The 137,768-nt window shown below is 55.3% G+C and overlaps 4 protein-coding genes across 6 annotated transcripts in view; 2 read left to right on the forward strand and 2 right to left on the reverse strand.

Annotated features, from left to right (window-relative positions):
- The first annotated feature begins 21,130 nt into the window (after positions 1–21,130).
- On the forward strand, positions 21,131–84,751 carry LLGL1 (LLGL scribble cell polarity complex component 1). The gene is made up of 23 exons (XM_044979243.1): positions 21,131–21,328; positions 36,371–36,468; positions 57,495–57,576; positions 58,074–58,204; positions 62,603–62,761; positions 63,628–63,790; positions 64,340–64,475; positions 65,687–65,741; positions 67,512–67,666; positions 67,767–67,984; positions 68,282–68,349; positions 70,636–70,789; positions 71,371–71,475; positions 72,370–72,662; positions 73,521–73,674; positions 74,272–74,425; positions 75,233–75,516; positions 76,199–76,463; positions 76,797–76,911; positions 77,292–77,386; positions 78,199–78,319; positions 79,501–79,580; positions 81,492–84,751. The coding sequence occupies exons 1-22, from the start codon at positions 21,248–21,250 to the stop codon at positions 79,577–79,579; spliced, it is 3,165 nt and encodes a 1,054-aa protein (XP_044835178.1). The 5' UTR covers positions 21,131–21,247; the 3' UTR covers position 79,580; positions 81,492–84,751.
- Positions 84,752–87,001: 2,250 nt separating this feature from the next.
- FLII (FLII actin remodeling protein) lies at positions 87,002–115,090 on the reverse strand. The gene is made up of 30 exons (XM_044980057.1): positions 114,919–115,090; positions 112,213–112,323; positions 110,480–110,551; positions 108,910–108,990; positions 106,705–106,790; positions 105,821–105,982; positions 104,934–105,037; positions 103,945–104,120; positions 103,292–103,449; positions 102,259–102,343; positions 101,111–101,258; positions 100,676–100,812; positions 99,766–99,978; positions 98,994–99,173; positions 98,680–98,762; positions 98,099–98,173; positions 97,377–97,460; positions 96,689–96,860; positions 96,451–96,555; positions 94,948–95,139; positions 94,511–94,699; positions 93,972–94,111; positions 93,489–93,732; positions 91,632–91,786; positions 91,442–91,502; positions 90,407–90,535; positions 90,044–90,150; positions 89,575–89,680; positions 89,184–89,249; positions 87,002–88,773 (listed from the first exon to the last, which is right to left on the reverse strand). Exons 1-30 carry the CDS (start codon positions 114,979–114,981, stop codon positions 88,639–88,641), a joined length of 3,819 nt encoding a protein of 1,272 aa, XP_044835992.1. The 5' UTR covers positions 114,982–115,090; the 3' UTR covers positions 87,002–88,638.
- A 1,514-nt stretch (positions 115,091–116,604) lies between these two features.
- MIEF2 (mitochondrial elongation factor 2) lies at positions 116,605–127,040 on the forward strand. Of its 2 annotated transcripts, XM_044979279.1 has the most exons (5): positions 116,605–116,814; positions 119,756–119,914; positions 120,582–120,735; positions 122,900–123,080; positions 124,563–127,040. In XM_044979279.1, exons 3-5 carry the CDS (start codon positions 120,589–120,591, stop codon positions 125,630–125,632), a joined length of 1,398 nt encoding a protein of 465 aa, XP_044835214.1. In that variant the 5' UTR covers positions 116,605–116,814; positions 119,756–119,914; positions 120,582–120,588; the 3' UTR covers positions 125,633–127,040. The 2 variants fall into 2 exon arrangements, with proteins under 2 accessions (XP_044835214.1, XP_044835213.1); XM_044979278.1 differs by lacking the exon at positions 119,756–119,914.
- A 1,839-nt stretch (positions 127,041–128,879) lies between these two features.
- The window catches only part of TOP3A (DNA topoisomerase III alpha), a 15,993-nt gene continuing 7,104 nt past the window's right edge, over positions 128,880–137,768 (reverse strand). For both annotated transcript variants that reach the window (XM_044979275.1, XM_044979274.1), the window contains exons 7-19: positions 137,303–137,473; positions 136,904–137,004; positions 136,658–136,732; positions 136,446–136,528; positions 136,092–136,299; positions 135,101–135,286; positions 134,376–134,505; positions 133,740–133,853; positions 133,493–133,658; positions 132,922–133,065; positions 132,447–132,569; positions 131,334–132,058; positions 128,880–129,989 (exon numbers count right to left, since the gene is read on the reverse strand). In XM_044979275.1, coding sequence (XP_044835210.1) covers positions 129,814–129,989; positions 131,334–132,058; positions 132,447–132,569; positions 132,922–133,065; positions 133,493–133,658; positions 133,740–133,853; positions 134,376–134,505; positions 135,101–135,286; positions 136,092–136,299; positions 136,446–136,528; positions 136,658–136,732; positions 136,904–137,004; positions 137,303–137,473 — 2,402 coding nt within the window. In that variant the 3' untranslated portion in view covers positions 128,880–129,813. The remainder of the gene's footprint in view (positions 129,990–131,333; positions 132,059–132,446; positions 132,570–132,921; positions 133,066–133,492; positions 133,659–133,739; positions 133,854–134,375; positions 134,506–135,100; positions 135,287–136,091; positions 136,300–136,445; positions 136,529–136,657; positions 136,733–136,903; positions 137,005–137,302; positions 137,474–137,768) is intronic.

Raw genomic sequence — 137,768 nt, forward strand, 5'->3', positions numbered from 1 at the left:
GTTCACTCTACGCAGGGGGAAGCAGAGCTGCCAGCTCCTTCCTAAGATCCCTACAGATGCGACCCCTAATCCTGGAAACGTGCCTGTTTGGGGACAGGCGGAAGGGCCGGGGGTAAGGAGCGGGGAGCAGTTACTGGGCCGTTCGCTGGGGCAAAACCCCTCTCTCTGCGGGCACTTCCTGGGCAAGTCGTGCCCTGTGCAAATTCCGGCTGTCTGCTTTGGCAGCGCCACCGGCCTGTGTGCTTGGGAGCTTTCAAAACATCCCCGGGCCCCACATGAAAGCATTTCCCCGGGATTAATACAGTCAGTGTCTTCAGCTTTGCTTAACAAACCACACGCACATCTGCTAAGAGCTCATCCTCTCGCACGGGAGGGGAGCTGCTCGAGCCACTCAGGCAACCATATTCAGACACACACACACACACCCCCGCCCGCCACGCAGCGCCCACGCTCTCTGCTGCTTCTCGCCGGAGCTGTAGGATACAGAAACCGAGCGCCCAGCTGGGGGGCTGCGAGAGGAAGGCTAAGGGGGAGGGTGTAAAGCAGAGGGAGGTGACACTAGGAGGAAGGGGCCGTATGCGGGAGTAATGGGGGCTGGATATCCTTGGGGGATCCCGGCTCTATCTACCCCGAGCCTTGCGCCGGGGTGAGGAGCAGAGGAAACTGGCGTGAAAGGCCGGGGCAGCTCCTGGTGGAAACTGGTGTGAGCCCCCCCCACCCCCCCACCTTTTGGTGGCTGCAGCTGGATGTCGTTTGTGAGCGGAGGTGTCGACACTCTGCGGGATGGGGCTGGACAGCATGTGGCTGACGTGGGAGTGGGTGGAAAGAGGGGGGGGGAGGAAGGAAAAATCCACCCAATTAATTTAAAAAAGCTGTGGTGGCCCGGCCCCAGCGCAGCTCGTACCTGGGCTGGGGACGCCCAGCAGGCCTGGGAGAGCAGCTGTATCTGCCGATTGCTGAGCCCAGCCACAGCATGGAGCGGACACCTGCCAAGGCGCGGGGAGCCTGCTTGCTACAGCAAAGCCACCTCACCCCCACAGCTAGAAAGCAGCCGAGCAAAGCGCCTCGTGCCACGGTGTCTCTTTTTAGGGAATACCGCTTAGGTGTGTGAGCGACAGGCCTGTCCATGCGCAGAGGCACTGGGGTATCCCACTGCAGTGTGTTATAGAGACACCAGCATCACGCCTGGGTCACGGTAGTGCCTAAAGGCCCCCGCTGAAACCAGGGCCCCAGTATGTAGGTAAAATGCAGCACTTAACCATTGCCTCCTTAACTAGCCAATCCTGGGAACCCCCGGGGAGGCTGGCCAGGGAGCACCAGCCAAACCATTTTCATGAGGGGGAAACTGAGGCACAGAGCGACAAACGGATTCACTCAAGGCCATCGAGTGAGTCGGAGCTGGGATTAGAACATTTGTTCCCAGTCCCGTGCCCAGATCGCTGCAGCGTTTCAGAGTAAAGGGTTAACCAGGCCTGCGTCAGAGGCGCACCTGCAGTGCTGCTGGCTGAGGGCCACGGGCCATGACTCCTCGGGGGCCAGGGCACGGGCTGGGCTTCGGAGGCAATTTCCCCAGGGACGGGGGTCACACAGCTGGCGCCAGGGCTCCATCTTTCCCAGCTGTTGGGGCCGGCGCTCTGGGCTGGATGCTTTTCTGTGGCGATGGCTATTGTCTGCTCCGACCAATGCGAGCAGCACTGGGAGCTTCCTGCCAGAGTGCCTCTCCTGTGCCCTGGAGCGGCTGCTTTTAGGGCTCAGAAGGGACTTCAGTCTCCTGGGCCATTTATTCCTTGGCCTCTCTCTGAGGCTACTACTGGGGCTGCCAGCCAGGGCCGCCCAGGGGTGGCGGGGAGAAGTGGAGCAATTTGCCCCAGGCCCCCACGAGAATACAGGATTCTATAGTATTGCAACTTTTCTTTTATGGAAGGGGCTCCCGAAATTGCTTTGCCCCGGCCCCCTGAATCCTCTGGGGGGCCTTGCTGCCAGCTCACGCTGTGCTTGGAGGCAGCGGTTGGAATCATGCTGGGAGGAGACCACGTGCCACATGGCAGCAGACTGTGCCCCCGCCTCCAGTGGTGACTTTACCGGACCCCCAGGGGGCAGCTGTCAGATGCTAACGGCTGCTGCTGGGGGCTTCTGTCTCAGTTATTCCAAATCCCCGAACTCAGGCGTTCCCTCACTACCAGAGCTTTCTGACGGCGAGAAAAAACAGGGAAATGTCGGGCTGGAAGGGACCTTGAGTGACATCTAGTCCAGCCTCCCTGCGCTGAGACAGGCCCAAGTAATCCCAGCCCATCCCCCTTAAAAACCTCCAATGCTGGGGATTCCACAACCTCCCTAGCTAACCTGAACCGGATGCTTCACTAGAGCGGGAGAGTTTCCTCCATCTCTAACCTAAATCTCCCTGGCTGCAGATTAAGCCCATTACTTCATGTCCGACCTTCAGCGGACAAGGAGAGCAATTGATCATGGTCCTTTTTATAGCAGCCCTTGAGTGATGTCATCCCAGGAGCATTTTTGTCTCCGTGTGAAGGGCTCAGCAGCCTGGTCATTTATTGCTGCACAGCTAGGTGATTAAAGGCCTTTGATCCTTGGCCTTGTGTCTCACGCCACTCGAAATTGTGCCCCTCGGTCGCTCAGAACCCTGTCACCTCTGCTCTAGCTGTCAGGGGCCTTTCAGCTCCTTTATCGCCATCGAGGTCTCGGTTGCAATGAGCCATTCTAGGGTGGGCCATGGACAGGGAATTTTAGGACCTGAGCTAGTCTTTTAATAACTAGCTCTTGATAATAATGCTTGGCACCAAGAGGGCCGTTTTCACCCAGAGATCGCAAAGCAATGTAGAAAGGGGTGGAATATCATCAGCGGGGGAAACTGAGGCACGAAGGAATGGAGTGACTTGCACAGCATGTTGGGGCACAGCTGGGAAAAGAACCCCAGAGTCCTGTCGCCCAGTCCAATGATAAATGTCTAGACCACATGATGCCTCCTCAAATCCTCGCAGTGTTAACTGGGATGGAACATCACTGGGGGCTGCCAGTTGCCCTGACAAAGGGGCTCTGGGTTTCCTCTCAGCTATTTTCCCCTTCTCTCATCAGATCCCACCCCAGCCACAGCTGTTCTTTCAGCCAGTGACACAGGCTTGCTCCCACGATGTCATTTCTGTCCCTAGCCCTCTCCATCCTCCCCAGGGCTGAGGGGTTCCCAGGGAAATTCCAGCTACAGCTTCTGCTTTGGCCTCCAAGTGAGACTATTCTCAGAAACTCTGAAAACATCCAGAGAGCTGCCTAATGCTGTCTTAACCTGCTCGGCTCTTTCTGCTTTAGCTCGTCTGCGTGTTGACGGGAGTTTGGGGGATGAACTTGGATGGCTCAGGGGTTTAGAGAGAGGCTCCTGTGTCCTGGCCAAACCTGGCCGAGGTGGAGAGGATCTTGGGACCTACCTAACCCCCCTCAATCAGGGATAGTCTCCTCCTTCACTTCCTGCCCTACACCCTGCTGTTGCACCATTAAACAGCAGCAGCCTTTAGGAGCGATTCCTGGCTGTAGCTAGTGACGTGCGGTGCCGGCGGGCAGAGTGCAGGGGGCTGTACGAGGCAGTGCGTGTGCATCCGGCTACAGGGCCTGGGCTGATCTACTGCTGTCGGCACAAGGCCGCAGGGACGGAGCAGCCTGTGAATCAGTTGACCAGGTCGTTCTCTGGCTCAGCTCCCACAGCAATAGCGCGTCTGGCCACTCGCCCGGCCCATAGGAAACTCCCCACAGCATTTCGGCTCTCTAGTCAATAACCCCGAGCTGGCGGGCTAGGGAGAGAACTGTTACCAAAGAACTCCCAGCTGGAAGGAGATGGGAATATCCTTCTCACTGCCAGCCGACAGCCCACATCCTGGATGCAGGGTCAGCTGGGTATCTGGGGAAGAGCCCCCCAGCCACTCGCTGGCGAGGCCTGGCACCACAGCGGTGCTTATCTCCCTGCTCCGGTCCTAGCGGGCTCTCCACACGTCCGCTGATGGCGAGCGGCTGTGATCAGTCCTGCTAAAAATATCCACGAGGGACTGACTGCTTGTAGGCCACCTCCAATCCTTCCCAGGAGGGAGGAAGCGCTTCTGAGGCCAAAGAAATAGGAAACAGCGCTCATGACCGGGTGGAGGCGTCTGAGGCCAGACAAAGTGATCTTGCTGCAGGAGCTAGAATTTGACTGGGCAGCACAGAGATCTCGCATCGACGCATCCCTGCTGGCGCCGTGGCAAAAAATCAACGCCCTCAACACCTTCCTGATCTCCCGCATCGCTTTTGTCCTGAGAGGGTCCACCGTGGCAAAGGTGCCCCTCAACAAAGTGGACAACACCATCCGGCAGCTGGTGAAGAAGTGGCTGTCCCTACCCCAGAGAGCCAGCAACGAGCTCGTCTATGTCGCCCACCGGCACGGGGGCACCAACGTCCCCCGCATGGGAGACCTCTGCGACATCGCGGTCGTCACGCACGCCTTTCGCCTCCTGACGTGCCCGGATGCCACGGTCAAGAACATCGCGACGACCGCCCTGCGCGCCGCCACCGCGAAGCGAATCGGCAGACCCCCCTCCGACCAAGACGTGGCCACCTTCCTGAGCGGCTCCCTGGATGGAGAATTCGGCCGGTTCAGGGGCGACGTCGCCTCGCTGTGGACCCGCGCCCGCAACACCACCCGCCGACTGGGAAAGCGACTGGGCTGCCGCTGGGTATGGAGCGAAGATCGGCGGGAGCTAGGAGTCCTGGTACCGCGGATCGGGATGGAGGACAACACCATCGTCAGCCCTGGAGCCAGAGGCATGCTGGAGAAGTCCCTGAAGGCCGCCGTCCACGCGCTCTACGTGGACATCCTGAGGAAAAAACCTGACCAGGGCAAGGCCTTCGAGGTGACCAGCAAGTGGGACTCCAGCAACCACTTCCTCCCCACAGGCAGCTTCACCCGATTCGCCGACTGGCGGTTCATACACCGCGCCCGGCTGAACAGTGTCCCTCTCAACGGAGCCGTCCGCCACGGGAACCCCGACAAACGCTGCCGGAAGTGTGGATACACCATGGAGACCTTGCCCCATGTCCTATGCAGCTGCAAGCTCCACGCCAGAGCCTGGCAGCTGCGCCACAACGCCGTCCAGGACCGCCTGGTGAAGGCCATCGCCCCGCACCTGGGAAAGATCGCTGTCAATCGCGCCATCCCCGGCACCGACAGCCCGCTGCGCCCGGACATCGTCGTCACGGATGAGGATGGAAAAAGATCATCCTCCTCGACGTGAAAACAGGACCCCGGCCTTTTGCGAGGCCCGAGCCCGCAAGCTTGAAAAATACGCCCCCTTGGCGGACACCCTGTGGTCAAAGGGCTACGAGGTCTGCACCGACGCCCTGATCATGGGGGCCCTGGGTGCCTGGGACCCTTGCAATGAACGCGTGCTTCGGACCTGTGGGGTGGGCTGTCGCTACGCGCAACTCATGAGACGCCTAATGGTCTCAGACACTATTCACTGGTCCAGAGACATTTACACGGAGCACATCACCGGCCACCGCCAATACCAGGAGTGAGCGGGCGTGACTCTGTGCACTCGAAGGGGGGACGAGACCTGTGGACCCCCCCATTGGACTCTATCCCCTAAGCCCTGAACCCACCAAACCATACTCCACCATGTGAGGGTCGTCCTAGCCCCATTATTGAGCCCGCTTATTCATGCCCATGACTATCTGTAACCCGTTTGTATGAGTGATGTACCCTCACTGTTTACTGGCTGTACCTTGAACTCACTCACCGTATACCCCGCATTGGGGACATGACAGACTGTATATGGTATATGCTGCCTAACACCAAAACGTTAACATCCCCCTACAACCTGTATGTTACCCCCAATGACACAATTACTGACGCTTCAAACACTTTGTTTCGTTTATTTTTTAAATATTCTCTATTAAACTAGCCTGTGTATTGGCCAGATCCCTTCCCTGGCATCTGAGGAGCAGGTTCTTGATTTGCCTGGGTGCTCAGCCATTGGCACCGGGAGAAGATTATCTCCAGACTGGACAAGCTCAGCAGCGCAGCCAGCATTTAGCTAACGTGGCTGTCCCTCAGCGCTGCATAATTGCGGTGTCCCCCCCATGTCATGGCTTTATGCTGTGAAGCGGTATTTTCCGTGGGTTGAAATATACATCTGTAGCCAGAGAGACCCCTGCACATCATGTATAACCCCCTCCCTTGGGAATTCTGCACCCAGTCTCAGGCCGCTTGAAATGAACTCTTGCTATGGATCAAAAAAAGAAGGCTGGTCTTGCGGTTAAGGCCCTGGATGCAGAGCGGAGTTCAAATCTCAGCTTTAGAATCTGCGTATTTTTGAGATTCAGCAGTCATATAGTCTGGTTTTGAAAAGACTTTGTGGATGACTGGAGAACGGGTAAGACTGTGACATTGTGCGTTTATTTCGGTTTGAGTCGACATGTGGATGCTCCTATTTTGGAATGAAAGTGATTAAAATTAATGTAACTAAGGCTCCGTCTATGTGTAGTTTTTGCACTGATCTCACCAAAGCGGAATGAAAACAGACCAGTTAAATGAGTGCATTTGCCTGGAGTGGATGCAGTTAGATCAATTTCAAAGTGTTTACATCAGTTTCGTCAATTTCAGCTTTTCTCAGACCAGCTTGCATCATATGGACACAATACTTTGAAACTTGCAACCAATCGCACCACTCAGAAATTGCTATAACTGTGTCCAGGGTAGGGGTTTGCACCAATGTATCTGGTTTTATTCCCATTTACAGGAGTGATGTGACATTGCTGGAGACATTTCACCATGGAGACCAGGCTTTAGGCTGGACACAAACTGACTTGAGCTAAATCAAATTTAACCCTTTTCATTCCAAAACAAAAGTGGTCGCCCACAGACAAGTCCGGAAATAACAAGATTGGGAGCAATTCACACCTGTCTGTTATTTTGGAGCAAATGTGTGTAAAGCAGCCGATCCCCTTGTCAAACCATTCAAAAAATTGAAATGTGGATCACAGCCTGACAGTATCCTCGTCTCACTAGACCTTGTTTCCGTGAATGCAATCGTCCCTGTCAGTGGTACATACACAGCCCCCGTTCCCATGGTATCTGAGCACCTCACAGTCCTTGGTTAATTTCTCCTCACAACCCCCTGTCAGGCGGGGCAGGGCTGTTATCTCCACACTGGAAACTGAGGCCCAGACAGACGTGGCCAAGGTCACGTAAGAAGTCTGTGGCAGAGCAGGGAATTAAACGTGGGTGTCTGGCTAGCACCCTGATCATATCCCAGGCCCATTTCCAATAGCCGGTGTTAACCATCAGGGCATGCACAGGGGCAATCAACACCGGCTCAGGTCAGGTCTACACTACAGGCTGGCAGGTGTTATGAGCTGGGTGACACCTTCTTATTGATGGGTTAAAACCCCAATGAGGATGGTAGGCGCGAACTCAGCCTGCAATTAACATAACTGTAAACCTAACCCCTGTTGAAGACAAAAAGTGTGTGTGAACCTGCCCAGGAGCTTTTGGGCTGCGTGTTGTTTTGGGTGGGAGTGAACAGGCAGCTGATAAGGTCACAGACAAGACCAAAAAGAGAGACAGTCAGAAGAGAGGCAAGAAAGCCAAGTAGGAGCCTGTGTGACCCAGGAAAGAGAGGGGAGAGAGCGCGTGAGCGAGCGCTTTGGGGTCTGGTGTTGGCCAAAGGAGCTCGGGGAGGTGTGTAGAGCTAAGAAACTGATGCTTTTCTTTTTCTACGCAGTCAGTGATGCTGGTCCCAGGATATGAGAGACGGGGGAGGTAATATCTTGTATTGGACAAAACCAACAAGGAGTCCGGTGGCACCTTAAAGACTCACTGATTTATTTGGGCATAAGCTTTCATCAGGGAGGTTTTCTACCCACCAAAGCTTATGCCCAGATAAACCGGCTAGTCTTTAAGGTGCCACCGGACTCCTTGTTGGTTTTGTGGATACAGACTAACACGGCTACTTGACACCATTTATTGGACAAGTGTCTCTCTCCCACCTGCAGAAGTTGGCCCAGTAAAAGGCATTGCCTCACCCACCTTGTTGCGTTGGTTTCTGGTTCCTTCTCTGTTCAGAGACAAAGGACTTTGTAGGTTCCTTGTAAATAAACCAGAGCGCATCAAAGAAATCACCCAGCTCCTGTCAATTTCTGCTCTCAGCTGGACCACCCACAAAGCCCTGAACTTCTGACTAGTTGCTTCGGTTGAAATGGGGCAACGCTGGCATCAGTGCACCAGCCAACCTCCCTAGCGGAGATGCAGCTTATACCAGCAACAGAAGTGTTCTGGCCAGTGCAGCTGATACCAGTTCCCTGAGCAAAATAAGCTATGCCAGCAAAAGGACTTTCATGCTGGTATAATGGCATCTGTGCTAGGGGTTGGGCCAGCATAGAAGTGTCGGGGTGGGGGACTCACACCCCAAACTGGGCAAAATCTCTAGTATAGGCCTGGCCTGAGAGGAACATTTCAATGAATCTGTGGAATCAGATGTGGACATAACTGTTATGCCTTTTCTTTTCTTTGTGTCATGTGTTTAAATCTCAGAGACTCTGCTAGAAGCAGAAACAGGGGGTTATTTCTGGGTCCGGTCAGTGCAGAGAAGAGAGAGGAGAGATGCACACTGTGCTCTCGCCCATGGACACTTGACGTTGGTTCTTTCTTGGTTTGCTGTCAGCCATGATTTGGCGGAGAGGATGTGTTTATTGTTTGTAGACAGAGAAAACAGACCAGGCCCGAAGCTGCACTTAAACACTCCCCAGCCTCAGGAAAAGGCTGTGGAAATCAGTGTCCTGCATCCTGATGGACTGGGACAATAGCTCCAGCAGCAGTGCAAACCTCCCTCATTTCTTTTTAATGGGGTGTTAACTTCAAAGCCCAGGGGTGACTATTTAAATGCTAACGCTGCTGAAGCTTGAGTCATTGCAATGTAATGGTAGGGGCCAGCTGTGTCCTGTCTGACTGTGAGGAGCCCTGTGGGTGACTCCCCCTTCAATCCCAGCCTCATGCACTCACACAGGCAGCTGGCCTGTGAACGTGTCAAGCAAAACAAGGCCTGTCTTCTTGGCTTGGCGGGTTTTTCTAATAGCCGCTGCCAACCTTTTGTGTGGCTTGACAGGTGCGTGACCTCCACTGAGGTGCAGTTACCCGCGAATATCTATTACAACTACAAGAGTGCGTAGCCCTCCCCACCCCCAGAGAGCAGCGGGCTCTGATTGGGAGGCGGGATCCAGACCATCTCTGCCCCTGTTGCTAGGACATCTAGGCAACCTTTGGACAAGTGGCCCCCAAATTAACGCTGGTTGGTTTAAACCGGTAGCTCTCAAGCTTTCCAGACTATTCACCCCTTTCAGGAGTCTGATTTGTCTTGCGTAGCCCCAAGTTTCATCTCACCTAAAACCTACTTGCTTACAAAATCAGGCATCAAAATACAGAAGTGTCACAGCCTGTTAGTACTGAACAGTTGCTGACTTTCTCGTTTTTACCATGTTATAAAATGAAGCAATTGGAATATAAATATTGTTCCTAAAATGTCAGTGTATAGTATGTAGAGCAGTATAAACAAGTCAGTGTCTGAATGAAATTGTAGTTTGTACTGACTTCGTTAGTGCTTTTTGTGTAGCCTCTTGTACAACTAGGCAATTATCTAGGTGAGTTGATTACCCGCAGGAAGAGCTCTGGGTACCCCCAGGGGTACGTGTACCCCTGGCTGAGAACCACTGGTTTAAATGACCCAGTTCGTTAAACTGGGACAACTTAATGTGTGGCCATGCTTCTGTTGGTTTCAAACTGGCTATACTGGTTCATTTCTCAGGCCTTGTCTGTGCTAGAAAGTTGGACCATTGTGAGCGTACTGCCAGAGTTAAAGCAGTATAGTCTTTGCCAGTGCGAATGCAGTGGTATCATATGAAGGTGCTTTATACTGATATAGCTTATTGTGGTACAACAAGGGGACTTTATACTGGTTTAACTGTCTATGCTAAGGTGTGGTATATTATTTACTATAATGGTAAATATCCCCTGCTCGCTGACCCAGCTAGTTATACCAGCACAAAAATGGTGTGTGCAATCTAAACCGCTCTAAAGCAGGATTAAATCCACCGAGCAGTGTATACACACACAGTGGCACCAGTGGCACTAAATCGGTTCTGAATCTCACCTTTAGTCGTCGGGTGTAGCGCAGGCTTTGGAAACCTCAGAACGCGCTTCTGGGCACCAGTGGAAACGTAGTTACTAATCAGGCCTTGCCCTTCTATAACAACCTTCCTTTGGATGAGTCAAAACAGTTTGCAGAGGGACATTAGTATTTTATGGGTGGGGAAACTGAGGCACGTGATGTGAGCTGACTTGATCAAGGCGTTCGTGTCAGAACTGGGACTAGGACTCTGGAGTTCTGTTGCCCCTGCTGCTGCTCAGCAAGTGCATTATTAAATGTGAGGCTCGTCTTCTGTTACAACCTGCTCCCGACAAGCGCCCCCTTGTGCAGAGACCTTCACCCATCAGGCCAGGGCTACTTATTACAGTTTCAGGTTTCTGCCACCACGTTACCCATCCTCTTTTCACCTGCCACTGTTCAATAATACAGAACATGCTAGGTGAGTGCAAACGCTAGGGATGTGCAGCCCATCCCAAAGGGCTGTGACGAATGCATCTGGATCATTCACTTCCACCATCAGAATTGCGCTGTGCAGCGCCACCAGGTACACGGCAGCAGATGCACCTCTACTGCTGCTGCAGTTAGCTGGTACGGCCTCGCCATAGCGGAACGTAAGCACTTCAAATAACTGCCCTGATTCACCACATCACAGAAGCTGCCGTCATGGGTGCCTGCAGCAAAGCAGGTTTACTGTGCGTGGCCATTACACGGATTATTGTCATTAGTTGTGTCCACTAGCCCAGCGCCAGGCGCTTTCTAAATGGAAAACGAGGCCCCGTTCCTGCCCCAGGCAGCACACGACAAACAAATGCACAGCGAGGGGCCGGGGACAACGTGTTAGCTACAGGCTGGAGGTGCTGCCTGACCGCAGCTTGCTGATGTTCCAGTTTGGTGCTGGGCCAGGGCCACTGCCAGCTGGTGATGGTGCCCGTGCAGCCCTGGTGCTGTGATTCTGCACCCCCGCTGCCTTAGCGCCAGGGCTACTGTTTCAGGATCAGTATTAGCCCAAGTGCTGCTTTTATTACTCATCTTCTGGTGGGGTGGAGAGGCCCTGCTCGGGGTGTGGGTGCTGTACATGTATATGATGAAACACCACTCCTGGCCCCATAAGAACTTACCACCGAAGGAAGCAGGAAGAGGTGGTTTTGTGCCACCAGGAAACCAATATTATTATTATTAATTTGTGCAGTGGTAGAGCCGTTGGGTGCCCTCGGCATGGAGCCTGCCCCCAGGGTGCCAGGCGCTGGACAAACCCAGAACAAGTTGAAGTGGGTCTCTGCCCCAATGAGCCCACAATCGAAGTAAAGGCGGCACACTGCCAGCATTTGACTGGCGCCAGGGATCCCTCGGGACACAAATGCTCGCAGACACAGACTACAACCCCCCCCAGAAGGAGTTTTCACCGAAACCTGCCTCCCATGTACTAGGTGTCTGGGCCCAGAGCCTCAAAAGGTATTTAGGCTTTGAAATGGATGTTAGGAGCCTAAATACCTTTGAGGCTCTGGGCCTTGCTCACAGTGACAAGCCTGTGCGAGGGCCACAGAGGGCAGTTTTCCACAGGCACTGGCTTGGCACAGCTCCTGCTGCCCACTCCGGTTTTGGCTCACTTGGCGGCGCGGCTGTCCAGTGGGACCCCAGAACCTCTTCGGGGCACAGAGGGGGTTCAGAGGGGTTGCAGGGATCTCCTGGGTCTGGTATGTACATTTAATTCGCCAGAGAGAGGTCTCTAATAAAAACCAGTGTCGCACTGGCCTTCAATAGAGTCGCAAAACGCAGGCCCGTGGGTGATGTCTGTACACTGAAAATTATATCCTTAGGGCCTGTGTCTAGGGACTGGGCACCAGGTTTTCTGTCCAACAAGAAATGTTTCTCTAGCTGAGTTAAGTATTGTACAGTTCACAGTGCGTCTCCTCTCACCAGTCGGAACTGAATGCTAATGAAGGCTTGTGAAAACTTCCAAAAGAGGAAAGTAACAGGAAAAGCAAGCGGGGGGGGGGGGAGCCTAGCTTGAGGTGCACATCAAAGGTGCGCTCAAGTATATTTGAAGGTCAAAGCAGACATCCTGGCATCCTTCACTGAGGAAGTAAAGGACCAGTGAGTTTGCTTCATGAAAAAGGGTCTCAACCAGGCATGGTTGAAGATGCTGGAGAGAACTCGGGGTGAGCTAAGCGTTAGCCAGAAGGGTAACTTATCAGTGACATTCAGTCTCCAGGAAGCATGTTCTGGTTTCATTTTCTATGTAACCATTGGCTTCCAATAGTCTTGCTCCCTATCGCTTGAATTTTGGTTCTTCGCTAATAAACACTCCTGTGTTCACTATAGCCAGATTTCCATGCTGCGGTGCAAAGCAAACTGATGAGCTGGAGTGGACCCTGACAAGCTGGTGTGTCCCCTTCCTTTGGGACCAGCAGGCCGGGTAACTCTGAATTAGGTCGAGTGGCCAAGGGGCTGGACGCTGCAGGGCACGCTTCGGGGACTCGGCGTGTGCCTGTCGCTCCCTGGACAGAGGGAGCCAGGTCTGTGGAGGCCAGGACAGCAGGACTTGTGCTGCCAGAGGCTGGTGCGGTCAGGGAGCTGCTCTTCAGCAGGCACAGACAAGACACGTCATGCCACTGGCAGCTACCCCATACCCCATGTCCCCTGAGCATCACGCCGGGGGGACTCAGCCGGCTGCAGTAACAAACACGACATGCTAATTGGCTGCCTGCTCCAGTGCGTGGCCACTAGCCGGAGCCAGCAGAAGGCACCATACTCACTGCCCCCTTTCCTGTTAGCACTGATGTTCACCCACCCAGTGAAGGCTAGTCTACAAGGGGCAGGGAGTTTCTCCACATTCACACGGCAAGATCAGGCCGTGGACGGGTGTTTGGCACTGTCTGCCTGCAGATTCGGAGCCAGCCCTGCCGCTGGTCCTGCTGGCTGGCTGGGCTTTGCAGCCAGAACAGCTAGAAGCCTTTTTTTTCACTAATGATGACTTGGTGAATTTCTTGAAGCCCCAGCTCCTGGACTCTGGTGATTATGCTAGAATATCAGCTTGAACTGGGGGGGGGGACCCAAAATTTTCAGCCCTCGGGGGGTGAAGACAGCTTGAGAAGGGGACTCCAAAAGCCTAAGGCACCAGAAGGCGAAGATTATGCCCCCCCCCATTTTATTTTTTTAAATCTCCTTGTTCTGAGGCCAATCTCATTTGGGGGGCGGAGGCTAGCTAGGGATTTGGAATGCCTGGGGCTGGCGATTCTGTCTGCTGGTGGATGCTGCATTGGGCCAATCTGACCCCTCCAGTGGCAGGGCTCTGAAAATGGCTCATTACCGCTGTCGGGTGTGAGTGACTGGGTGGGGCTGGGAAGGGGACGGGATTCATAGCAGGGAAGCTGGACCCAAACTGTGCCTTTGTAACACGCTGAAATTTTCCTTCCTGGGATAGTTGCAAAGACCGGGGCAGGGGAATTTTTTTTTCTCCTTTAAATGGAACATGTTTTTGGTAACCTCCTAGGCCCGAGTTCGCCAGTTACACCCAGGATCCAGCGGGCCCTCGTGAGGAGATGTCAGCGTCTGAGGCAGAGGCACAGACATGTTCAACCAGTCGCCCGGTAAACCTGCCTGGTGAATCATCCACTTCCTGTGTAATCACCACAGCGCTCTCTCTCCTAGCTGATTATTCTCTTTGTTACCAGCCAGCAGCTCCGCCAGCCTGGTACCCTAATTCACCGTACTCCTCGGTGCTGCCGGGTGTGGTCCCAGCTTTGGGAATGCAGGAGGTTTGCCCTTAGCACCCAGGGGTGGAAACGGGCCTGGGCCGTGCTCTATGGTGAGCCCTGCAGCCTGTTAGCAGGTGGTCCATGCAGATCCCAAGTGGAATTCTGTCTAGTCCTCCTTGGGGGTGGGGGTAGCCAGGACTCTGATAAGCTGGGTGCCAAGACTCGTTACTTTCTCATGTTTCGATAATGCCGCTGGTGTGCATGGGGCTGCACTGCTGGGGACTCAGAAGGGCTTCTGCCCTGAGGCACTTACAGGTAAATACATCCTGGCAGCACTGCACACAAAGGCCCCACTAGGCGGCAGGGAGGGGAGGGGAGGAACGTACACGACTCAGCAGCTTCTGTCTCTGCGTTGGTTATTTGGCACATGGCACATCAGGCTGCAGTCACCTGAGCCACCCGGCTCGGTTCCCTTCCTGTGCGTGGTGATCTGCCCTGGCCAGGCAGGGAGCAGCAACCACAGTTCCCAGCAACACAAGCACATGGGTCAGAATTTGTCCCCTGCCAGCACTCTGTGCCCCATGGGGAGAACTCGCCACATGCTCTCCCTGGGGTTTTTTTTTGCCAGGGGCAGGCACTGGGTGACAGCCAGGACTGCTAAGGCACCCTGCCAGCAGAGGCTGCCCGTGGGGTGTCCTGATTCAGTGCATCTCCCACCTAGCCTACGCATGCTCCCGCCCCATCCAGTGCCATCCACTTTGCAGGCTGTGCTGGCAGGCTGGGTGTTCCCCAGTGGAGGGCAAGTAGCAGCCCCTAGGAGACACTCTTCTCCCTTGTGTGGAGCTGGGGGGCTATCAGTTTGAGGAACTGGCTGTATCTCTAATCAGAAGAGCGGGTTCCCAGCAGGCTCAGCAGCGTGATCGGCGAAGGGGAGCGGGCATGTTTCTAGGCCTGGGAGCCAGCTCCCATGGGTCCCGTCTCTCTCGGGGCAGGGAGGGATTGCAGAACGTGCTACGGTTTGCAAAGATCAAGCCACGGAGGAGCAGCGTCACCGGGGATCTGCAGCTGGAGGATGCAAACCCCTGACGGAGGCACCTGAAGATGAGACCTTGTTAAGGCAACTAATTGTGCTCAGGGCTGAAGGGACAGGGTGGTAATAATAAAAAATCTTTCTTTCCTCGGCCACAAAGTGCTTCATTCTATCATGCCTTCAATTATGGATGTGATGTCGGGGGTTGGGCGGTGACAGTCCTCTTTCAAGCAGTTGAGTGTGATAGCTCCCTTCCACGCAGCCTCAGTGATGGAACAATTAAATCCCCTTTTATTTAGTGATAGCTGAAATCATGGAAAATCACTGCCCAAGGACTAGACCATGTGGGGCAGTGGCTGGGCCATGTGGTCTAAGGGATTTCCTGGGGCTCTGATGACACATGCAGGCAGGGCCGGCTCCAGTGTTTTTGCCACCCCAAGTGGCAAAAAAAAAAGAAAAGCCACGATCGGCAGCACTTCAGCGGCAGCTCTACCGCCGCCACTTCATTCTTCGGCGGCAATTCAGCAGCAGGTCCTTCCCTCCGAGAGGGACTGAGGGACCCGCCGCCAAATTGCTGCCGAAGAGCCGGATGTGCCGCCCCTTCCGGTTGGCCGCCCCAAACACCTGCTTGCTGCGCTGGTGCCTGGAGCCGGCCCTGCATGCAGGGACAGAGGATTGTTTTGATTGCAGCTCTGTGCATGTGCGCGAGTGAATGAAAGTGGGAGAAACAGAGAGAAGCTGCACAAACGCCACAGAGGCACACAGCAAAGGCAGCAAGGAAGCCCCAAACAGCTCCATAAGCATTTGTAGTATGACCCTGAGAAAAAGCTTAAAGGAAGAGCTTGTGGGTAGAGTGCTGGCTGGAAAGAGGCTTGGAACTGTGAGCAAGGAAACTGTCTCCTGCTCTTTGATTCCTGTTGCGTTCAGGGAAACAGGGCTTTATGTACATTCTTTGTAAATTAACAGGGTTGCATCAGAGAAATACCCGACTCCATCGCCATTTTCTCCTCCTAATGGAAACAACATGAAAGATCACGAATTCTGGCTCTCTTTAAAAGGGGTAACACTGGATGTAAACCCCAGACTGAGATTTGGAGACCCAATTCTGGTTAGTTCGAATGGGAATTGGACAGCCATCTGCCCAAGAAAACTGTGAAAATCTCCTCTCTGAACTTTCCTTCAAGCCATCACCGACCTTCCTGGTATCTGTTTTCTAGCTGGAACCAAACCCAACCCCAAGGTCTGAATCACTGCAGAACTCTGGGGAAGATGGGATCTGGAGCAAAATCCGAATCCAGGTTTTTCAGTTAGCTCCTGTCATCTCTACAGTGGAATTAATCAAAACCCTGGAGCTGAACTCAGGGGATGTTTGAATTTGTGGCTGATGTAAATTTAAAAAGTATGGCGAACTGGCCCCTAGCCAGAGTAGAGTCGGGAGCAATCATGAGGCAATAGATCTTCTTGTCCTTCTGGCCTATGTGCTTGTGATACATAGTTTCATATCTCTGGCATCCTCAGGTGAACAATAATCACTAAGTAGGTGGTGTGGTCAAGTGGGTAGGGCGCTAGGTTGAAAATCAGGAGAGCTGGATTCTATTCTTGGCCCTGCCATTGGCCTGCTGGATGACGTTGGGTGAACGACTTTGACCCGCTATGCCTCAGTTTCCCCTCCTAACCTTTATTTGTCTTGTCAATTAGCCTGCAGGCACTTCGGGTTTCTCACTTTGGGGCTGTTCACTTCCCAGCACAGTAGGAGCCTGAGCTGGGTTTGAAGGCTACTGCAATACAAATCATAATCTTTTAAATGACTTTTGGTGGCACCTCCTCCAAGTGAAACTAACGAGAGATTATAAAGAAAGCAAAGGCCAATGAGTGTACCAGAGGGAGATGCTCCTACCCCCACCCAGAAAATCACCCCCAAACTATCCAGTACAATCCTGCATCCTGCTCTAACACCTCCCAAAACCAATCAGTCATAACCCCATAGCCCTCTGCGGTGGAGCTGCAGGTGCTCAGCATCTCTGAACATTAGGCTGTTGGGGTCTGGCTGGGTTCCCCCAAAACTGAGGGACCCAGAACCACTAGTCACTTTGGAAAATGCTGACTTTATTCTCGCCTTACAATTTCCCTTTCTTTCCAGCATTCAGCTCTTCCTCACCTACTGTGGGCCAAAATCGTCCCTGGGCTAACTCAAATCACTGCTTTTACCCCAGGGGTGAATGTGACTCACTTGTGATCATATTTAGCAGCTATAGGGGAGTTTATGTTTCACAGGGCTGTGCAGTCATTTGCTAATTAAAGTTAATGATCCACGTTGTGACACTGGCTCTAATGGAATGACACCAGGGACAGGAATTGGAATTATGTAGTGCTCCAGATGCCTGAGACAGCTCCAGATGCAAATGTTTCTTATTATCCATTTCATAAGAATGGCCATACTAGGTCAGAGCAACAATCCATCTAGCCCACTATCCTGTCTCTGACATAGGCCAGTACCAGAGCTTCGGGTGTGTGTGTGTGTGTACAAAACAGGGTAATTTGGGGAGATCTACCCCGTCTTTCCCTCCTGGCTTCTAGCAGTCAGACATTTAGGGTCACCCTGAGCATGAGGTTATATCCCTGATCATCTTTTGGCTAATAGCCATTGATGGACCTATCCTCCGTGAATTTATCCAGTTCTTTTTGGAACCCAGTTATAAGTTTGGTCATCACAACATCCCACAGCAAGGAGTTCCACCGGTTAACTGTGTTTTGTGTGATTAAATACTTCCTCTTGTTTGTAATAAACCTGCTGCCTATTAATTTCATCATGTGACCCCCTGTTTTTTGTAGTGTGGGAAAGGGTAAATAACACTTCTCTGTTCACTTTGTCCATATCATTCATTATTTTTATAGACCACTATCATAACCCCTCTTATTTCCAGTTCAAAATAACCCAGTTCCCTAGATATGGGGTGCAATCCTGCAAAGCGTTCACACCTCCAGCCCCCACTGCCGCCCGTGAAAGCAGGCAGCATCTTGCAGGACCCATCCAGAAGCCTGCAGTTTCACCTGTTTAGATCCTGATCCAAAGGGTCAGTGAGTTAGTTTCAAAGGGCTTTGGCTCAGGGCTTTATTCCATGCTTTCCCCCTCTGCTTCCCACACACCTCCTGGAGAACTAGGTCTGTCAAGCTGTGCCAATTTCAGAGATGTTTGGAAAAATCAAAGCAAAGCAAACCCACACAAGTGAGCTTCCGCATCTCCCTTTGCCACACACAGAGCAAAACCCTGCGCAGCACGAGGCGGGTGTTGGAATGAATCCGGAACACCATACCAGTCTCTACCCACGCTGTGCCAGCCAGCGCTGGTGTAATAGCCCCAACGGTGCAAGCAACACCACCCACCCACAGCATCATGGTGACTCGCTTTGGCGTGCCTTCAGGTGTGTGACCTGTACTCTGCTGGCCGGTACAAACTGCACTGCTCCTCTTCAGTCCCGCCCCTTGCAGAGCTCAGCTCTGCACTGGTTTGTCAGCAGCGGTATCGCCAACTCCAAATGGTCAGCAATTGCGAGTCAGACTCACCAAAAATCCTGAGATTGGCTTTGAAGTTATGAGATTATGTAAAAATACTAGATTTGGTGTTCGTTTTATTCACCTGCAGCTTTTGGAGCCTTTACGGTGCACTGGGGTCACATTCAGATGCTTTCTCCACAGCCATGAGGGCTAGAAACTTCCTTTTTCTTTCAGAATGAAGGCAAAAATCACTACATTCCCACTTGACTCCAGGAGCTGGGGCTTTAGGGAAAACAATAATTACCATGAGACTCAGGACAAAAGCCTGAGAGTTGGCTTCTGCAGCATCACGAATGCCCTGCGATGGGCTTCTTTATTGGCGTGTCTCTGATGAATATTTCCAATGTGAATGAGATACTTTAAAAGCTGCCCCCATGGCCCCCATTTCTACTCTGTACAGGGAGAAGCCTAGAGAGGTTAAGGAAGCCAAAGGTTGTTTTGGAGCTCTGTTCGTGTGCTTGAAACACAGAAAGAAACGCCAGACATCCAGTGCTTTATGCCTTGGTCTGTGCATACGTACCGGAACCCTATGGCCTTGAGTCAGCAAACACTTACTTAAGGAGCAGAGGTTTAAGCATGTGCTTAAATGCTTTGCTGGGCTTGAGCCTCTATGAAGATTAAGCTACGATCCTTCCTTAGTTCTCCCTTCTTCTGCAGCGTTTACAAGCTCAGTAAAATTGCTGCCACCACCCATGACACAAAAACCACAAACTGCTCCGGACGGAACCAGTGCCGGCACCTCCTGTGAGACTCGGGATAGCTGGTGATTTTCATAAAGCCCCAGCTCCTGGAGGTGACTGCATGAGAAACTCAGTTTTCTAGCCCTCAGGTAGGGTCACCAGCAGTCCCTTATTACAAGGCACGTCCCTTATTGTTTCATCTCTGTACAAGAAGCTTGGGAGTTACTGAGTGCTGCAAAAAGCGGCAAGTAATACCCTGCCGAATGTAGGCGAGTGCTGCTTAGTATGATAATACTAATGATGCTGACTTAGCCACCATGTGAGTGCGACCCTGGCATGTCAAAGCACAGACCAGAGGTTCTCAACAGGGCTCCGGGGGGACCGCGAGCAGGTTTCAGGGGGTCCTCCAAATAAACCAGCAAGCAAGGCCAGATTAGACTCACTGGGGTCCAGGGCAGAAAGCTGAAGCCTGAGCCCCACCATGCGGGGCTGAAGCTGAAGCCCAAGCACCTTAGCTTTGTGGGGCCCCCTGTGGTGTGGGGCCCCAAGAAATTGCCCTGCTCGCAACCCCCTAACTCCGCCTCTGGCTTTTAATCTACTGGATAGGCAGAAAAACAGTTGCTGTGGCACAGGTGGGCCTGTTTTATAGCCTGTTGAGGGGTCTCAGAAAGGAAAAGGTTGAGAAACTCAGGCCTAGACCATTGCAGTTTTCTGCTTAGCATGCTCAGCGTAAGTGACAGAGGATGGAGCCGTGTGTGCAAGAGCTAGGGAGGGGTTGAGGACAAGATGCCTGAGCCCGATGGGGTTGGGGGAGGGGAGCCCAGCAGAAAGTTGGAGGACTGGGGAGGCTGATGTGTTCAAAGCAAGGCCTGTTTCTGCCAAGTGCCAACAGTACAGCATGTGAGTCACCTCAGTGAGATAAGGCAAGCTGCATGAGCAAGCATTGGCAGGATTAGGCCAAAGTAAGAGTGGCCTGACTGGGTCAGAACAAAGGGCCATCTAGCCCAGTGTCCTGTCTTCTGACAGTGGCCAGTGCTGGGTGCTTCAGAGGGAATGACCAGAACTGGGCAATTATCAAAGGATCCATCCCCCGTCGCTTTCGGCCAGTCCCAGCTTTTGGCAATCAGAGGTTTAGGAGCCAGAGCTGCCCAGGGAGGGGGGAGGGGCAAGTGGGGCAATTTTCCCCAGGCCCCGGGCCCCACAGGGGCCCTCATGAGAATACAGTATTCTATAGTACTGCAACTTTTTATATGGAAGGAGCCCCCAAAATTGCTTTGCCCCAGGCCCCCTGAATCCTCTGGGCAGCCCTGTTAGGATCACTCAGAGCATGGGTCCCGGACCATCTTGGCTAATGGCCACCGATGGACCTATCTTCCATGAACTCATCTAATTCTTTTCTGAACCCAGTTACACTTGTGGCCTTCACAACATCCCCTGGCAAGGAGTTCCGCAGGTTGACGGTACGTTGCGGGAAGAAGGGCTTCCTTACGCTTGTTTTATACCCGCTGCCTGTTCATTTCATTGGGAGACTGCTGGTTGTTGTGTTATGTGAAGGGGTAAATAACACTTCCCTGCTCGTTTTTTCCACCACACCACTCGTGATTTTCCAGCCCTGTGTCATACCCTCCCCACCCCCAGTCATCTCTCGTCTAAGATGAACAGTCCCCGTCTTTTGCATCTCCCCTCCTAAGGCAGCTGTACCTCGGATCTGGCCCAAGTGCTTCATTGCGGACTCATGGCTTATACTGCAGGAGTGCCCGGCATCCCCACTCAGGATCGGGCCCCCCTGGTGGGAGGGGGGAAAAACTACATCTCCCAGGCACCCCCGCGCCCCGGCGCATGCTCCCAGCAGCGGCCGGCCGCGGAACGCTGGCCTGCTTCTCTCCCCCATTGTCTGGCTCGCTCTCCCCCCCCCGGGGTCGCTGATTGGCTCGGCCGGACGTCGCTCACCCCACCCCCCCCGCCTCCTGACGGCCCCTTCCCCTCCCCCCGCCGCATCCAGGCTGCGGGCTGGCGGCGCGGGGCCGGCCGGGTGCATGGGGCAGGCGAGCCCGCTGCCTGGCTGGCGTTGCGGGGAGCCCGGCGGCCAGCGCCCAGCCCGGCACGATGATGAAGTTTCGGTTCCGGAGGCAGGGGCACGACCCCCAGCGGGAGAAGCTCAAGCTGGAGCTCTTCGCCTTCAACAAGGTGGGCGGGGGCGGCCCCGGGGGGGGGCAGACAGACAGACCCCCCCCAGCCCGTCCCAGCGGCTCCTGGGGTGCTCGGCGCTGCACTCCGGGGCGTGGGGGTGCAGGGAGCCCCCCCCCATCCCCAGCGGGCCGGCCGGGATCCGAGCGCGTTGCAAAGCCGGGGCCGGGGCTGGGGGCGGCTCGGGCTGGAGGGGCCGAGCCGGGCTCCGCTGTGATGCTGTTGGCTGCGTTTGCTCCCTCGCTCGGGGGCGTTTGCCATCGCGTCTCTCTCCTGCAGGCCCCGGGGACGGGGACGGGGCTGGAGTTGGTGGCAAGAGCGTTTTTCTCGCAGCGTTGCGGGGCTCAGCTTGGCTGCTTGAGACTGGCCGGGGGGCGCGAGTTGCCTTATTTTTCCCTGGGTGCCCCGCTGAATTTCGGGGGCAGGGAAATACCACGTCGGTTCCAAAAGCTGAGCCTCCCCTGCCCCCCCCCCAGTTGTGCATCTCTTCCCCGAGCCATCCACCCCCCTTGCAGGAGTCGGTCTCTGCATGTGTCTTGCACGCTCAAGCGAAACAATAGGTGTAGGCTGGGCGCTCGAGGAACACTCAGTGCCCAGTAGGAGGCAGCTAGCAGATTTACAGGACAACAGGCCAGGCTGGTGCGGGTAGGGCTCTGGCTTGAAACAGTTAGATTTCACTGACTCCTGTCCTCAGACGTGGTCTGGAAACAGGCTCAGGGGGCGTTTTGTAGGGGAGGAAATGGAGCTGAAATGTAGATCGGCACCTGAGTTTTATTCTGGTGCAGAGGCTGATAAGTGGCGTTTGGCGGTGAAACTCTGCAGCGAGTTCTGATGCATCTCAGCAAAGGGGGCTTTAAAATGCCAAATTCCCTTCTGAGCGGTGTGCGCCCTTCCCCTTTGAAGGGGCAGAGCTGTGTCCCTTTGATTTATAGCCCTTTTCATCCTGGACTTTTGTCTCTTTATTGTGCAGGCTTAATAAGCCCGCTGGGATCTTTAGGTGAACCTGGTAAGTGACTGGTGGGGGGAGTGATACAGAAGACCAGGGATCCCAGGAGGGGGGCGGCGCTCCATGGACAAATGCGTGCGCGCTCTCCCTGAAAAAACTGACATTCTGTTCCTTCCTTTACGGCCAAACGGGACTCTGCAGTCCTTGGCCTCCTGGCCACAAACACATTTTATGAGGCAGCCAGAAGCCGCCTCGGTAGAAATGCTGTAAATGTGGCTGCACTTTTGCTTTTGCATCTCTCACTGGGTCGCTTTAGGGGCTCCCCAAGCTCGCTGATCCGGGAAGTGGAGGGATGCCCCTCCCTTGTGCGGCACCCCCCAGCGCTTCCGAGCGGCACCCCCCAGCGCTTCTGAGCGGCACCCCCTCAGCACAGCTGTGCGCTCTGGGCTTTTTTTAAAATGAAGATAAATAAAATCTCCCCGCTTGCTTGGAGTCCATCCCGAATGAGCACATCAAAGGTTGATGCTTTTTCTGTCCTGCCACTTGCACACTAAAGGAAGGGAGATCAGTTCCACCTTGGGTGAATACCCACTTCTTCGGATGCAAGTGGGTATTCACCCACGAAATCTCATGCTGCAAAACGTCAGTTAGTCTATAAGGTGCCACAGGATTCTTTGCTGCTTTTACAGATCCAGACTAACACGGCTACCCCTCTGATACAGTTCCACCTTATCACTTGTTTAGCTTGGAAGCGAATGCAGCATGATTCTGCTGTAGGAGCCTTACTTGCTTTGTGCAAACATCCGTGCTCGTGGCTTGACAGGCTGTGGGATGCTTGAAGGAAGAATGCCTGCTGCTATACTGCCCTGGAGTTGTAGGTCACACCTGGTAGCTCTGACTCGATGACTTTGTCTGGCCGTCTCTTCCCAGCCTTGTGCTGTTCCCTAGTGCTTGTCCTTCGGTGTCTCCTGGATTGCAGTAATACTGGAGTAGAGAGCAGGGCCCCACTGTGCAATCCCGGCCCCAGAGAGCTGGCAGGGCGAGTGGAAAGGGGAAGCCAGCAGAAAGGTGATGACTTGCCCACTGGCACGCAGCAGGTCAGCGGCTGAGTTGGGGAATAGAACCCAGGATCCGAGTCCCAGTCCAGAGCTCTGTCCACCTCCCATGGGCCTCGGAGCTCTTGCGTGTTGTCTGTGTGTTTCACAGGACTCCCAGTTGCCCTATAATGGAGGTAGAGCTGAACCTTAGTGGGGACGATTTTTCCTTGAAAAGCTCATAGTGGGTCTGAAATGGGGATAAAACACCCCTGTCTTGGGGCTCGTCCTGTCGGGTTGTGGAGGGTTTGCCCACCTTCTCTCGTGGTGTTAATCTGTTCCCAAAGCGAAGCTGTAACTTACCTAATGAAATAGGGGATGTGAGAAAGCAAGCTCTGGGGACCCACAAACCGCGAGCTTGGGTGCCTAAACGGCCAGGCCCGCCCCCCTTTGTGCTTGGTGGTCCCACACTTCCCATGTCAGGCTGTGTGGCTGTGCTGCTGGCTTAGCACACTAGTGCTGTATGTGAATTTAGGCAGCTTTGGAGAGGTGGCTCAGGAACAGCCTGCTTGGGGAATTCCTAAAGCCAGCCCTGGCTGGGGCTCCTATTCCAGGATTCAAAGGGGTGTAGTGATGCAGACGTCTTCCAAATCAGCCAGCTGTGTGTTTTGGGCTTGGGAATGTTACTAGCACTTGAGTCCTGTAGCCAATTTACTGGCTGTTCCTGTCTTTGCTAAAGCTCCCTCCTTAATATGTGGGTCTCCCCAGTGGGGCTGGGGACAGAGCCCTGAAGGATTCTGGGTCTTGTGCTACCTTTGATCTGCAGTGGATTTCCCATTGATGTCAAATAGGAAAAATGAGCTGTGTGTGGAGGCTTTTAAGTCTGCATTTGAAATGTACAGTGACTGTGATCACATAATCTCCTCCTCTAGCTGCGCTAGGGAATTAGACAGTCTTCCATTAATCTCCTGAGCAGGAAGAAGGGACCACTCCCCCAGCAGCTAACTACGTTTGATAGGATTGGCACACAGCTCCCGGTTCTGGGACGTAGCCTGGATATCTCTGGCAACTGGTGGGGCACCAGGCTCGGAACCTCCCGATCTCTTCTGCAGCCTGCCAGAAGCAGTTTCCTTTGCGGCCTTCACCTCCGCAAGCAGCTGTGCTTTCCGATGCCTGGCCTGCCCCCAGAGGAGCAAAATGCTGGACGCCCATTGACTTGCAGTTGGGTTTTCCATCTGCCTTGAATGAAGGATCCGGAGGGAGCGGCGGTAAACAGCAGCTCAGGAAAGAGGCAGAGCTCCACTCTGCGTGATGCTCTGGAATGTGGGATGTCTCTAAATGGCCAGGAGCATGGCTATCAATGAGACAAGCGTAGTTGGCCTGGGGTGGGCGTGGCCAGCGTTATAACTGGCAGGCCCATTGTGCTCCGTGTTCAATACGGGGAGCGTGACCATGAAGCTGAGCGTGGTCTGAACCGATAGTGACTCCTGTTGTGGTGCTTCATGCTGACAGTTGTGAGCAAATATTGGTTTTATCCATTCCTGCTAGCATAAGAAAGCTTAATGGGCTGTATGCCTGGAGCTAGCTATAGAATTCCGATGCCAGCAGGAAGCGAACGGAGCTGGTATAGATTCAAATTTCATAAACAGATGCGCAATGGCCATCTCTTGTGCTCTGGCTGTGGTAGCTCTTGGATTTGCAAAGGATTGGGTTAGATCTGCCAGGGTCTCTGCCAGATCATCATGATCAGGGATGGAATACTAACCGATTGCTTTAGATGCTGCATTGTCCATGTCAGAAATGGGTCAGCCCAGCCCCTCTGCCTCTGCAGACCTGGGGACAGTTTTGGCTGCAGCTGAAAACCAGTCTGGCCTGGATACCTGACCCAATCGCACAGCGATCTCCCTAAAGGGTAGCCTCTGCTACAGAAGCCAGGAAATGCTGTGGGTCAGATGCAGGGCAGAGCTGTGTACAAGAAGCTCTGTGGCCAGTGCAGTTGGTCTCTTGGTGCTAACTGCCTTCATGTCCAGGGCCTGATCCCATGAGGTAGGATGTTCTCTCCATCCCAATTGAAGTGTAGGCAAGGGCTCTGTACCTCGCAGGACTGGGATCTGAATTACTCACGTGATGGTCTGTGATGTCCTGAACTTTGACCAGTCTTTGAGGGTACAGATGTCTACATTGCCTGTGCATGAAGCCCCGTTAGTCACCTCCCCAAGCAGGTTAAGTGACAAACCCTAGGGGGTCACTTCATGGTTAGGGTTTTGAACTGGATCTCACTGGATTCAGGGCTGTGAAATCCTGGCTGAGAGTTACAACCTCCAGATCTGCCCCTCATTCAGGCTGTCTCCTTCCTGAGGCTCCTTGCGAGTTCTGGGCTTAAAAAGGGAAGAAGGGATGTCAGCGTTGGCAATGGTTCCTCTAGGGGTTGGGCCAGAGCATTCGAGAGAAAGGCCTGGATTGATCAATGCTTGCAGACATCTGCAAAGGAATCCAGATGGCAATGAGGCCGAGCTCGGGCACCCATCCTAAACCGTTTGGACAATCAGTGAGCTTATATCGTCCCCTCCCGCAGCCCTGACATCAGTTTGTGTTTACAGAACCTTTGTATTCACAGTCAGGCTGCAGATGGGAATAATTCCAACTCTGCCCCTGGAGCAGCTGTGCCAGTGCTGACCCCGAAGTGTAGGCAAGGACGTGAACGGGGCTGCACTGGAAGAGCTACGTGAGGTTTACTCTCACTTGGAGTTGAGGCAAATGCCAATTGGCTCAGTTGGGGCAAACCCAGGCGCTGTGCTTTGGGGTCAGCATTGGCATTGCCGGCCACGGGTGCCTGGATTAGGGTTATTGCTAAAAGCAAACTAGGCATGAGTGCTCTCGCTTTTCTAGCTCTTGTCGCTGTTCTTCCACCTTTAAAGGGTTGGAAATGGAGCTGGGTGAAACTTTTTAGTCAAATAGCTTATGTGCCCCAAAACGCTCAGGGCAACCGAAACCATTTGTGAATTTGGTGAATAGTTTTGGCTGAATTTAAAAAAAGAAAATCACAACAGCTCATTTTGACACTTTGCAAGCCAAGCATGTAACTTTTCATGCTGAAACATTGTATTTAAAAAGGGCATTAGATTGGTTTAATTTTTTTAAGGGTAAACACGGTTGTTTTTTGGGGGTCAAACAAATCATTTAGCTCAACTCCAAACAGTTTTTATTTTGGTGAAAAAACAAACATTCCAGGTTGGGTTTGACCCGAAGGAAAACTTTGCTCGGTTCTGCCACCCAACTGAGAAATCAGTTTGCTCGTGTCTAGTTGGGAGGCCGAATGTGGCTTTCTCTGTGGAAACTGCAGGGCACAGAGACATTTGTTCAGTTTGAATAAGGGCAGGTCTACGCTACAAATATACAGCGGTGTAGCTGCACTGCTGTAGCGCTTAATGCCACCTCCATAAGAGGCGGTAGCTGTGTTGGTGGGAGAAGCTCTCCCATCGATATAGCACTGTCCATACTGGTGCTGGGCGGCCGAATGCAGCCTGCTCTGTGAAACTGCAGGATAAAGAGATGGTCCTTCAATTTGAGTAACTTGTCTTCCTCTGTCAAGTCAGAGATGAGTATAAATGAATAGTCTAGTTGGGAGCACGTGTGGCTAACAACATATGGTCACATGTTGGACCCCAGCCGGCCCCATCCACGGTGAATGGAATAGCACTGCGCTGTGTCGTAGCGCTTATCAGTAGATCTCGAAGCGCTTGACGGAGGCAAGTCTCACCTCCGTTTCCAGGGGCCTGCTCGCCGCCTTGGATGGTTGGTGGAAGCAGATGGCTAAATCCTTCCCAGCCGGGGCTGAGGGGGGGCGCTGATTTGGTCCCATTCCACGTGCAGACTGAAGTGCGGACTCAACCCACGCTCTGAACAGACCGTTGTAGTGTGGCCATGTGGCCTGCCCATGCTATAGATAGGCCTCTGTAATCGCTGACACGGGACCTGATCCTGCGGACGGTTCCCGTCATAGCGCTCACTGCCTGGCTAGTCCCACTCGGGAGGAGCGTTTGCAGGATTGGGGGTATGGTTTTTATCTTTGTGTTAAACCAGATACGTTCAAGGCCGTTACAAGCTGCGGGGGTGGGGGAGCGTGGTGCAGTTCTTGCTTCGAGTCCATAGGCAGTTTTGTCTAGTGCTGGGAGGCATGGGGGGGAAGCAAGGTTGCTCTGAGGGGCTTTCTGTGGATGCAGGACTTGCATGTGGTTGGGGTCTCTGCGCTGCAGCAGGAACTTGCTGAGGAGCGGCTCTGAACTGCGGGTATGATCGTCCACCTGACTTCTATTAAGACTTTTTTTCCCTCCTTCTCAGCTTGCCTGAAATCTGATTTGTATCTGCTGTAACCAGACCCAGAGCTTGCGTTGGAGAAGGCGGCCTCTGCGTGCCAGATACAGCTCTTGGGGATGTCGTCTGGCGAGGGAGGGGATGTGCTGTAATATGGGCTTGGGTCGTACAGAATAGCTCGTTAAGCTGTCGCTCCGACGAGGAATTTGAAAGCTCTCTGTGGATTTAGTGGCAGAAGGAAGATGTTAGGGAGGGGTAATAGTGGAGGCTTGTAGCAGGATTAATGCACTAACCTTTCACCCTGGAGACCTGTCAGTTAACAAGTAAAATGCGTTGCCTCTGAATCTGATCCCTAGAGGTCACCGACTCTCTCTCACTGCATAACTCAGGCAGCCCGTGCACGAGCCCTGGCACTGGAGTGGCAGGTACCTCTGAGAGCCATTCCACTGGCACCAGCGGCTCCTTGATGGCACTGTCATGCACTATGTCTATGGCTCTCCTCTTCCTCTCTGAGGAGTGCAGAGTTGTCTGACTACAGACCTCTTCCAACACCAGGTGGAGGTTGCGGGGTGGGCCCCTGATCAGTGGGGAGAAGAGCATCTCGCAAGCAGTGACAGGTCCTGATTCCAGCGGTAGGACCAGTGCTCTTCCCAAATAAGCTGTGTTTCTGCACGGCCCAGTTGCTAAACTTTTAGCCTTGTCAAAACACAAGACTTACTCAGTTCCCTCGGGGTGCATGACAGCTCCCTGAAATCTGTAACTCACCAGAGCTTTGGCTCGGTAAACCTGGGGAGGGGGTTGGTGGCACTGGGTGTCTCTCAGTGTGTAGTATCTGGGGGGAGTTTGTAGATCCTCCACCTTCTCATTGATGAGAAGGGAGCTCATCTCCCTCCCATCACACCTATTGATCTGCTTTGGTCCTTCTTGTTGCCCCAGGTCATACTCATGGCCATGCTCCCCCAAAGTCATGAATGACGTAATCTGACTCCCCAGTGTTGTTCCATCACACGGGGATGAGGAGCAAGTGACTTGAGCCCTATAGCTATTTTCTGGTATATTCTGGATGGCTCAAGCAGCAATGGTGCTTCCTCTAAAGGAGGGCTGACTACGGGGAACTAGCTCCTGGGCCCTTTTTCCCATTAAATGGCAACAGAGTGAAAAGGGTTGGCATGACTCTGAGGTGGCCTCTCATCCTGGGGCATTCGCTAGTCTAGAGAATGGTGCGTGGGTTATGGAAGAAGGAATGTCTTGCGGCTGAGTGATGGCCACTTGTAAACGGGTGCTTTAAAGGGATCTGTTGCGGATCAGAACTCCTTGTCTCTTCCTCTCCGTTCTGGTTCTGAAAGAGTGTTTAAAAAAACACAAGAACATAAGAATGGCCCTACTGGGTCAGACCAAGGGTCCGTCTAGCCCAGTATCCTGTCTGCTGACAGTGGCCAATGCCAGGTGCCCCAGAGGGAATGAACAGAACAGGGAATCATCAAGTGATCCATCCCCTGTCGCACATTCCCAGCTTCTGGCAAACAGAGGCTAGGGACACCATCCCTGCCCATCCTGGCTAATAGCCATTGATGGACCGATCCTCCATGAATTTATCTAGTTCTTTTTTGAACCCTGTTATGGTCTTGGTCTTCAGAACATCCTCTGGCAAGGAGTTCTACAGGTTGACTGTGTGTTGTGTGAAGAAATACTTCCTTTTGCTAGTTTTAAACCTGCTGCCTATTAATTTCATTTGGTGACCCCTAGCTCGTGTGTTATGAGAAGTAGTAATCAACACTTCCTTATTTACTTTCTCTACACCAGTCACGATTTTATAGACCTCAGTCATATCTCCCCTTAGCCGTCTCTTTTCCAAGGGAAGATATGATTGTTCAGGCCAGTTATGAATTTCTGAAGGTCCTCTCTCAAAATAACCCATCTCCAACGCAGCTAGAAATGAAGCGCCTCGTTTTCAAGAAGATGGGTGACTCCTGACCAGAAGAATGCACTGCGTCTTGTCCAAGTAGGGCCTGGTGGTGGCAGCAGCCCTGTGCCAAGATTCTGCTTTGTCAGTCGTTGGCTGTAAAAGTGACCACAAAGAACGGTTCGAGAGCAGAGCTAGGCAGAGGAACGCAAACTGGAATGCAACCAGACAAGAGGAAATAGTTCTTGCCCTGAAAGGCTTTGTATGAAACCGGACAAGGGGAGTGGGGGAGGCCAGGCTAATTACAGGCATGATGCCCCCACTGATTCCTGCTGTAATATTTGGAGTAGTTATAATCGGGCTGGCCTTGGACGTCGTGGTGACAAGCAGAACTGGATCTGCTTGAGCAGGATGGGCCCGTGAGCTTTGGTAAGCTGCCTCCAGAGTCGTCATGGATTGTCCTGGTGCTGCGGTATTCTCCAGATGTGTAAAGTGCTTGAATAGTCAGCCCTCTGGGTGGTTCTCCCTAAGCTCCCTAGAAAGATGCACGAAGTATTGTACCCTTGGTTCAGTGTTGCTTCCCCTTAGTGGCTCGATGGCCAACTGAAGCAGTGTTTTTCAACGATGGGTCCGTGGACCGGCACTGGTCCCTGAGATCTCCCTGACACGGTTCAGGAAGGCAGCAAACTGGTCCCTGGTATCAAAAAGGTTGAGAAAAATGGAACAAGAGGACTGTTTGCAAGCTGGCTGACTGCACAGAAAATCTGACCCACTGGCCCTCTGAAAATGATGAATCCCTGGCCAGATGGGAATGGCCGGCCGGGGACAATCCCAACCACGTGCTTGGCCTCGACAAATTCTTTATTAATTTGAATGTTCATAGTTCCTCCTGTTGGAAGGCTTCAAAGCATTCTAGCCTCCCCCCAGGTGAGGAAACACTGTCGCCGCTCAGAGGGCCAAACAGATCCACACGCCCTCCTCAGGTCATGTACAGATCTGTGGCAGGGCCAGGAATTTAATCTAGCAGCCCTGTCTCCTGCCTTGATGTCTGAATTCAATACCAGATGCAGCTGATGTTCCCTCCCTATCATTATTGTTCCTCTGGCTGGTGAGGGGGAGGAGCCATCTGGGTAGCTGCACCTGAGCTCCCCTTCCAAATAGGCCAGGCTAGGAATCTGGTGTCTGCAGGAAAATGGGGAAAGAGCTAATTAACTAGCTTCTGTAAGGAATCCTGCAGCTGGACTGCTTCCTGGGCTCCTAGTTATCCCGGGACAGTGATTGATCTGATATTTGAGTCATTAAACCAGGGTGAGACATGCAGCTTGGGTGGCTGTTAAACAGCTGTGCACCTGCAATACCCAGCTCACTTCATTGGTGTGTGGAAACCCATCCAAAAAGAGAACACCAGTGCAAGGGAGGAGCTCTGAGCAGCTGGAGCGGGAGATAAAAATAAAGTGTGTTTGCTGCTGATGGCTCGGAAGAAACCAAAATTTCAGCTCCCAGTGGGAAAACCGGGGGAGGAGGTTTGAGAGGTGGGAGCTGGGGGGAACATAAACTGGCAGATGGCTAATGTCTGTGTGTGCGTGGTAGGGGACAACGTGCTAATCTGCCGCTGGTTGTAGCGCAAGAGAAACGTGAGGACGTACTATATGCATCTGCAGCATGTCCTGCGTTTGGCTGAAAGGGAAAAGTTGTCTCCTGGCCTGGCAGGTTGATCATCTGGGAATACTCTATGGGAGGGGTGGGCAAACTACGGCTGGTGGGCTGGATCCGGCCCGCCAGCTGTTTTAATCTGGCCCTCGCGCTCCTGCTGGGGAGCGGGGTCTGGGGCTTGCCCTGCTCTGGTGCTCCTGGGGAGCAGGGTCGAGAGCCACTCTGTGCAGCTCCCGGAAGCAGCGGCATGGCCCCGTTCCGGCTCTTACGCGTAGGGGCAGCCAGGGGGCTCCGCTCTGCATGCTGCCCCCACCGCAAGCACCACCTCTGCAGCTCCCATTGGCTGGGAACTGCGGCCAATGGGAGCTGCAGGGGCAGTGCCTGCGGACAGGACAGCGCACAGCCGCCTGGCTGCGCCTCCGCATAGGAGCCATGGGGGGGACGGGACATGTTCCTACTTCCGGGAGCTGCTTGAGGTAAGCACCACCTGGCGCCTGAACCCCTGAGCCTCCCCCCACACCCCTGCCCCAGCCCTGATCCCCCCTCCTACAGTCCAAACCCCTCGATCCCAGCCTAGAGCACCCTCCTGCACCTCAAACCCCTCATCCCCAGCCCCACCCCAGAGCCTGCACCCCTAGCCAGAGACCTCACCCCCCCCCCCCCGACCCCAATCCCAGCTTTGTGTGCATTCGTGGCCCGCCATATAACTTCTATACCCAGATGTTGCCATTGAGCCAAAACGTTTTCCCACCCCTGCCCCTGCTCTATGCAGTGATGTGTCTTAGGGGCTTATGATCCCCAGTCCCATAATATCTGAGCGCCTTGCAGTCTTTACCTGCAAGGAGAGATGCACGAGGGAAATATTAATGACCATTATATAGGTGGTGCACAGACTAAGTGACTTGCCCAAGGTTGTACAGGAAGTCTGTAGCAGAGCAGGGAATTGAACCTGGGTCTCCTGGGGCCTAACCACCGTGCGCCATTCCCCTCTCAGGGAGTCGGAGGTGAAATCTCCAGTTACAGAGGGAACTCCATACCTGTTTTATTTCAGTGGTGATATCAAATCCTTTCTGTCCTGTGTGGACTCGGGATCCCGTAGCCCTTGATGTAGAAGATTTGTGAATGTTTCCCCTCGATTCACCCCTTAGGACTGTGCAATGTCTTGTCAGGAACAAAGAATTTCCTTGTGTAAGGGACTTGGGAGAGCTGGGTTGAATTCCTAGTGCTCATGCTGACCTATGACCTCGGGCGCTGTTCCCAACCTAGACCGTGGGTGACGCTTCCCCTGTGAGAGCGGGTGTTGGACTGTAAATGTCACTCGCTACTTGTGAGGAGCTCGTTGGTGTCATATGCTGGCTATCTCCAGCCCATGTGTTGAAGCTCCTCTGCTGGCAAAACGGCCCAGTAGTTAAAGCAAAGACTCTCCTGGCTCAGCCACTTACTCACTTGGAGACCTTTGGCAAGTCACTCAGCCTCTCTTTGATGTATCCGCACTTACAGAATGGAGACCTACATCCCAGAGAGGCTGGGGGCAAACTGATAGCTGCAGAGCACTAACTAGAGGCCCTTGGACAGAAGGAGCGGAGGGGGTGTGGTTAGTACAGAGCCCTAGGGCGGAAGGGTGGGTCGGCTGGCTCTGGTCTAGCTCCAAGGAGCCTGCATTCCAAACCCTTGCTTCATACTCAGTGACTCCTCTGGCTTGCGGAGGGTACAACTCCTGTCCCCTTCTTCCTCCCATGGACTGTGTCTTCAGTCCATGGGATGGCACTAGGGACAGTGGGTGCAGTACTGACTCTGAGCACTAGCAACCACGTTAACAGCTACCTGCTGCCGAATTTGTTTTCCTTGGTCTCATCCATGCAGTCACCAGGCCCTGCCCTGCTTAGCTTAAGAAATCTGACTGGCCAGGGTGGCATGAAGGCAGGGAGCCTAGAGCTGTCTGGCTTGGTGATGGTGTGTCCCGCAGGAGGGGTAACATTGGCACCCAAGTCTTTCGAAGCTATCTGATTGCTGTCGTTCAGGGTGGGAGAGAGGATACCCATGTCCTGCTCCCTGGATCGCCTTTGCCTGACGGCTGTGCACTGGAACTCTCCACTTGAAAATATGGCAAACTTTAGTGCTGATCCCAGCCCCGTTCCCAAGAGAATTGTGGTGGTATCATGTCAAGTGCAAGGTGACAAGATGTCCCCTTGTCCAGAGTGTGAAGCCCCTGCTGGCATACAGACCCAGCCCCCAAACCTAGTCTTCGTCGGGCTAGAGCGTTGCGTTGTTCCCATGGCATTTCAGAGTCTTTCCACTCACCTCGTGTGTAGTGCTCTTTCAGAATATCCCGCACGTAAAGAGAGCTGTTGGTCTCGAAATGCCAGAATAGGCCCAGCAGCCACTAGCAAATCAGCGGTTTTACGATTCGTACTTACCATGACCAGTTCCTGAGTCTGGTCTGTGTTGCTACTTTGCAGAGTAACCACATGGGGCCGCAATTTCAGGGGGGCCGTATTTGGTGGTGTTGCAGTTGGTGTCTGTGCAGTGCATTGTCTTCAGAACAAGTCGTATGTTTCAGATGGGGCTGATCACTGATATCTCAAGGGGTTTTTGCCAAGCCATCCTCTGACCGGCTTCTGGCAAACTTCTCCCACTACCTCCTCGAGCTGCCTTGTTACAATCTGAACGTGTATTTAAAAATTTAGTTGTCCTTGGACTGTAAGTTTACAATTTTGTTTTTCTTTTTTTCTGGCCTTTCTTTTGTACAAGAGTATCCTTAGTCTGGTCCTCATCTAACTCCCTGCTACGTACTGTTGGAGAAAATACTTTTGCGTTAAAGGGGGCACTTGGAACACCTGTCACCCACAGCAGCCATGAGGAAGCAGGTGGTTAAGATCTGCTAACTCCAGTGGTTCTCAAACTTTGGTACTGGTGATCCCTTTCACATAGCAAGCCCCTGAGTGCAACCCCCCCCCCCAGTAAATTAAAAACACTTTAAGATCTATTTAACACTATTATAAATGCTGAAGGCAAAGCAGGGTTTGGGATGGAGGCTGACAGCTTGCAACCCTCCCCATGTAATAACCTCGTGACCCCCCCCCCCGAGGGGTCCCGGCCTCCAGTTTGAGAACCCCTGCGCTAAGTGGACGCAAGAGTTAAGAGAGTGTGTGTGTGTGGGGAGGGTGAAGTTGGGAAGATCCTACAGACCATATGGTGACACTATGGCTATGTTTACACCACAACCTGTGTCAGCAAAACTTCTGTCGCTCAGGGGTGTGACTATGCCACGCCCCCCCCCCCCCAAGCGATGTAAGTTTCACTGACATAAGCATTGTGTGCACGGTTCCATATTGGCGGGAGAGCGTCTGCTACTTGTGAAGGTGGGTTTTTTTATGCCAACGGGAGAACTCTCTCCCATCGGCACAGAGCGTCTTCACCAGACGCGTTACAGTGGCACGGCTGGCCGCAGCGGCACTGTGCATATTGACATGGCCTTATTCCTAGAGCCAGCTGTGAAGCACTGGGGCGAGCCCCTGCTTGGTGAGATGGGTCCTGCCTGTGAGCATTAGGGAAAGGGGTGCCGGAGACGGAGCGAGCTTCCTTCCCTTGCGGTAGGAGGAATTAACCGGTCTGTACGCTGAGCCTGTAATAGGGTCTCTTGCTGCCATCGCTTCCTGGATAACTTGTCCGTTATGAACATTTTCTATACAAAAACAGCCTCTGTTTCTCGGAGTTGGCAAGTGATTGAATTTCATCCAGTAATCTCAATCCAGCAGCTAAGAGGAGTCCTCCGTCTCGGCAGCCTTTCTGCTGGGCTGTCCCCCAGCTCTGGTTGCGGGTACCTAGTAGAATGCCCATATCCCACTGCCCACCTCTGCTCGGCTGCAGGGGACTCCATTCTGTGGGTAAGGACTATATTCCCTGGGTGGTCGCGTTCAGAGCCGCACACTGATTGCCAAGGGGGAGCGGGGAGTGTTTGCTGAGCAAGAGCTAAGATTCAGTCTCTTCCTGTACTGAGCTCAGATTGACCCTGACATGTGAGAGATGTAGCTGGAATTCGGATACTTGCACGTTGGTCCTGAAAAAAACACAACAAAACCCCAGTCCTTGGCTGGAGCCCTGCTGGGATTGCTCAGGGGAGGTGGGAGGGAGCGATTGCTCCAGGCGGCTCTTCCAGCCAAGCCTGATTAATCTCTTCTCTTCTTCCTCCCTTCCACTTCTCCTAAAACATGGCCTTCCAGGAGGCCACTGGGGTGGGAGCAGCTCTAAAGGAGGCTGCACCTGCACTGCGTGGGCTGCGTTGACTCTTATTAACCTTCCTGAAAGGAAGCTGTGGCCAGTAATAGAAGACCGCCAGCAGGCTAAGGAGTGGTGCTGTCTATCCAGTGCTGCTCTTATAGCCGCTGCTGGGAATCCTCGCGGCAAAGAACAGGCGTGGGCCGGAGCCACGGCAGATCCGGTGCTGCCTCCCGGTCAAGGCTCACGCAGGCTGTTTGAAAGGCTTTGATGAAGTCAGTGGGACACACGGTGATTGGCCACCTCCCACTTAGCTGGTTATTCCAGGGATGTCCCAAGGCTTGGTAGCTGCAAGGTGTCTTGAGCTGTGGCTCTGAAATTCGGCAGCAGTTTACAAGCTGGGCGGAGATCGGACCTACTGTCTCCTTGTAAAGCTCCTGCTGGTCTGTGTCCAGGGCAGGGCCTGGCTTCCCACGTTCTGGACCGTGCCAAGCCCAGTGGGCCCTGATCCTTGGCTGAGCTCTGAGTCACAAGCCCCTCTCTGGGGAGCAGGGAAGGCGAGGCCTGACCGTTTTCAGACAATGCCAAGGCCCAGAAGTGTTAGATGAGGCGATCGTGTGTGTGCTCCTTGCCTAGCTCGCCTGGGCAGTGGGGCAACAGAGCTGCCTGGCACTGCCGGCACATCCCGTTGAAAAGGCTTTCAGGCAGGTGCTCAAGGGGGAGTCCTCCCCCTTCTCCCCAGCACTGCAGGGAAGGGTGGCATGTACATTTGTGAGATCTTCTTGGGCCCTGTAATAGGGATGCAACTGAACTTCTCTTTTGCGTGCGCTGTGCAAGCCTATGGAGGCAGCGCCGGCCGAAGGCTTTGGAATGGGCCCCGTGTAACCATCTCTGGGGGCTACAGGCGAGTCAGTCTCGCACCACTGAACTCCGTGGCATGTGACGCTGTCTCGTTTCTCTCGTCTTCCTCCTAGACTGTGGAACATGGGTTCCCCAACCAGCCGAGCTCTCTGGCCTACGACCCCAAGCTGCGAATTATGGCTGTTGGCACCAAATCGGGAGCTGTGAAAATGTATCCTTTCCGGGACACGCTCCTGTGGGTCCCTCTGGAGAGGGGCGGAAGGTAAGGTCACCTCCTGCCAGCTGGGGGGCAAACTTGCTGGAGCTACAAATGGGCCTGACGTGGCCGCTGCACATGGCTCCGGTGTTGTGTTGGTCTCATTCAAACTCTTTGGCTAACTGGCTTGGTCTGCTCTGTTCACCTTGGTAGGTGCTAGCTAAGGATTTCGTACGGTGTCTCAAAATACCTTGCAGGCCAAACGGCTGGGACCTGGGGGGATGATTCAGCCTTGGCTTAGGCAGAAGCATTCCTTACTGGCTCGGGAAGGTGTTGGGACCACTCTGCGCTAGCGCTGTATTTCAGCTCAGCCCACTGCGGTTCCGGGATTAATATGGCAGCTGATCTCGATTCGGTAGCTCAGCTGCAGCTTTGAAAACTGGAACCTCTGGCTGAGAGCCTGTAGTGTTGGTCGGGAAAGTGGGGTTTCTTGTCCCATGAAATAGCCTCGAGTATTGGGAGCTTCCCAGCGGATGTCCTGGGGCTCAGACCCTGGCTGACTGCGTTGTCCAGATGAGAGTGAAAATTCAGGCTTACAGCACGGAACTTTCAGTTACTTTTCTTGTGTCTGCAAAATCTCACAGCAATGATTGCAACCGAGCTTAAGGCCTGGATTAACTGCTGCACTTCGGTGCCCACCCAGGGCCGAAGGCTGCAGAGCCCTCTTGGAAGCAAGGCTAGGCTGTGTCATGAGCATTGTAACCCACTGCGAATGGGTGTGTTCTTGCTGTGCATGCGAGTTTGCTAGTACCTGGCTTCTTGTGGGTGCGGGTTATTTATACGCATCTAAAACTTGGAAAACGAAGGTGCCGTTCTGTTCCCACCTTTTTTGGCAGGTGAGAGTGGAGGGGACAGGGGTGGAGCAGAGTGGCTCGAGGTGGTTGGGAGGACAGCCAGCATCTGGGAAAGGTGTCTGTGTGGAAGGGGTATAGATCTTAATCTACTACCTCTCCGGGTGCCCACACTGGAGGTAGTGGTTGGAGCACAGAACTGGAGCCCAGGATCTCTTAGTTCTGACACTGATCCCTTCTGTTCGTTTGTCCTCGCTTATGCCTCTAGTTTTCCCCATCTGTTAAACAGGGATGATGGTGTTTACCTGCTTCCCAGGGGTGTTGTTCCGTAAAGGTTAGTCACCACGCCTTGGGGATGGGAAGTGAAGTCACGGCTGCATGGGCCAGGTTGGAGGTTGGGGTGGGGGCGGGGAAGGCTGCTTGTGCTCCAGATAGGGTGGGCGGGTGGGAGTGCCCGCCCTCTCCCTGCAAGGGTGTTGCTGCAAATCGGTCTTGCCAAGATTCCAGCCTCTGCACTCAGCTGTCTGTGCAGAGCAGTGACTCAGAGTTGATCCTCCAGCTCTCAGCAGGAGCATGGCTTTTTCCTCTTCTAGCATGTTTCCTACTCCGTGCCTAGCAACTGGCCCTCTGGTAAATAGCTGAATGTATGGGCCTTGGCGTGGCAAAGTGGTCATAGAAACCAGCTTGTGGGTAGGGGCAGACGTGGAGGCAGTGACCAAACGGCAGCCTCGCGTCTGATGCTGGCGAGCCTTGCCATCCTGTGGTCTCCTCCAACCGCGGCGGCGGTGGCTTTCCTGCCATGGCGCTACTTTCTGCCCTTAATGGACAGGGTAAAACAGTGCCCATGTGAGCCATAGGGGCCACCTCATTGAAGCTCTTAGATTTCCTTCAAGTGTGGCAAACCAAACGCCTCTCTGCGGCCCCTTGCTTCTAGCACAAGCCTGCCCCGTTGGCATAACCGGGTTATAGCGTGCCCTGGGCGTCAGGGATCTCTCCATGGAGAGCCAGACCCAGGGCCTACATGGATCTCTGCAGCAGCTGGGCTGTCTGACTGTGTGTGTGTGTGTGTGTGGATGGCTGAGTAGAGGATAAATCCACACTCCTCATTCCCAAAGGAGTGGGGAAGGAAACAGCTGAACTTGCTCAATCTTCCAAAAATACGGCGTGTGACTTATGAATGGAGTCCACCTCCGCTCTAAGTAGACGTGGTGTCATCGCTTGCCGTGGAGCGGTGCCCAGGGGAAACAGCCGATCAGGCACTAAAAACTGACATTCTCGGATCCCGCTGGTGGCCTGCATTAGGGAGAGCGTTCACGCTCGCACTCCTCCTCTGCTGGCGGCTTCCCCACTGCTTCCCTCCAGCTCTCTTCGCGGTGCCGTGATGCTGCTCATTTCCTCTCTCCGTGAAGAATACGTGCCAATGGCAAGTCGGGATTGAGCAGTGATGCAGGCTGGGGAGAAGGAGCAGATGTGTGTGTTCCTTCCTCCTCCTCCAACAAACCTTCAGCCCAGGGGTTTATTTAAGGAGCACAAATTGCAGGTTGAGGATGGCAAATTACAGAGGTGGTTGGGGAGATCAGGGCTGGTGGGGACACTGGGCCAGCTGCCGTCTGGGGTGCCAGGTACTTGGTGTTTAAAACTCCTTGCCCGGTGTTTGTCTTTTTGTTCGTCCACCTCTGCAAACAATCGGTGGGGAAGGCGAACCTGGAATGGGGACCACTAGCCCGCCAAGTGGGCTTACAAGAAGCTGTAGGGGTCCCTCTCTCCCCCAAACGAATAGGGCAGAGTTATTAGCAAAGTCTAATAACCTGAGCTGGAGATCTGGGTTCTACATAGATTAGCAGGACTTTGGGGGCAGGAACTGTGGGTTTGTTTTTTTGTGTTCTGTTTGTACAGGGCCTAGCACAATGGGGTGCTGACCCATGGGGGGCTCATAAGTGCTACACCTCTACCCCGATATAACACGAATTTGGATATAACGCGGTAAAGCAGTGCTCCAGTGGGGCGGGGCTGCACGCTCCGGCAGATCAAAGCAAGTTCGATATAACGCGGTTTCACCTAGAACACGATAAGATGTTTTGGCTCCTGAGGACAGCGTTTTATCGGGGTAGAGGTGTACGTTGATACAAATAATAAACGTGTCCATGCATGGAGCGCACAAGTCTGTGTCCAATTAGGAGCTGGATTTCTTTCTCAAAAAATAATACATGTACGTCCAGCTTAAACTGCAAACAGTTAAATGCTGAGGCCCACCCGATTCTTGTGCATCACGACCCAGGGCTCGGACAACACTTCTTAGCAAATATGCTGTTTTGTTTTGTTTTTTCTCCAGTGCAGAGGAAAGACTCCTCTAGAGGCAAGATATGGGCCCAAACCACAGCCTTAGAAATGGGGTGTCTGCATGCGGCTGCCAGCACATCTCTCGCAGGGATGCTGCTATGCATTTGTTTTTATTACCATTGTCTGGGAGCCCCAGTAATGGACCGGAAGGCCCTGGACAGCAGCCTAGTGACTCAGGCTGGCGTTTTCAGGGAATCAGGGCACAGCCTTACAGGGATCCTTGGGAAAAGGCCTTTTCCCAGCTCCGTGGCTAACTGGCTGCCCCTGAATTGAGCGTCTGTCTCGAGCCATTGTGGGCGGGGGGAAGCTGACCCATTGTATCCAGGGCATCCTTGACCAGTCTGCTGCACGTAGCCAAAGGCACTCAGAGGAGAGGGGAGCTGGCAAGTTCTGCGAGGCCTGGCAGAGAGCGTCCTTTGTTACTTTCTGTGTGGAGGGACTTCAGAGGGCTCGCTGGCTGCAGGCCAGGGATCAATTTGTCCCAGGGGTTTTGAGGCCCTGTTCTCTGGGCCCCGCTCTGCAGGAATGCGAGGGGGTGTTAGTTGGAAATTGGTCGGACGTGCCGGACAGGACAAGGTGCAGAACTAGCCCTGTCCTAGCCGTAGGATCTCCTCCCGGCACCACTGCAGCCTCTCTGCACGGGAGTCGGGGGAGGAAATGGAAGACCCAGTCACTGTGTGCGCACCCGAGAGGGGCTCCCTTTATTCAGCGTCCTAGCACAAAGCTGGCATTTCTTTCCATTGTGTACCAGGCCTGAATGCCGGCCCAGCTGCGACGTCGCTGGCCATGCAGCCAGAAGATGGCTCTGTTTGTCCCCGGAGCGGAGAGCTTAGTTGACAGGCACAACAGACTGTGTGTGTGTGTGTGTGTGTGTGTTGGCACCAGTACGTTGCCCTGGCAACTCGCCCCCCTCCCACACCCCAGTTACACAAAACTGACCTCGGAGCACAGATGCTTCTACAGTCGAGTTTAGCTCTCGAGAACCATCTCTGGCCTGGCACGAGTTGTTCCTTACTTGATGGGGGAATAAAACATTCCCTTCCTCAGGAGTTGTACGTGGGCTGGTCCATGTTAACCATACGTGTGCTGGCGGTACTGCCCGACGGGCGTGCAAATAGCTGTCTAGACGGTAAGCTCCTTGGGGCAGGGACCGTCTCTGTTCTATGCTGTGCACCCCTACGGGGTGACGCGCAGGAACAGTACGAATAACTGGGCAGGGGCGGCCTCCGTGCCTCTTTCTCGCACTCCATCCTGGTTCGGGTTAGCAGCATGAAAGCGCCTCCCTTCACCGCCAAAGGAAAGCCACCGTTGCCAGGTCACGTAGCCTGTATCTGAAGCGATTGCTTTTGACAGCGCTGGCTAGAGCCGCTTTAGCATCGGCTGGGTGGGTTGTACCCAGCAAGGAATAGCCTCAGTTGGGTAAGACCGAACATCTGCCAGTGGCAGTGGATAACTTAGACAAAGTGAGCGGCTTCCCATTCCCCTTGCTCCCAATCTCCAAGCTCCACGGGAGCAAGAGCTGGGTCCGGAAGGGTCAGCGCCTGCTAGCTCAGCGCAACTGGCGGAAGCCAGATCCTAACTAACTGCTGGCTGCACCGACTGTTTCTTTCCCTTTTGTTTTAAACCTGCTGCTTATCAATTGAATTGGGACCCCTGGTTCTTGTGTTATGTGAAGGGGTAGATAACGCTTCCCTGTTGGCTTTCTCCACACTAGTCATGATTTTATAGACCTCTATTCCCCCCACCACCCCCAACCGTGTCTGTTCCAAGCTGAACAGTCCCAGGCTATGGAAGCTGTTCCATTCCCCTGATCATTTTTGTTGCCCTTCTCTGTACCTTTTCCAATTGTGATATCTTTTTTGAGCTGGAGTGACCAAGTCTGCACGCAGTATTCAAAGCGTCAGTGTCCCCATGGATTTATATAGTAGCATGGTTCCTAAGATTGTTAGCTTTTTTTGACTGCCACTGTACGTTGACCGGATGTTTTCAGAGAACTGTCCACAATGACTCAAAGATCTTTCTTGTGTGGTAGCAGCTGATTTAGACTCCATCATTTTGTATGTATAGTTTTGGGGGAAAAAAATAATCCCATGTGCATTGCTTTGCAATTAGCAGCAGTCAATTTCATCTGCCATTTTGTTGCCCAGTCACCCAGTTTTGAGAGATCCCTTTTGTAACTCCTCGCAGTCAGCTTTGGACTTACAAAATTACTCAAGATAGTTATCATCTGCAAACTTTACCACCTCACTGTCTACCCCCTTTTCCAGATCATTTATGAATGTTGACCAGCCCTGGTCCCAGTACAGATCCTTGGGGGATGCAGCTATTTACCTCTCTCCACTGTGAAAACTGCCCATTTATTCCTACCTTTTTTCCTATCTTTTAACCAATTACTGATCCATAAGAGGACCATCACACATATCCCATGACTGCTTACTTTTTGTTTAAGAGCCATTGGTGAAGGACCTTGTCAAAGACTTTCTGAAAGTGACTGGATCACCTTTGTCCACATGTTTGACCTCATCAAAGAATTCTAATAGATTGGTGAAGCGTGATTTCCTTTTACAAAAACCCTGTTGACTCTTGTACAACAAATTGTGGTCATCTTATGTCTGATAATTGTGTCCTTTATTATAGTTTCAGCCAATTTCTTGGTACTGATGATAGGTTTACTGGCTTGTAATTGCCTTTAAAAAAAATAAAAGTAAAAATTGGCATTACATTTGTCCTCCAGTTATCTGGTACAGAGACTGATTTAAGCAATAGGTTACATACCACAGTTCTTCAATTTCATATTTGAGTTCCTTCAGAATTCTCGGGTGAATCCCATCTGGTCCTGGGACTTATTGCTGTTTAATTGTCCGATTTTGTTCCAAAACAATCCATTCCTCTTGAGTCGGCCAAAGAAACGAGCTGCGTATGCTGAAATGCAGAGGCCTGGTTTTCACTCTGACTGGCTCCATCGGAGAACTGGGTTCCAGCTTCCCCTCCTCTCACGGGAACTCAGCTTTAGAAAGCTGCAGCCCCCTCCCAGCAGACTCCTCCAAGGGCTTGTTCCACATTGGAGTCAGCAACCTTTGGCCCGCGGCCCTGAATGACTGTTAAGCTCTTTTTGCAGAGAGAGATGCCCAGGGGAGACTTCTTTGAGGTTGGGGAATGGGTGTCTGGATCAACCCTACGTCGCTGGCCATCCAACGATTGAAGGCACTGGGGTGAAGTGTTCTGCCCAAGGCCATGCAGCAGTGACTTCAGCACTCGGAGGGAAAGCCCTCGTTGTGGGGGCTCCCCCAACCCTAGCGTGACTTGGAGACAGAAATAACTTAAATCAGCCTCTTCCTATTGGGCCCTGGGCAAGGCTGGTTTCTACCCCCAGTGGCTTGAGGTGTTGTCAGGAGGCTGCTAAATTCCAATGAATCTGGATACATACCTGGGCCTTGTATAGAGCTGCCGTGTGCCATTAAGGAAGCCTGTCATTCCCGTGCACAACGGCCTTTCCCTTCTCCAGGGGCTGTTTCCAGAGGACGGGTCTCCTTCTTGGACTGCAGTGGGGTAGAGAGAGGTGCTGGAAGACTTGTGTAGCCAAGAGAACAATGCAGCTGTGTCCATTGGCACAGGGAGGCTAGGCTTCAGTTGCCTCAAGTTACCTAGGTTAGCGGTACCTGTTAGTGACCCGTCCAAGCCTGCTTGGGAGGACAGAAATAGACCTTCGTTGGATGTCTTGCTGCCTCCCAATCTGGTGACGCACCACGGCTGCCCTGTAGATGAGGGCTAAAGGTGCGCCAAATGATTCACTAGCAGTAACGGTGCACACTGGCCCGTGTCACAGATCTGGTGTTAACCCCTTAAAACCCTGACTGGTGGGGGAGGGAGGTGGAATGACATCCTTTTTCCCCAGCCCTTCTGGGTGTCGTGCACCTATTGCACCCTGTTACGAGAGCTCACACCTGGGCTTGTGTCTGGGAGGCTCAGCTCACTGGCCGTCCTCTTACTGCTAATTCACCTTCAGTGGATAAGGCTTATTGTTGAAAGCAGATGTCAATGGCTTGGTCCTGCAAGAATACTTGGCACTTTCTGAATAGTCCTGCCCTGCGGTGGTCCCTAGGCAGCCTGGTTATCTGTCAGACCCCCCTATATTTGAGGGCAGGTTTTCTCTCCGATAGCATGTAACTTAACTTCTCTGGCAGTGCCAGTGTGGAAAGGGTGCTGGTGGTCTTACCCACTATGGCTCAGCTTACCCAGGCTATAGGGAGGCTCGCTCTTGAGCTGCTGCCGGTGAAGCTGTGCAAGGAATAATGAAATAGTGGGGGAATGCCAGGGGGGAAAAGCCAGTGCAAACACTCGCAGTAAAAAAGGCCGCTCTGGGGGTGTGGTTTCAGCACTTCACGCAGCTCTGGAGAACTAGCAGCAGCGTGGCAGGCTGCTCTGACACTGTTTTGAGCTCAGTCTTTAAACTCCTACAACTGGCTCCAGGGTTGCTGTGAAATGTAGAACAGTAGCTGCGCAAACCACAGCGTGATGCAAATGAGCACCGCTGTGGATAATGTTGACACTGGGGGGAAGGGAGGAGAGCTAATAACCCTCCTCTTCGTGTACATGGATCTGTGGGGCACTTGTGTGTGGTGAATTCAAGGGATCTACCCCAGGAATATTAAAAGCTTTCAATTCCCTATATTACTGCTTAGCTAGAGTGCTTAGTGGGTCTTTTTTTAGGCATTGCTATTGTTAACTCTTCACTCTCCCCCAGACATTAAAGTACTGGCAGGATGCGTGTGTGCCTGCGCTTGACAAAAGAGAATACTGAACATGGAAACTTTCCCCAGACAGAATTACCATGAAAAGTGTTTTGTGTTTCTTTATGGCCTGGGCTGTCAGATGAGCCGCTGGAACTGCGTAGCAGTAAAAGTGAAAGTGACCCATCTGTTTTACCTACTTAAGCTGAGCGAAGTGCAAAAGTAAATGAGAGTTTCAATGTGTATTTGGTTTTAAGGTGTTAAAAGCGAGGGGTATGTGTGGTGTTGTCGTGCTGCAGTGGCCAATGGAAAGCTTTCATTATGCAACAGTTCTCTCTCTGATCTGCTCGGCCTGGCTTTGGAGGGAGTCTGCAACCCTCCTCCTGTTGCGAGCGTCCGTGGTCCTGTGGAATAGAGCGGTACAGATGGTCAAGTGACACCTAACTGTTGGATCACTGCTCTAGATGTCTGCAGAAAGAAACTGCAGTCTTAGCATCTCCCATGCAGATGCTATTATATACCAGATTTGCTCTTAACTGGCCTCGAATAGCTGTTGCTCATTGTAGTCCCTGCTCCATTCTCCTATGTATTCGAAGGACCGTGATTACCTAAAATGGTAATTTTGACCAAACTTTACTAAACAAACCTAAGACTTAAAACACTAGAACGATGGGAGCAGAGTTCTAAACAAAGCAGGGATGTGCATGAGACTCTGGAAGCAACAGTCAGTGGCTTGCTGCCTATGCCCAACCTGAGGGAAGTGCAGATAGTAACCAGCGTGGTGAAAAGCAAAGCAGTCCACCTTGTTTGTAACGAGAGCATAAGGAAATCTCCCTGGTAGTGTCACTCTTAATGAGCGCGTCGCCTGCACTCCAGCACTTTCTCTTGCCATTGGGGTTCCTGTTAAAGCTGGTGTGGGGTTACGCCAGTACGCTCCTGTGGGAGGCGTGCACTGCTTCGGTACCAGCTCTGTGGCTGGAGGACACTGCTCTCCAATTCCTTGTAGCACTAGCTGCTGTCCCTGGTTGCGTTGCAAAGTAGGTGACAAAGGTTCTCCATCCTCCTCCTCGTGGCTGGACAGAATGCTGTCGAGTGGGAGCAGAGAGCAAATGCTCCTTTAGATGCTGCCATGGGATTGCTGCCTTTGAGGATCAAATTCCTTCTGGATTTGTATTCCTGCCTGTCTCACATGGCTTCAGTTCTGGTCCTGGAGCCCTAGCAGCCTTTTTCCCTGTAACGCCCCCTTCTCAACTAGGGCATTAGCAGTTCCCCATCTGTGCAGGGAGCTCACCAATTCCTGCTACAGAAGGCTCTTTGGTGATCCTGAATGCAGATAGGCTAACTGCCAGCGTGGGATCATTTTAAACTCCTCCCATCGGCAGCCTCTAATTGCTGTTGTGGCGTCTGTAGGACTTCCAGCTGTGGTAGTCTGGAAGCATCCACTGCTAGTGCCCCTTGCTGTAAGGCTGCCTTTGTGGAGTGGGCAGCCTCCCTTGAAGAGATCCTGTCTCCTGCTAACACGCCATGTCTTTATTGGGGGGGAATTTGTTGTAAGCTTCCAGCTGAAACGTAGGTTTTGGTTAACGCTGGTGCACTGCTTGCAGCTCCAGCCAAGATTCATGTAGGAGTCAGCAGGATCTTAACGAGTGCATAAGCAGAGTTTTAGAATGAGGCTTATGATAACGAGTTTGAGCAGAGGAACAGTCACCTTGCCTCTAGTGCCGTCCTGGTGGAGACACTTACCGTGAGATGGTGTATATCGAATTAGCGTGTAACACAAGTACATTGCCTAAACCTTTATAAATGACCAGCTTTACAGGCTTCTCTCTGTAAAAGATACCGATGACGTCAAATGCATAACGCTGAAGCGTTTGACACACTTGCAGTGTAGCAAATTCTCCATTCACTGGCACTCACAGTGAGTGTATCACAGCAGAGGATTTTGTGATAGGTGATTACATATATGCAAACTGTTGGGTTTAAAAAAATAAAATCCACTGCTTGCGTTAGGCTCCTCTGTAAATTGTTTGCTGCCAGTTGCTTAACCACACAGGAAAATACATTTGGATGCTGTGAAGTGAGCCCCGGAAATGAGGTCAGATAGACAAATGAGGAAATGCCTTTAGAGAAGAAGCGCTATCACACTGAGCTGGTCTTTCCCATGCTGCCTTATCTGTTACTAAAACACCTTTTAAAGCGGCACCGAAAGAGGGCGACTTAAGCAGAATGTCTTTTGACACCTTGCTTGGCTTGAATGCCAACAACAGACTGGTGGGTTTCACTTTTGAGTTCTCTTGCACCCGCCTCGTGCAGTTAGGGTGACCAGATGTCCGATTTTTATAGGGACAGTCCTGATTTTTGGGTCTGTCGTATATAGGTTCCTATTTACTCCCCCCTGCCCCCCCCCCACACCCCGTCACGATGTTTCATGTTTGCTGTCTGGTCATCCTACGTGCAGTAGCAGGTTGGGTGGAGGGAATACTTGCGTCCAGAACTCTCACTGGAATTTAAATAGAAACGGTCCAGGACTTGGATTTATTTGCAGCTCCCTCTGACAAGCCTACACTTGGGCTGCAAAATCCCTAATGAAGCCTGGGTGTTTTGGCTTTTATCTTTGGGTTTCTGCACTAGCTGGTTAAAACCTCTCCCTACCCACCATCCTGGAGAGCATGGCAAATCCAGGTGCCAGGCAGCCTTGCGTTTAAAATGTTCCTCAAAGAACAAGACTTTTAAAGCCTTGGCAGGTCTGTTGTGAGTTTGCCTGGCTCAGACACCGTCAAACGAGCAGCGTAAGCCTTTTCCTAACAGCCTCCTCCCCTGGCTGAACAGCTCCTCAAACACCCTTCTGCCTGGGGCAACTGCATCCTGTCCAGAAACTCATCCACCGGGGCTAAGTCTGGCCCTGTGTTGTGGCACCAATGGGTGACCGCTGGTGATTTATGTAGATGGCATTGCAGGGATTGCGCTAATTTATTGCTGCTTTCCTGCCGGAGGGGAGAGCCTGAGAGGAGGAAAAAGATGTTTAATTGTGGTGCCTTGGAGCCCACAGCCTGGCTTTTCATGGGGCCTGATCTCTCCTCCTTGCAGAGATGCTTGCAAAATGCTGCAGAGAGCTGCAGCGATTCAGGCTAGTGGCTGGTTGGTTCCCTTTGAGAAGGGCTGTTTCTGTTTGCAACTCTGCAGCCTGCTTTTCAGGTCTAGCTTTTCCACACCTTCCTGACCGTAAAGCTTAGTGTGAAGGTGAGGGTTACTTAATATTTCTAAATATTAGAAATGACAGTTTCCTAAATTACAATGTTGCATCCAGCACAGGTGAGTTGTATATTAGACTTTTCTTGACAGATAAGTGGAATTGATCACAGATCATAGAAGAAAGGGGAAGTTGATAGTAATGAATAGAAATCAGAAGTTAGAAATTGTAGAAAATTGATAAGGAAAGCAAAGGGACACATGAAGAAATCTGTGGCCAGCAGAGAGGACGACGATAAGGAGGAGTTTTTGAAGTATACTAGCAACAAAAAGAATCTTAACAAAGGTATTGGTCAATTACTAGATGGAAATGGTACACTCATCAATAGTGCAGGAAAAGGCAGAAGTGTTCAATAAATATTTATGTTCTGTACTAGGGTGGGCTTGGGGGACAAATGTAGTCATACCATATGACACTCTTTCCTTTTGGTGCCACTAGTTCCTCCGGAGGATGTTAAACAGCAGCTACTAAAGTTAGACATGTTTAAATCACCAGGTCCGGATAACTTTCATCCAAGAGTATTTTAAAAGAGCTGGCTGAGGAGCTCATTAGACTGTTAATTTTGGGTTTTGTTTTAATAAGTTTTTGGAAAACGGGATGTTCCAGGAGACTGGAAGAAAGCTAATTTTGTGCCAATATTTAAAATGGGTAAACAGGATGATCCAGATAATTCTAGGCCTGGCAGTTTGACATAGATCCTGGGCAAGATAATGGACTGGCTGATATGGGACTCTATTAATTTAAGGCAGGTAACTAATTCCAATCAATGTGGATTGATGAGGAATAGCTCCCGTCAGCCAAGCTTGTAAAAAAGGAATCACGTTTGGTTGATAAAGGCAGTAGTGTTGTTGTAATATACTTAGACTTCTGTAAGGCATTTGCCTTGGTGTCCCATGACATTTTGATTAAAGAATGATATAAAATTGACACGACACACGTTAAATGGATTTAAAAACTAGCTAACGGCTAGGTGTCAATAACTGTAAATGGAGAGTGATCAGGTGGTTGTGTTTCTAGTCGGGCGCTGCAGGCGTTGGTGCTTGCTTGGTCCTACTCTGTTTAACACCTTTATCAATGACCTAGAAGAAAGCAACATAACATCATCACTAAAGTTCCCAAATGACCCCAACATTGGGAGAGTGATAAATGAAGAGGACAAGAAACTGAAACAGAGCAATCTGGATCGCTTGGTAAGCTGAGCGCAAGCAAACAATATGCATTTTAATAAGGCCAAAGTTATACATCAAAGGACAAAGAATGCAGACCAGGCTTACGGGATGGTGGGGGGACTCTCTTCCGGGAAGCAGTGACTCTGCAAAGGACTTGGGATCACAGTGGATAATCAAATGAACGTGAACTCTCTGTGACGCTGGCGGAAAGGGCTAATGCAATCCTTGAATCCATAAACTGAGGAATTGCGAGTAGGGCTAGAGCGGTTATTTTCTCTCTATTTTTGGCACTGTTGCGACCACCGCAGGAATACTGTGTCCAGATCTGGGGTCCACAATTAATGATGTTGAGAAATTGGAGCGGATTCAGAGAAGAGCCATGAAAAATGATTCAAGAACTAGAAAAACCTGCCTTATAGTGACAGACTCAAGGAGCTCAATCTACTTAGCTTAACAAAGAGAAGATTTAAGGGTGATTTGGTTAGTCTGTATCTATAACAAATATTTAATAGTGGGTTCTTCCATCTAGCAGAGAAAGATCTATCTTGCTCCAATGGCTCGAAGTTGAAGCCAGACGAATTCAGACTGGAGATAAGGTGTTAACAGTGAGTAATTTAATCTTTGGAGCAACTCACCAAGGGTGGTGGTGGATTCTCCATCATTGACCATTTTAAAAGCGAGATAGGATGGCTTTTCTAAGATCTGCTCTAGGTATTATTTTGGGGAAGTTCTGTGACCTGTGTCATACCAGAAGTGGGACTAGATAACCATGCTGATCCTTTCTGGCTTTACAATCTGGGAATCTGCTGCTGCGTGCAACCCCCTGAATTGTACCAAGCTGCTGACCGAGCCGGTAGCTGTTCTAGGAGCCCATCTGCATTTCCCAGTCTGCCATGTGGGGCACCCACCAATGCACGACTGACTCTTTGGAGTGTTGGCTGGTGTGGGTTCGAGCCTGGCTGTCAGGTAGGCATTATCCGCTTTGCTTGACTCGGGCTCTTGCAGTGCAAGGTGACCCTGGCCTCCCCCGTGGGCACAAGGTGTGAATGAGGCAGCGCTGAGATGTCGGGAGCAGCGATGCAGTGGCAAGTGTTGTGCCCTCTCGTGACCAGCTTCTCTGCCAGGGGAGGGGACTCGTTCCAATTCCGGTGCAAGGCTGTGATCTCCAGGCCTGGGTGGAATGAGCGTGGGATCTTGCTACGCTGTTCTGGGTATTTAGGGGAATGAAATGGCTGGGCTGCAGTCGCTGTTCCCAAAATCCACGTGCCTACAGCCGGCCTGCCCATGGTTCTATTGTGTCACCAAGCCAACGCACCTTGTATCAAATTCCCATGGAGCCAGGAGACGAAACCTACCAGACTTGCTTGATCTTGTCCGTGCTTGAGTGTAGGACGCTGTCACAACGGGCCAGGGCTGTAATCCCTCCAAGAATGGAATGTTTACCGTACTTCGGCTGTACTGGCCTGGCTGGATAAAGGGGTTCCAGTCTGGCTCTGGCTGGTTGCCTTTGGAAGCTTTGTAGAGCTGATCCCAGATGGAGCATATTTATACCATTCCAAATCAACCCAAGCCTGCGGTGCTTGGACTAGCTTCTTGTGCAGGACTCTCCTGTGGGCAGGAAGCAGAGATCCTTGATGGGGGACCAGGCACTTGCTTAGCATCCAGGGGTGTCTGGCTTTCCAGCAGTTCATGAGCGGGAAGGAGGGTGGCAGGGAGGAGGAATCTGGGCTCAGCCCACTAACTTACCTAGAGCACTTTGCCTTGCAGCAGGCTTAGGCGTCCAGCCAGGGGACTTCCTGTTTCCGGGCATCTGTATTCCATCTGCAACAGCTGCTTGGATGAGTCGGAAGGGCTCGGTGTGGCGGGTTAAGGGAATGGGAAGCGTTCAAGCTCTGTATCACTAAACATTTACTTTTAAGAATCCAAGTTGCTCCTCCTTGCTCTCTGGGCTGCTAATCAGCTTTGAAACCCGCACGCAAAACTGAGTTGAGTGGGGGAATCTGAACCCCCCCCACCCCTTCCCTCTATTCCATGTCTTGGGGCTACTTTCCTCCCCTTCAGTGAAGCAGTGGGAGTTTCAGGGCTGTTTCCTCTCACTGAGTGGTTAATTACTAGCTATTGCCAGCTTATTGAAAACCAGTTACCCTGGCTTTCCAGCTGCTGCCAGCCTCATTAAAGCCTCTGTCTTCTCCGGCATGGGGGAGGTAGTTACTCCAGCAAGGGGCTAGCCCCTCCCCTCACTGTAGTGTGCGTCTGCACCACGGCACTAGTGCACAGTAGCCATGCTGCTGTTTGTTTCACCTGTAGTGTAGACGTGGCTGGAGTCTCTTGATCCTTGGGACTCTGCAGGTTACTATGAGAGTGACCCGGGGTTCTGAATACAAGCACCTAACCAGTACGTAGTGTCTGTTTTTGAGCCTAGTGGGAGCCGGAGGGGGACGTGCCGCTGGTTCCGGGAGCTGTGCGGAGTGGGGTAAGCCCCACACTCGCTCCCCGGCAGGAGCTCGAGGGCCGGATTAAAATGTCTGACACGCCGGAGTTTGCCCATCCCTGATCTCAGGTGTCTTGCTGCAGCCTGGCCTTGTGGAAAGCAGGACTATGTCAGCATAAGTCCGTCCTGTCCTGCAATGGGCGGAGGTAGCACTGATGGGGCTGAGTTGTGTGGCCCTGCTATCATGTGGGTTAATGTCTCCCAGGACCATAGCTGACCTGGCTCCCTAGTGGTAGAATTTGAACCCAGACCTGCCAGCCCAGGCTGGTCCTGTGCCACTAATCCCTCTTAAACTGCCTTCCTGCGACTGCAGTAGCATGGCTCCGGCAGCTGACTGCGCAGGTAGACTGCGGCTTGGCCTCTGCAGCAGGAAAGCTGGAAAAATGAACCCACCGGAAAGTTCAGGGTCCTAGAGAGCATGAGCGCTAATGCCATTGTGTGTGCCCAAAGGAGCAAAGCTAATTGCAGACATACCCAGCCTATCGGATTACCCATCTCGGGAGCGCCAGCGGTTTGGGATTTTAATTGGGCAATGAAACGAGTTTATGAAAGTGACTTGAATTCATCATGTCACCCTCTTTCCTCCCCATGCTCCTGCTGCATTGCGGACGCGGCGGCGGCTGCTTTACGGAGTCAGGACAATAGCATGCGAGTGCAGATGGTCCAGGGAACGAATCCAGACGCAGCCTGTAACTCCAGCCTGCCCCTTCCCTTTGGTCGACTTCAAAGCGGTAGGGTCAAGTCCCCTCCATCTTTACATAAACCCACATCAGACTAACTGAGTCGACCTAGTTGGAATCTTGTCTGGGGAAAGTGTCTCTGGTGAAGATCTGACCAAATCTTCTTCCAAGCATTGGGGATGTTTACACTTGAAATTCTGTGTTGTACTAAGCCTCTGCAATACCTTAGACATAGCATGATCCTCTTCAAGGGGAGCGGCTGTCCCATATCAGCTGTACCCCAGGTTCTGTGGCCTGGCGTTCGGTCAAGGGTTAATCTGTACCCACCCCCAAACTTCTAGGGGAACCTCATGGCAAAGGAGGCACCCCTGGCCCTTGAGCGAGGAAGGAGCCCAGATCCTCCAGCTGCTGCATCTCCATTTTGGATGCGCTGGATTTTTCTGCTCACGTTCCGTTTCCTTGTGTTTTCAGAAGTTCTCTTTGTTTTTCTGGGACAGGAAGCGAGCGCTGGAGAGTTGCTGAATAAGCATAGCGTGGAGTCTGGAGTTAGAAGAGGTGGTTGCTCCGAGCAACGGGCAAGCAGGCAGCTGGTTGCCTGGTGACCCTCTAGTGAGGGATTCCAGAGAATACAGCTCTGGGAGGCCACAGTAAACCAAAAAGAAAGGGAGGGAGGCACCAGGAGAAGCAAGGGACTCCTTACAGGGCACTCTGCCCCTAGGGGGATTGCAGGGAGAGACATTCAAGCTGCTCTCAGCGAAAGCCTGTGAGAAATGTCCCTGGAAACAAGTGACAGGCAGTCATGGGGGCTCTGAAAGGGACACCGTCATTCCGATTGGGAGGGCAGCAGATTCTCTGCGATTAAACTTTAAGCCTCAGCTGGCAACAAAAGGCCGTTTGGCTACTCGATAGCTCTCTCCCCGGACAGAGCGATTGCTCGTGTCTTGGTGATCCTCTGGGGGAACCATGTCATGGGCTGCTGTTCCCGTTAGCGCTTTAGAGAGACTGCAGCATTGGGTAATAACCCTGGAGTGTCCCTGCTGCAAACTGTAGGCTCACTCTGTTAGCATAGTGCTCCTTGTAATGGCTCCCGTAGGTTTGTATCTCTGGCCCAAGTGAAAACAGGACCTCGTTGTGTTGGGTGCTGCACATACATAGTGAGTGCCTGTCTCAAAGAGCTCACAGTCTAAATACCCAAGACCAACTGCTACAGGCTCATTGCAGAGAATGGAATAGCAGTCTTGCTTCTGGCTACTTAGTCAATAGCGTCCTTCATCTCAATTGAGGAAGAAGGCTGTAGTGGTATTTTTTCCCCTTTTTTTTAAAAAAACCCACCTGACCTGGTTTAGAGGGGAAGAAAGGGAAAGTGAATAGCAATGAATATAAATCAGAAGCAAGGAATTGTAGAAAATTGATAAGGAAAGCAAAGGGACACAAGGAGAAATCTATGGCCAGCAGCGTTAAGGACAATAAGGAGGAGTTTTTAAAGTATATTGGGAACAAAAAAGAATCCTAACTATGGTATTTGTCAATTACTAGATGAAAATGGTAGAATTAGAAATTATGTAGAAAAGGCAGAAGTGTTTAATAAATATTTGTTATGTTTTCCCCCAAACACAGATGATGTAGTCATATAATAGAACACTTTCCTTTCCAACATCTCTTGAGGATGTTAAACAGCAGCTATGGAAATTAGACATTTTAAAATCACCAGGTCTAGATAACTTGCATCCATGAGTTTTAAAAGAGCTGGCTGAGGAGCTTACAGGACCATTGATGATGACTTTCAGCGAGTGCTGGAACTTGGGGAAGACTGGAAGAAAGCTAAAGTTGTCGGTATTTAAAAAGGGTAAATGGTCTGATCCAGGCAATTATTGGTGTGACAGTCTGACATCAAACCTGGGCAAGACAATGGAGTGTGTGATATGGAATTGAATAAAGAATTAGGGGAAAATGTCACTAATTCCAATTAACATGAGTTCACAGAAAATAAATTGTTATATTAGCTTGATATATATTTTTGAGGTTACAGGTTTGGTTGATAAAGGTGACGACGGACTCTACCTCTGTAAGGCATTTGACTTGGTAGTGCATGACGTTCTGATTAAAAACTAAAATGATGTAAAATTAACCTGGCACGTTTTTAACTGGGTTAAAAGCTGGCTGATAGGTCTCAAAATCTAACTCTAAATGGGGACTCATCATTGAGAGGTTGTGTTTCTAGTGCGGTCCTGCAGGCACTGGTTCTTGACCCTTCGCTATTTAACACTTAACAGTGATCTGAAAGAAAACATCAAACTTTATCAGTAATGATTTTCAGATGACACCAACATTGGTGGAATAGTAAATCGGGAGGAGGCCAGATTGCTGATACAGAGTCAAATGGACTGCTTGTTAAGATGGGCACAAACAAACAATATGCATTTTAATAGGGCTAAATGTGTACATCTAGGAACAAAGAAAGCAGGTTGTGCTTTCAGGATGGGGAGTGGGGCTCTGTTCTAGGAAGCAGTGACTGAAAGATTCGGGGGTCCTGGTGGATAATCAGCTGAACATGAGCTCCCAGTGTGACGCTGGGACAAAAAGGGGCCAGTGCAATCCTTGGATGTGTAAACGGGAATCTCGAGTAGGAGAGGTTATTTTACCTCTGTATTTGGCACTGGCGCGACTGCGGCTGGAATCCTGTGTCCAGTTCTGGTGCCTGCAATTCAAGAATGATGTTGATGCATTGTTCAGAGAAGACCTGTGGGCATAATTACCGGGTTAGAAAGCATGTCTTACGGTGATAGACTCAAGGAGTTCAGTCTGGTTAGCTCAACGGGGGCAGCCTGTTCCTTTCCAGGAGCTGAGGTACTGGCGGGACCCAGGAAACGTCTTGGTGGGATTGTGGCACTCAGCCAGCTGTGACGGGGGGGCTCCAGAAGAATGTGATGGAGACCAGCAGAACCCAAGTGTCCTGAGGCTCTGCCAGTGCACTTAGCCTTGATTAGAGGGGGGAGCACATTCTCAGTGCAACTTTCTCTGTCCCTAAGCCACTTGCAGTGCTTCTGGGAGATCCATCATGAGCAATGGGACAGTCTTCCCGAGAGACCCCATCTTAGCCTACCTGAGGCAGGGGTTGACTTATCCAAACTCACCCCAGAGAGCGGGCAGATCTGTGACTGTCTGGCAGCTGGCACTTCGGCGGTGCGGGTAAGGACTGAATGGGCCCAGAGGCTGAAATACTCGCTTGTCCAGAGAACTGGTCTGTCTAGAGGCATACCAGGCCAGCATGGCCTATCTGGCATTGCTTCCAGGTCCTGGTGCCTGCTCTGGGGCTAGCCGACTCTGGTCTTCCGAGTTGCTAGCTGGGTGGATTTTACTAGCACGTTGGATGCTGCAAGAATAAACACTTGAGGGTGGAGGATGCAGCATTGTGGGCTCATGAGGTGATACCCACCCTATTAACCTCTCAGAAGGTGCAGAGACAGAGCCGGGTGGGGCCTCCCAGGCAGCCTGATGACAAACCCGTGCCTGCGGAGGGATCTGCCCCAACCCCTCCCCACCTGGATGTGTACAGTTCCCGAGCACACAGGCTTTTGAATTAGTGAGCCCTCTAAGGAGTGCTCGTTGAGTTCCAGCTGCCTGTCGTCCCCAGGGATGTTAAAGGAGCTTCCTCCCTTGGCTGCAGCGAGACAAATTAAGGTACTGTTCTAGCAGATGCAAATCCCGGAGGAGAAAAGTAGAGCGCTTGTGCTGGCTGCTGTGGGGCTGAAGGTGCAGGATGCCCAACAGTCGTGCACCTCTACAGTCAGACTTGTGTGTGAACTCCAGCCTCTGCCGGTGGCTGTCCGTGGAAAGCAGAGCTCTCCAGTGCAGACCTTGGAGGTGGTCCTGCTCCTGAGGGGGGACCATGTGAAGGCTGCAGGCCTCGACATGAGCAGCCTCTCTGAAGATCAGGGCTGGGGAAACCAGCTCTGCCTTATGCAAATAAAGAACAGCCCTGGGGTGCCTGGCAAGCTGCCGGAACAGCTGCTGGCTGTGCCAAAGTGCGGGGTGTCTGGGGCATGACAGTGTTGTCTAGACTCACCCTGCCCAGACCAACTTGGAGCATGAACCCCTGTCCTTGTGCAGCCCTGTTCTGCCTGTCTGCAACAGGTAAACATGCTCCCTGATGAGGTGGGTGGGCAGCCCCTGCCCTGCCTCGCCACGACCAGGACAGTGGGGTGGAACTGCCACCTGGCCAGACTGCATCGGCTGTTGTCTGCGGACCTTGACCTGTGGTTGCCCCAAGAACCCCTCCTGCCAGCCTGACTCGCTGCAGAAGGCCGGGTCTGCTGTGTGCCCACACAGCCAAGATGGACGCCACAGGCTGTCGGCTCCGGTATGGGACTTTGCCTGAGCCGGTCTTACCAGGGGGCTGTGTGTGAAGGGATCAGGAATTGCTGCACTCTAATCCTGCTGAAAGAATTAGCACCTTTGGCTTCATTGCTGTGCTGCGGCTAAACAGGCAGGTTGTGGGGGCCCTCGCATCCCACCCACATGCTCTTACTGCAGCCACTCTGTGTGTCCCCTTCCCCCCCCCCCGATGCAGTTAGACACTCGCAGCTGACCCGTGCCTGCCGAATCGGGCTAAGGGGCTCGGGCTCTGGGGCTGTTTAACAGCTATGTAGATGTTTGGGCTCGGGCTGCAGTCTGAGCTGTGGGACCCTCCCATCTTGTGGGGTCCCAGAGCCTGGGCTCCAGCCTGACCCCAAACATCAACACCACCGTTAAACAGCCCCTGAGCCCTGCGAGCCTGAGTCAGCCGGCATGGGCCAGCCGCAGGTGTCTAATGGCAGTGTAGACAGACCCTAGAGTCCTTTCTGAGCATCCTGGACGGAGGCGCTGGAGTGGATCAGCTGTGGGAGCCGGTGTGCTGCTTTCACCAGTCTAACGCTCTCCTGTGTTGCTCTACCCAACCCAGGCGTGGAAAGCGCGGGTAGTTCCTAGCCCCCTCCCCAAGACAGTACATCCGCTGCTGGGTATAGCGGAATCACCCCAGTCCCTCTCCTGCTGCCCGTTGAGCTCCCAAACACACGGGTTGCTGGGACCCGTCTTCTGGCAGGCACCACCCTGGTGTGTGTTGTGCAGTCCAGTAGGTGTGCCTAGACCGGGCAGGCAGACGATGGTGTGAAACTCTCTGGAGGAGTCTGAGGACCACGTAAACCTTGATGCCTCATTCAGGTGCTTTGGGGGGAGGGTGGCTTCTGGCTGAGCAGTCCGGCGGAATGCCTGGCTGCAGAATGGCAATGCCAGGCTTTTAAAATCTCCTGGCGAGGTACCAGCTTCGGTGCAGGGATACCTGGGCGGCAAGCAAGATGCCACCAAAATGGACATAGCTGGGTCTTAAGTGTTTAGTCCTCAGTTCTTAACCTTGGTGTTACTTGCTGGTGCGCTAAAAGGCAGAGTTCCCCAGGTGCTGGCAGAGTTGGTTTTGGGGTGGAGGGCAGGGGGGTCGGTTCAGGGCTGTCTCTGTCCCCTCGTTGCCTCCTTGACTCTCCGCCCGTGCCAGATACGGTGCTCCAGGAGTGGAGTTCACTGGCTTGCACAAGGAGACTGCCGCCGTCACGCAGATACACTTTTTGCCTGGACAGGTACGTTGCTGCTTTCGGTTCTGGTTGCTTGTGGAGGAGAATAACCCATGTCACGCTGTCACCAGGGTGCAGCAGCCCATCCACTGAATTAGCCAGACTCATGATCATTCTCTGGCAAGGAAGGCGGCAGGCCAATGTCTCCAAGCCCCGTGGACTCCTCCTGGCCTGCTGATCCCCCTACTGGGGCCTCCTGCCTTTTATAAAATCCTCTGCCCCTTTCTGATAGCTCTGCTGGGCAGGGCCTGGGAAGACTTTTTAGCAAGTGCATTGGAGTGGGTGGGTACGGCCAACAGGCCAGTAAGTGGATGCCAGGCTGTGCCATTGGGATGATGCGTAAAGGTACCTGCACCCCAATGTCCTGATCTAGATGCATGGGCTGGGGTGGCCAAGTCCAGCGTGCTCACTGCCGCAGCAGGGGCCTTGCTGTGGAGGTGGGGAGACTGAATTTGTCATCTTGTGACATCCTTTGTTTCCTTCCCTGTCGGTTTCTCTCCCAGGGTCGGCTGCTGTCCTTGCTGGATGACAACACCCTGCACCTGTGGGACATCGACCAGAAGGATGGCTACTCGCACTTGGAGGAGACCCGCAGCTTCATCCTCCCGGGCCGGCCAGGGTTCGACAGCACTAAGTACTCACTGCTGCCTTCCTCTTTCACGCTGCTCTGGGGAGTTCAGGCCTAACTGTAGCAGGGGCTGCTCCTGGGCTCTGCTGGGTACCCAGTGCTCCTAGGATTTAATTGTGCATGGCCCTGATTGGCTGACCCGGCAATCCATCCGGGCCCAGCCATGGCTCTTCCCCTGATTGGCTGACCCGGCAATCCATCCGGGCCCGGCCATGGCTCAGGTAGGGCCTGTCTGTAGGTGGTGCTTAGAGCCGGCACAGAACCCAGGCTGCCTTGTGCAGCTCTGCCCCAGCATTGCCAGACCTGTGTCGTGTTGACTCGGTGACAATTACTGCCCCTTGCTGCTGGCAGTGCTGCACAATCAGCTCAGTTCCGAGGGACCTGGGCTCTGTTCTGCTTTGTGCATCATCCAAATGCCCTCCCTCCCCCGGCCTCCCAAAACCCCCTCGAGTTCCAGCACCAGGGCCCAGTTTTAACCTCACATGCATTGGGGAACCATGGGCCTGCCAGTCTTGCTGGTGGTGATGTGCGACTCAGAACGAGCTCGGCATGGGCCTATCAGATCCTAGGTTGCGTTTGCAGAGCCAGTATCTCACCAGCTGCGGTGCAAACTGAGCCAACTTACCCAGGAGTAACTTGAGGCTGCAGCCCCTGACTGTGCCTTGCTCGTTTTGGGACGTGAGGCAGGTGTTGGAGCCACTGTTCACCATGGAGCCCTGCTTTAAAGCGCTCGTTACGGGCTTGGCATGCCAGCCGTGAAATCTTTAATGGCTCTGCCTTGTGAGGCTGATTTCAGCATAAAAGGTCTTGGGCTGTTTGAACTGAATCGAAATTCCAGTCTGTGCCCTGTACGTGCCACTCTGTGGAAACAGCCAAAGAGTATTTAAAAGGCCGAACCCCCCAGTTTAATTTTATCCATCTGGTTCAATCACTTCGCCCAAGATGCAGTTTCATTCCTTCTCCCCTCTGGGAATCTGGCTCTGTGGTTTCCAAAGCTGTCCCTTTTGTACCCAGCTGTATAGTTTGCCTATCAATCGGTTACCATGGGAATGGTTGCACTGGTGGAGAAAATAGAGCCTGCTAGACTGAGATTAGTGTTGGCTCTGCAAACACCTCGGCTTATAAATGGGGAAAGGAAGCATGGATGAGTAACTGACAGGGCAATGAATTGATGTCTGAGTTTCAGCTCTTGCTGGACTCTGCACGTTCTTGTCTTTACATTTAAACAAAACCCCTCCCGAACGAGCAGCATGGATAGCAGCAGAGCTCTTGCGAAAGGTCTGCCAGAGTTTATTCTCAAGTCTCTGTGCTGGGGTGAAATTTGGCTCCAGTGTTGCCAGATGCAAACGTTTATTCTTTTAAAAAATGATTTAAATCTGCTTGGCCGCTTTTTACTGACAAGGGTGGGGAATGACCAAACAAGCCTAATTCTCCTGAGATGGGATGGATCTTTTTGGCCAATCATCAGTATAAACCAAACATGGTTGGAGTTCATTTTAAGGACTCCTCCGACTGCAGATCTTGCTCTTCGGTTCTGAATGTAGCCCAAATAAACTCTGTTAAACTTGATACTAACTCTTCTAGGGAGGTAGCACTTGTTCCTTTTTTTAAATGGACGCTGTCGGGAGTTAAATTTTGCGGCGCCTGCCGTTGATGGAGATGCTTCTGCGATCTTTCTGGAAAGATAATGGAAGACATTTCCCCAAACTTCAGCAAGCCTCGAGTTGCTGCACAGCCTGTGATAACCAGAGTAGAATTCATTAGCCTGTTTGTTTCTGGGCACTAAATAAAGAAGAGCAAAAATTGAAGGGTAACATTTCAAAAAATGTTGACATTTTTTAATTTCTAAAATTAGAACGTCAGCAAAGCAAGATGGTTCTTAAAACCATCTGGTGCCAGGACTCCCGACGCCCTTCGGCCTGATTTTCAGAAGTGCTGGATACCCAGAATTCCAGTTGAAACTAATGGCAGATGATGTGGATGCTTAGCATCTCTGGAAGTAATCCCTTTGTGTGCAACTTGAGCAGATGCTCAGGGCCAAGACTTACTCATTTGAGCATTCGGTTGCCACAACTGCATGCTCAAATGATGCGGTTTGCATCTACAGCTACTCATCTGAGGGGATCGCAGTATTAAAAATCAAGGGGTAAATTCTGTGTCCCTTTAACGCTGGCTAGTTCTGGAAGATGCAAGATCCTCTTCCTGTGTAGCAGTCTCCTTAAATGAAGGCTTTGTTCTTGTGCCGTTTGCACCATGGAGTGCAGGCAGTGGCATTATTCATTCTCTGGGTGGAAAGCCCTGTGAAGGGGCTGTGAAAACTTGCAGCACGCAAAAGGAGTGTGAGTTGCTTTACAATCGTGGCTTTTCCGGGATTCTAGTGTACGTACAAATACCTGCTTGTTCCTATTTACCTCTCAGTACGTGCACAACCTGCCAGTGCGGCATCTGGGTTTACAAAGAGAGACTGCCTGGATCATTGCCTGGGGCCGTCTTTATTTGGATCTCAGACTTTCGAGAACAATACAGACTCGGAGCAAAGGTTAACTGATCGCTTACCTAGACAATGAGATCTCCTAAAGAGAGCGGGAATAGAAACTGGCCCAGCTATAGCAATTCAGGAAGCTAATCCACAACTTGGAATGACTGAACTTGGCAGTAGACTTGTCTTATTCCGGTTTCCAGTGAGCTGAGCAGGCTCCATGGACGTAACTTAACTCCTGGTTCCAAAGCCCACAGGGAAGGCGGTTTGGGGGTGAGGAGGGAGTGAAGCGTTGCAGTCAGAGAACCAGCTGCTGCGGTGGCCGGTTGAAGAGGACCATGGGGTGGGATCTGTAGGGTTACAGATCCCAGGTCAGAGATGCTGCTCGCCCGCTATGGAAGGTGACAGTAAAAGGCAACATCTGAGACTGAACGAGCTTAAGGAAGTCCCAAGCGCTAGGCCAGGGGTAGGGTACATCCCTGACGGCCATGTGCTGCTGTGGAGGCTCACTCCAAGAGCTGGCACCTCCCAGGGAGGCGGGGACTCCACACCACATGGCACGTCAAATCCCCAATAAACAACTGTGTGAGCCCAGATACTGATGGGGCTTGGCTCCACTGGCCTGTTGGCTTCCTTCCATGCTAGGCAACGCTGCCCCCTGCTGCCCCTGCGTTGGTGCTGCATCCAGCAGCCCTCATTCAGCAGGGCCCGGAGCAACCCTGCTGACGGCAGAGGAGGGGTCTTCAGGACTAATTGACATGCAGACCCACGCCCTCGGTTGGAGCGTGTCATTTTATTGCTGGAATCTCTCTCTGCATGCCACTGCCGCAGCTGCTGTGCATTGAATTCAGGCCCAGTGCTAGAAGCCGAAGACCAAACCCCCTTTTAAAACACCCTCATGCCCATGCAGGGCTTGTGTTAATAGAGAGCAAGAGGCTGCTTGGCTAAGTGTCTATGATGGAGGGTGGGCTGGGGAGAACCGCGCCTGCTGACTTACTCCAGAGGCTGCTGGGGGCCAGGCATGGCAGGCACCCGGCGAGAATTGCCCCAACGCTGAGATATTTCTGTTAGACCCTCAAATGCCTCCCTGTGGTGGCTGCTTCTGCTGGGTTCCATGACTCCTTCCCCTCCTTGTTGCCTCTGCTGGCTTGACAGCCAGGCGGTTCTCAGCCTGGCACAGCGGGGGAGCTTCCTCTGATTCTCCTTTCATAATGCACAGGAGCTTAAAGAGCACACAAGCTAGAATCTAAGTGACAAGCGATTGCTGTCCGGGGCTGTAGCGATCCTCTCCCGGGTGTGTCTCTTACCTGTCCTACACCGCTGCTTAATCATGTATAGACAGAGCTGCTTGCTTCTCTTTGGCCTACAATAGTCCACGTTGGGTCTAAAGCTGGTTATAAACCCACAGGGATGAGATCTCCCAGCTTCGTTTCCCCCAGACTCTTGTGCACACCGTCCATCTCCACTGCAGTGAAATGTCTACACACCATCTAGGGTCTGTTACCGTCTTGCTGGGCACTGGTAGCTGGGGCAGGTCTTGGTTGTTGGAGGATGTGCTGATGGCAGGAACTGAAGCCAAAGTCAGTAGGAGTTGAGGGGGCTCTGCGTTTCTAGGCTCGGGCCCACGGACGTGGCTCTGCTTGGTAGATTCTTGTGGACAAGCTTCTCCTTCTAACCAGTCTGCTCCTCCTTCAGGCCCCTCTGGCGTCTCGTACCCTGGGGGTCCATAAAAGGGAGTGACTTAGCCGACCCAATATTGGCTGGAGGAAACCAGCCCATGCTCCTCTTTGACCCATGGTGCAGCCTGTGCCTCTCCTGGAGGGAACGGGAAGTCCTCTCAAAACGAGCAATTGCAACTTTGCGTGTAAACATCCAGCCTGTAAGCCGGTGTGGCTCTCATTGTCTGAATCTCGTCTTCCTGGTAGCTCTCCTCCCAGCATTACCCGGGTGACGGTGATCCTGCTGAAATCGGCCTGCGATGTGGCCTGCCTGGGCACAGAAGGGGGTGGCGTGTACTTCCTGGAGCTCTCTGGCTTAACGCTGCTGGAGGATAAAACCCTGTATCAAGAGGAGATCATGCAGAGGTGAGCTGGCCTGGGGAGCTCCGTGAACTGGTACCAGTGGAGATCAGCTTGGTTGTAGGCACCAAGGTACACGGCAGATGGGGCGGGTTGCCGGCAGGGGTCTGTGGAAAGAGCCATCCGACCCAGGGTTGCACTGGCTGCGGTTGCACCTGTTAAATGTTAGCTGTAAAGCTGGGATGCTGCCTGGCAAGTGTAGAGAGTCTGCAGCTCTTCAGAGGGCTGTGTTGAGCAGCTTCCTAAAGTGGATCTGGGATGCTTGGAGGCTGCTCCCTCTGAGATGTTTCTGGAGATGCCGCAGCCCCATGACTGATGGGTAGCATCTACGTAGGTCACATAGTGGTGAGCTAGTACCTCTCCACCTTCACAACACCCTGTCCTCTCCCAGATTCCCAAGCAGGACTTGGGAAAGACCAGAGTGGGTACTGCCACCAGAGAATCCATCCCAGGTCTTACATGGAGCCTAGTCCCGCTGGGGCAGGACTCTGGGGACTGGCAGTGCTGGGTGTATCCTTGTGCCCCACAGATGTTCAGTTTCAAGCCTGTCCCTTGATTTAAGGGGCTCCCTAACATGCTTGTCTGTGCTTGCGTTCCTCCTGGCCCATTGGAGGGATGAGCTCTTGATTCTGTGCCCTGTGTGAAGAGGCTGCTTTGGCTGGTCCGTCTGTGTCCTCACTGGCTGTCGGGGATGTAAATATCCTGATCCTGGGCTGAGAGGACACCATTTTCCTCCTCCCCCTTATGGAACAGCTGGGCTGCGCTGTCTCGCCCGCAGCGCTGGGGAGGGATTAGAGAGGAGAAAGCAAGGTACTAAGCTCCATGGCTATTAACCAGCCTGGTGTTCCCCCACCCCTCTGCTTCCATGCTAGCGTGCCAGACGACTACCGCTGCGGGAAGGCCCTTGGGCCAGTGGAGTCGCTGCAGGAACACCCTCAAGACTCCTCCAAGATCCTGATTGGCTATAGCAGGGGGCTGGTGATCGTGTGGGACCAGAGCACCAGAAACGTCCATCACCTCTTCCTGGGCAATCAGGTACCTTGAATGGGGTTTCACGGAGAGCCGAGAACACAGCGCTCTGTGGCCTGTGGGAGTCCCACTTAACATAGAACACGGGAGCTTTGGCCGAGTCATCTGCGCTAGATGAGTTCTGTGGCTTCCCTCTAAGCCAGCTTCCCGGGCTCTGCCATACCTGGTGGCTCGCCTGCTGGAAGCTGATGGCCTGGGGTTGAAAGAATGCTGCTGGCCTCGTCAAAGAGGCTACGCTTACAGAGTCCATCATGCTTTTAACCAGACTCCCTCCTTTCGGGGTCAGGGAGACAAGAGGGTTTGCAGGCAATGACCTGTGGCCAAACTGAATTTGATGCATTTGACTTAACTCTTCTAACTTACAGCTGCACCTGTGATATTGCAGTGGTCCCCAAACATCCATTGCTGACCTCCTCTTCCATCTCCTCGCACCCCATGTCCCTTTGGCAAAACCAGATTCTGCCTGGGCTGCGTATGCACAGAGGGGACAAGATGGCACAGCTGCCTCCTGTCTCTCTCCACCTTGGGTTTATTGGCCACATCTGTTCCTTGCAGCAGCTGGAGAGCCTGGGCTGGGAGCGGAGCGGCAGGACGGTGGTGAGTTCGCACAGCGATGGAGGTTACATGGTGTGGTCCATCAACAGTAGCTGCCATAAGACTCTGCAGCCACTCATGTCAACTATCCCCTATGGTGAGTTTGCTTTGCCTCGTGACCCACCCGCCTTGTTCCTTTGCCTTCTCGCAACAGCCCCAAGGGCAGTTTTACCTTCTAACAGGGTTTGTCATTACACCACTTCTGACGTCACGCTTGCCCCCAACGCCTTATTGGAGGGGGAGGTAGATATGGGGCCACAAGGAGCCTCTTGACTGAGCCATTAACTCACGTGGTCAGTCGTGCCTGTTCTCGGCAGGATGCTCTATGAAACTGACCACTGGTGGCCTAGGGCTTGCGAGAGGGACACTAAGTGTCGTACAACTGCTGCAGACCTGGCTTGCCAGCAAACGTTGTCTTAGCTGCTAGGGCTCCCTGCTTTAACTTGGGCTCTGACATGTCAGTGGATCCTATAGCTACATCTTCTACACCTTGAGGATCCCGGAAACGTTGAATTCCCCAGAAGAGCCCACCTACAGAGAGCAATGGAGGCTCCCCTCTGGGCCCTTGGAGGTGGGAACAGGAGGCTAAACCTATTGCTTCATACGTGGTGCAAGATGGAGTCACATAACTGTGGCTGGATAGTGATCCCCGTAATTTAGGATGACTCGGCTCCAGCTTCCTTCTGGAGTTGGCCATTGTCCCGTTACCTGGATGGATGGAGCAAGCCTGCATCACCAAGCCCGGACCAGCAACTTGCTGCTAGTGGGGTGTTTCCCCAGAAGCTCCTTCCGTGGGCAGAACCCTGTCGCGTCTGCGTGGCGTGCAGGTGGGGAGGGAGGCCCGAGCTTGGATCCCTTGCAGACCCCAGCAGGCTAGGGAAGGGTGATGTAAAGGCTGCTCGAAGTGCAGTTCAGGAATCACTGGGAACTTTCGATTTAATGCCACATCCAAGACTAGCCCAGAGCAGCTCGTGACGGTTGTGTCCTTTGTCCCAGTCGGGCCGTGAAGGCTGCTCTAATGGGGGTGGGGGGGAGCGGATGCTGTGTATGTCAGCACAGAGTGCTGTGCTGTGCTGAGCATCTATCTTGATACAGAAGGGACTATCTGGGAGCTCAAACTGGGCTCCAGCTGAGGTGGCTAGGAGAGAAAATGTACTCTTAGGCCTGCTGGGGGAGCTGCTGTGGTACAAAGAAATGGGAGTGGATTGATTTACGGGGGCTAAGACAGAGTGGATTTACGGGGGCTCCTCGGAGCTGGTGTTGAGCAGGGAGGCTGGCTTTAATGTGACGACTCCGTCTTCGTTCCAGGTCCGTTTCCCTGTAAAGCCATCAACAAAATCCTGTGGAGAACCTGTGACTCTGGGTACGTCCCCTGCAGGCGAATGTTGTCGGACCGCTGGGGAGGTGGCACTTGGTTCTGATCTCGGTGCTCATCTCTGGCGCAGCTCCTGCAGCAAAGGGCTGTGTCCGTGGGAGGACCATCCCACCGGGCTGTGGAGCAGTGCGCGAATTAATGGGGGCGGGGGCGACTAGAGGGCACCTTTAGTGGAAGCCGGAGACTTTGTTTTCAGGACAGGCGCCCAAGTTCCTGTTTTAAACGCTCTTTAATACAACTGACAGTACCCGGCAAATCACATTTTCACCGCTGGCAGGTAAACTTGTGAACTAGCTAAAATGTGGCGCCCTTGAATAAGACAGAAGTGGGGTAGCCCCGAAAAGTAGGAAGGAGCCTCGGTCCACCCAAGTCCCCTGTAACGGGAGCGCTGCCCTGGAGCACATGGCCCTGGGGAAGCTACTGGTGTAGTTCAGCTGCAGTCACTCGGTCAGGGACAGGCTGCTTGGCTGTGGGGAGGCCTCGAGGCGTAGGACCAAAGTAGGGGGAAGGTTTGAAAGGTGGAGCTGTGGGAGCCCGGATCCAAGCAAGCCGGAGCTCTGGGAGCTCATGGGATCCAAACCTGGGTCTGAAGTTTTGCCGAGGGGATTTAAAAACCCTGGGCTGTCTTGAACCCAAATCCACAGGAGCTGAACATCCAGCCCGGGTAGCCGTGGCATGTACAATGGCGGCGTCTTGGCCTTCCTGAGTGGGCAGGCGAGGGATATGGGTAGGGACCACAAACCTAGAGCGAGCATCGTTGTTCCGTTCGTAATGGCTCCGTTAATCCAGGCATTCGTTCTCTCTCTCTCTGGAGAAACGTCCATTCGACCAGCCTCTCTGTGCTCTGCCTCTTCCTCAGGGTAGCATGGCCCGTGTCCTGCATCTGCTGCGTTCATCTAGCTCCTCCCAGCCTGTGTGGAGTGGCGGGGGGCATGTAGGACGTCTCGGCAGAACTGGCCAAGCCGCTCTACAGAGGGGGTGGGGAATAGCATGAATGGTGCCTTCAGCAACAGGAAGCTTGTGTGGGGAATGGCTCTGGGCTTGGGGTAAATGGGGCGTGGTAGCTTTATGCAACCTCTCTGCTCGTGGCCCCATCACCAGAACGCCTGAGGGCCTCACACTCTTTCATGTGAGGTCCCCCTCGTTCCTGGGAGGCAGGGCAGGGCTGATGTCCCCATTGTACAGCTAGTCAACTGAGTCCCAGAGACCAAGTGACTTGCCCAAGATGGCACAGGAAGCCTGGGGTAGAACAGGGAATTAAACCCGGCTCTCCCTGTGCCTAGATTAGTGCCCCAACTCCAGCGCCCTCCTTCCTCTGAATGGCCCCTTCCAGGGACACAGGGTGCCTGACCCATGCCCTCCTGGGAACAGCTCCTCATTCCAAATGCCGCCAGCAAATACCTTCAAGCAAAACTCTCCCTGGGGGCGACGCCTTTTGTACCCCACAGGCAGCTAATGTTTGGGTGTCACACAAGCCGTTGGGAGAACGGAGTGTGTTGGTGTCCCGGGGCTGGCTGAGGCACCCTGCTCCCCTGCTAGTGGTGTCCTGCCAGGCCCATAAAGCCTTGGGCTATTGTCCTTGGAGGTGGGTCTGGCTGGGGATTTCCTGAGGGGATTGGGCACCCCACCCCCATCGCGTCTTAGTGGGGCACTGAATTCCCGTAGGGGCCTGTGAGGTCTCAAGCCCCAGCCCGTGGGGTAGGGGGAAATTCTAGCAGCAAACGTGGCGATAGCCAGCTACTTCTCCTCTGCCTGCAGAAATCACTTCATCATCTTCAGCGGGGGCATGCCCCGCGCCAGCTACGGGGACCGGCACTGCGTCAGCATCCTGCAGGGCCAGAGCCTGGTCACCCTGGACTTCACGTCGCGCGTGATCGACTTCTTCACCGTGCACCACACGGAGCCGGAGGAGGGTAGGCGGCCCGCGCTTCAGAACTGAGCGTGTCTCATTCTCCCCCACCCTCCCCGCAGCCCGACGCCTGGCGGCTGATGTCTCGCTGCTCTGCCTTCTAGAGTTCGATAACCCAAGTGCCCTGGTGGTCCTGGTGGAGGAAGAGCTGGTGGTTCTCGACCTACAGACGCCCGGCTGGCCTACGGTTCCTGCCCCCTACCTGGCGCCCCTCCATTCCTCCGCCATCACCTGCTCCTATCACATCTCCAACGTCCCCCTGAAGCTGTGGGAGCGGATCATCAGCGCTGGGGAGCAGCAGAGCCCTCGGCATTCTACTGTGGTAAGGGAGCGCCCCCTGCTGGAGAAAAAGCCACTGAGCTGCAACTGGGTCTTGCCAGAAGGTGGGTGGGGTCCATGCAGCGACTGACGACACTTGGAGCCTCTGCGGGGAGTTGTCACGCCAAACTCCTGGCTCTGCAAGTAGCGTCCAGTTGGGCTGCACAAACCCATCTCGATTTGCTTGGATGCCAGCAGCAGGGCGGGAGGGGTGCGCGGGGGTGAGAGCCCCAGTAGGCCTGTGGAATGGGCTGTTGCTTAATGTTTCCCCCACCCTGCGTGGGTGGGATCTGTCTTCTAGAACTGGCCGATCAGTGGAGGGAAAAACTTAGCCCAGGAACCCACCCAGAGGGGCCTTCTTCTCACGGGGTAAGTGCTGCTCGGCCACCCCCCCCTTCGAATGGCTAATCTTTTCCTCAGCCCCGCCCTAGAGAGCGAGCCAGTGCTGGGGTTTTCACTGGGTCTTGGTCCCTGGCAGGTGTCCCAGGGAGCAGCGTGTGGGGTATCGAAGGGTATGTCGACACTCTGATTAAAATCTCATGGCTGGCCCATGCCAGCAGGCTCGGGCCAAGGGGCGGTTTAACGACCTCCCCCCTCACAGGGTCCTAGAGCCTTGGCTCCGGCTCGAGCCCGAACCTCTACACGGCAATGAAACTGCCCCTTAGCCCGAGTCGGCTGGCCCGGGCCAGGCCTGGGTTTTTAATTGCAGTGTGGACGTACGTGAAGGGGGCGTGAGGTATAAAAGCACAGGCACAAAGCGGGAAAACCCAGAACCACCCAACCTGAATGCAGCTCTCTGGCAGGTGCTGGCCCCATGGCCGTCTAGCAGCCACCCCTCCAACAGAGGGCCCAGTAGGGGCAGCGAAGGGACTGGCGCAGGGACGTACAATGGGCGAGGCTAAAACGTGCTGGACCGGCTGGGGCTTGTGTCATGCCCTAGATGCTGCCAGCGAGGGATTCTGCGAGCCCTTCTCCAGCGGAGAAAGCCGCATGTTGGGGGGTGAGGGGGCCTCTTCCTGCCTGATTGTCCTGAAGGGCGTTCTCTGCCGCTGCAGGAGGGGAGCAGTGTGTCGTGGCTAGAGCAGGGGGCTGGGTTCGATACTGCTGAATTGCAGGGTGGGGGACGTTGCTGCTCGAGAGTGGGGAAGGGAAGAGGCATGTTAAGCCAGGAGGCCGGGCGAGAAGTGTGGGGGTGGACAGATGGCAGGGGAGAGGTGGGGGAAGCCCCTCCTCAGTTGTTGGGTGGGCTAGCTAACAGTCCTCCCTATTGAGCCTGGCAAGGATGTGTCACTCTGTTTGTTTTTCCTTCTCCTCACTCTTGGTGGTGGTTTTATCCTGGCTCCGAGTTGGCGACGTGTTGCCAGAGGCATCGCTGGCTGAGCGCTGCACCGGCTCCTCCAAACACGCAGGCAGGGCTTGTTAGTGGCCGCAGATGTTCAGGCTGGAGCGGGGGAGGTGGGGGTGAAGGAAAATTCGAGGCGAACTTCGTCATGCTGGGCGGAGCCTGCTGTCCCGCTGAGACGCACGCCTGCCTGGGGGCTCCTGGGTGGCTCGCTGCCCTGCTGACCGGGAGGCAGGCAGCCTCTGTGTCCCGTTTGCATGGTTACTTCTGGCCCGTTTCCTGGGGCAGCCCTGGCCAGAGACCTGATCCGGTGGGGATGACAGCACTCAAGCTGCTCTGCCTGCTGCTAGATGGGGCAGGCTGGGGACGGGGTATGTGTGGGGTGGGGGGCTGATGTGTTACAGAGGAGCCAGGCCTGGGTAGTGGAGGCTGGTGTGCTCAGGGGCTGCCTCGGGGAGCTGGCTCCCATCGCTGTGCTGTGCCCGGGATGGGGAGCTGTGGGCAGTCGACCGCAGAACGCCGCTCGCTCTTCCCAGTGCCTAGCAACCTGCGTTTATGGCTTGTCGGTTGCTCACCTCGAGCCGTTGTGAAGCACGGAGGAGTTGGGTGGCTTCTAGCCCTGACGTTGGCAGGGAAACGTCAGCTTGGCCCGTGGTTGCTGAGGAACTGCTTCCCTTCGCCATCGTGAGATGGTCTAGTGCTACCGAGGCGCTGCTGGCTTAAGCCAAGCTGAGTAGGGGCCGGCTGTGCAGCCACATCCCTCCCTCCTGACCCCTGCCTGATGGACCCGTCGAGCTCTGTGACGGCTCCGTCCTGAGGGTATCACCGCAGCGGCCGATCGCCTGGTCCGTGGCCCAGTGACTAGTCCAGAATCCAGACGTGCTGTGGACCAAGGAGATCTCTGCCTCACCTCGCCACCCTCCTGAGCCAGCTGGGCGTGAATGCTGGTCCCCTGAGCTCGTTCCGGGAGGGAGGAGGGACCGAAATCCGAGCACGCGGAGATCAGCCCTGATGGCTGTGGGGTGGGGAGGCGGCGTGCAATGGCGCTGGAGCGGCAGAGCCACTGGACAGGAGTCAAAACCAGTTCCACACTAACGGAGGCAATGGAGAGTCTGTTCCCCTCTTCTGCCCCTCCCTCGCAGAAGTGGGCAGGCCAGGGCCTTGTGGCAGGCCCAGCTGTACGGCATGGGGCTGGCTTGGATGGAGCAGCTTAGCAGGTCGCACGTGGGGAGTCAGGGCCCCAGGCAAGGGACAGACACAGCTCTCCCAGCTTCTCCTCACCGAGCGGCACGTCTCTCCCTCTCCCTTCCCAGGCATGAGGACGGCACGGTCCGCTTCTGGGATGCCTCGGGGGTGTCGCTGCGGCCGCTCTACAAACTGGGCACGGCCAACATCTTCCAGACGGACTGCGAGCACAGCGACTGCCTCAACCAGGCCAGCGAGGAGGAGTGGCCTCCCTTCCGCAAGGTACCGCCCTCGGCCCATCCTCATCCTTGCAACTCTGGGTGGGGCCGCTTCACAGGAGCGTCCCAGTGCTGCCATGTCACAGCCTGGGCCCAGCTGACTGAGGATGCCCCTGGATCGGATAAGCTCCCCTGAGCAGGGTGGCTCGCTGCCAGCCCAAGGCCGTGGGGGGTGACAAGGTGCTGCCATCTGATGGGGCACCCAGAGAGCCAGACTCGCTCTGCACATCACCCACCCCAGGGGACCCTTCTGCCGCCTCTGGAGAGAGGCCAGGCCGTGGGCTCTCTCCTTCTGAGCAGGGCCAGGGCAGGCTGTGTGGGGAGCATCAGTCCTGGGGTGTCTGTCCAGGCCCGTCTCAAATGCAGGTAGAAAGAAGCTGTCTAATAATGCAGCCCAGTGTCACAGATCAGGGGCCCCTGGCAGGGCGTTAAGGTAGGATCCTGAGACCACTGAAGGGAGGAGGCAGAGGGGGGGCCTGCACTGGGAGGAGTCGGTCTGTGCAGTGGCTTGCCGGTGCCCTGAACGCAAGCTGTGTCCTGCCCTCTCGCGCCCCTGACCCCCACTGCCCTGTCTCCGTCGTCCAGGTTGGCTGCTTTGATCCGTACAGCGACGACCCGCGGCTGGGCATCCAGAAGATTGCGCTGTGTAAATACACGGCCCGGATGGTGGTGGCTGGGACTGCCGGGCAGGTAGGGCGGGTGGGGGGGTGACGTTCCAAGGGAACAGCCAGCCAGCCCTGTTCTGTTGCCAGGCTTTGCTTACGGGCAAAGTTGGGGAGGGGGAAGGGAGTGCGGGGGCCAGGTGCAGAGCCCAAGTATTTGGTGGGGAGGGTGGGATTCTGACCATGCTCTCGCTCTGCCTCTTAAAAGGGATTCTCCCGGGGCTAGAGAGCTGATGCCAGGGCGTGTTTCCCAGCCGTCCCAGTGACCTGGTCTGTAGGATGAAGGGCAGCACCCCTTTGCCTGGTGGGATCTGCCCCAGGGCTTGGCAGCCTAGCTGGGGGTGGGTTTGACTTGGCTGGGGAAGCTTTGTACGTTTCCAATTCGCTGTGGAGTGTCTGCTCTGCCTCCTGCTTCTCGGGAGCCATCCAGCTGCAAGGCGTCAGTCCGAGCAGGGATAAACCCCTTCGTTAGTGACCAGCTGCCCCTGGGCCGTCGCACTGATGGCGGCAGGAATGTGCCAGTGGCTTCCTAGAGGAGAGGTTCCCCCGGCCCAGCTGTTACATGAGACTCCATGGCTTGAGCCTCTGCCCTCATTGCAGCCCCCACCTGGCTCTGGCAGGACTGGGTAGGGAGGGCGGGGGCACTGAGCATTGGCGCCAGGGCGGGTGTCAGCCCTGGATAACGGTGGGTGCTGCGGCTCAGGGCAGAGGGGTGCCTGGAGCCTGCACTTGTCTGCCAGAGCCTGGAGGCTGCACTTGTCTGCCAGACCCAGGGCTGCCGGTGCCTTGCTGTCATGGGCACCAGGTTCCCAGCTGGAGTCCAGGAGCTCTCCCCTGAGCTGCATGCACCGCCCGCCTCTGCCAGTAGTGTGGAGATGCCTGGGTGGAACTGGCCCTCAGTGCCCCGTCTGCCTCTCTCCAGGTGCTCGTCATGGAGCTGAGTGACGAGAAGTCTAATCACATGATCAGTGTGGCCATGGTGGACCTGCTGCAGGACCGGGAGGGCTTCACCTGGAAGGGGCACGACCGGCTCACCCCCAAGAACGGCTCCATCACCTTCAGACCAGGCTTCCAGCCCAGCGTGCTGGTGCAGTGCATGCCGCCGGCCGCCGTCACCGCCGTGACGCTGCACTCCGAGTGGAGCCTCGTGGCCTTCGGCACCAGCCACGGCTTCGGGCTCTTCGACTATTACCGACGCAACCCGGTGCTGGCCCGGTAGGGGCACCCGGGAGCTGCACTCCCTCCTTCCCAGGGGACCGGCTCCAGCCACGGAGCAGATCAGCAGAAGCCCTGGGGGTTTCACCCCCCTCTGCTGCCACTCTCTGGCCTCCCACAGAGTGAATGTGGCCGCCTGGGCTTGCTTAGGGGGGGAATGGGTGACTCTCTGCAGAAGGGCCCACGCCCCCCGTTGTCCCTGCCCCCGGAAGAGCTGTCCATCTCCCCCGCCCGGCAGCAGCTGCTCCATCCTTGCATCGGGAACCTCTCCAGACGGCACTGGGAGGGCCATTCCTTCTCCTGCTGCAGCCAGGGGGCAGAGGGACGCGTTGTGGGAGTGTGGCCAGGAAGAGGGTCCCTCGATGGAGCAGTTCCTTGATTGGGGGGCAGCAGGTGCCGACCTGGGCGTCCTGACTGGCTTGGCCACTCGACCGCTTGCGGGGCGTGTTCTAGACACCGTGTCCTAGCTGGACCCGGGCTGCTCGGCGCTCAGCGTCATGGAGTGCTTTGGGATGAAAGCGGCTCCCCTGGGGACGCCTGATCCTACTGTCATGGGGTGGCTGAGAGACGCTCTCTGGTGGCCGCAGCCTGCAGAGGGGCCTTGCTGAGGGGGGAGGGGTCTAGTCCCAGTCCCCCATGTTTTTGGGTTACCTGATAACCGCCTGTTCCAAGTGACACGGGCAGGGGGGGAGGTGGGGTCTACATGGCAGGCCCTGCTGAGCCGCCAGGGCGGAGCTAGGCCTAGGCACGGTTGGGGAGAAGGCCGGGGACGAGTCTCCCCTCTGAACACGGCGAATCCCCGAGGGTCCCCGCTCTGCACCCCAGGCTGGCTCTGAGCAGCTGTTTGTGCCGCCCCAGGTGCACGCTCCACCCCAACGACTCCCTGGCCATGGAGGGGCCCCTCTCCCGAGTGAAGTCGCTGAAGAAGTCCCTGCGCCAGTCCTTCCGCAGGATCCGCAAAAGCCGAGTCTCTGGCAAGAAGAGGGTCGGTGCCAACAGCTCCTCCAGCAAGGTAACCGTGGGGTGGGGGACGGTCCCATCCTGCTCCTGCCCCCTGGGGTGGCGGGTTGTGACCTCTCGCACCTGAACTGCCCGGGCGGCGTGTTGGCTCTTTAACACGGACGTCCTTTGTCCCGAGTGCGTTCAACGCACTGGAGTGAGATGTGAACGGAGCAGGGGGTTCGTCAGACCGTCTAAAAATAAAACTGCCCCTTCCCCGTCCCTTGCAGCTGCTTCCAAGCCACCTCCACTCAGTAGAGTCCCCCAGGGCCGGTGGGGCCTGAGTTTCAAAGATATAAACCAAGCAGAATCCCTGCTCCTGCGGTTCTTTGACACAAGTCTTCCGGGCAAAGGGAAACTGAGGCCTGGAGCAGCTAAGTGACCTGCCCAAGTTCCCACAGGAAGTCTGTGGCAGAGGAGAGAATTGAACCTCCTGTGTCTCTTACTAGTGCCCTGACCATTAGCTCTAGCTCCCAGCACCTGGAGAGTCCCTGCTCTCTCTCAGGGACCCAGGAGGGGCTGTCCTGTGGGGCTGCTCCCTAGCTGATAGAGGAAAGAAATTGACCCCTGGAATCCAGGCTGATCACAGGACCGGTGTCTCCTCCCTCAGGTGCAGGAAGCCAATGCCCAGCTGGCCGAGCAGGCCGGCCCCACCGACGTGGAGATGACCCCCGTGCAGAGGCGGATCGAACCCCGGTCAGCCGATGACTCGCTCTCGGGGGTCGTGCGCTGCCTGTACTTCGCCGATACCTTCCTCCGCGACGGTAAGGCCTGGCCGCAGCTCTGAGAGGGGTTACAACTGTGTAGCCAGGGAGGGGATCCCATGAGGCCTGTTGGCACAAGCACTGCCGCACTAGGCTGGACCGACAGCTCTCCTGGCTGGACCCCATGTCTGCACCAGCCCTCAATACAAGATGCCCAAGAGGCAGGCGTTCAACACCCCTGGTCCCCAGCTGGTACGGCACTGTATTGAGAAGCAGGGGCAGTTTCTTCCTAACCTCGTCTGGTGCTCACCTGATGCCCTGAGGCATGAGGATTAATCGTTTCTAACTATGCTGTCTAGTACTGCTGCAGAGAGAGAGAGTTTCTATTCCACAGAAAGGTCTAATCTTTAAACCCTGCTTACTTCAGTAAAACCATGTGGCAGAGAGTTCCCCAGGCTAGCACTGCCTGTGCAGTTCTTCCTTTGGTCAGTAGACTAGCCAGTCCTAAAGACCCCGAGCTCAGAAAGTGCCGATTGACTTGGGTTGCCTCTAGGGCTCTGGTGTGGGTTGATGTTGTGCTAATACTCAGGCTGCCTGGGGGGAGGCAGTTTGCCCCAGTGGCCCCCATTTGCGAGGGCCCCCAAACAGAGTGGCCTGGCCCCAACCTGAGTGGCGCTGTGACCCCGTACGCCTGATTGCAGTGTCCAGAATGGGGATCTGGGCCCAGCCCCGTGGGATAGGAAACACTGCTGTGGGGTGAGGTGACTCCAATACTTCCTCGCCCTGGGGCCACCCCTCAGTGGTCTGTCTTTTGGGGGGGCCTCTGCACAGCCCTGCTAATGCTGCTGCTTTCCCCCGGCTCCTCAGCCGCGCACCACGGGCCCACCATGTGGGCTGGGACCAACTCGGGCTCCGTGTTCGCCTACGCCCTGGAGGTCCCGTCCCAGGAGAAGTTCTCGGAGCGCTCGGTGGAAGCGGTGCTGGGCAAGGAGATCCAGCTGATGCACAGGGCACCGGTGGTGTCGATCGCGGTCCTGGACGGGCGGGGGAACCCTCTCCCGGAGCCCTACGAGGTGTCCCGGGACCTGGCCAAAGCTCCTGACATGCAGGGCAGCCACTCTGTGCTCATCGCCTCGGAGGAGCAGTTCAAGGTAAGGGAGGGGAGGGGCCGATGGCTGCGTCTCACGCTGCTGAGTTGCTGCCTTTTGCCGCCGTTACCCTGACGCGGGTGGCGTAGGTAGCAGGAGACGCTGCCTCATGCTGGCTTCTCCCGTGGGGATGTTCCCATTCCCAAGGGAAAGGGGTGTCTGGCGGGAGGGCGGACACGGCAAACCCTGGCTTGGGTGGAACCACGTTGTGGCAGGAGCCCGGGTCTCTGCTGTGCTTTTAGAGCTGAAATGCCCCGGCTTGGGTGCAGGGCATTTCAGCTCTAAAAAAGTGGGTGTCCTGGGCATGTGCCGTTCCACAGACCACACCTCCCTTGGAGCTGGGCCTGGTTCTCGGGAACACGCTCCCTAACCCAGCGGGGCAGTGGCTTCCACCCTGGGAGAATGATCCCTTTAAGCCAGCCATGGGCTTTCTAGGCTGGTGGCCAGGGGCTAGTGAAGGGCGTGGACATGGCTGCGTGAGTAGCCATTGCTGCTGCTGGTGGCTAGAGCCCTGCTACACCAGGCGGCCTTGATCCTTGCCGGTAAGACTCAGCCGGCCTGCGGTTGGAGCCTCTATGGAGCTTGTAGCCATGGACGACATGCGTCCCTTGCCCCACAGCAGTGGGGTGGGGAGGCAGGACCAGGTCTCCGCTCTCCAGCCGGCTTGCTCTCCGCCTTGACCCAGGTGTTCACGCTGCCAAAAGTCAGTGCCAAGACCAAATTCAAGCTGACGGCCCACGAGGGCTGCCGGGTGCGGAAGGTGGCACTGGTGAGCTTCACCAGCCTGGCGTGCGAGGACTACACGGAGAACTGCCTGGCCTGCCTCACCAACCTGGGGGACATCCACATCTTCACGGTGCCCGGCCTGCGGCCGCAGGTGCACTACAACTGCATCCGCAAGGAGGACATCAGCGGCATCGCCTCCTGCGTCTTCACCAAGCACGGGCAAGGTGAGTGCACTGCGCCGGTGGGACTGGCGGTGGCCGGGACGTGGATTCCCGGCTTGGGCTCCTTCGGTGCCATTCGCTTGGCTCCAGGCGACCGTGGTGTGGGAGACAGTGCTGCACAGTGGGTAGAGCGCTGGGACCTGCCCTCTCATCTTTTGGCTGGCAGGGACTCTCCGTCTGTGCTGCCTGCTGAGCTGGGCCACCGAGGGGGCGGCTTTGGGGACCAGTTCTTGGGGAATGCCGGTGCATTGAGACACCAGGAGAGCGTAAGCCGCCCTCGTTAATCTGTCCGAGTGGGTGCCCGCTGCTGAGTCCCTCTGGGCTCCCTCTCCCCAGGCTTCTACCTGATCTCGCCTTCCGAGTTCGAGCGATTCTCCCTGAGCGCCCGGAACATCACCGAGCCGCTGTGCTCGCTGGAGCTCGTCCGGCTTCGGGGCACCACCTGTCGCAGGTAGGCCGGCCGCCTGGGCTGCAGGAACTGCGAGCTGCTGCTGCGGCCTTGAGTAGGGTGTCCCTGGGGGGGATGCTGGGGTTGTAGGGAGGGAGCAGCCTCCCAGCACTGTTTGGCCGAAGCAAACTGGCTGCTGCCTGTGTCATGACCCCTGAGTCCCTCTGCCCTGATGGGGCCGGCTAACTGCCCCTGGATCCCAAAGGCCCTGCCCTCTGTCCAGTGCGGTGATGCAGAAGCTGGGGGTGACCGTGGGCCCGTCTACAGTTCGGTCCCCTGCAGCAAAGTGTCCCCATTCCCCCCCCCCCCCCTTCGCTGCCCTCTCCTCTGCACAGGCTGGGAGCTGGCGGTGACGGAAATAACTCGCTCTTCTTGCTTGTCAGCCCCAATTTCACCGGGACACCAAAACTGACCCAGGCCAACGGGACTCACCTGCTGCAGGGCTCGGAGGCGAATGGCTCCCCTGGCGACGGCACCCGTAAGGAAACCGCTCTGACTCTCTGACCTGCTCTGACTCTCTGGCTCGGTGTGCTGCGGGCACCGACAGAGCTGGGCTTCACAGCCTGCTGAACCTCCACTGCCCGGTGATACAGATGGGGAAACCGAGGCATGGGGGGCTGGGACTCGGCTAAGATCTGTGGGGATCATGGTAGAAGGAGGGTCCCTGTGCTTTTCGCTGCAAGGCTGCCCATCTCCTCCCTAGGCAAAGCCCGTGGGAAGACAGTGGACTCTAGCTGCATTGGCAATCCTTGACATGTGCTGCCCAAGGGGACGGGGTGTCTCCCCGGCCTGTGGTGGGATGAAGTGCTGCTGGGTGGTGAATATCTCTCCCTCTCCGGTGCACGCAGCATCTCCAGCCAAAAGGCCTTATGCCAAAGCAGGCCCCTCCGACAGGCTGGCAGCTGGGCACCCTGCTGAGAGCCAGGAGGCTGGAGTGCAGCCTGGCAGAGTGACTGTCCTGCGTGGCCCACCCAGTGCCCCAGGCGGTTCCCAAAGCACGCCCCATCTTGTGGACTGGGGACCTCCCTGCCCCTGGTCCGAACAGCCGCTGGGACAGTTTGGGTCCCGTGGGAAGGCTCATCCCATGGGTGCGGCAGTCGGGACGCTCCTGGCATAGGAAGAGGCACAGCTCCGGATGTGCAGTCTTTGAGGGCAGGGGGTGTTGTCCAGGGCAGTCGTCAGCTCCTTGCTCTGCTGGGCTGGGGTGCAGATGCCCGGCCTGCCCTCTAGCAGGGCTGGTACCATGAGGTGTGTCCTGGAACCGATCCCAGTGCTGCCTGTGTTCTCCAGGGACGCCGGAGGAACCCCAGGCTGCCTTCTCCCCGGCGCCCACCGACTCTCCGAGCAGCCCGGAGAGCCCCCTGGACACCACCGGGGACATCACCGTGGAGGAAGTGAAAGATTTCCTGGCGTAAGTTCGGGCTCTGGGGAGTCACTGGTGCAACGAGCCTGAGCGTTCTCGGCTCGGGGGCTCCACTCTGGGGCCTGGCAGCATCAGCTGTGCCATTGGTGCTCTCTGGGCATAGTCCGCTCTGGCCTGGGGGATGTGTGCAAGACAGAGGAGTCCCTGTCTCCCAGGCTGCAGTGGCTTTGTTCACCCTCCCTGTACGCAGCCCCGCCCGGCCATGCCTAGGGATCGAAGCGTGCACTTGATTACTGCAAACTGGAATCCGGTGAGACGGCGCCTGCGCTCCTCTGGGGGGCGCTGTGCCTGCTCAGAGCTGCCCACCCTGAGGCCAGAGCGCTCTGCAGTGTTAGAGGGGAGAGGTGCACCTTGAGGTGGCAGAGGAGTTTCACCCTGGTCTCTTCCCCTAGGGCCTGTCCCTAGCTATAAGGGTCCTGCACCCGGGTCAGACCTCGGCTGTACGGACAGTGCAGCCTCTCTGCTGGGAGCCCCTTGGCTGGGCGCATGGAGAGCCTGGGAGATTAGGCCGGTCGAGGGGCTCCCTGCGCCTCTGTGCACGTTCCACCGTGCAGCTGGGTTTGTGCAGTGCTGGCCGGCCTGCCCCAGCCGGTGTCGCTCTGTGCGTGGCACGGCCTGGAATCAGCCCTGCCCAGCGACACGGCCGGCCTTGGGCCCGCTCGTGAGCTAGTTCTGTCTTCAGGCAGTGCTGCGGGAGCCTCGCTCCTTACGACGAGAGGCCTCAGTGCGCAGCCAAGACCCGGAGAGCTCGTCTCTGCCGGCGGGTCAGCGATCCCGCCCAGTCGGCCTCTCCAGCAGGCATCAACAGGAGCGACTGGGGCCGGGGATGGTTCTGTGGGGCAGGCACCTTTCCTAGGAGCTGGACTCTGTCCCCAGGCCCAGCTGTCTCCATTAGTGGGGAAGCCGCTTGGCGTGTCCCGCGTCTGGCCTCAGAGGCGGGCCTGCGTTGCCCTGCTCTGGTGGGGCACACGCAGGTGGGCGATTCGACCAGCATCCCCTGCCAAGCGGGAGCACTGGATCGTCTTGGCTTGTCCTTAACGTCCGGGAGGCTGGGGGGAGTCCGGAGCCCAGGAGTTCCTAGCTCGGCTGTGCTGGCCCAGCGGCTTGGGGAGGGCGTCTCTGGCCCAGTTCCCGGCTGCGGTCTCAGTGTCGACGTGTCTGTCTTCCAGCTCCTCGGAGGAAGCGGAGAGGAACCTGAGGAACGTGAACGAGGAGGAGGCCCGCTCTCCGGGGATCCTGATTAAATGAGGTGCGCGGGGAGGCAGGGGGTTCTTGCCCTGCGGGTCAGGCAGCACTTGGTGCCACGCTCTCCCACGCCCTGCCCCCCTAGGCCCTGGTGCTGCTGCTGGGAGCCGCTCTGCCGGTAGTGCCTGTTCACCGGGCTGCTGGAGCCCAGTGCCTGGCTTGTTCTGCTTGCTGTGGCTGCCTTTTTTCCTCCTGCACCTGGCCCGGGCTCTGCTGGGTTTTGGGTGAGGCTGTGCGGACGCCCCTGGCAGGCAGCCATGCTGGGTCTGCTGTGCACCGGCTTGGGGGGCGGGGCCCCTTAGCTGGGCACATGGCGCTGCCCAGCATGGGAACCCCTGTAGGAAGCACGGTCCCAGCGTCTGCGCTGCAGCGAGGGACGCTCCTGCCCAGGTGACTGACATGGGAGCAGACCTCGGGGCTGCTGCAGGCTGGTGGATTGAGCATGGGGCTTGGAATCAGGATTCCTGGGTCCTGTTCCTGGCCGAGCTTGGGCCCCATTTCCCCAGCTGTGAAATGGTTTGAAATGCTCCACTTAGGGCCTTAATGTCGTTCCGGGAGCTGCTGCACTTGTCTTGCATCGTTTCCTCATTTAATCAAGGCAGCTGGGCAGTGTGTTAATTTCATAGCTGGCCCCTGGGGGATCGTCTAGGTTTAATAAGTGGCAGCACATGGTCCTGCAAGGGGCGGGGGGTGCGCTCTGGGGGAACCTCCGGGCTGGTTCGGTGAAGCTGTGCAAGGTGGGGCTCAGCAGGAGAGTCTGTGGGCTTGGCTACACTTACAAATTTGCAGCGCTGCAGCAGGGTGTGAAAACACACCCTCTCCAGCGCTGCAAATTGCGGCGCTGCAAAGCGCCAGTGTAGTCAAAGCCCCAGCGCTGGGAGCGCGGCTCCCAGCGCTGTCCGTTATTCCCCACAGGGAGGTGGAGTACGGACAGCGCTGGGAGAGCTTTCTCCCAGCGCTGGTGCTTTGACTACACTTAGCGCTTCAAAGCGCTGCCGCGGCAGCGCTTTGAAGTGTAAGTGTAGCCAAAGCCTTAGACTGCACTAGTGCAGGCCTGGGGACTGCCCGGTCCTTTGTTTCTGTGCCTGTGCCCAGGGGTGGGTTGTCTGCAGTGGGGATTGAACCTTGAATCTTAAAGCCGGAGTTTAAAAAAGCCCAGCTCTGTCAGCCATGCCTAGAGGAGGCGCATCACCTCCATGGCCCAGCCACTGTTAGAGAGGGGGCAAAGTGCTAGGCTGGGTGGGTTACACGACTCTGCTGCTTGCTACCTAACCAAACTGAGAGCAGAGCTGCTGCCATGGGGCGAAAGAATCTCCATTGGCTGCCAGCAGTACAGGGCTTATGACCCAGTGCTGATTGTATCCAGCAGAGGGCAGCGTCCTGCATTAGCCACTTCATGAGTAGAGCTGGGGAAACTTCTGGTTTTTTTTTTTTTAAGCCACTTTTCCCTTCACAAGGTTCTAAGTGGCCCTTTTCTGATAACTTCCCCTATTTTTTGCCAGTTTAAAAAAATAAAGAAATAAAAGCTTTCCCCCTTCCCCTTCTAAATGAAGAACAAAGCCCGAGAGCTGGCAGACCACAGCGAAACAACAACCCTTGAGAGGAGCCTGGTTTTCATGCAGTTGTTTTGCTGTTTGACAAGCCTCTTGACGCTGCTGATTTTAAGCTCTGCTCGAGGCTCGGCGGTTTCTACCGTTCCACGCTGCCACCCCATAGTACAACAAACTCTCGGATCCCCCCGCCCCCAGTCATAAACGGAGGTCGGGGGGGGTGACTGCTTGAAAGCTGTCTATAACCCTGGGGGGGGGCATCTCCTATCCCCTACCCACCCCCCCAGCTGCACCGTGGCTAGTAATGTAATTGACAGGACACGCCCGGGATGCTGTACTGATGGATTTGCCTGTGCTCTCCGCAGGGACTGTGCCGGCCCGTCTCCGCGCCTGGATTCCATGGACACAAGACTTGACTGAGCCAGGCTGTCGGCTCCGCTTCTCCCCAGAGACCCTCCGCGTAACTTAGACTCGCCTCCTCTCTCTAACATCCGGCCGGGAAGCTGGAGCGTGACGCCGCCGCCCCCCCCGCTCTGCCCCGGTTCGAAGGTTCTCTCTCTCCGCCGAGCCGAGCCGCCTTCCGCCAGCGGGCCCAGTGCACTGCAACACTACAGCTCTGCCCCCGTGCCCCAAAGCAGAATCCGGACCTGGGGCAGCGGGGTGGCATCACTGCTTCCGCCTGGCCTAGACCGGGAGGGACTGCATCCAGCTCCCGGGACCCAGTGCGGGGGCACAGCATCGCACGGACGCCTGCGGGGAGGGGTTTACACAGTTACCTGAGCTCCCAGACGGACTCTGATCTGGGATGGGGGGCGGGGAATAGGGACATTGCTTGGCCTGGGGGGGAGTGTTTACATGTTTACTCCTCACTCCAGCCGCTCTTTGAACACTTCGACTTTCCACGGAACCGGCTGGCCTGCCGCAGATGGTAAGTCCGGGAGGGCTGGCTGGACTCGCCTTAACACCCATCTGCCCCTAGGGGGCCCTCTCGCTCAATACCGGATTGGTGTCTCAGTGGGGTTGGCGGCTTTCACCCCCGCAAGGCCCGTGGGGAGTGATCTCCACTTGTCTCAAGGGGCAGGGTTCACCCTCTGGGGAGCCACTGGCTCTCGCTGTAAAGTGACAGGAGGACAGGGGAAGCTGGCGGGGGCAGAGGGCTGGTGCCAGCTCCTCCGTTGTGTAGCGGGCGGGTGTTGGCTGTGACAATAGCACAACTCCAGAGCGTCTCACCGGCCCTGGAGGTGAAACAGCCACACTAGGGTCCAGCTCCTTTCTTAGCACCTTTCCCTCCTCCGGGGGGGCAGGAGAGCCAAGTTCCTGCTCTGGTTTAGCAGCCTTTATTTTGGGGGCTGGTTGCCTCTAGGGGCCTTCATCTTCCATCTTCACATCTGGCTCCAGCGGTTTTCTCCCCCCCTCCCTTGGGCTGAAGGAGACCAGGGCAGAGCCAGTCAGCACCAGGCACGGCTCGCCCAAGGTGGGACCTTGCCGTGCTGATCCAGGTATGGGTGACCCAAGGCCTGTGCCTTCAGACAGGCGTGCCTAAGAGTTAGATGCCAAAACAAGGGGCTGTAGACGCCTCTCTTCTCCCCTCCCCCCCCCCCAAGGGGCTGAGCAGCTGCCTCTTGGTCTCACCGCTTGTTGCAAGTGCTCTGGAACCCAGTCCCTGGTGATTACACACTTGGTTTCCAGCGCCTCTGTATGAAAACGGCCCCAGATGTCTGCCTGCCTGCGCCAAGGCCGTTGACATGCAGGTGTGAATTTACAGGCCGCTCGCAGCCTCAGCCAGGTGTGAGCCAGGGCCTGAGTTCTGCTGGAGGAGGTTCCCTTCCTCCTCTTTCAGCCAGGCTTAGCAAGCAGACTGGGGCGCAGCCCACTCCTTCTGCTTCAGGGCAAAGCAGCCTCTGAACTGGCTTTTAACTGGGCCACCCGACAGCCCCTGGCCCCTGTGGGGGGAGGGGGGGACCCTGGCCCCAGATACACTTTTAACCCCATGTGGCATTTGAAACGTCCCCGTCCACTGGGCTGAAAGGAGGCTGCGGGTCCGGGAAGCTCATTTCCCAGGCAGCGGAAATGCAGGTGCCTGTTGATCAAAAGGCTTGTTGCTGGCAGACCGGTCAGTTTCAGTGGGGATATTTTAATCCGTTTCCTTAGGCTCCTGTTTTTCCTTCAGCGCCGCTCGAGCTCTTTGCACAGGTGGGACGAGGCTTTTGGATGGGGGGGCGGGGAGGCCGCACTCGGCGAATGTTGAAGATGGTTTGTTTTGACTTGGTCAAACTTAAAATTCAGGGGTGTGTGTGGGGGGAAGACAGCACTGAAGAACGGAGCCTGAGCCGCTGTCGAGCGGTAGGTCCTGTTTCCTGCAGTCTCAGTTTCCTTAGTTGCTCTGAGCTGGCGTGTAGAGCAAAGCCCGGTGTCCGCTGGGGATTCCTGACTCTAAACTGGATTGGAAGGTGACGTCTGGGACCGAAGGAGCCAGCTGGCTTGGGCTCTCCTGGGCCCGAATGCTCCAGCCTTTGGAGCATTATGGCAAAGCCTCTCCCCTCGGGGCTGGGAAGGAGGACGCTGGCCCGGCTTCCCCAGCAGTCTCTGGCTGCCATCTCTCTGCTTTGAGCTCTCCATTCTTGCCTGAGCAGCGTTGTGGCTGGGAACGTCCCCTGCTCCGCTCTGTTCTTCCCACCGGGAGGGGGGGAATCTCGCAGCCAGGTCAGCTCTCGTTCATCCCAAGCTTTAGCCCCCTGAGCGTTCTCCCTCGTCTCGGGTGCGCACCCACTCCCAGGGCCGCTGGGCAGGCATTGATTCCTCTTCTCCCCCCCGCCCCCCATTGCAAGGACTGGGGGCCTGGAGCTGGAGGCCGGGGCAGGCCCAGGATAGAGCGAGTGCCGTACCCCGTCAGTGCCTGATCCAGGCTGCTTTCCTCTTTCCAAAGTGCCAACGGGCCTGCTGGGCCCCGACTCCTGGAGGCCTGAAAGCCGGAGTTACAAGGGCTGGGATGGGGGCATCCGCCTGCAGCCCCCTCACCAGGCCTTTATGGGTCATTAGCCCCAGCACACGCAAACGGCCGGCCTGGGAATGGCCCCTTGCTGCCTTGTCACATGGCCCCTTGTGCCAAAACAGCTCTGGGCCGACCCCGGTTCTCTCCGCGGCTCTTTGATCGGGAGGCGCATGGCAGAGCATGGCCCCGTGTCTGAGCCTGGTAGCGGAGATCGAACGCTGTTACTCGGAAGCGGGGCGGGGGGCTCAGTCAGTCAGCGGCCGATACTTTGAGTCTTTGAAGGAACTGGCTGGGGCTGGGGAAGCATCTGAACTGCACAAACCCTCTGGACCCCTCCCGGTTCTGTTTGCTAATAGTATTTTTCTACACCCGACCTTTGCCGCGGAACCAATACTTTGTGTGGCTGTTTTGGTACTAGATCCGTGGGGGGCAGGGGCCGGAGGGAGGGGAGAAATGTAGTTGTCATGGGGTCCCCTGCAGTCTAACCCAGCCCTGGGGGGTTCCAGTGGCCCCGGTAGAACGTTCTCCCCTCCTCTCCCCCCCCCCGTGTCTTTTTGGTAAGATGAATTTAGCATTGTCTAGTTATGAAATACCGGTTTTTAATATTGAAAATAAAGCATTTAATATCTCTTAGCTGTGGCAGTGCCTGTCCCTGCTCCCACCCAGCGGAGCACTTCTCTCCCTCTGCAAGCGGGGGCTGGGGCTGGGGGGCCGGGCATCAGAAGCCCTGTGGTCGAGGGCGGCTGCATTCCAACCAGGAGGCTGGGATCTGCCTAGGGAGCAGGGCGCCAGTGTACTCGCCGCACAGCAGCCGAGCCTGGGCCGGAGCCTGGCAGCACAAGGTACCTGCTGCTGGAGCGAGGGGAGCAGAGAGTTAAACTCTGCCTGTTCTCCAAGGCAGAATTGGGAGGGAGGGAGCTGGCTCTGGCCTGCACGGAGCACAGCCTGTGCCATGCAATGCCTGCACCACTGGGGCCACCAGCCCTAGGACCTGGGGGTTGGTCCCTGCCCGCACCAGGCTGGGCCTGGCTCCTTTCCCTTGTGCTGCACCTTCCTGGTCCGAACAGTCGCTAACCCGTGTGCCAAAGGCCTGGTGCAGGGATGGCCATTGTGGCAGCCCTGGGGCAAAGTTAATATACACCCCCCTCCGTGCTGGGCGGAGTGGGGGCTGGTAGGGAAACCAGCTTGGGGGAGGGGTTAGTCTGGCTTGCCTAAAGCCATAGCAGCTGTGGGGGGTGGGAGGGCTGAAGGGGCTCCCAGTCAGAGCCTGCATTCATGGGCCTTTCCACCATCCTGCATGGGGCTGAGCATGTGCCCTGCACACGGAGGCTGCTGTTTGCATGCAGAGGGCCCTGGGCAGCCCCCAATGCTGCACACCCCCCAGCTTAAAAAGGGAAACCACATTCCCAGGTAAGCAGCAGCCTTGGGTTGTGGCCAAACCCTCTCACCCCTGGGCGGTGGAGAAAGGGAAGCGGTGGAAAAGCAGGCCGTCCCCTCCCCCAGTTCAGCTCCTCCCTGGGGAGGAAGCCCAGCTGGGCATGGCTAAATCCAGCCTTCACCAGCTAACTGCAGTGCGGCCCCTTGGGCTGCAGCCTGGGCTCAGCCCCTCCGCGCTCCCACCCTGTGAGGACTCCAGCCCAAAGCCGCCGGCCTGCACTGCAATCGGTAGCCGTGTGGCCAGAGCCCTGGGAGCCGGAGGCCACTGACCTGGCCTCAGAGACTGGCTGCCGCGCGGGTTTTATGGCAATGCCGATGGACCCAGAGTCCAAGGCTGGGTGAGACCCTTGTGCTCCCCCCGTGGGCTGCGTGTAACCAGAGCAAGGCCCAGAACCACGCCCTGGAGCAGCTGGGGTAGAAAACCCTCTTCCTCGGGTGTTGGGTAAAGACCAGGGGGGCAGGTTCCTGTTTGGTTTGTTCCCATGCCCAGAGCCCCCCTCTCCTCCCCCCTTTGAACTGGGTCAGTGCTGTGTGACCCCCCCCCACACACACACATTGGCAAGGGGGCCTGGGCCTAAGGGTGCTAGCTCCCGGGCTGGCAGGGGAGCCCAGGCACCTTAAAACAGCCCGTTTCCACTTAAAGCAGGGCCCAGGTGCTGGCTGCTCTTTTTACTGTCACACCTTTGTAAAAGCTTCATGCGCCAGCCCAGCTCCCTGTGCTGCAGCTACCCTTGCGCTCAGACTCTGAGAGCACACGGGACCGGCTAGGCCAGGGGTGGGCAAACTTTTTGGCCTGAGGGCCACATCTGGGTGTAGAAATTGTATGGTGGGCCATGAATGTGGGGTTGGTGTGCAGGCTTCAGGCTGGGGCCAGAAATTAGGAGTGGGAGGGGGCTCTGGGGCTGAGGGGTTTGGGGTGTAGGAGGGTGTGCTGAGCTGGGAGTGGGGGGTGGGAGAAGGATCAGGGTTGGGGCATGGAGGGTGGGGGATGCAGCAGTTGCTCTGGGCTGGGATCGAGTGGAGCAGAGGGCAATCAGGGCTGCAGGCAGCACTTATGTCAAGCAGCTCCCAGCAGCAGTGGCATGTTCCCCTCTCCGGCTCCTAGGTGGAGGCACAGCCAGGCAGCTCTGCTCCATGCTCACCCATCTGACTCTGCAGGTGCTGCCCCTGCAGCTCCCATGGGTTCCTGACCAAAGGGGGTGGTGCTTGGGGTGGGGGGCCATGAGCAGAACAGAGCCCCCTGGCTGCCCCTATGCATAGGAGCTGGAGAGGGATATGCCACTGCTTCTGGGACCCACATGGAGCAACCCCCAACCCTGCTCTAGTGTGACCTGCTGCACCGTGATCCCACTCCTGTAACAGTCCCCTACCCTCCAGCTGAGTTACTGGTGGCCTCAGCACATGGTTTAAAGACTTCAAGTTAAACTGGCGCGTGTGAGGCCGGGCTCGGTGAAGTGCAATCTTTATTGATATGATACAGAACGCAGCAGCCAGGCACGGCCCTGGCACTTACAGTCACTGTGAGGGGGCACCGAGTGCAAAATGTGCTTCTCAACCTTGAGTGCCAAGGGAGGGGGGAGGGAAGGGTATTTAACCCTGCTCCGGCGGCTCCGCAAGCAGCACTGCCCTAGCGCAGGGCAGGGGTCCAGCCAGCTGGTTCCAATCGCTGCAGCAGGTGGGAAAAAGTCTGTGCTAAAACCCGAGTGCTCAGGGTGGTGTTATAGTGCCCCCTAGTGGCCTGCACTGACCACAACACGGCTCACCACAGCAGCAGGCTGCAAGGCTCAGCAGGGGGCAGCTGCACGGGTGCCTGGCACAGCAGGGGCAGGGGCCAGTCACTGGTGCCAGCTGGTGCTGGCCTGTGTGGATCCTGGTTACCCTCCCAGCTCTGGCTGCCTGACTTCATGCTGTATAACAGACAGCAGCAAAGCCCCCGCCTGCCTCTAACTGTCCCCCAGGCTGGCAAGAGAAGGGGCTCCTGCCCTCAGGAAGAAACCCCCTCATCAGCAGCCTCACAGGGGCTGGAAGGGAGGTGAAAGGCACCTACTGCCCATGGAAAATCAAGAGGAGGCTGGTACCAGCCTGTGCCTTTACCAGGCAGGAGGCTAGAGAGGCAGGCTGCGACAGGCACCACACGGCAGGGTGGGGACTTACACAGCGTGAGGTGCAGGCTGGCACCAGGCCGCTGCTCTCCTGGGGGCAGCCGCTTCAGGGATTTTAAACACAGCCACCGTCTTGCCGTGGAGAGCAGGAGGTTCCTGGCACTTGTGTAGCCTTGTGGCTGATAACCCCCCTCGCCCCAGTTTCACACCCACTGCTCCCCCAGCCTTGCTGTAGTGCTCCCCTCCATGCTGTGGAGCTGGCGCTAGGCCCATGCTCTGGGCCCAGCCCTGACCTGCATTCGCTCAGCAAGAAGCTGCAGCCACCTCTCCAGAGCCAGCTAACAGCACCCAGCCTCTCCTGCCTAGAGCTGAGGTCCCCCCTCTGCCCCGGCTTAGCTCTGTTCCCTGCAGGCCCTGCACCCCGCTCTCCCCCACAGCGTGCCCCTGCCTGCTAGGGTCAGACCAGAAGCTGCGGCCTGGCCGAAAGTTACCCAAAGCCCCTGGCGCAGTGGCAGGGGAAGAAATAACCTTATCAGCCCAATAGAGCCATGGGCCCCAGTCTGTTACACTGAGCCCCTCTTCAGTGCCAGGAGCTGGTACCAGAGCGGAGGGGGGATGGGCCTTGTCGCTTTAGGGGCAGGTGAGATGCAGCCCCCTCCAGCCACACAGGCCAGGCCGGGAAGTTTTAGTCATGTAGTTTCAGCACCGCAGGCTGCCCCATGGGGTGTCTCTGCGGGAGAAGGGCAGCTCCAGGCCAGGCCCGGCTAGGACCCAGCCCCTGCGTGAGCGAGAGGCGGCAGCACGCAGCAGCAAAGCAGCGGGGAGGAGGGGGTGGGGCAGACGGCCCTGGAGGGCAGAGGCAGGTTCTGTTCCTCCCCTTGGGGAAGCGTCGCGCTGCGGAGGACGCCGTGCTCTCCACGGCCCACGGGCTGGCTGCCGGCTCCAGCCGCTCCGGCAGGGCAGGTGCTCCCCCGCGGCTCCTTAGGCGGGCGGCTTGCGGAAGACACCCCAGGCGTGGAAGCAGCGGGTGAAGGGATGGGGCTCGTTGCCTTTCCGCACCAGGCGCAGCTTGCGGGGGTGCTCGGCCGCCTTCGAGCGCGTGTGCTGGATGTACACCTGAAAGGAGGGGGAGGGGCAGCCTCAGGCACTGGCCCCCCCCAAGGCCCGATCCTGCTCCGTTCCTATTGCACCAACTGGGAGGAGGCCCCGGGGAGCCAGGGCTGCTGTGCTCCCAGCCAGGGGCTTTGGAGCCTCAAAACAACAGGCCTTCCGCTGCCCCCAGGCCCCAGCGGGTGTCAGGGCAGATGCTGCAGCATCTCAAGGGGACGGGGCCAAGCTGCTGGCCCCACCCTCCAGGAGCCATGTGCCAGGGCAGTAGAATCCTCCCCCGCCCCCCCGGGAGCTGTCAGAGGCTGGAGGAGCGTCTCCCTCCACAGCAGCTTTCATTCACAGCCAGGGAAGCCTTTCGAGATGCGCCAGCCCAGCCCCAGGAGGGAGCAATCCCAAGGCCGGGGCCTGGCCCTTACCTGGCAAGCTTTCAAGCTCAGCTTGATTTCCACCTGGCTTGTCTGGGTTCCCACCCACATGTAAACCTGCAGGGAACAGCAGAGGCAGCAGGGTTAGGGGTGCGCTGGCCAGAGAGCGAGACGGGAAGAGCAGATCCGCTGCAGCCCACCCAGGCCTGGCTCATCCCCTGCCGCAGCATCTAGCACCCCCTGGAAGTGAGAGGATCTGGGCCAGGGAACCCTGCTGGAAGGTCCTGGGGGAGAGACTGGGGTCTCTGGGGTTGCAGCGAGAGGTTCCCTGCAAGGGGCTTAGACGTGGCTGCAGGATGCAGAACAGTCACCGAGGACAATCACGTGGCTACGCCCCCCCTCCCCACTCCGCACTGGGGGGCGCCAGGCCCTGGGAACTCACCTCCCGGCCGTTGTCCAGCAGCATGATGTCGTCGTCCGCCAGGTCATCCTGGCAGAAATCGGAGCACTTCTCCGACACGGAGAAATAGCCCTTCTCGTTGGAGCACCTGCAGCGGAGAGCCAAGCCGCCGTTAGCGCGGGGCGTGCCCTGCCTCGGGCCAGCCCGGCTGTCCAGGGCAGATCCTGGGTGTCAGACTGCGGGAAGGCCCCCAGTGGCCATGAGTTTGTCAGATCACAGCCAAACCCTGGGGAACATTTTCCCGAGCTCTGCTGGTCCAGTGGGCAGCATGTCACAGTGCCTAGGGTCTCCTCCCGCCTTGGCCAGCCCACAGGGGTGCCCTGGTGGCTTAAGGAGCAGGCTGAGCAGGGGACGTGTGAGCCCGTGTTTTGAACAGGCACCCAGCAAACGGATGGCAGGAGCCCTGACCAGCCGGGGACCTGTCTACCCAGCGTGGGCTCCGGGCACGCACCTAAACAGCCGCGAGTACTTCATGTAGTCGGCGTCTTCGTCGTAGGCCTTCTGGCCCCCGATGCCAACCCAGAAGAAGTTCTCCGGCTCCTCCCCTTCGTTTATCACCTGGCACACAGAGCGGAGGGGTCAGGGTGCGCCCGCGAGGGCTGGAGGGTTTCAGGAGGCTCCCGAGTCACTTCCTGCTCTAGGGTTCTGGGAGCAGAAGCAGGGAGAGGTCCAAGCTCTCCCGGCTCCGCTCTCCATGGCTGCACCCCAGAGCAGTGGCTGGCAGCGTAGCTACAACAGCCTTGCCCATCTGGCACAGAGCGCCACTGAGAACCAGCCACCGGACCACGCCCACAGAGGCTCCGGCCTGCCTCACCTGCTTGCTGTACGAGTCGTCGAACATGTGGTTCATGATTTCCTCGGCTAGCTTGGCCTCCTCGGGGTCGGCGGCCCGGCCCACCCAGGTATAGACAATGCCTTGGTTATCGGTGCTCTCGAACGGCACCTAGGGGAGTGGAGAGTGGGTCAGGGTGGCAGGAGCAGAGCCCTTGGGCTGGATGGGAAGCCCGGGCGTAAGGAGAGGAGACGTGGGAGCAGATGGAGTCTCCGTCGACAGGGGAATCACGCTGAGAGAAGGGTGGAGGGAGGCTGCACGTGGAGGGAGGTGCTGCTTTGGCTTAAACCAGGAGTTTAGAGAGCTTGATGCTCCCAAGGTCACCCCACAACGTGGCTTCACGGACACGAACCAGGTTCTTCTGCCAGCCAGTCTATGCAGGGTCCTGATCCTGCCCCACACCCTCCTCCCCCAAGCTTGAGGCTTCCATTCCTCTTCTCTCTTAGATGCTCCTTGTCCACAATCTGTGGGGCAACCAGCACCTTCAAGGGCAGCCATGGATGCATGGTGCCTCCTTGGACCAGCCACAAGAAGGATGCCCACGAGCGGCATGTGCTGGAGCAAAGTCAAGACGAGGAGGGTGGCAGCAGAAAGCTTCAAAGGACTCCACCTCGTCCTCCTTGCTCATCGGCGCTGGAACTCGGGGGGAGGGGGTCATGCCCGCCCCCACTTTTTAAACAAAAGAAACATAAAGCACAGAATTCATGTCCTCCACAGATTTCACCCCCACTCCTCACAGAACAATCCATTCTGCTGGGGAGGTGCTGCAATTACACCTTTTGCCCACCAGGGGCTGCTGTGGTGCCAGAAGAAAGGGCAGCGGTCTCACCCCTGGAGCAGCCAGCCGCAGAGACGGGGGGAGAACTTTGGTCTTGGCCACCCCACTTCTACAAAGGTTCTTGTCCTCGCTCCGTGTGGACCCGGGGCTGCGGCGTGAGCCGTCGCTGCAGCGGGCCCAGCTGGAGACGGTGCTGGCCCTGAGAGCCCACAGCAGACACTAGCCCCAGGGATGCTCACCTTCAGGATGAAGCAGAACTCTGAGTTCAGCAGGCAGGAGTCGGTGTTGATCTGGATGCACCTGCAAGGGACGAGAGGAGGAGGAGTTCTCAGCCCCGGCCTGGATCCCCACCCACCCCAGCAGGGCCGGCCCATTCAACCCCTGCGAGGAGGCGGCTCCGGTTAGCAGAGCAGCTCCTCTGGCTCTCACCGGGTGCAGAGGGCGCTGCCGTTGGTGCGGACGTGGTACAGGCTGGGCTGCAGGTTGTTGTCCTTGGACTTCCTCTTGCCCTTGTGGATAATGAACTTCCTCTTGAAGTGAGACAGGAACTTGGGGTTCTCCTGCTGCTGGGTCATGCGCACAACCTGGGGGCCAGGGGTTGGCGTTAGAGGCGTCCAGGGCCGGGGAGTTCGCTCACACTTGGAGGGGACCCCAGGACATGTGCAGACCCGTCAAGTGACAGAGAGCCATCGGCTAGCAAAGCATCCTGGGTACAGTGACTCCTCACTTAAAGTCGTCCCGGTTAACGGTTGTTTTGTTGCTGATCAACTGGAGAACGTGCTCGTTTAAAGTTGTGCAATGCTCCCTTATAACCTTGTTTGGCAGCCGCCTGCTCTGTCCACTGCTTGCAGGAAGAGCAGCCCATTGGAGCTAGCTGGTGGGGGCTTGGAACCAGGGTGGACCAGCAGCCCCCCTATCAGCTCCCCGCTCCCCTAAGTTCCCTGTGCAGCAGCCGCCCAGCAGGCTACCAATTGCCGGCAGTTCAGCTGTCCCTCCCCCCACTGCCATGTGCTGCTCCTGCCCTCTGCCTTGGAGCTGCTCCTGGGAGCCTCCTGCTGCTGTGCGGGGCAGGGAAAGAGGGTGGCTAATGTCAGGGTGTCCCCCTCCCCCCTGCTCCTGCCCCCCATTTACCCCTTCTCCATATAGAGCAGGAGGGAGACAACAGGGCTCAGGAGGGAGAGAGCTGGCTGAAGCAGCTATCTCAACTTCCTGATCTTTTTAAAGGCAACGTACTTAAGAGTGTGGTGTCAGCGTACTTAAAGGGGCAATGGCATCTCTCTTTCTCACACACAGGGTGTGTCTCTGCCATGCTGTCTCCCCTCCCTCCAGTCCTGCTGCCTTGTAGAGGGTGAGGCTACATTAACAACGTGTTAACCCTGGAGGGCTCAGCGAGTGCTAGTTCAGCACTGAGCAGTAGGACATTCCCTGGGAAATATCCCTCCCTATGACTCCTCCACCTCAACCAAGCTTCACAATCATTCATTGCTGTGTACTGTATTCAATTGTTTGTTTAAAACTTATACGGTGTGTCTATATAGTTTTTTGTCTGGTGAAAAAAAATTTCCCTGGAACCTAACCCCCCCATTTACATTAATTCTTATGTAGAAATTGGATTCGCTTAACATCGTTTCGCTTAAAGTCGCATTTTTCAGGAACAGAACTACAACGTTAAGCGAGGAGTTCCTGTACCTACATGCAAATGAGACCCTGCCCCAGCTGCCTTCTGGGATGCAGCCACACGAGGAGCAGGCTGCCCCCTGCAGGCGAGCGCAGGAGCTTGCCTGACCCCAGGAATGCTCAGCCGTATGCTCCAGCCACCTGGATGGGGCTGGGCCTGCGTCACCCTCACCGGCTCCTGCAGGAGCCAGGCTGGATCCTCTGCTGTTAGCCAGGACAGGTCGGCATCACCTGCCCCAGCCAACGGGAGCACCTGCATGTGTCACACCGACCTCAGGGCAGCTCGAGGTGCCCCCCCCCGGGTGGACAGCAGCCCCCAGAGGGTCCTGGCACCAAGGCTGAGCTCTGCAGCTGGGAGAAGGGCGGGTAATGTCCTGCCCCGCCCCAGGCAGCAGAGATTAAACGGCCTTGGGGAATGGGATTTTGCCTGCTACAGCCCAGCTCAGGGTATGGCCCATGGGGCTGTATGGAAGGGGGGCTCCCAGCCCATGGGAGAGCGCATATAGGGCAGGGGTCTTGAGGCTCCTAGTCTGGGTCCTGAGAGCAGAGTGGGGGGGTGGTGCTCAGGCTCCCAGCCCTTGGGGGTGGGAAATCAGGCTCCCAGCTCACCTCCAGCTTGCCAGGGAAGAGGCTCTCGAACTTCTTCTGCAGGCTGAAGGTGAAGGTGAGCCAGCCCATGTTGGAGGCCTCGCGCCCCTGCCAGAAGTACACGATGCACTGGAAGTCTTCCTCCGGCTGCTTCTCCTCCTCCTCTTCCTCCTCGTCCTCCTCCCCTCCCTCTCCGTCCCCTTTGCCACCGCTGGGCTTCTTCTTCTTCTCCGCCTCGTCCTCGTACTCCACCGGCACCCAGTACCTGCCAGCACGGGGGGGTGGGGGGATCCCAGTGATGTGGTGGGAGGGCAGCCCCAGTCCCCCCATATCCCAGAGCTCTCCTGGCCTCCCCAACCCAGCAGCCCCATGCCACGCTCACTCGGGGGCTGGGGGGGGGCTGCTGGCAGAGGCTCAGCCTGAGGGACGGGGGCTCTGACAGCTGAGAAAGGGGGCGGCGGGAGGGGGCGAGAGCTGCCCAGGGAAGGCAGGGGCGGGCGTTACCTGCACAGGAAGACGTAGCAATCCTGCGTGTGGAAGTGTCCGAACTCCTCTTCGGGCAGGCGAGCAAATTTCTTGCCCTCCAGGACAAAGCCCTCCATGCCGTCCAGGTCCTCGTTCCACTCCTCCATCAGCTGCTCCGCCTGCGCCGCACGCCAAGAGACGCGCACTTAGGAGGACGTTGCAATGGGCGGCAAGCCAGCCTAGCAGTTAGCGCTCTGCATGGCAGCCTGGGGGATCCTGGGGCCAGTCCTGGTCCTGAGAATGGGGCGGGGGGGGGGCTTGCAATGGCCTTCCCCCCCCAAATAAGGGGATATCCAGGGCATAGCCAGAGCCCCAGCCCACCCCATCTCTCTCCCACCCCAGCCTCGGCTGCCCCATGGCCAGCTGGAGGGGACACAATGCTGGGGCCCATGGACTCAGGAGGGGGAGCTTAGGGCAGCTGCGTTGGCAGAGAAGGTCCCAGCCCAGACGGGAGGAAGGAAGGGCACAGATGGCTCCCCTGAGGGTCTTCCATTTACCCCTCGACCCCCGCGTCGTACCTCTGTCAGGGCCATGGGGGGCTGGCGGGGCAGGAACAGCGCCGTCAGGTCAGCCTTCATCTGATCCTTCTTCTCGGCGTCTTTCTTCACCTTGCCGGCCAGCCCCTTGGCCTGCAGCACGCTCTCCGCGTTGCGGGTGTAGTCCACCTTCAGCACGTCGTCCCAGTTCTTGAACTTGGACTTGAACACCTGCAGGGGGGAGGAGACACGCTGGCATGGGGCGCTTCAGCCTCTCCCAGGGGGCGCAGCCCCCTGCCTCCCTCCCCCCGCAGGACTGCTCCCGGCACGGCTAGAAGGGAAGCGTGATGGACACCGTCTCCCACCCCGCAGACCGGTCGGGCCACCCCAGGGCGCACGGATTCTCCAGCCAGTCCCAGCACAGCGCCGCTGGCTGCTCCCGAGGGGCAAGGCGAGCCCGGATCCCAGCGCCCCCGTACCTGGCACTCGGTGCCCTCCAGGTTGCGGATGACCATGGCGTGCTTGGGCCGGTGCAGCATGCTGCACAGCTCCTGCCCCAGCTTGAGGGCCGCCGCCCGCACCAGGCGCGGGGACTTCCTGCCCACCCAGATGAAGACGTCGGACCAGCAGTCGAGGATGTACACGGCCTTCGTGTCGAGCAGGCTCTGCAGCTGCGGAGCAACCGGGGAGAGGAGGAATTGAGCGGGTGGGATGCCCCCTGCTGGGATCTCCCCCCACCCCCAAAGCAGGACCTGGGGGCTAAGCAGGAGGGGGAGGGAGCCGTACAGGCTGCCAGCCCAGCACCTTCAGATAACTCTCCCTCCCAGCCCCTCCCCCTGCCTCAGGGCCAGGCCCTGGCAGCATCCTCCAGCTGGGAGCAGGGCCCGAGCTCAGCTCCCGACCCTGATTCCCGCCGCCCTGCTCCAAAAAGGAGGGGGTTTCCCAACAGTCTCCACCTCCCCCTGGGCTGGAGATGGAGACCAGGGCCCCGCCCCAGGGAACGGCTCTCCCGCTGGGGGGGGGAGGGGGGTGCCCAGGCCCCGCCCCAGGGAACGGCTCTCCCGCTGGGGGGGGGAGGGGGGTGCCCAGGCCCCGCCCCAGGGAACGGCTCCCCGCTCGGGGGGGGAGGGGGGTGCCCAGGCCCCGCCCCAGGGAACGGCTCTCCCGCTCGGGGGGGGAGGGGGGTGCCCAGGCCCCGCCCCAGGGAACGGCTCTCCCGCTCGGGGGGGGAGGGGGGTGCCCAGGCCCCGCCCCAGGGAACGGCTCTCCCGCTCGGGGGGGGAGGGGGGTGCCCAGGCCCCGCCCCAGGGAACGGCTCTCCCGCTCGGGGGGGGGGGTGCCCAGGCCCCGCCCCAGGGAACGGCTCTCCCGCTCGGGGGGGGGGGGGGGGCCCAGGCCCCGCCCCAGGGAACGGCTCTCCCGCTCGGGGAGGGGGGTGCCCAGGCCCCGCCCCAGGGAACGGCTCTCCCGCTCGGGGGGGGAGGGGGGTGCCCAGGCCCCGCCCCAGGGAACGGCTCTCCCGCTCGGGGGGGGGGGGGGCCCCGGCCCCGCCCCCGGGAACGGCGGTCCCGGGGGGGGGGGGGGGTGCCCAGGCCCCGCCCCAGGGAACGGCTCTCCCGCTCGGGGGGGGGGGGTGCCCAGGCCCCGCCCCAGGGAACGGCTCCCCCGCTCGGGGGGGAGGGTGCCCAGGCCCCGCCCCAGGGAACGGCTCTCCCGCTCGGGGGCATCATCCACTGCTGAAGCAATCGGGAGAAGTTTGCGAGCGGGGCCTGAACTCCGGGCCATTTCCCGCTCCAGAGCCTGGCGGGAACAGGGGCAGGGGGAGGAGGCGGTAGAGGGCCGGCAAATCTCAGATCCTCCATCCACGTACCCAGCCCCCGTTGCCTTAGCGGGCACAGCGCCACCCCGGCCGGGCTCGGCCTATGGCGCACAGCCTGGTGGAACGGACCCCTCCGTCTCCGGCCCGCCCCACCCCGCCATACCAGTCGCATCTCCGGCAGCAGGTCCACCTTGGGCCGCTTCTGGTGCTCCACCGAGAGCTTGTAGTTGATCTGGGGCAGCTCCAGGTAGCCCAGCCCCAGGCCGACCTGAGCCGAGGAGAGAGGAGAGGGATGAGGGGGGGCGGCCAGAGACGACGCAGAGCCCAGTCACAGGGCACGGGCACCCCTCTGCCACAGAGAGGCTGCCCCGGGGGCACGCGGAGCGGGAAGGGGTCTCTACCTTGTAGAGCTTGGGCTTGGCTGGCTGGAAGTCGTCCGGGACGTTGGCCTGGATCTCCTCGGGCCGGCCCCCCAGCACCTCCCAGAACTCGGGCGGCTCCTGGCTCTGGCTCAGGAGCGTGATCTCCGCCTTCCCCTTCCGCTCATTCTTGTTGATCTTCTCAGCGAAGAGCCTACGCGGGACGATTGGGGGAGAGGAGGGGCCGGAGAGACTCCAGTTAGGTCCCAGGCCAGCCGCATTGCTGGGGCCAGGCCAGGCCGGCAACGGCAGGTGAGTGTGGGGGGGGAAGGGCCACCCAGCCCATGATGGCAGGAGGAAGGGAAGATGGCAGGGGGTCGCCGTGCCCTGTGATGGCAGGTGGGAGGCCAGGGGGCGGGGGATGCCATGCCCTGCGACTGCAGGAGGCGGCGTGGGGGTCGCCCGGCCCATGATGGCAAAAGGGAGGGCGGGTGGCCGGGGGTCGCCACGCCCGGTGATGGCAGAGCGGCAGCAGGTGCCTTTCACACATCCCTGTCCAGCCTGGCGAGCTCCCAGCTGGCGTGTGTGGCAGTCACTCTGCTCCCCGCCGGGTGCTGGTGGAGCGGGAGCAGCGGAAGGGGGCAGAGCGCACTCGGCGCCCCCTAGCGTCAGCGCCCACTGGCTCCGTCCCTGCCATGCCCCCTCCCGGCTGCCCCTCTGCGGACGCTACCTGGCTTTGGTGGTGCTGCTCAGCGTGGCCTGGCCCCCCCTCCACACGGAGATCTCAAGGCCGTTGTCCAGGAGGAAGACGAACCTGAAGCCAGGAGGGGTGGGGGGTGGAGGGTCAACGTGGTTGAATCCAAGAGCTGTGATGGGAACTCAGTGGCAGAGACACGCCCCCCCGCCCTCCCCCCAGCTGGGGACAGGAGAGAGCTACTGGTCCGGTGGCTGCCGACACGCATAGCAATGGCTTGGTTTGCCGGCAGGGGCGGGCAATTCGAGCTCTGGAGGGGTCTGCACCAGCACCGCAGCCCCCGAGCCGCTCCCGGCAACGAGTGCGTTTACCCCCGAGCCCGCGGGAGGCAGGGCAGGGCTCACAGGGCCACTGCCCAGAGAGGCCCCGTTCCTCACCCGTGGTCGCCCAGGAAGCCTGTTCAGAGCAGGGAATGGAGCCGAATAACCCGAGTCCCAACCCAGGGCGATGACGAGAGCCTCTGCCGACGCACGCGGGGCCCGACGCAGCGTTCCCGCCCGGCCGCCCCGGTGTTAACACTGCAGGCTTCAGTCCAGACAAGCTGAATCACTACGATCCCTGCAGCTTCCGCTGCCGGACGGGGGTCTGCAGGTCCCCACACCTATCCCGGCAGGCCAGTCCCCCCGCCCCACCGCCCGGGAGGCACGGACTTGGGTACCGCATGTCTGCAGAGCGTCCCAATCCCCCTCCGCACTCACCGGGGGTCCAGCGAAGCAGCCTTAAGCGTCACGGGCTCCAGCTTAATATTCTTCTTCCCATAGACGCGATACAGCCTGCAAGGACACGCGGTACGCGAGGGGGGTCACGAGAGAGCCCACCGCCGGAGGAGAACCTGCCTTCACAGGGGAGCAGGGGGACGGCGCGCCCCACAGGACCGGGCAGCAACGTGCTCAGAATGGATCAAGGGGTGGCCTGGCCTCTGGAACTCACTGCCACAAGATAATAGAACACCCCAAGCGCTCTGTCGGATTCCAGCCGGGGACCCCGGGGACAGCAACTTTATTCATGAGGCCTCCTGCTCTAGGGGAACAGACAGGGCCTGGAGAAGCTCGTCCTGTGGGCACGTGTCTAGGACTGGAGGGCCCAAGCCAGCTTCCGTTGAGGACAGTGGACGGGCTCCCGCGGATGGGTGCTGAGACAGACTGGGCCCAGAGACCTGACGGGCTGTGGCTCTGCTCCGGTCAGGCGGCTTCTCTGTGCCTGCAAGCCATGTAATCACGGCACCGCCGAGGGTGACTGTGACCGGTAGTGCACCCCCGGCTCCCCCGCAGCGCCCTACCTGGTGATGTACTGCGCGTCCTCGACGGTGTAGAAGCCGCTGGCCGAGCCCCCCTCGATGTAGGAGATCTCGTGGTCGAACACCTAGGGGTGGGGACAAGGGGTCAGCCCGCAGCAAAAGGCTTCTCTGCCTCCCTCCCGGCAGGGCGAGGACTGGCTGCAGGGGGTTGGTGCCCAGTTCTCCAGCCCTGGGACAGCTGGGGAAGGAGGGGGGTCCATACAGGGGTGGATTGGTCTGTATGGAGTTGTGTGGAGGAGCTGGCAGCTGCAGAGATGGTGGGGGGCTGGGAGGAGGGTGGTCGAGGGGGGAGGTACCTGGCTGAATTCGTCGCTCTCGTCCCCCATCTCCTCCCGGATGGTGCGGCACTGGGCCCCCAGGTAGTTGCGCAGGTTGACGGCGTGGATGGCGGCGCTGGCCTTCTTGTCCAGCGTGGCCTCCTGCCCGATCCAGTAGTAGATCTCCCAGGTCAAGGAGCCGCTGTCGTCCAGGAACGTCTGTGGGGAGAGGCCAACGGGCAGAGCAGTCGGTGGGGCTGGAGGAAGCTGCGTGGGTTGCTGGCGGGGGGGAGGGGGGGGGGACAGTTTCCCTGCTCTCTGGCCACCCACAGAAGCCCTGCCTACCCACACGGCCCTGGGACGCTCCCTGCAGCCTGGCACAGCTCGCGGCCCCCAGCATGGGAGGAACTGGAGCTGACGCAGGGGCGACTGGGATGAGGGAACCATTCCCTGCAGACTGTCACTCGCCTCGAGGGAGCCCGGGGACGGTGGGACCTCGGATTTTGTCTTGTCTTATCTCCCACCCAGAGTATTAAACCTCTTCACGGGAAACCCTTTGAACGTAGAGCAGGGAGCCAGGACCCCTGGGTTCTAGCTGCAGCTGGGAGGGAGTGTTGCCTACTGGCTAGAGCAGGGGGGCTCTGAGCCAGGACCCCTGGACCCTATTCCCAATTCGGCCCTGCTTGGCCTCAGACGAGTCACCGCGCTGCTCCATGCTCACTTTCCCCAGCGGACTGGGGGCTCAGGACCCTGGGCCATGCTCCAGGCACCCCGCAGGAAGGCATGGGGCAGGGCACGGGTGCGCCGGTACCTTCAGCACAATGTAGCAGTCGGCTTCGTAGAACTTCCCGTTGAAGGCCTCGTCCACCAGGGTGGGCACGAAGTTCTCGATCTGCCAGACGGAGACGCCGGGGATCTGCCCCACGTCCTCCGTGAAGAACTCCGAGTAGTTGAGCTGGGGCTTCTCCAGGCTCTGGTCCCAGCGACGCGTCTTCAGGTCTGTGTATTTCATGTCCCCGTTCTCCTGGCGGGGAGAAAGGGCGGTGAGGCGCGGCCTGGCTTCTCTCCACTCACAGCCCTAGGCCTAGACCTTGGGCCATATTCGAGCCCACAGTGTCCCTAGACGCTGAGCATCTTCCTAGGGGCAAACCGGGGCTGGGACCCGACTTTCACGCCAGGCTCCAGCCATCGAGGCTCCTCCCCGGAGCTTGGCCGGCCACGCGCAAGGCAGAAGCGGGATCCAGCCGCTGCGTTGGTTCCTCCAGGCTCATGGGAGTGACGCCAGCAGCTGTGACTCAGACACCCAGGGACCAGCTGTGTCGGGACAGTCCTGAGCCCAGCTGCCCGGCAGGGCCTGGTCAGTCCTTATGCCCTCCGCAGATGGACGCCCTTGTCCTGAACCCCATGCTCACAACATACACGATGCTGCGAGTTCCGATCCTGCCTTCGAGGTGGACTCCCCGCTGCGGCCTGGGACAAGGCAGCAAGGCCTGCGTTCTCAGGAGCGGCCTCTACCGGCGGGTGCCCCCGTTTCTGGGTGCCCAAGGGAGAGAGTTAGGGTCGGGCAGGCAAGAGGCACTGAGCACCGGCAGCTTGCATTGGCCTCGGGACGAGGGTGGGCGCACGTGGGCTGTGGAAGGGAGGTCGCCGAGGTGGAGAAAGGTTTGTGTGTGTAACGGACGGACAGACAGCACCCACCGCCCCACCCCATCCCTTCCTACCTCCAGTTTCTTGTTCTTCTCTTGAGCCACGTCTGACATCCCCTTCAACACCTGCTTGGCCTGATCGTCCTGCGCTGCCGAGTCCTTGCGCCGGCGAAGCCGCATCTTGCGGGCCGTGGGGTCCTTCGTGCCGCTCCCTGGGAACACGGGCAATATGGGTGAGCACCGGCAGATCACAGCCCAGAAATCAGACACCTACTCAAGACCCCAGGCTGGATTGGGGACCCTGCGCCGTGGGGCGCTCTCAGCCCAAGGCGGGAATCGCTTGGCACTGCCGGTGCCACGACAGGAGAGACATGCCACAGCATGGCCAGGAGCTCTCTGGTTCTGTACCCTGCTCCCAGCGTCTGAGATTCCCAGGCCTCCTGGCTCCCCAGGAGCCAGGCTTCAGCTGGAAGTGACGTCCCCCCCACCCCCCATTGCCCCTTGGTTCACCTGCTGCAGCTGCTGCGACGGTGGCGGGCGAGGCGCCCGCCAGGCGCAGCTGGTTCTGCAGGGAGAAGTCGATGTTGTACCACTCAGAGGTTTTGTCCACCGGCTTGGGGGGCATCACCAGGTTGGGGTTCTCCCGGACGTCCAGGATCTGCAGAGGCACGGGACAGAGAGGTGATCCAAACACCAGCCACAAGAGAGAGACCTGGGCACCAGCTGGTTCTCGCTCTGCCCTGGAGAGCTCAGGGGGCACTGGCCGAGGGAGGGGATCCTCCTGTGCCCCATCAGGGATTAGGGTCAGCGTCTGAGGGCGCAAGGCTGCAGTTGGGCAGGGCAGGGACTCGTTTCCCAGGCGCCGGGGTGCCATGCCCTCCCCTGCCGACACGAGACCCACGTCCGGCACCGGGCGCACAGGGGCCCAGGCTTAATCAAGGCAGAAGGGCCCACGGCCAGCCAAGCGCCATTCAGAACAGAGCAGACGACCCCGGAAACAGGCCCCGCGCCGAACACACCGGTCGTCGGCAGGCAGGCCCAGCGGGCAGGGAGTCTACGCCAGGCAAGGCCCAGCAGGGGTGATGCAGGGTCTCCCACTCACTCGTGCTGCACGGCATAACCCCCCTTCAGCATGGCACCAGCTCGCGAGGCCTGGCTGGGCGCCCCAGACCGAACCGCTGGGCGGCAGAGGGAACAAAGGGCTCTGAGGCGGCTCCAGCGGAGCAGCTCCTGCCCAGGGATGTGCTGGGCCAGGACGAGGGGCTAGAACCCCAGAGTCCCAGTGCCTTGCTGCACGGCCGCAGGTCTTAACCCGCAGCACGTCAGGCCCACATCCTCGATGGGTTTAGGCTCCCAGTTTCCTACCTCTGTGCAATGGGATTAGCCCCACGCAGTACATTAACTCGGGCCACCCCATGGTTGGCAAGGGGCGCAGAGAGCCTCCCCCCTGCCATGTGTCGGGGGTGGGGAGCACAGGCTGGCCCTGCTGGTGGGGTTACCCTCCGCAGAGGGGTCAAGAGCGGAGCCTTGCCCTCCGCTCGCACGCCCCGGGATGCATGGACCCCCCCAGGGACCGGCTCCCACGGAAGCACGGGGCCTGGGATGTCTGCCCGGCAGGCGCCGGAGAAGCACGGAGGCCCGTCCCTCCGCGGCCTCACCTCGACGTCCGTCAGGAAATGAACAGCCTCCGGCAGGGTGACCAGGCGGTTCTTGTTCAGCACCAGCTTCTTCAGCTTCGTGCACCTGGAGGGGCAGAAGAGACGCTAGGAGAAGCCTGGCCCCCGCTCCCGAGACGCGCTGGGCTGATGCTGAGCTGCAGGGCAGGGGGCTCCCAGAAGGGGAGGAAGGAGGGACGCAGGGGGCAGAGGGGACAGCGCCACCCAGAGGAAGGAGCTGGGGGGGCCGTCACAAGCCAGCTCAGCTCTTCATGGAAGGGGGCTGGGAAGCCGGCTCGGCCTGAGCCGAGTCCTTCAATTTTCCCTGCTCCGTACATCGTCCATCTGTCCCGTCCCACCCGGAGGCCGCTCTGCGCTCAGGCCCGGCTTCGCCTGCAAGAAATGCAAAGCCCTCCCTTCCCCTCTGCAGAAAGCACCCGCCTGCTCCTGCCCCCCCTCCCCCCCAGACGTGCCAGGGAGGGGGCGGCAGCTCAGAGATCTGCACCAAGCCGTCTGCCCTGGAGAAGTCAGACTGAGTCGTGAGCACTCCGCACAAGGGATCCTCCCCCGCTGGGCTTCGCAGGGGGCTGTGAGCTCGCAGGGGGTGGGGCGGGGTCTTTTGCAGCCAGGCTGTGGACGCTGTCAGCGGCAGGTGAGCTCAAAAGCACATAGCAGGGCTGATGTCGGAGGTGCTGAGTCCTCACCGGAGGTCAGCGACGGCGGCGGGTGTCAGCCCCTTGGGCAGACCAGCTCTTTGCGGTGTGTGTGTGTGTGTGTGTGTGTGTGTGTGTGTGTGTGTGTGTGTGTGTGTGTGTGTGTGTGTGTGTGAGAGAGAGAGAGAGAGACACGCACGGGGATGAGAGGACCAGTCGGCCTTGCCGCTCAGATCCACAGCGAGCGAATGGCTTCCTTCCCTATCCCCACACAGCAGCCACCTGGGGGAGACTCTGCCCCAGGGTGTGGGGGAGGATCCCGCTTCTGTCCTCCCAGACCCAACCCAACTCCGCCAGGCCAGGGCGGCAGGCGGGTCGCTCACCTGCACAGGCTCTCGGGGATCAGCTCCAGGTTGTTGTTGGCTGCCATAAACTCCTCCAGGCTGGTCAGTTTGCCAATGCCCGAGGGAATGCCGTCGAAGTCCAGCTTGTTGGAGTTTAGGTAGAGCTTCTTCAGCTTGGTCAGCTTGCAGATGGCAGACTAGGGACGGAGAGAGACACGTGCCACAGATCAGGGGGAGCTGATAGCCTGGGCCACTGGGCTCTGCAGAGGCTACTGTCCAGGGCATCCTGCCAGCTGCTTGGACAAGTCACTTAGCCGCTCTGTGCCTCAGTTTCCCCAACTGTACCATGGGGATAATAGCACCGTCTGCCTCCCAGGGGTTCTGTGAGAATAAACCCATTACAAACCGCAAGGGGCGCTGATGCTATGGTAAGTGGGGGCCTAGGAGCTCTTAGCTCAGCCTGAATCAGCGAGGAAAGCACAGGCCTGTTGAGTCAGAGGATGGGGAGCCAGTGGGAAGGTGGGACCATCCCCTCGGGTCTGTGATGCCGCTGTGGCATTCACAGCTTCACAAGCCAAGGACCAAGCTCCAGAGAAAGCCACCAGGCCTGTCCCACTGAGACCCTGCCCTAAGCTTGGCCGTGGGAAGCCAGCCAGCTCCCGGACGTCGTCTCGGGGGAGATGGCTACGTACGGGCAGCGAGGTGAGCTGGTTCCGTGACAGATTGAGGGTCTCCAGCTGGGTCCACTGGTCGATGCAGAGCGAGAGCTCGGAGATCTGGTTGCTGCTCAGGTTGAGACGGCGGAGGCTGGAGAGGGTGTAGAGGCACTCGGGGACCCGGCTCAGCTCGTTGCAGGCCAGGTCCACGTCTGGGGAAGAACAGAAGGGATGTGAAGCCACCAACCGGACTGGGCCCAGGTCAGCTGAGAGGGACGGAGAACCCAGGGCTCTGGCTGGGTTACACAGTAATTGCGAGCGCACGGATGTGATGCCAGGATAATCTAGCAGGTCCTGGCCCGAACGCATCCACCTGCACAGGGACAGGGCAGGCAGCCCATCTAACAGCTGCACTCTTCCCAGCGTCAGAGCCTGGACCATCTCCACCAATAGGAGCTTGGCCAGCGGGCTCAGGACGGGGCCAGAAGCAACAGGATCATTACAGGGGCCTCATCCTTGCAACAGCTTGCTCCACCCAGCCGTGCGGCTCAACCAGGTGGCGGTCCCAGTGCGCTCTGGGACTGCAGGAGAATCTATGCCATGGGCTGCCCACACGGGTACTGGGAGCAGGGGCTTCTGGGTAATTTCCCCAGACACAAGGCACTGCATGGTGGGATGGAGGGAGGAGGAACAGCTGGCCCAGGGAAGATGCAACAGTTGTGGGTTGCCATCAGGGAAGATGCCGCTGTGGATGACAGGGTCAGCCAGGCCTGGTCCTGGGAGAGGCACCCAGCCAGCTCACCCACCGAGCGTGGACACGAGTTGCCATGCGGGTGGTGTGAGCTCACCCAATGGCTCGCCGGGAGTGGGACACCTTTCTCCTAGCGCAGGGCCTCCTCGCTGGACTGGCCCTGTTGCCCGGCAGCCGTCGGAAGGTGGCCTGGAGAGGTGCTGTTTCCCCACCTTGTCCCCACACGTGCCCCCTCAGCCCCGGACTCTGCAGCGAAACCCCCCGGGCGGCTCACCTGCGAGGTTGGTCAGGCCCTCCAGGCTGGTGGGCAGATTGCTCTGAGTGCGCTGCGTGTTCCTCAGGTGCAGGGTCTGCAGAGCCGTCATTGCAGGGAGCTGCCTTTACATGGAAAGAGAGAGAGAGAGAAGCAGTGAGGGGAGATCTGGGCTGAGCCAGGGACTGGAGGGGAGATCCCGGACCGGAGCAGAGCAGAATCCCAAGCTCTGGTTCAAAAGGAGGCGAGATGCAGCACATCCACACCAGAACTGGTTTAAACCTGGTCTCAGCTTTGCTGGGTTTCAGCCCAGCTCCCCAGGGACATGAGCCCATTCCACAAGAGCCATCCCTGGAGGCTCAGGGTGGACTGGGCCATGGGAACCGGCTCAGCCCTTCCTTCCTAGAGGCCGTGCTGCTGGGGGGCGGGGGACAGGACCTGTGTCTGCCAGAGCTAGGCAGAGAGAGTCGACCAGTCTTTAGGGCTGTGGCCAGCACCACGAAGTCCAAGAAACTGGTCTTATTTAAAGACTTAAGGGCCGGATCCCAAGCTTCAGAAGGTCAGTGGAGGGGAAGGGTGGGGTTTCCATTGATGGCACGGGGGGGCTCTGCATCAGGCCCCAGGAGGCTGGCCATGTCCCTTCGAAAAGGGCTCATTGGAGAGGAGCGAAGGAGCCCCCCAGGCTGGGTTCTTGAGCGTTTATTAGGGAGAAGGCCTTTCTGATTGTCTGTCAGTGGCCCTATGCAACCAGAAACCTGTCAAGAAACCAGACCCCTGGCTGGACAAGGCTCTTCCCAGGAGAGCAGCTAGAAGAGAGTCCAGCCAAAGGGGACCTCTCCTGAGCACGTCCTGCCCCCTACCAGCGCCGGCAGCCTGCGCGCTGGCAGCACAGCAGGACACCCCTCTACCTGAGCTGGGCGTGCAGCAGCGGGTTGTTGTTTAGGATCAGGGTCTGCAGGTGCACCAGGCGCCTCATCTGCGGCGGCAGGCTCTCCAGCTTGTTCTCGCTCAGGTCCAGGTACAGCAGGTCCGTCAGGTTGATGAACAGCTGGTTGGGGATGTTATCGATGCTGGAGAAGAAAGACAAGCCACGCTCTGTTTACCAGCCAGGAGAGGGGGAGGGACGGAGGGAGCTCCCCAGGGCCACGCTGCACCATGCTGGGAAGGGTACCAAGAGTCTACACTGCAATCAGACGTGACCGCCGCACGAGGAGACGTCCCCGGGCTGGCTTTGATCTTTGGCCAGCGAAGCAGCACAGGTCAGGGTCATACAGCCTGGGCTGCTGCAGCTTCACTGCTGTGGTTACTGGCGCTAGCGCAGGTCTCCACGCGCAGCAGTCACCCTGCCCCCCAATTGGGTGCAAACAGAGCCCAGGCTCTCAGTTCCCTCCCCTGCTCAAACCCAGCCTAGCTACCCAGCACAGCCGGGGGCATGATCCTGGCAGCGAGGCCAAGACTCGGGCTCTCCCAGGTTCCGACAGGGACACAGGGGCTTCCCCGGCTAGGGGAGCAAAGGCATTTACACGGAGGAGCCGGGCAGCACGGGACAAGCGCACAGTGATCTTCACCAGCTGCTCTCAAGTGCCCCTTGCATCAGTCCCGCCTCCCTTCTCTCACACATCACCAGCCCCCAGAGGCGCAGGCCTCCCCTAGCTCTGGAGAGGGGGGTTGTTTGACAGGGAAATCCACGCCTGGTGAGCCGGGGCTCCCCGCCTGCATGCCCAGCTGGTGCAGCCAGCCCAGGAACCCCCTGCACGCAGCCTTGGCGGAACCCCGGAGCAGCCAGACCCACCTGTTGTGGCCGAGGTTGAGCACCAGCATGTTCTTGGCATTCTCCAGGTCCCGGGGACACTCCGTGAGCTGGTTGTAGCTCAGGTCCTGGGGGAGGGGAAGCAAGAGAGCTGTCAGGAGAACCCCTCCATCTCAGCTGGCACGGAGTGGCCTGCCCAGCAACAGCCCCCCTGCCCCCCCGCCCCATGGCCAAAAATCAGCCCCCTCCCGTCACCGCAAGGGTCTTCAGCTGAACTGCGAGGCCCGAGGGCAAACACACGCCCTGCATTGTGCACTAACTGCAGTTACCATGACTGCACCTGCATCAGAGCACCCAGCTCTGGGACCTCCCTGCTGGAAAATTCAAGCTGAAGAGTCCAAGGAAGTCCAGCTTCCATGGCCAGCATCAATCCTAGGCTCAGATTCTAGCTTTGGGGACATGCACCCAGCTCCCACTGATTTCAACGCCTGCCCCCTTGCTGTGCGTCCATCCCAAGCCAGGACGCGGCCGCCAGTCTTTTTAACTTAGCCGTGGTTTGTGCCACCTGCCCGGCAGATCACAAGGACGCCACGTACTGTGCCATTTCCAAGACAGCAGCAGCCCTTCGTCGGTTCCCTTCGGAGGGGCATCAGCGCCGCTAATGGAGTCGGCAACTGCCAGCTACCCGGGGGGAGCTCACGCACGTTGGGGTTTTGGTGTCTCACACCAAAATGGTGGCTGCTTATTTCACCTTTAACTTATTTCTCAGCTGGATCATAGTGTTTATGAAAGAAAGATTAGAAATCCCCAAGGATATTCCTGAGCAGACGAGATCAGCTTTAAAATGGAGACTAATTTAGAGGTCAAGCAGGTTATGATGCGAATTATGGCAAAGTGTATTACAGCGATGCCCTAAGGTCCTGATCAGAGGTCAAACTGGGCATTACCGTAATACACACAACGATCGCCTAAGGTCCCAATCAGGATCTGGGCTCCATTGTTGTACAGGCACATAAGAAAAACCCTGCCCCAGAGTTAACAGCCTGTCCCTTTAAAAAGGGGATCCAAGAATGAAGCCATTATACTGTCCGTAGCTGGGTTCTTTGGCCAGGTTTTATTAAATAAGAGCCAGGACCGTCAAACCTGCCGACAAAAGTTACACTCCCAATTCCCAAGGGGAGTCAATGGGAGTTAGGCACTTTTTAACAGTCTCACCCTGGGTAAACAGGACGATGCCTTTACAGCCAGGAATCTCAACCAGTCACACCTTGCGGCACACGTACATTTGTAAAGGGTTAATCAAGGATTAATAGATGTGATACGCATGTTGCAAACAATCAGGTAGAATGTGGTATTAGGTAGGCTTGGAAGGATTCGATTTTACTGGAAACATGGATTTCACTGCACACACACACCAACCACCGGAAAAATATTTCCAACAGTCAAAATTTACAGATAGGCAACGTCAGAGAAATGCTGCTTGAGAACTTGGGAGTCTGATCGAATGAAATTGAATTTATATATATATTGACCTGGGATGTTGACAATTTGTGTTTTCACGGTTATAAAGCTTTAACTTTTTGAATCTCAACATCTACTGTCATTGACTAATTTCTGTCAGACCTCCCCATAATTTCACGCAATTAAGATCATTTAAATTGATAAAAATCTAAAAAATGCTTAAAAATAAACATTGATTATTTTTCACTGAAATTGTAAAATAAATTTAAAAATAAATAAATCCCACGCTGCTTCGCCTAGCTATAGGTGGGGATAAGCACATCAGTAGATGGGGTTAGAGATAGTTCTAAGCTCTAGTTTATAAGCAACCTTTGGTGCTATTGGACTTTAACAACCGAGGAGCCATTTATTAAAACACGGATTTACTGAGCCTGTATAGCATTAAACCATTCATGAATGTCCCCTTAATACAAAGTGTGACTCAAAGCAATTCAGAAAGATGGGTACAATCCCCATTTTAAAAAAGTGGCACAGACAGGCAAAGAGACTTGGCAGAGGTCACACAGCAAGTCAGTGGCAGAGGCAGGAACTGAACCCTGGAGTCTGGGCTCACACCCTTTGCTCTGATCACTAGACAATGCTGCCTCTCTTTTGGGTTGATTGAACATGGTGGATTCCCTTCCCTTCCCCACTGATGCTGTTGGAATCTCTCTGCTTCTTTAGTTTCACTGCACTGATTGGGTTAGCAGAGCAAGGAGGGACCCGGAGCGAACAGGCAGCACATACCAGCACCGAGAGGTCATCGAGCTGGAAAATGTCATCAGGAACTCCTGAATTCTTCAGGCTGTTCGCTCGAGCCACAATTGCCTTAAAAGGGGAAGAGAGATTTATCGTCACAGCTCTGGAGCCAGGCACGGCCTGGGCCTTCGCAAGCCCCTGACTCAGCACCCACATCAGACGGGGACAGAGACCGACCAGACGTGAGCAGGTCCCACTGGGCCCAAAGTGGGGGGATTAGCAGAGGGAGGGAGCATGTGGAAGGGAGGGCTAACGGAGACAGAGGAGAAGCTGGGTAGGATCAGAGTTGAGAATAGAAAAGCTCCAGCCACATGCAAGGGAAGCCGTGGGTGGGGGGAGGGGGCAGATACCGACCCATTCAGCCTCTCAGCCATAGTGCTGCATCCAGGGATCTCTCCGACCCACCACCAAACAAAGCTTCAGCCAGACTGTCAGCTCCCAGCAGTGCCAATGGCTGTTAAGGGCATCCAGCCTCCCCCACCCCCCAGAGAAGGGCACAAGCACCCACCCCCACCAGGAAAGAGCCCCAGGCTCCATCGCCACAGTTGCTCCATGCTGGGTCACATAAGAACAGCCACCCTGGGTCAGACCAAGGGTCCATCTAGCCCAGTCTCCTGTTTTCCAACAGTGGCCAATGCCAGGTGCCCCAGAGGGAGTGAACAGAACAGGGAATCACCAAGTGATCCATCCCCTGTCACCACTAGCTAACAGGGGTTCCCAAGTGTAACGTGACACCCCCATCTGGAGGTTAAAGCCTTAAATATGCTGACAGCATGGTCATGGGCACAGGTGCACCGAGAGGGACCTCAGCAGGCAGGGAACCCCAAAAGGCAGAGCCCCGCTCCCCTAGTGGGGCGATAACCATTCAGCCCCACCATCGCTCTGCTGACTCCGGCAACGAGACACTTTAAAAGACACCCAGCCCCGGCAGCCTGGCCCTCCGCCCGAGAGTGACCCAGGGTGCCAGCCCCTTGAAGGAGCGGCAGCCAGGAAGCCGGCCGGGTTACAGAACAGCAAGCGGTTCAGGAAGTTACCAAAGCACAGGGCGGCGGGGTGGAAAGGGGGGTTGGATCTTTGTGGACTAAGCCCTCCTTCAGGGTTTGCAGCAGATCCAAAACATTCCCCGACCAGGGCGTGGGGAGAATCCGGCTCCAGAGCAGCCAATCGAGACGGAGCGGCTACGGGGGCCACAGGGGAGGCACTGGCACTCGCTCTTGGAATTGCAAAAGGAGAAGCCGCGCAGGATGCCTGCGTGCGGTAACTGCAGACAAGAGCAACCCCCACGCCGAGGCAGCCCCGGAGCACTTCCACGCAGCTCGAGGATTCCACCTCTAGAGCGGGGCGAGTTTCTAAGGCCACATTGAAGAGCTCGGTGGCCCTGTTCGGATGGGTGCCACTCGACAGCACTGGGGAGCTCTCCGAGCTCTTCCATTGGCCCAGCGGGGCCCACGTCGCTGAGCGGGAGAGGAGAGGCCAGCCGCTGGGGGCTGGCTGCCGAGCGCCTGCAGAGAAACGCGCTCTCCCGGCGCAGCAGAGGCCCGCGGCGCGGGTTACTCACCCGGAGGCACGGCAGGCCGGAGAGCTCCCCGTGGAGCGTGGTGAGGTGGTTGTGACTCACAGACAGGTGCTCCTGTTTGGAGAGCGAAGAACAAACGCCTGGTTACAAACACAAGGAAAAGAAACGGCGGCACTGCCAGGACGTCTGGACTCTGCTTGAGCCTTCTGCCCCTCCCCCCGGCTTGTGGGTGCCTTGTCTCTTTAGACTGTCCAGCTCTTTGGGGCAGGGACCGTCTACTCCTGAGCCAGCTCAGCGGGACCCCATTTGCGGTTGGCCCGAGGCTACTGCCTAGCCAGCGTCTTGGTGCTTCCAAAGGGAAATAAAGGCTCATCCTGCTTTCGTCACCCCGTCAGGAGCTAGAGCATCCAACCATGCTCCGAACACAGGCCGGCTCCTTCAGTCAAGTCCCAAACACTCCGGCTTATTTTCCAAAACATTGTTTTTATAGGCCCTAGACACCCCTAGGCAGGTGGATGCTAGAGAAGAGTTTCCCAGCGTTTGCTTTTCTCATTCCAATGGAAACTGGGATTTATTTATTTTTTAAATATTCACCCTGCTGCATCCCAAACATTGCAGCATTTTGTTGAGCGGCAGGGTGGCCTCAATCGGACTCAGGAGACCCAGGTTCTTTCAATTGCTATTCCACAGACTTCCTGAGTAGTCTTGGGCACAGCACAGTCTCTGTGCCTCAGTTTACCAGATTCCCTACCACCAGTGGTGTTGTGAGGATAAATACGTGAAAAGACTGTGTGGGGGCTAAGATAAATGCCTTGAACAAAGAGCCTCCTTTGTAAAGCTCTTTTTGCTTCTTGATAATGTAGAAAGCAGGCCGGAAAGGAGGTGCGTTTGCCCACACCACTAGATGGTCAGATCGTGTCTACGAAGAAAGGCTCTATGGAGAACGAGTTAAGTTATGACACAGATGCACAGATTCCAAGGCCTTGGAATTACCTAGTTAGACCACAGGCCACACAAAACCACAGAGCAGTTCCCGCATCAAGCCCATCACTTCTGATTGAGCTACAAGAGATCTTTTAGAAAGACGCCCAGTCTGGACTTAAAAGACTTCAAGTGATGGTGAATCCACCACATTCCTTTTATCATAAGACAGTGAAAGCCAAGCAGCGGCGGGAGAGAAAGACCGTGCAGTGCCGCACACAGAGGGACTCCATTCTTGGTTTCATTCCAACATCTAATGAGCACTTTGGCTAAAGAAAAGACCAAAGCCCAGTTTTTAAAGATCCTTTGCAGGTCACCCTTAAAGAGGGTGTGTACGCACGCACATTAGACTGCACAGCAGGGGAGACAGTGTGGCCTAGCAGATAGAGCACTGGACCAAGTCGCAAGGGTTTTATTCTTGGCTTGGCCACTGGCCTGCTGGGTGAGCTTGGGCAAGTCACAGCACCTCCCCGTGCCTCAGTTTCCCCAGCTGTGAAATGCAGATAATCACACTGACCTCCTTTGCAAAGCTCTTTGAGTTTGTATGGATGAAAAACACTAGTTAAAAACTAGGTATTATGAGGGTGATGATTGTAGGGGAAGCTTTCGGGTGGGTCTGCCTGCCCACAACGCTTTCCATTTGAAGCCTGCCAGCTCTGTTCACAGGCGCTCAATTGCTCCATGCGATCACCTGCATTACAACTCACCCCCCCCCCCAAAAAAAGCCCAGCTTCCCAAGAGGAGCGTCCATCCATGCAGCAGCAAGGGCTGGCGGGTCTCTGCACAGCTCTTACCAGTTTCTGGAGGGAAGAGAGCTCCTCCGGCAGGTAGCACAGGCCCGTCCTGTTCAGCTTCAGCCATCGCAAGCTGGTCATGGCCTTCACGTGGTCAGGAAAATAGCCACCCTGAGAGGAAGGGGGAAAGAAAGAGGCATTTGACGGCATCCGATGGGCAGAGAAATGTGCACTGCCGGGTTTCTCATCCACCTGAGATGAAACAGATCCTGTGCTCTTAACACCCTCCACCACACCCCAGGTGTGAAACCAACCAAGGCCACTTTCCCAAGATCCCTGCCAAACATACCAAGGGGACAGGCTGTTCTGACAGTGTAGGACTTATTGTAATGAAATGCAATCGGACGTCGCAGTTACCATGAGGCATCAGATCGGCACAGAGACAGCTGGACAGGACTCTGAGCAGCACCCCACCGCCCCCACCCCACGGGCTCCCAGCCCCTGACTCCCTTCCCCAAACATCCTGCAGCTCCCACATGGGATTCTTACCCTGGGACCTGCCACCCCAACAGCAGCCCCCTGCTCTCCCTCCGGTGTGGCTCTCGACCCCTCCCCTCCCCCACCCTGCTTATGATTTACTTCCCCGCTTCTGCAGCTGAGGATCGTGGTTGCCCTCTTAGCTTAGAACACGGGTGGCTACAGGTGCCTTGTCTACAGGTTTTAGAGAAATTAGCCCAGTGCACACATGCCCAGCCCTGGGAATGGACACAGGGGAGAGGAACATCTCCACAGCAGAGTGTGAATGGAGCAATGGTCAGGCAGGTTATGCGAGATTAGGGGGCTTGGAGGTAGCATAAATCACATGAACTGCCACCAGCCGGCCCTGATTCTGCAGAGGCCCAAGCACACACGTGACTTCATTCACAAGCGTCTGCCCACTGGCTTCAAGGGAGCTGCTCCCAGGAGTGACGTCATGCACGAGTTCGGTCACTGCAGGATCACGGCCTTAGCAGGCATGTTGCCACCTCTGTTAGGAAGACAATTTGTTTTCTAAAAAACCAACCCAGCCTCCAGAGCCCCCTCCTGGGAGAGGAGGGGCAGATCCACGCACCCACAGCAAAAGGCCTTTCTAATGTGCAGACTGCTTAACCCAGACTGTGTATCTGCGTAGGCTCCCAGCGACAGGCGGAGGCCTCAACCCTGCCAGCCACTTCACAAGACAGATCCCTGTGCCCGTCCCCAGTCATACCAACGGGGGCCCACCTGCACAGAACCGCTGGCACGACCAGGGCCTAAGTGGCCATTATTTTGTTTACCTACCTTCCAGGTCAGATATGCCAACACTGGAATGGGAGGGCTCAGTTATTCGGGGGGAGGGAGGGGAGCAGGGTAATCGCAAAGCAAGAACCTGAATTTTAACCACAGAGGAGGTAAAATCTCTGTGGGCCCCATCAAGGACCGGCAGAGCTGCAATCCTGCTCCTCATGGGCCAGCGTGAGCTCGTTATCTGCCAGGCCTGGTTACAGTCTCACGCACGGTAGGAATCCGTATAAATGTAGCACACTGGGTCATCCCAGGGGTCAAGCTCCTGAGTAGCGCAGTCAGACTATGCACGCACAAAATATCAGTCTTGTCACACCACGGGGCAAAGCTGGGGGAGTCACTTGTGTCTCATGTACACAAGCAAAACCACTCGTGGCCAAGGGCAAGTAATGGGCCCAGGGAAACTGGGGTGACCATGGCCAAAGGACTGCCAGCCCCCAGCAGCATTTTAACCCCTGGTCGGAGCTTAGGCTGGGGAAACAGAGCTCAGAAGAGCGGCATTGCCAAGGAGGAAACATGATTGCAGGATTAGAGCAGGGGTCTGGGAACGGCGCCTGGGTTCCATTCCCAATTCTGCCAGCGTGGCCTTGGGCGAGTCATTTCAGCTCTCCAGGATGCATCAGAGGTTCTCACCCTTTTTCCTTTCGGAGCCCCAGACTCCCACAACCGGCTGTAAAAACTCCACGGCCCACCTGGGTCACAACAACTGGTTTTCTGCATATAAAAGCCAGGGCCGGCATTAAGGGGTAGCAAGCAGGGCAGTTGACCGGGGGCCCCCATGAAGCTAAGTCGGGGCTCAGGGACCTGGGCTTCATCCCCATACGGTGCGGCTTTGGCTTGAGCCACAGCAAGTCTAAGGCCGGCCCTGCTTGGCAAACCCCCGGGACCCTGCTCGGGCCCCCAGCTGAGAACCGCTGTTTTACACACTTGTCTCCTTTACAGGGATCATGATTAGTTTCAGTGCATGGAGCCCTGGATTAAAACTGCTGGACACAGGCCAGATCTCATCGATGCAGCCATTAACCACGGCACGGGCCAGAACCAACGTGCCAATCCATGGCGCTTTTCAGCCACAGGCCTACCCTGGGACCCATTCACCTCTCCCTCCACGGCCCCACATCTCTGCCAACCAAGCACCATCTCTCCTCCTCTCTCGAAAATCAGCTCGGCAGAGGCAGGCACAGCTCAAATCCCTGGGGGGCCTCTGGAGGGTAAAAATCCACCGCAGTGGCTCAGGGCCTGATCTCAGGCCCCAGGGTGCAGCCACAGGGGTGAGCAACTGTCTAAAATTAGCCAGGCAGGAAGCAGGCAGGGCCCAGGCTCTGGAGCTGCCCGGCCACCTCCCTGTCTGTCTCCCAGCCCTGGGCTTTGCCCACCGCCCAGCCCCAGAATTAAACTCCCCTCCCCCCCACCCAGCCCGGTTTAAGGGGGGCCCTGAGTTACCTTGAAGTCATTCCCACTCAGATCCACCCCCCTGATAAAGGGGAGCACTCCAGTGGCAGCCATTGCTCCTCTCAGCTGCAGCCAGTGGGGCTGCCTGTTCCTCCTGGCAGGGTGTGTTACATTGACACAGCCCTAAAGGAAGCAGGGGCCGGCCCTTCGCACCCTACAGACAAGCTTGATGGAGGCAGGGCTCTCCCTCTTTTAACCCCTTCATTGACAAGGGTGCTAAAGAGGATGCCTGCTTTTACCACCCACCCCCGGGAGGAGAAGTGATTGCAGCTGCCTGTCTTGTGCAGACACACCATTTGGTGCAAATCCCCCTTTATTTGGTCCCTGGGGGGAAATCTGTCCCCATTCTCCTTTGCGGTTCATTCGCCTACAGCTGAGAACTCTTCTAGCTGTGCTGCTGTTTAGATAGCTTCTCACACCCTCATGCATCCCGGCAGAGCCCCCCCGTAACAGCGATGGCGAGAAGAGAACACTAGTGATGCAACCTCACTGTTTTCATGTGTGATGTGGAATGTTTTCCACCGCAGCCTTATTGTTCATACGTGTTGTTTGCAGTCATTAGAGGTGCTTTGTTCATTTTTATTATAGCTCCTGTCCTCGTGAAAGATCCAAAGCGCTCCCCAAACTACTGAAACGCAGCCGTTTCGGGGGTGAAGGGCAGCAATCGGTGAAAGAGAGGGGATGTATTTGTGAAGGATGCTGGGACGAACATCTACTGCTAGGAAAATAATACTGAGCGGATCTCGAAATGCTTTACAAACAAGGTCAGCATCATTAGCCCCATTTCACAGAAGGGGGAACTGAGTCAAGGTGCTTTCCCAAAGTCACCCAGCTGGGACTAGAACCTAAGTCTACAAAGTCCTACTCTAGTCCACTCTTCAGCATCAACATGGAGCATGTAGAGCCTCAGCCTTTAAGGTCTCCCTTAGGCTCTGTGCATGAAGTGGGGATTTTTTACCCACAAAAGCTTATGACCAAATAAATCTTTAAGGTGCCACTGGACTCCTCGTTGTTTTAATTGATTTCAATGTATTTCATTGTCTGCACCACACACTGGCTGTTTTTGTGGGCAAAAGGAGACAGGTTATTAATCATAACTAACCAATATTAATTAATAAAACAATGCTAATTGTCTCATTGTGCTCCCCCCGCCCCTTCTGTCTGTATTCACTTGCTGCCTCTTGTCTCATACTCAGATCCTGTGGGGGCAGGGCCCCTCTTTTGGTTCTGTTTGTACCATGCCCAGCACAGTGGGCCCGCAACTGGGGCAAGCTACGGTTACCATCTCTGAGCTACCCAAAAGCCAGGACATCCGGGAGGATCCTGAGCCCACAAAGCTGCACAGGTAGCAGTGTGTACCGAACACCCTTACAGATCTCCCACTCCCGGGACAGCGACCTCAAAAAAGGGACAATCCTGGGAAAACCTGCATAGGTGGCAACCCTAGTTTAGGAATGAGGGATGCTAGTGTGTGGCGGGGGGGGTCTCTCCCGGGGCGGGTTTTCAGCCCTCCCCCCAGAGTCTCTATCAGCTCGGTATGTAGGATCCTCTGCTTGTGCTAGAACGGAGCCCCCCCGGCTCCGCTGTGTCTTTAAGGCGAAGAGCTGCCGGGTTCCGCCCACGTGTGACGAGCCGGGAGCAGGGGCGGGGTGCGATTGGCAACCCAACCGGTCGTTCCATTTCGGAACGCTGAGACAACGGGCGGGCGCTCCCATTGGCCGCCGCCGCGGCCCGACAGAATCTCACGGCCGCCAACGTTCGCTGCGGGGCGGCCGCAGGAGAGAACCGGCCGCTGCCCTAACCGCGGGGCCGGCCGAGGCGTGTTCCAGCCCCCGGGGCCGGGATCCGCCTCAACATGCCCTGACCTAGCGGGGCTCGCTGCGCAAGGTGAGCGCGGTCGCGCCTCCCCCGGGGGCCGGGCTCAAGGAGGCCTGTGGATCTAGAGCGGGGGCGCCGGGATCTGGATCTGGGGAGGAGACGCGCGGGGGGGGGGGTGAGTTCTAGAAGGGGGCCCGACGGGGGGGGTGATCTAGACCGCTGTGTGCGCGCTCCCCGTTGGTTTACACAGCGCGCGGGGGGGCACGTGCGGGCGGGAGCAGAGTCCCCGCTCTGCAGCTGCGTAGGTCGGGCCGATGTAGGGGACCGGGTGCGTCCGGTTGCCGCTGGGGAGAGGGGGCGTTTTCCTGCTTCCCGATGGGTATTTCTGGCCGCCTAGGACCGGGCGTTGATCGCCGTTGGCTCTCAGGCCGGGCCGATCCCCCTGGGTGAGCGCTTCCAGCCTGGCTCCGCCGCTGAGCAGGCGCCCTCCGTCTCGGGCAACTTTGGCTTCTTGCCACGCTGCCCGCTCTCCCCCACCCTGCGGGGACAGGAGCCCACAGCTGAGGGGCCAGACCGAACCGGGCCCTACGGGGTGGGTGTTGTGGGGGTGACTCTGCCTCCTGCTGTGTAGTGGGGCTGGGGAAGGCGGTGTGACCCTTTCACCCCTCCCCTGTGTCGTTCTCTGCACCCCAGGGTGTGAATGGGGCGCTGCTCTGGCTGGGGGGATGGCTGCAAATAGCAGCCAAGCAGAGTGACAAAAGCGGCCATGCTCCAGTTGCTCTGGGGCTGTGAGCTAGCAGAGGTGGCGTCCCCCCTCCGTGCCTGCCTGGAGACTCCTGCTCTGGTGTCCTAAACTTTCTGCACCTGTCAGTCCCGCTGTGGGCAGCCACCCACCAGGGTTTGCTGTGGGTTGTGCTGTTCCCAGCGGAAGTGTAGTCTAGTGGTTAGAGCAGGAAGGGTGGCTGGTGTAGCTAGCTCTGCAACTTAAATGGCTGTGTACATTTGAGCCATTAGGCTTGCTGGGCCTGTTTTATCTGCAGGCAGACAGATTGGGGAAGGGGGGGGTGCTTGCCTGCTGGCGTGGTGCTGGGGCTTAATATTAAATTTGTTTTGCATGGGCAGTGCTAGTTAATTGCATGTTAATGCTTCAGTGCAGCCATGTGTGGCTTGTGATGGATCATCTCCAAACAGAGAGGGAGACATTCTGTGCCCAGGACAAGGTTCTTGTTTTTTGTCTGTAGAAAACAAGCTCCGGCATATTCAGGGACGTGCTGTCCGCTCCCATAAATGCCGTATGCTCGAGGGACTAAGAGACTCATTTCTACTTTTTAACCCAGTTACCTCCGTGAGCCTGGTGCATGGTCACAGCCTTGCTGATTCCTTGATCTAGAGTTTGCCCTGTTGGGACCCTTTAAAACCATTCCATTACTCATTGGAAAAACCTGAGAGCTGGAACTTACAGAGCAGCTCCCAGCACAGGCCTGCTCCTGAGGGTGGTGCATACTAAAGTGAGTGGCTTGGCACCAGAACGGATCGGCAGGCTGCCCTGTGGTGCCTGTGTTCTGAAACAGGAACTGTTGCTCGGAACTAGATTTCCAGCTCTTAGTAGCCTGAGATCCTAGCCCCTGATAAACTGTTGATTTGCATCTCTCCTGTTCCCTTAGTGACACAGTGAAACTGAGCCATATTGGGATAATTACTCATGAGCTGTGCCTGCCCTGTGAGGATTGGACACAGATGCCGTGTGGGTTTCAAACTCTAGGGGAGGGGAGGTCTAGGCTGTGGCGTTCCCGTACAGATGTGTACACTCCCAATGTTCCAGGATCTAATCGTTTGGTTGCGGCCCATTTCTGCTGCAAAGCAGTAGTGCTTGGCCTGTGAAGGGATGTGTGGGGTGGCCTCCTCTGTGGGCTGTGGGGTGAGAATAATGCCCCTGTGGTCCTGCAGCTTTAGGGTGACCAGACAGCAAGAGTGAAAAATCGGGACGGGGGTGGGGGGTAATAGGAGCCTATATAAAAAAAGACCCAAAAATCGGGACTGTCCCTATAAAATCGGGACATCTGGTCACCCTATGCAGCTTGGCAAGGGGAGGATTGCAACGTTAAACTAAGAGCATGGATATAGGGCCTGGTGGAAATAGGACAAGGCAGCTGCTTGATTGCTAGTGCTGCCTGAGGAGCTCATGCCCTTGTTTTGTTCACTGGCTGAGGGAAGCAGAATCTCCTTGTAAAGGGCAGGGTGAGGTGCCTTTATCTTGAATGGACTTTGAGCTGCTTGAGCAATCTTAGACAATTCCCCTGCCCTGTATCTTTAAGGGAGTCCTGTCTAGGCTTTGGCCAATGCTTTATAATGATGCTCTGTAACTGCCTACTTCCTTTGGGCTGAAGCTCTAAAAGCACTTTACAACTTACCTCTGGGTAAACAGAGTCACAGAGGTCATGTGATTGTGGTACTGCAATGAGTCACTAGTGGTCTGGACGCCTGTCCCAGCCCCCTGCTCTACCTACCATCTTAGAGCAAAGATCTTGTCTAGAAACTGAATTTGAGCCCATCTCGGTCTCAGTTAATTTTCCATTACAAGAGTCTGAAAATCCTGCTGCACCAAATAACTCCCTTTCTCAGTGTAAAGAGAAACAGGGGAGGACATCTGTTAGCATCCATCATTGTTTAATTATCTCTCTCCCATCCCTGTCATGTTTCCAGGGCTGGGTTCAGTAACCTATAGAGGACTCAGTGTTCTCACTGTAGTAGAAACATGTTAAATGGAGAACTTCTCCTTTGATCACCGAGTGCTGGTTATTGGGGCTGTTCTAGCAACTTGGAGGCAATTCCAGGTTTGGTGGGAGGAGGGCACAGAGCTGACGGTGGTAAGAAGGTGTTGACGAGGACAGGGAGCAAGAGGATCTAAGAGGGGAGATGGAGGTGCGATTATGTAGACCCAGGAAGGTGAGTATGAAGAAGCTATTAAAGACCAAAGAGATCAACTGGGTCTGTTTCCTGCTTTGTCTAGTCTAGATTTGGTTGCATGGGGATTTCAGTGAACAAGAAGCTGGATAGGAGTCAGCAGTGTGCCCTCCCTGCCGAGAAGGCCAACGGCATATTGGGCTGCATTAGAAGGAGCATTGCGAGCAGATCAAAGGAAGTGATTATTCTCCTCTATTTGGCACTGGTGAGGCCACATCTGGAGTATTGTGTCCAGTTTTGCCCCCTCTCCCCCACCACAGAAGGGATGTGGACAAATTGGAGAGTCCAGCAGAGGGCAACGAAAATGATTAGTGGGCTGGGAGCACGTGACTTATGAGAGGCTGAGAAAACGGGGCTTATTTAGTCTGCAGAAGAGGAGAGTGAGGGGGAATTTGATAGAAGCCTTCAACTACCTGAAGGGGGGTTCCAAAGAATTTGGAGCTCGGCTGTTCTCAGTACTGGCAGATGACAGAACAAGGAGCAATGGTCTCAAGTTGCAGTGGGGGAGGTCTAGGCTGGATATTAGGAAACACTGTTCCACAAGGAGGGTGGTGAAGCACTGGAATGGGCTCCCTAGGGAGGTGGTGGAATCTCCATCCTTAGAGGTTTTTAAGGCCCGGCTTGACAAAGCCCTGGCTGGGATGATTTAGTTGGGGTTGGGCCTGCTTTGAGCAGGGGGTTGGACTAGATGACATCCCGAGATCTCTTCCAACCCTAATCCGTCCCTTCCCTGGGGAGGCTGTTCCACAAACTAGTAGATCCTCTTGTGAGAAAAATTTCCCTGATTTTTCAGTATCCTCAAATGGTTCCACAAAGCCACTTTGGACCCCAGCCTGGGCTCCTAACCTTGCGTATTTCTTTCTCTTCTGCAGGTTGAACATGGCTGACCTGGTTCATAAAAGGGGGAAGAGGCGGGACGACAATGGGCTGGGCGGTGCTGTTGACTTCCTATTGGCCAATGCCAGGCTGGTGCTTGGGGTGGGAGGTGCTGCTGTGCTGGCCATCGCAACTCTGGTGGTGAAACGGGTAAGCCAGGGTTCCCTCTGGAACATGACACGTGACTAATGTCCTCTTCACTGTCAAGCTGTGACTTATGCATTGGGACTTCAGGAACTGAAGTAGCTGTCCCTTATTAACAAAAGAGCGATATTCCCAGATTGCGAAGGAATAAGACCTTGCAATGCATCCTTCCCAAAACCACCCTAACCACACCAGTGCAGCAGACCTTCCACTTGGCCGCCTCTAAGTAGTCTGATCTCGGCCTATAGAAGCCCTGCCTGTGATACCCATGTGATCAAAGATCACAAAACCTGTTGAGTGTATTTTTTTGAGGGAAGAGCATTACTACAGGGGGGAGGGGAGAGAAAGTGACTTGTCTCCATCATTCTTCCCAGCCTGGGACACTGAAATATCCCTGAACTCTGCCTATGAAGGCGATTTGGCTTTCTGTTAAAAGGAAAATAACCTTTTAGTTTCCTCAACAAAAAAACCCAACAACAGGAGTGCAAGATGTTCTCATTTAGAACAAGGTGAATTGTTTTCAATCAAAGAGATTTAAATGATTTTGATTATGTTTTGCATTTGTACTATCTAGTTATTTCCCTAAAGAGAGGTTGATTTTTCATTGACTGGTAATTGTATGTTCTTACGTTGATTTGAAATTAAATATAGCTGTTACAGTTTAGGTATATTTGGTGGTTCTTTTTTTGCTAACCAGGAGGATACATTGTGTCTAAACATTTATTTATGCAATTGTATAGCGTAACTTACATTTTTTATGTTAGAAAGTGGTGAATGATGCATTCCATCTTTAGTAGATTAATTTTTTACTTGTGTATTGTTGAGTCAAATTCAAATCCCATTTGGATTGACATTCAAATTCAATTAAAATGCACAAAACCAGCATTTACATTTATTAACTAAAACTCCCTTAGGTAGATCTCCATATATTATTTATCTCATAGAGCTGGAAGGGACTCTGAAAGGTCATTGAGTCCAGCCTCCTGCCTTCACTAACAGGACCAAGTACTGATTTTGCCCCAGATCCCTAAGTGGCCCCCTCAAGGATTGAACTCACAATCTTGGGTTTAGCAGGCCAATGCTCAAACCACTGAGCTATCCCTCCCCTTATAACTAATTAACTGATGTATTAAACAAAAGAAGTATTAACTATAGTTAGTGACTTGAACTGATTATTTCTGGCCACTGCATCCTTCCAGATTTTAGGTCCTCTCACAGCTAGTTTTCACCCATAGAGTGAAGCTCTCCTGGTTTTTCAGCTCCAATTGGTGTTTTATCTTTGAACTAATCATTGAACTGAACTAGTTGAATAAACTGAAATAAAGAAAATATTTTCTCTGAGTCTGTAGAAGAGGCTACTGCTGTCACAAGCAGTTAAGCACATCATCAAACTCTGGCTCTAGGTTCTGGGCCAGAGACTTTCATCAGTGCAGTGAATTGACTTTTTTTAAAACCTGGTAGCAGATGTGCACTGCTTAATATTATCTAGGGTGTCTAATTTAAATGCTTATAAGAAGTTTAGGCCTTAACATAGGTTGCCAGTTTTAAATCGATTTATTTTTAAAAAATCCGTGTTTTCATTTAAAATAAGGAAAATCTTTTTTTTTAATCCCTCCTGATTGAGGATAAGGAGCAAGGATTCAAAGGGCGAGGAAAGACTGTGCTGTATCTACGTGTTCACCCCTGACAGAAGCGCTCTGTGATTTGTCTAGAGTCTCTGTTTGTCTGGCGTGGAAATTCTGATTTCTTACAGTTAGACTAAGTCACAGCAAATCCCTTGTAACAGTCACAAGGGGGGAAGAAAAGCTGATCTGTGGCTGCAGCTCTGAAACAAGCCCGTCAGACTGCAGAACCAGTTAATCTATGGTACATGTCCTCATGTTACCCTCTGCATGTCTAGACATGCGCCCTCCACATCCAGTGTGGGGCAGCGTGCGGGGGCTGCAGTGCTGCTTGCCGTCCATACTCTTTGTTCTGTAGTGCTGGCAGCTGAGCGTCTTTCGTGAGCAGTAAAAACTTACATGAAAATGAAATAAAACTGTTATAGAGCAATCCACTTCTGGGTGGATGGATGCTTTGGCAGCAGAGCTGGGGTGAGTCACTCGGAGATCATAGCTGATAAGAGCAGTGATGCAGCTGTGAACCTTCATTCTTCCATTTGCTCCCACAGCTGATAGACCGAGCCACCAGCTCGCCTGACGAGGACGACACTAAGGCAGAGCAGAAGTCCATCAAGGAGAGCTGGCAAGATCTGAGCTTGATCAAGGCAGTGCCGAAGCCTCCAAAGAAGCAGAGCCGGGCAGACCTCAGCGAGTCTCTGCTGTCCCCATCTGCGACCCTTCCTGCCCAAGGTCAGGATCTGTGCTGCGTCTCCGTACTCCTAGTGTCCAAGTTCTAGACAGGGTTAAAACACCCGTCCCAGGTGTTCACTGCTGCCATCAGGCAACCTCTTGTTTTCGTACTGATTGGTGTTCCCTACGCAACACTATGCTACACGACCGTATGAGAACTCCTCCATCCTCTGGCTCCTGGGGAACTCATCCTGTCTCCTGTCGTGGGACCAGTCCTTGCCTACCCTTTCCAGCTAGCCACCCCGACTGGTTTCCGTGGGCTCCTTGCTTGGCATCGGGGTGTTACACCAATGTTAATTTGGCCCACTGTGTTCCAGCTGGCTGGCTAGTGGGTAGCTGATGGCACAGTTCACAGGTGGTTCCACATCACTTTAGCGGGCAGAAATGGTTACACTCACTGCTGAGTCTCCTTGCCATCTAGACCAGGTAGGGCATATTTTAATCCAGAAATGGGAAAGCTGGCTGGATTGTGGGAGGTTGGTCTAGACTGCTTGGAACATCAGCCAGGTAGTCGTGGTAGAAATTCAGATACTCTGCTGCATCAAGCAGACCGTGGTCCTGGAACGTGGAGCTCTTCTCATCTAGGTGCCTGTTCAAAGCCAGCCCGTCTGGCAGTGATTGCAAGTCACTGCTTCCGCCAATTACTTGTAGTATTGTAGCCTGGAGGAGCCCCATCACAGACCATTGTACAAACACAGAACAGACAGTGACTGCCCCCAAGAGCTTGTGTGGTGGTTTTAGTCCAGTTTTTAATGGGGCGTGGGGTGGGTGTTCCTGAATCAAAGCCACCAGGGTAGGGTGCCCTCACTGTGGCACTTGAGGGGACGTCTGTGCTGTGATAAAAGACCCATGGGCCAAGTGACTGAGGCTCACGGGGCTATAAAATTGCAGAGTAGAGGTTCAGGCTCAGAGACCGCCCCCCCCCCCCCGGTGGGGGGGGGGTGTCCCAGAGCCCAGGCGTCTACGCTGCACGTAGTCTGAGCCCAGTCAGCCTGGCCCAAGCCAGCTGCACAACTCTTATGGCAGGCAGACGTACCCTGAGTCTCTAAAGGACCAGACTGGGTCAGGAGACCTGGGTCTCATTTCCAGCTTTGGCACTGAATCGATGACCCAGGGCAAGTCACAAATTCTTTCCTACTGTGGCTCCTCAGTCTGAGATATGAGGGTAATCCCTGTCCCAGCATGGTCATAGGGCTTAGTTGTGATCTCTCAGGGAAAGCATTCACTGGTACTTTGCTGGCAATCTCAGCTAAGAGGCCAAGGATTGGATGACCCTGGATATCAAGCTGAAGTCTTGATGATCCTTCCAGGTCAGGGTCGGATGCAGCTTGCGTGGGGGAACCTGGCACTGCCACTGTTTGTGCTGTTGTTGTTCTGGGTACAGATTTGGTCTCCAGTTCTGATGATGATCGTTATTTTTTGTACTTGCAGTGCCCCCTCGGGGAGCACTGACTCTAATGCATCTCTGTATTTCCTTCCCAGCCGCCGAGCCGTGTGGCCGTCCCACCTCCCCAGAGACTCCCCAAGTAGAATCCAGGACTCTGCTTTGTCTCACGTTCCAGGAGAAACTCCTCTCTTACTACAGAAACCACGTCACCATCCCGGAGACGGAGGTGGCCCTTGGTAAGCAGCTGGCAAAGGACATCTGCATTGAACTGCAGAGCTTCCTGCAAAACAAGTGCCCAGAACTGCCCTTCGGCAGCATGTTCCTCAGTGGTTCCCTCTGCGATGACCTCCAGGTTGTTGCTGCCGACCACGTCTGCTTCATGCTGCCCTTGGTACTTGAAAACACGCTCTGGAGCCTCATCCCAGGAGAGGACACCATCGTAAAAGACCCCCAGTTCTGGATGATCAGGCGGACTGACATGGGGTACTTCCCTCGCGGGAGCAGCCCTTGGGACAAGTTCATAGTGGGCGGGTACCTCTCCTCCAATGTGATCAATGAGGCGCTCCATAAAATGCTGGTGGCCTCCGTCAACTGGCCTGCCATAGGCAGCATGTTGGAGTGCCTCATCAGACCCGTGATGGCTTCTGAGGAGCTGAAGTTGGAGGTTACGCATTACGAGACCCAGCTGAACATAACCCTCTGCCCAGTGACGGAAGCTGGGGGTAAGGTTCTTCTTGCCAAGCCTCCAAAAGGACTAGTGGAAAACCTCTGGCGACAAAGCTTTTATAGGTCCGAGGTCTCCAAGCTTAAAGATCTGGATGCTGCAGACTCTGGAGCCAGGCGGTGCTGCCTCAAAATTCTAAAAGGCATCTGTAAAAATCATCCCTTCTTGAGCAAACTGACTGGCAGCCACCTGACTCATGTCCTCCTCCACCTGAGTGAAACTGAATCAGACTGGGCAGAGGAAGCCCTGCCTGCGAGGTTCCAGCACATGCTTGAAGCGTTGGTTGGCTACCTGGAGACAGGCTTCCTCCCCTGCTATTTCAACAGTCAAATTAATCTCTTCTGTGAGCTGCTGGAAGAGGAGATAGATGAGATGGGGTACGCACTCTACAGTGCTGTATCTCAGCCAGACCTCTTGTTGCAGGAACATGTGGATAAATGAATTGCTAGCCTGGGAGTTCCTGATTGTAGGGTTTTTTGCGCTTCTCTGCATCCACTTCTCCAAGCTGAGTGGATTGCAAAGCTTCTCACTTCCTAGTTGCTACCAGGTGAAATCCTTGCACTTAGTGAACACAGTAGTCACTTTTTTGACCCAAGGTGCCTGAGTAAAAGGGATGGGAAATGGGATCTGGAGCCCGTCACCACCAGGTCTCGCCACTTCCAATCCAGCCCATGGCTGCAGTCACGAGAAGTCAGGTACCATCTATTGAGTGGTGAGGCCTGGGTGAAGTAAGTTTGGTCTCCGTCCTGTCCCTACCAAACTGCCATCATGGTTGTCACGGTAACATGAGGTGGCCCAGGACTGAATGGGCCCTGGAACCTGAACTTCCCCTGGTTTCTGGAGGTAGTCCCCTCCAGACCAAGACCCTCACTGGTGAGTGTGGGGAACGTTACACTGCCACTGCTTGTACTGTACCTTGGCTGTGTCTAAACTGGACTTGTCTTCAGGGCTCTCAGTCCAGCCCCTTTCACGAGCACAAAATTCACTCTGAAAGTGCCAGCTCTAAACTTATGAGGGTGGTGCTGGAACCTGCTATGTATTTGCAAACCCAGGATGTTGGCCGCATGAAGGGACAGGGCTGAGGGGCGGATCAGTTGAAACTGATTAAGCATCACAAGAAATTGCCATAGCCAATCCAGTAACGCTTTCAGTGTTACTAATGTAGCTCCCAACAGGACAAGCTAAATCTAACCGGTGTTGCTCGTTCTGTTCGTGTGAGCTCTAATACTAGGGGTTCAATATCCTGATTGAGTCTTTTTTTTTATGTTTTAACTCTCCCTCCTTATGCACTTCAGCAGGGGCTCCACGCGGGATTAAGGGTGGTGGTGATTGAGGGGGAGAGATGGGTCCTACAGGGGGGTTTCCACAAAGCCTTTCAGTGTAGATGGGACTAAGTGATCCTGAATCTTGCTACAGCTGTGGACACACACAAGACTGTGGCATGGCCGCCAGGTAGGACAGTGCTGTAGCCAAGTCCCCCTCTGCTTTAAAAATGGATCATGTGGACAGTCCCCACTCCAGCTTTTCAGATGAAAGTGTTTTTATGCATGTGTTGCTGCTATCTAGAGATCCTGCCCCTTCTCGGTCACCAGTAAGACTCTGCTTACCCCGGAAAGGGGCAGGAGGGGACAATGCTTTAATCAGGCTCCCTGTTAGCAAGAGCTGAAGTGATTGTATGTTGTCTTCCTGTTAAGAATGAGTTGGTTTTATAGTGCTGCTGAGAGATTTACTTTGATACCAGCTCTATTGCAGATACTAGAATACGTTTTCTGACTGTTCTCATGAATTAAGAACCATGCCTGTTTTGCACACTATGGGTAGAAAATAAACCTGCAGCCTTTTACTGTGAGTATCGACTGGTGTTTAGTTTTCTCCGCAGAGATGGGCTTTTGTGTTTGTGAGGGGAGAATAATCTATTTCTCTGCGCACCGTGATTCCCTCTAATCTGAAGAGGACTTGATCTGTAGGCACTAAACCATGTTCCAAATGTTAGTGACAAGAATAAAACCTCCCTGCAGAATGGGTCTCTTGTGTTGGATAACAGCATTTGCTCTGCCTATCCGGGGACTTACTGCCCTTGCTACCAGCTGATGACTCCCTGCTGCTTCAAAGCTAGTACAGTTCTATCACTCTCCCCCAGCCCCTACACAAATTTCACACTGAGGGGAAATAGCAGTTCACGAGTTGAGGGGCTCAGGCCTTTAATTCTATTGCACCATCACCTACAGCGTAAAAGGCATTTCTTGCTGCCTTCGTTTTCTGGGAGAACAAGATTCCTGTATGTGCTACTAGAGTTTCAAAACCGTCTGAGCTCACTCTTGCATTCCATGTAGCTGAATGCGTGTCTATTGCTCCGGCACTTGAAGTACTCAGCACTACCTTTAAACCACACTGTGTGGGGTGCAGTGAAACTGCTCTGCGATCACGCTGGTAATGTTTTAGCTGTGTGGCAGTAAGCAGCAGAGGCTTGTTTCTGTGGGTTGAATAGGCTGCAGCCAGCTTACTGCTACTGTAGTTATAATAGTGCTGACTAAAGTTCTGCTACAGTATTCAGCCAGCTCAGTGCTTGTGCTACAAAGCCTCTCTTAAGCCTTCGATTTTAGCCAGCAGGTCTGGGATGTATTTTTAGGCCACAGCTGCTCCTACCAGTAGGAGTGAGGGACAGAGAAGTAAAATGGAACATGTGCTGTGGTATTTCTGTTAACCTTACTTTGTATGTTGGCCTGATCCCAGGAGGATTACTGCAAAGCTGGCTGAAGGTGGGGAAGCTGCTGTAATGTAGTTTGAGGAAGGGTGCTTCCCCTACCCTCATCCTTGAGCATTTTAAAATGGGACTGGCTAGAACTCCCTGGGTTTCAGTTGATGTGCTCACCCCAGGAAATGACCAGGGCTACCTATAACTGATCAAATCAGCTTCTCTGACTCAAGTCACCTCCACCAAGTATTTTTGATCCTTTCCCTCCTGTCTGCTGAACCTTTGGCCTCTTCTCTGTACTAACAAAGGGAGTCCTGTTCGTGTATTTCTAGAGTTTCATTTGCAGTGCCTGCTAAGGAAAGGGAAGTCAAGGCTCTTCTGAACAGCTCCACTAGCCCCCAGAGGTTTTTGGTTTTTTTTTGTGTGTGTGTGGGGGGGGAGAGATTCTTTCAGAGGTACAGGCAAGCTGCATGTTGAATGCCAAAGGACTTCACACTAGGCTTGTATGCCCTTTTCTGCTGTGATGTATAAAGGCAGCCTGAATTCTTCCTCTTTCCTGAGCAGTATCAAGTCAGCTCTTGTTTTGCAGGTGATCATGTACAGACTAATAAACTTGACACCTCTGAACAGTTTGGAGGAAGGAAGGAAGAATAGTTTCTCAGAATCCCCTTCCATTTGACTTTCAGCTGCTTGTAACTGTCATTTCATTAGACTATGGAAGACACAATAAAAGCAGCCAGCAGGGAACAAGTTCAGGCTTTTTTCCTTTTGCAGATCACTTCTAAATAAAGCTCCCTGGACTTACTGCCCAGCAAGTGGCCACGTTGTTCCTGTGAATAGCTGAGGGGGAGGGAGGACAGAATAGTGGAAACAGCTGCTTTTAGGAAAAGAGGTTTCAGCTGAGCCTACAGTCAACTTATTTAGGCAAGAGGCAGTAATGAGAGGGAGAGAGTGACACCATTCCTGGGCATAATTTAAAACACAGAGTGTAGGTAAAATAAAAGAGTTCTCCTCTTTATTAAAAGGCACCCATCTGCCCAAAATAATTTGCATTAACTAGCAGCTTCATTAAGTTCCCTTGCTCACAGTGTCCAGGGAGTAGCTAGGTTCTAAATTCAGTATCAGCTTAAGTGCAGGTTCTCTTGTTTGAGCACTTGCACTGAGCTCCCCTTCAGGGCAAGGGATTGAGGCTTTACTTTCTCTGCTGTTAATTCTCCTTTGAGGTGATGGCCAGGGGGATTAGGGAACCTTGGCTGACTAACCCTAACCTGGAAGGGTAACTTTAAAATATCAAACCCCACCCTGTAAAAAGCCAGAAAAATTGATTCACAACCATCAACAGGTGGTTTCCTGGACAGCATCATCCCCAACTGCTCCCTGGTCTGCAAACAAACCACACCAGCTGCTCCAGCAGCGTGTGTAAAAGGTTTCCTCCAATTCCTTTAATGCTACTCTTTTTGGCCCCCTACTATTTCCTAGACTGAAGGGCCTGGGGGAATGGAGGCTGGCTGAGATTTGGGATTTGCAGCTCTGTGAAAATCATCTCCCACTTCCCAATAACCATCTGTATTTTTGTCCAAAGCTTTAGCTGAGAAGGGACCCAGTCTTTTGGGTTTCAAAACACACTGCCTGTGTTTATAAAAATATCCCACAGAATAATAAACCAAGGAATGGCAGCCTCCATAGTTGAGCCTCCTTTAGAAGATAGCCCAGTGTCTGAATAAGTCAGAATGAAACTTTCCAAGGCTGGTCCCCACCAAGAGAAGACTGGCTTTAGCCAGCATTTCCAGGAAGTAGTTTGCACACCAGCCCAGAGACATTCTGCTTTAAAAATCCACTGCATCTCTACAGCCAGCCACGCCTGGAGCCCTTCAGGACTCTGGCTTTTCAGCATTTCCTACAAGAGCATCTCATCTACTGTCCTTCCTCAGTGGTCCTGAGGACATGTCTTCCTGGTGTGACCAGGCTGGTGGCAAATGCCACAGGTCCGTTGTCTCTTGGCAGTAGGTCCTTTCTCAGAAGAGAAATTACTTAGTCTTTTAGCTTTGCTTCCAGAGCCTCCTGAATGCCCTTCGCTCCTGAATTGGTTTGAAGAGAAGGCTCCTGCAGAGAGAGAGAGAGGTGGTTCTAAGCAGTTTAACACCATGTGAGCCACGGGAAGAGTGATGAGGGGACATGGCCAGGGAGTTTGGGTCCATTTATTAATCCCACTATTCAAAGCATTCAAGAAACTAAAGATGCTTCTGTCTTGTTTGGATATATATGTTCTTGTGCAGCATCTTGCATCTCTGGGCTAGTCCACGAGATCAAAATGAGAAGCTATCCCAGTTGTTAAACTATACAAAGTCCAAACTGTAAACAGCAAAAATAGAGTGTGTACTTGACTTTAGCTAAGTTCACTCCCCCGCCCCCGCCCCCCTCCCCAATTTTCTAAAAATATCCTGATTGTTTCCATTTTTTTAAGGGTCACATTAAAAACCTGAGTCCTTTTAAAAAAAAAACTTTCTGTACCTACTATAAGTGAAAGGAGCTGTACAAAGATCATTTTTCAGCTCCTCCTACTTTGTAATTTGCCAGGAATAGTCACTTTCACCATTTCCCCTGGTATGGTCAGTTTCTATGTTGCTGAAGAGACCATTAGGAATCAAAGGGAGCAGGAATAAAAGGATTCCAGAGAGGATTTAAAGTTTTTAAAAACAGCCAATTGTGTCCCTTTAATATCTGATTGCACCAGTTGTCCCTCTGAGGAAGGTTTGATGCTGCCCTATCTGGCAGTTTTAGCTCTTCCCATTAAGAAGAAATACAAGAGGGAGGAGGATCCACTTTTAATGGAGCTTAATCAGAGGTAGCAGCTCAGTTGGTGGGTTGAAATGCAGCTTCAGTGCCAGCAGAGGGCATATAAGCACCAAATTGGTGCCCACTCCCCTTTTCAATTTCTCATCCACTCAGTAACAGCTTTTCTGAAAACAGGTATTTCCAGTTGGCAGGACAGTCCCCAACCAATTCAGTTTAGGTTAGGAAAGATCAACCATTCTGTGCACTGAACTGTGCCTTTGCAATGAACACCCACTCAGCTACCACAGCCAGCTGTGAGATGTCCCGTTACCTGAATACATTGGCTCAGAACTAAATTGTATCAGGGCACCTGTGTACCTGTTACATACCCTCAGTCAAAGGGACTTCTGAGTTTCCTTCTTGTTACAAAGAGCCACGTAAGATTTTTAGAATAAACTGACCGTTCTTTAAAGGACGCATCTAATGCATTTCAAACGAGTTACTTTACAGCAACCCGAGTCCCTCAACAATCCTTTTCCTATTTTTATCTTAAGTGTTTTAAGATGGTGCCTGAGGAGTGCTCAGTATCTCCCTTCAGTTCAGCTTGAAAACACAGCCCCCTGCCAATGCATCCCACCCAAACCCCAACTCCGAGCACAAGCCCAGCCTCACCTGGGGCCACGTTTTCATCCACCCACTGGAAGAAGCCGCACTGCTGCTCTCTCGGCTTCGGGCAGGTGTGGAACTGACGCCCTTTGTTGGGTCCCTCCTTCTGGACGGTGCGTGTGATGGCCGGCTGATCGCACTTACACATCGCGCCACCGCCCCCTCCGCCCGAGTCGAAACCGTTGCTTCCATAGTGGCCCAGACCTCTTCCTCCTCCAAGGCTCCTGAAGCTTCCTGGAGGCCTTTCACCCAAGGAATCAGGGGGTGCAGAAAAGCTCCTGTGGGTAACGCTGTTTCCATCATCTGATTGCTGATCGGCCCAGAGGAAGAAGTTGCAGCTGCCAGCACTGCATTTATAGAACTGCCTGCCCTGGTTGGGCCCTTCTTTACGCACCGTGAGCAATGCTGCCTCCTCCCGACAGTTGCACACCACTGCATTGTTCTCAGCAGCGGCGGGAGCTGGGTGACTAGCAGCTCTGAGTGCCCTTGCTGCACCAGGGTTTGTGGTAGGCCTCACGTGGCCATTCTCATAGCTGGTCATGCGGTTAACGGACTGGTTGACTTGTAGGTATTTAGCTGGCGGGTTGACTGACTGTACCTGTCTGGATGGTCCTTGTAAATATTTCAGGTCCAAGATCTCTCTCAACATCTCGTCGCAACCTCCAATACATCCAACAAATTCCAGGGGCAGCAGGGGTGGGACGCTACCTCGCTTGAACTTAAATTTCAGCCTAAATGAAAAATTAAAATCCGTATCTCAGATCAGCGTTCTCCCCCTCTTGGGACCTCCATGTCTTCGCTGGAACCTTGAGGCTCAACAGGCTTCCTCTATTCTACCTGCCCTCTTGGGCTTGTGCTGCACCCATCATTCATCCAGTCTAAGGCCAGTCCAGGACTGCACTTCTTTGGAAGCCAGTCAATGTTGCTTTTAAAGCGGCCATAGCCAGCTGAAGCATCCTCCTCAGACTGTCCCGGGACTGGATGTGCGGTCTCTGTAGCAATCCAAGCCCAGCTCAAAAACTGGACACGGCTTCCTACAGAGCAGTGCAGGCCACTGCAGCCGACCAGTATGTTCTCCAGGGCAGTTGTGTGTGTCTGTATGTAACTGATGATACTCACCTATGAACTGGATGGGGTTTACACACAGCACAGACACTGTCATCCTTGCTGACTTCCAGCACAGAGTCAGGAAACCACACAGCCGCTTTACAGGTAGGATAGCTCATGCAGCCGAGATAAAACCTGTGGAGGAGTAAAGGGCTAGTATGAGGAAGCGGAATAATCAAGAGAACTCAGCAGCCATTCCACCTGCACCTACAAAGCGTATGGGACAGGGTTCAGCAGCCCACTGTTAAAGACAAGCATAATGAGGCTGTTTTATAAAAGCGATCCTGTGCTTCGAGAATCACAGCTCAACTGGGTTGCACAGTTCTTACAGCAGACGGCATGTGAACTTTGGCCTTATGCCCAGGGGCCTGGTGGCATAACCACACACCTTGTCACTGTAGCTGGGAGAGTGCTCTATGCTGAGCTACAAGGGAGCCACACAATATTAACATGCTGAGCTGTCATCTGCTTAACAGAGATCACTGACCCGCCATTCTTCTTGCTCTTCAGGACCATGTCACTGTTGCACTGTGGACATTTCCGAATGGAAACGGGCATGGCTGGGTAGATCTCCTCTTGCTGCGCAAGTGCCGTTACTTCTCCGAAATACTGAGACAAGGCCTGATCCAACCTGGAAAGAAACACACACAGTCGCATTGGTTTCCTCTGCCATGAGCATTTACATTTGCTCTCATTTTCCATACGACGGAGGTGGTGGGTGAGTAGCTGCTCCCCCAGCTGGGCTCGAACGAACTTCACAAGTTCGTTTAGGAACGTCATGAGGAAAAAAATGCATCCATTTCAGTCCTGGTGTGGGTGCAACTCCAGAGGTCAGCACAGACTGGCAACTTCGGACACCAGCTCTGAAGCTGCCCACGAGATGTAAACGAAGGGTTGTTACACAGCATCAGCACTCAGACTCCACGCCTCCTCTTGGAAATGCCTATGCACATGTCACGGAATTAAGCTCTGACATGATCAGAGCCCCAGACATGAAGCTAAGTCCTCCACTTTCTGGGAGACTGCAGAGGCGAAGCGGGAGTTTTACTGATACTCACTTGTTGGCTTTGGCCACGGCTTCAGTGAAGACTTTCTGGTACTTCTCGATCTGCTGCCTCAGCACCACAAATTTGTCCTTCTTCCCCTCACAAATCAGCTTCAGATCAGCCTCCAGCTCAGCACGAAGGTCGGGTTTTGACATCTCATAGCCCATGGAATCGTAGCCTGAGGAACGATACCTTGCTTTAAGCGAAAGGAAGGGATAGCAAAGGGATCTGCATGCCTAATTACGATCATCGTCCTTACCTTCTACCAGCCCCATGCCCAGGTGCCCCGGAAGGAACCTCTGATCTGGAGTAAGCCCCACGTACATCCGTATCTTGATGGTCTCGATGTGCTCAGCGTGAGTGGCATCAGTCCCTGAAAGCGGTTGTACAGTCATTTAATAGCTGGCATGAAGAAACCATCAGGGCTCTACAAGCTGGTATTTACTAATGCAGAAATGTGGGATGCTAAATACAGGCACAAATGTATCACAATGGGCAAGTACAGGCCTATGCTGCCCTCATCCCCCACTGACTCCAATGCCAGTTGTAAGGGAGCCTCGGAGGCCACAACTGGGCCCTAAATAGACTGAGATGGGAAGTAAAGCTGTATCTCCAGTGAGCTAAACTGCAATCTGCAGAGTCCTATACAGACTCCAGACCTGGCCTGGAGATCCTCCCCCTTCCATTACTCCATAAGTTACTTTGGGAATGCAAGTGTCCACACAATTTCTTTTATCTTGTATCAGCTGTATTTAGAGAATTCTCCACTGGGTGGAAGAGAGAGACCATTACAGCTACAGATTTAACAGACGACCACGAAAGGGGGAGAGGTATACAAACTCCATTTTGCTAGACAGCATGAGGTCACACCGTTCGGCATGCTGCGGATACTGACCAATGCCATGTTTCTCCATGAGTGAAATGAGATCGGCTTCCGTGAGGAGCTGGGGTGGGCTGGTCTCCCCATCCACCATCTCCACTGTGGTGGGCTGAAAGCGAGACCCCTTCTCATACACTGGGAGAACCTGAAGGAGGGAGAAAAATGCAGACTCCAATGAAACAACCTTCTGCAACATTTGTTTAAGATAGAATTTAAAAATCCAAAGCAGGCGTGGGCCATGGGGTTCTGTTCTGCAGGAGTTTAACAGGTTCTGGGGGTTTAACAGGTTTTGAGCATAGCATGCTCAATACCTGGGAAGAAAAAGTGGGCCCAGCATTGTTCAACAATGACCCCTTTTGGCAAGTTAAGGGACAGCACCAACAAGTTTGCAACAAAAAAAATAATCAATCAGGCCCTCATGCAGACCAGTGACATGGTCCCTTCCTCGGGAGGTAAAATGGGGGAGGGGAAAGGAAATTGAGCAATCAAAACTGCCAAAATGAGCTGCAGAGGTCTTCAGGTGAGAGATGAACCTCTAGGTAGAACAACAATTGAAACAACGAAGTTCTCAGTGGAAGTCCTGCAGGTATATCTGACAGCAGAATTTGGCCCTTAAGTTTTTACATATCCACATATAGCCAAGGCAAGCTTAACTACTGGGTAACATTAAACCCAGCTGCATCTTGTAATGATCCCTCCCCAATTTACCATCTCACGCACACTTTGATCAAGACGGTTACCTTGTCACTCCACTTCTCATAAGGATAGACATCCAGATAGTTTCTGGCCAGGATCATTAGGCCATGAGCAACAAATCGCTCATTAGCAATGTCAATCTCCACAGTTGTTTCTTGTCCCTTGGCATCCTGGGAGCAGCAAGCCAAAAAGTGACGCACAATGAATTCATATAGTCGCCGTTCATTCCCCTAAGACGGCACATGACGAGAAGAGGGTCAGGTGTCTCCTCCAGATAAAGGACACCACACTCATACAAGTATAGGTTTCAGAATGCAAGTCCCTTGGGACCAGAAGTGAAGCCATCAAAAGGAATCCAGTAGAAGTGCAGATCAGAGCAAGAGATTGAGAGTCAAGAGACGTAGGTTCTAGTCCTTGTTAGGCAAGTCATTTAGCCTCTGTGCTTTAAAATACATCTAATAGGTACTTGTACACCTCTGTTAAGCACCAAGATCTTTGCATGAAAGGAACTTATGATAATTACTCCCCACTCAGACACGAAGCAGGACTTTAAAACATCACTTGCTTCAGGTCCCTATGTTTAAAAAAAAGTGTCTATAAGGAGAAGGTCCAGTATGCACTGAAAGCAGCATCTCCTTTGTATTGGGACTCATGAGGAAATGTAACTAAGGGCAGTGAACAGCTTTAGGATAAGCAAAGAGAACCTCCACTGAAAATCTGATGTGGACTTCAAAGGTCAAAACTTGGAAGTGGGTAAGAGGTGCATATTTCCAGCATAGATTTTCTATAGCACCTAGTAATTTTCTGCCAGTTTTCTGTGCAGAAACATTTATTATCAGGGTAGTATATTTTAGAAAGGATCTTTCAGGAGAGAAACCCATTTTTGAAGATATGGAAAGTCTAATTCAATTTGCTAATAAATGCACAGCAAGCCCCTGTCTGCTATAATCACCATGTTACCCAGTCACTGGTAAGGTGCATTGTCAATAGCAGAAATCATGTTAGTGACTTAACTCTGCTCTGTGTTAGACTCACCTGCAGGTTGCATGTATATTTAGTGGGGTGAATGGGAGGGTGAGCCTGATCCGATTTGGTCCCATTCCGAGGGGTTGGCTCACCCCGGTCCAGAATCCCCTGTGCAAAGGGTCCCCAGTTGGGGTCTTGGGTCTGCTGTTGTACCAAAGAGGAGAGGTTTAGGTCTTTGGGGAAAATGTTGGTCTCAGTTCGGGGATAGCTTATGTACCTTAGAGACAAAAAGAAAAACAAATAAACCACACTGGATGCTAACCAGTCACCGTTCCTCTTATGGGCTCGTCCCATTTCTGATTAAAGGTCTGCTGTTTTGTAAAAGGTATTTAATTCCAGCACATCCAGGTCTGGAATTCTTACCCTTGCGTGTAGAGCTTTTCTGCTATTTTCATGGTTTCTTTGGCATTTATTTTCAGCTTGCGGGAAGCCAGCTTCTCAAGTTCCTGTGTAATAAAGAGACAAAGAAGAATGGGAATATTCACCACCCAAACCTGGACAGTCACTAAAACTCTCATTCAGTGCTCCTTTTAAAAAAAAAAAAAATCTTTTTGGAATCATCATATCAAACATACCACAGTGTCTAGTGCCAGAGGCCTCCATTTGCTCTTCGGTTTGCTCCCAATCTCGACAACAGTTGCCATCGGATCCTAAGCACAGAGCACGCAGAAAGGAAAATCAAACTGAAGTGTCTAAATGGAGTGCTGTTTAAAGGTCCCCGTGAGGCATCAGTTGCTGTCTAACGCTTTTGCCAACCAGAAGGTAAAAGGCAGAAATGCTTGCTTGATGCTGGACCCTGTATGGTTGACAAGGTTTCCTACCTCCATACACATGTGGTACAGGACAAGGCACGCTGTGTGGTTAAAGAGTCGGTTCCTCTTCCAGTTGAAGTCCACCATGCCGTCCTCATGTTCATGGGTCACTGCATTGAAAAGGAGGTCACTACATCAGAGAGATGGTACAAAGCAAGACTGCACTGGCTAGATGGGAAGGAAAGGGGGCCATAGAAAGCTCGCATACTTTTGGGGAAATCTTCCCAACTGTGCTGAATGACCATGGCAAAGGAAGGGGAAAATCGTACATCTGTAGCAATGTTTGTGCATTACACAGAATCATGTCCCTCCTTCATATTTTTCAGTAAAGCCATGTTTCATTTCCTTTTCAAAAGCGCTGAACCCTGTCAGACACTGAGAGCACTGTACTAATGTCCCAGAACATACCTTTAACTTTATAGAAGGCCTCAGGAACAAAGGCCTGGATGGCTTTAAACCTTTCTACCACAAATCCCAGAGTTGGGAACTGACAGCTGCCATAGCTGATCAACTGCTCGGCTAGAACGTCGGGGAAGAGCTTCTGGAGCCTCAGGGTCTGGAATCTGGTGAAGGCAGCACCTGGAAGAAAACGAAAAGGGATTTTAAAGTTGGGATAATCATTTTAAACAGTAATCACACTACCTGCAAGCTCGGTTTCTGTTACTCAACTAACATGAAATGCAGAGGCCAAGCAAGTGTCACAGAAATAGTTAAGAACCTAACAGCTCCTTCAAAGACCAACTATTTTATTGGAAACAACTGAGTGAATGCATAATCTATTTGTCTCAGAACTAAATCTCCTGCCCCAGAAATCAATTTTTGCATTTCTGTCTCATGTCACAGGGATGTGCAAACAGATGATTTTGAACCACTA

This window comes from Mauremys mutica, chromosome 11, assembly GCF_020497125.1.
Source record: "Mauremys mutica isolate MM-2020 ecotype Southern chromosome 11, ASM2049712v1, whole genome shotgun sequence".
Taxonomy (NCBI): Eukaryota; Metazoa; Chordata; order Testudines; family Geoemydidae; genus Mauremys; species Mauremys mutica.

What these genes read in the sequence shown, in the direction of transcription:
- MIEF2 (XM_044979279.1), top strand. Translation starts at nt 120,589, where the DNA reads ATGGCTGACCTGGTTCATAAAAGGGGGAAGAGGCGGGACGACAATGGG. An exon ending in CAACTCTGGTGGTGAAACGG is followed by an intron (nt 120,736 to 122,899) that starts GTAAGCCAGGGT and finishes TTGCTCCCACAG; the next exon opens with CTGATAGACCGAGCCACCAG. An exon ending in TGCGACCCTTCCTGCCCAAG is followed by an intron (nt 123,081 to 124,562) that starts GTCAGGATCTGT and finishes TTTCCTTCCCAG; the next exon opens with CCGCCGAGCCGTGTGGCCGT.
- LLGL1 (XM_044979243.1), top strand. Translation starts at nt 21,248, where the DNA reads ATGATGAAGTTTCGGTTCCGGAGGCAGGGGCACGACCCCCAGCGGGAG. An exon ending in AGGGGCCTTCTTCTCACGGG is followed by an intron (nt 68,350 to 70,635) that starts GTAAGTGCTGCT and finishes CTCCCTTCCCAG; the next exon opens with GCATGAGGACGGCACGGTCC. An exon ending in TGGCTGGGACTGCCGGGCAG is followed by an intron (nt 71,476 to 72,369) that starts GTAGGGCGGGTG and finishes GCCTCTCTCCAG; the next exon opens with GTGCTCGTCATGGAGCTGAG.
- FLII (XM_044980057.1), bottom strand. Translation starts at nt 114,981, where the DNA reads ATGGCTGCCACTGGAGTGCTCCCCTTTATCAGGGGGGTGGATCTGAGT. An exon ending in TGGAGGGCACCGAGTGCCAG is followed by an intron (nt 94,700 to 94,947) that starts GTACGGGGGCGC and finishes TCCCCCCTGCAG; the next exon opens with GTGTTCAAGTCCAAGTTCAA. An exon ending in AAGTACTCGCGGCTGTTTAG is followed by an intron (nt 89,681 to 90,043) that starts GTGCGTGCCCGG and finishes TCTCCGCTGCAG; the next exon opens with GTGCTCCAACGAGAAGGGCT.